We start from the raw sequence: 124,102 nt of genomic DNA on the forward strand, positions 1-124,102 counted from the left end.
CTCAGTGGGCAGATACGGGTGTACCCCCACATCCTTGGGGCCCTCCTTGGCCCCCCACTTCAGGTGTACCCTTGCCACGGGCACTTTGACTGGTGTTCCGCCCACCCCCGTCAGGGTCAGGTAGGAGTTGGGCACCACCTGATCTGGGGCCACCACCTCGGGCCGGGCCAGCGTCACCTCTGCGCCCGTATCCCAGTATCCATTGACCTTCCTCCCATCCACCTCCAGGGGAACAAGGTACTCTCTCCGGAGGGACAGCCCCGCGCCCACCGTATAAACCAAAAACCCTGAGTCTGGGGCATCCAGCCCCCTAGAGGAGCTGGCCTGGGGCCCTTCTCTCTCTTGAGCAGTTGATAAGCTGCCAGCCCCTCTTGCGTGAGAAGCCTGCCCCTCGTCCGTCTGGGCCTCTACCAAGTTAACCCTATGCGGGTTCGGTCTGCTCAGTCTGTCCTTGAGCTTGGGGCACTGGGCCCGAACGTGGCCTCTTCGGCCGCAGTAATAGCAGCTCATGTCCTGTGGGTCCCCTCGAGCCGGTCGGTTGTCCCTGACGCTGGGCATTCCCCGTGGGAGGGGATTCCCCATATTCCCTCTTTGGGAGGTCCCAGGGTGACTCTCTCTCTGCATCACGGCGGGCCTGTTCCTTTGGGGCTCCTCCCTGCCACCCCCTGACCGGCTCTTTACAAACTCATCAGCCAGCTGCCCGGCGTGTCGCGGGTTCTCTGGCTTTCTGTCCACCAACCACAGCCTCAGGTCGGATGGGCACCGCTCATACAGTTGCTCCAGTACCAGCAGTTTAATCAGGTCCTCCTTCGTCTGGGCCCCACCAGCCCACTTGCTGGCGTATCTTTCCATGCGGACGGCTAGTTGCAGATATGAGATCTCAGGGGTTTTATCTTGACTCCGGAACCTTCCCCGGTACATCTCAGGAGTCAGCCCAAACTCACGTAGCAGGGCCTTTTTGAATAGTTCGTAGTCCCCTTTCTCTGCCTCTCCCAGTTGGCGGTACAAGGCCACGGATTTGGGGTCCAGTAAGGGGGTAAGGACCCGGAGTCTGTCCGCGGGATCCACCCGGTGCAGCTCGCAGGCCGTCTCAAAGGCCTCCAGGAAGTCATCCATGTCCTCCCCCTCCTTGTATGGGGCCATGATGCACTTATCAAAGCTCCGTGCAGTCCTGGGTCCCCCCTCACTCACCGCAGCCGGGGGTTCGCTGCCCCTCAGTCTCGCCAGTTCCAGTTCATGCTGACGCTGTCTCTCATTCTCCTGTCTCTGTCTCTCTTCATGCTGTCTTTGTCTCTCATTCTCCTCCCGTTCACGCTGATGCTGTCTCTCTTCACGCTGATGCTGTCTCTCTTCATGCTGTCTCTGTTGTTCACGATCCTCCAGCTCCCTCAGTTTTAGCTCTTTCTCCCATTCCAGCCAATTCCGCTCCCCGGATGCCGAACGTTGCCGGGAGGATCCTCTGCTGGCCGGCGGGCTTCGCCGGGGGGACCCCCTGCTGGCCGGGGGGATCACGGCGCCTTCGGTATTTGCTGGGCTCCTCCCCACCCTTCCCCTAGGCATAGGAAGGAGGGGTCTCGGGAAGCCCTCAGCAGCCGGCTGACCACTCCCAGCTGGGACAGACACTGGTGCCTGCGCTGCATTTGCCAGGCTGCTTCCCTGAGACACAGGGATCAGTTCATTCGCGCGATCTTCCGCCTCCAGCTGGGCAATGAGCTGTTCTTTGGTGAGCCTCCCAATGCGCAGCCGCCTCTGCTTGCACAGCTCCACCAGGTCGCTCTTAAGCCGCTTGGCATACATCTTCCTGCTGGCCACTCACCGGCCTGTGTGCTCACAGCTCCCCACAGTTTGCAGGGGGCCCCCTAGTGTGCCAGCCCTTCTCGAGGTCACCACCTCTCTGCCAGGGTCGAGCTGCAGACTCCTCCGCCCCTGGGACCACTCGCTGTGATCCCACGGGGGACCCTGTTACTGCAAAAGTCCTTCTCGCTGGTCACACACTCCCAGGGGTAATAACCGTCTCTCTCCCACTCTTCAGCAGGCCTGGTCCCCGTCAATCCCCCTTCGTTTTACTGCTCCCCAGTCACTTACTGCAGGAAGCGCCGTCCACGGGGTGCAGTAGATCCCACCGCTGCCACCAGTTGTCACGGAGTATTGGGGAACTCAGGGCCCTGCACCCCCGGCTTCCTGCGATTCACCATGACTCTCAGCCAGCCAGTAAAGCAGAAGGTTTATTTGGATGACAGGAATACAGTCCAAGACAGGTCTTGCAGGCACAGACAACAGGGCCCCCCTCAGTTAGGTCCAGCTTGGGGTCCCAGGGCATCCCAGCCCCCCCCTTTGGGGGGTCAGAGCCATCTCTGCCTCCCAGCCATCTCTCCAGCCTCCTTCCAGCCTGCTTCCAGCCCTCTGCCTTCAGCGACCCCTCCCACAGCCTTTGTTCAGTTTCCCGGGCCCCGGAGTCATCTGACCTCCAACCCCCTCCTGGGTTCTCATGTTACAAGCTCAGGTATGTTCCCTTGGGCCGGCTCCCATCCCCCGATGCAGACCATCCTAGTCACACTCCCCTGTCAGCATTCACACACCCCAGCAAGAACAGTCCCAGTTCGTCACACTGGTGAGTGTTTGCTGCCACATGGCTGTGAAAAGCGGGAGCTCATGTGGCAGTTCATTCACTGATCCGCAGGCGTGGGGGAGGAGCCCTCTCCTCGGAACTGACCAGGGCTTCTCCTTCCCCTGCAAGCCTTTGCCCAGAAAGTCTGCCCTAAGGAGCCGGATGTTCCAAAATCTGCTGTCACAGTCACGAGGGGTGAGGCAGCAGCCTGCCCCGACAGCTTGGTGGTCACCCATGGCTCCGCTCGTGGGCATCTGGCAGTTACTAACTACCTCCGGCCTTTGTTTCTCGCTGGCTGAGCACGGCTCCTCGCAGAGGCCGGCCAGGCCCAAAAGGATGGACTCCGCAAACTCCACAGCTATACTGCATGCTAGGGCTGAGCAGTCCAGTACGGTTTTGTTTCCTGGGGCCTGGCAGGAGCATGAGTGCCAGCTTCAGGGCAGACTGTTGGGAGCCTGGGAGTTCTAGACTTAGACTTCACCAGCCAAGTATCAAGTGTGAACTCCTCAGGCACTAAAATAGCCTTAACATGGAGTCACAGATAGGCCCCTTGGGCACGCCAATCTATCTTGTCACCTAGGCAAGCTTGCCTTAGTGATAGATGGTCCCTTACACCAAAAATCATCATAGTCAGGTTACTCCCAGTCCCAAAGGACCAGTCACTTATCCCAGATCAATTGCACTTTAGATCTTACACCAAAGACAACACTTGTAGCCAATTCTATAATAAACTATCTACAGATTTATTAACTAGGAAAAGGAAATAGTTATTTACCAGGTTAAAGCAGGAACACGCACACATACGTTACAGTTTTAAGTTTCAAAAAGTCATAGAAGCTTCTATAATAAGTAAGTTCTGTATGTTCTTTAAGGCTAACCCAGCCAAGCCCTGGGGATCTTTTGCTTATGCTTAGTAACCCTTCCCCTCAAAGTCCAAGCAACATAAAGATCCAGCTTCTCCTTCTTAGAGTTTGGAGTTCCAAGTCCAGCGGTTGGGAGGAATTCAGTTGCACATCTCCTCTTCATTGGGTGTGGTGGGGGGAGCAATCAACAAATCTTTTGTCCTCTGATGTCCCACAATGGTTCATCTGGTGTTGATGGACCTTCTTTCCTTGGGGAGGAGAGAACACCTCCTGGGCAATTGGTATTTCATGTTTGTTAATGCTTCTCTCCTGCCTGGTGATTTACAGTTCCAGAGCAAACCCGTAAGTATTCACTTATAACATGGGATAAGTGAGATTAATGCAGACAGCAAGTTACATGCGTTTAATAAAGTCTGAACACTAAGCACATTTATAAGTCTAATACCTGCATTAACAATCCTAATACACAGGGCAGCCAGCCTGGTTCCAGCTCTGCATTTGTCAGTGTTCACTTGGGACCCAGGGGCCTTGGCATTAGCTGGCACCTGGTCTGCCAGTGTCACAAGGTCAATGCCCTAGCCAGTGGGAGAGGAACCATGTCACCCTCTCTGTAGGCTTCAAGTACCTATTAAAATGCATCATCTCTCTAGGGAAGACTCCAGGCCTCCACTGCCTCTGATTTCAAATGTGTTCAAAGCAGAGGAAGGACGAGGGTCACATTGTGCCTGAGGATTGGGAGGACGCATTCTGGGAACTCCTCACCTCGCTGGCCTTACACAACCACTTTCCATGGTAGCTTACCTGGCTGCATGATGTCCTCCTCCCCCAGCAAATACATTGCCTGGTGGGCCCTACGCACAGGCCACAGCCCACACCGACATCAAGCCTCACTCATGGGAAGAGTGCCAGGATGTTACACAAGAAGAAGGGGGTGAGTCAGGGCCATACGCAGGCAGCTGGGAGGAGTTTTACCCCACCCCTGGGAATTTCCTGGCTTTGTCTGTTGCTGTTTACTGTACTTGCCCCCTCCCCCATCCTTGTGAAATGGCAGAGAGGCCTGTGAGTAACCCCTGTGTGACTTGGCTCCTGCCCAGCCAGCTCTTTCCCCACAGACAGGTGGTGTCTTGTCTTCTCGGAAGTTGTGTCAGGTCCGTGTGCAAGCCATGGGGCCGTGTGCACAGGGTATGGGCTATGCCTGTCAACACAACTGCAAGCTTCCCTGTTTTGCAACTTCACACAAACAGCCGCCATTGCACTGACGCTGCGCATTGTCTTGGGGCGACAAGGGCGAGGGACCGTTCGAATCAGCTGAGTAAAATGCAGTGTCCTGTTAGTGCATTAACTCACTGGTGTGGAGAACATGAAGAGGGATGTGGAATTTACCCCTTCACAAAACACACGAACCGGGGTCACCCAATGAAATTCATAGAGAGCGGCGCAGCAGGTTTCAAACAAACAAAGGAAGCACTGCTTCACAAAACACAGTCAGCCTGGGGAACTCTGCCGAGGATGCTGTGAAGGCCAAAACTATAACTGGGTTAAAAAAAAAATTACACAAGTTCCTGGAGGATAGATCCATAAATTTCAATTAGCAAAGATGGTCAGGGACACAGCCCCATGCGGTGGGTATCTCATACCCTCCATCAGAAGCTGGAACTGGATGACGGGATGGCTCACTTGATAATTGCCCTGTTCTGTTTACTCCCTCTGGGGCACCTGGCCCTGGCCACGGGTGGAAGTCAGAGTATCCGTCTAGATGGACATTGGTCTGACCCAGCGTGGCCACTCTTCTGTGCTTAGCTTATGCCAAGACTTTCCTGACTCAGGGTATGGGAGAGACAGACCCTGGCAGGACTCAGCACCAGCTGCGAGAAGTTAAATGGATTCACCCAGAGTTCCCAGAACAGCTGTGGCCCAAATCGAGCGACCCAGTAAATGGCCAGGGCCGTGGAGCAGGTCAGGGTCCTAGCGAGATGCTGCCAGAAAGACATGAATGCTGAGGCTAGTGCCTGCTCCGGCCAGGGACATGTGCTTCTGGAAAGTCAGGGCTTGTCTACACTACCAAGTTTTGGTGAAAAAACTTATGTCGACACCCAAAAGTCGACAAAACAAAAATCGCCAAAGGGCATTCACGCTTGCTCCCTCTGTCGACAGATCACGTCCACTTTGGGGACACCCTCGTGGACAGGGTGAGCAATGCACCGGGGTCTGTATCCCACAGTGCAGTGTTGTGGGAAGGTAGAGCTGAGCACTGCCCATCTTGGGATTCTCTCCGAGTTCTCCCGCAGCCCCCTCCGCTGCCGGGAGCAGCGTCACGAGCAGCTCTGTGAGCTCTCCGAATGGCAAAGCAGCCCAGCAGTCTGCCGTGCCAGCCACTGTGTTCCTAGTGCCAGGCAGAACAGGAGCAGGCCAATGATTTGCTCTTTGTCGGTTCCCAAAGGGAGCAGCACACAGATACTTCCTGGAGGGCGCCTGCTTGCAGGGCAGCGGAGATCAAAACACTGAGCAGAGCGATCAGGGCAGTCATTGTGGGATACTGGCGGAAGCAGCAGCAGGGCTGCCCAGAGGGGAGAGCAAGTGAGGCAATTTGCCCTAGGCCCCGGGCCCACGGGGTCCCCGCAAGCCCTGGCCTGGCGGCAGTCCGGGTCTTCGGCGGCATTTCGGTGGCGGGGGGCCCTTCAGTCGCGCCGGGTCTTTGGCAGCATTTTGGCGGTGGGTCCTTCAGTGCTGCCGAAGACGCGGAGCGACTGCCCCGCCGCCGAAGACCCAGGTGAGTACAAGCGCCACAGCTACCCCGCTTTGCCCCAGGCCCCCAGAATCCTGTGGTGGCCCTGAGCAGCAGTGTCTACACTGGCTCCTTGGCGACACTAAAGGGAGGGGAAAAGACAAAAGTCTCTCGAGGGGGTGGAAGTTTTTTGTTGCCAAAACTGGGTGTTTTTCGCAACAAAAGTCCCAGTGCAGTGTGCACCCAGTGTGCACGCTCTTGCTGTTTTGCACGCAAGTGGGGGGGGGGGGTTGGCACAGTTCAGGTGACCCTTGCGGGGGGGGGGGGGGCTGGCAGTGGGAGAGGAGCAGGGGGGGAAGGGGGCAGATTCCCCTGGCGGGGGGGGGGGGGGTTGGCAGTGGGAGAGGAGCGGGGGGGGGGGAAGGGGGCAGACTCCCCTGGCGGGGTTGGCACAGGTCAGGTGACCCTGGCTGGGGGTGGCGTGGGTGGTGCTGCTGCTCTGGAAGCCCCCCCGGGGGGTCCCTGACCCGGGGGGGCGGGGCGCCCAGGGAAGGGGCGGGGCTCCACCCGGAAGGGGCCCGGGCCGGGTGCGGTCCCTCCTGTCTGGCCGCCCCGCCCGCCCCCGCACAGACCGTCACCTGCGCCAGAGTCGCGGGCCGCTGCCGAGCGCTCGGAATCGGTGAGTTCCCGGCTCCCCGCGGGGCTGGAGGGGGCCGCGGGGCGGGACGAGGGGGGCTGGATGCGGGGCGGGAGGAGTTGCGGGGGGGGGGGGGGGGCTGGATGCGGGGCGGGGACCCCGGCGGGGTGGATGCGGGGTGGAGGGGGCTGGACGGGGTCCAGGGGAGGTTGCGGGGGGGGGCTGGATGCGGGGCGGGGACCCGGGCGGGGTGGATGTGGGGTGGAGGGGGCTGGACGGGGTCCAGGGGAGGTTGTGGGGGGGGGGGCTGGAAGGAGAACCCCTAACAGCTCAGGGGCGCGTTCCGGAGCAGGTCGCCCCTGGCGTGGCGTGGCCGGGGCAGGCGGGGAGCCCGGGGAATGGGTTGTGGGGGGAGCCCGGTGCGGGCCCCCAAGGGGGTAGGGGAGATCGATGGGCCCCATGGGGCTCTGCCCCACCGCCGCTCCCCGGGGCTGGTCCGAACAGGCGCCATCACGCGTCTCCTTCCTCCCTCGCCAGGTGCACCGGACTCCGCTCCGCTCCAGCCCGACACCCCAGCCACGGACCGGGCCGCCTGCGCCCTTGAGGCTGTTCCGCCCTAACCAAATCTGCTGGTTTGAGCTTTGGCTAAATCGGTTCCGCGCCTGCCAGTGACAGACAAGCGGAGCCAGGGTTAAATTGGTGCAAACCCCTAATAAAGCTGCATTTAACCAGTTGAACTAGATCAACTGAAGGTGCAGCTCTTCCGGGCTAGCCCAGGCCGCAGTGTCACAGGTTTTGCTGCTTTAAAAACCCCAGGAAGTTGTATTTGAAGCGTTCTGAACCTTGCCATGAAAGCTGTGTGTGTGTGGAGACTTCCGGAGACTGGACTTAAAAGGTAAAGTACAGACAAGTGCCCGGACCTAATGATGCTGATTTATGTGAGACCCTTTAAAAGAGCTACAGGAAAGCTTTAGAATAAAACAGGTTCGTCCATCACAGTCTAAGGACGGACAGATGGGTGGAGAGGTTAGGCGAAGGGGAAAAACAAATAGGGATTTAAAAAGAACATACAAGTCAACTAGATTCCCTGTAGGCAGCACAGCAGAAGTTCCTGTATCGGAGGAAACAAAAGGTTGCCAGGGTAGGAGGCTAGATCTCTCCTTAGACAATTCTACACAGACAGGATAACATTTTTCAAAAACACTTCAGTGACTTAGGAGACTAAATCCCAGAGACGAGGCTCTGAAGTGCCCACATCATTTTTGAAAATGGGACTTAGGCTCCTAAGTCACTTCAGCATTTTTGGAAACTTTCTCCCTGCACTTTTTGTGCTAAATAAGGTTTCCCAAAGAGCCAATGGCAGCAAGCCATAAGAGCCTGACTTCCAGACCTCAGTCATTTCCTCTGCTAGGGAAGGGCATGCTGGGGCCACGACAGGCAGGAGGGAAAAGAAATGGGTCACCATGGTCATTTGATAGTACCACAGGGCAGCTTCTGTTGTGAAGTGGCAGCTCTGGGCTGCTGATTGTCCACGAACAGGCAATATGCACGGAGGGCACTGGTATGTGAGGGAGGTTTCTTTCTGCTGTCACCGTTGCTTCACACCGCACCTGTATGAGCTCGGTACCCAGATAAGTAATGTTCTGCCTGTTTTGCAAATCGAGAAACTTAGGCAGAAAGTTGACATGAATTGGACAGTTGGGAGTAGATTTAGGGCTTCCTCACTGAACTCTGTGTATTCGTCCCTCATAGTGAGGCAGAAAGCCCTGAGGACTTTGTGCCTTGCTCTGTTGTGTTCAGAACGCCTTGAGCCTCTGTTCTTCTGGCCTGAGCCAGTGCCCGTTGGACCTGACAGAGTCTTTGCTGGGGTGGGTGGATCAAAACAGGTTCTGGGTTCCAAAGACCAATTTGAACTCCCACCTTCAAATATATCCCTGAGCTCTCTCCCATTCATAGAGGTCTCTCAAAATGTCACTGGGGCAAGATGGGAAGGAACTATCTGGTGACCTGACTCCATCCTGGGTTCTTGCCCTGCTTTGAGTGAAATTCATGATTTGAGCTTTACTGTTTCTGGATTTAGACTATTTATACAGATCATTCTTTTGTTAAGGAAAGTGGAATCTGAGCACAACCTCGGGGAGTCTAGTGCTGAAAAGAAACTGTCCTATAACCTCCTCATGAAACGTGAGTATCTTTTCCAACCTCCTAGCTGACTGTGCAGGGTTGTAGGAGCTGGGGGTTGGGCTTGTCCCATGTCAGTGCTTTTGGAAAGTTTTACCCACTGCCAGCAGCGCACTCCGAAGTGACTTGAAAACACTTCTCCAAGTCACTCAGGTGATTTTGAAAATGTTACTGTGTGCTAGTGCCAGCATGTTCCACTCATCCCAGGCAACGTCCCTTTTTGTTCTGTTTTTTTTTTTTTTCCCCTCCTAAGCAAAATATTTTTTCACTCTCTTCCATCTGGAAGGCTCTCCTAGTCCAATGGACCTTTATTGTCCTCTCCAAACCAGTTACCGCTTTCAAATGTTGGCTGGTGTTATGCGATCACGCACACAGTTGTTTTCGTGTGTATATGCAGAGCAAATTTTGCAATTACTTTCAAACATTTCTAGATCTACATTTATTTTCATATGCTTGTAAATACAAATAACACTGATCCACGCATGGTTGTGGAGGTGACAGGGTGAATGTGCAGGGCCAGGAATCTGGGAGGGGGCCAGTGTCGACTCATTTAAATCACCAATTTTATTTGGCAGGCTGGAAACCTTGATTTAAATCACCAATTTTAACTGTGTTTTGCATTTGAGCTTAACTTTTCTTTAGAAAAATAACTAATTCTTATTGGTTGGTAACCATTAAAACATGTTACTTTACAACTAAACATAACCTTTCCACTCAGTTTTTCTTTTTGGTAGCCCAGAGGTTATGTCATATCCATACACATTTATTTAAGCAACTATATTGTTTAATTTACATTTTTTCAGATTCAAAAATTAAGAATTTTTTATTATGTTATAAAATGGTAACTGCATTTCATATTTACTAGTTGATGATTATTAAGTTTTTACTTATGATCTCTTTCAATCTCTATTTGGATGAAAATTCAATTTTGAACAAAAACAACATTTTAAAGTGTGTTTTATTAAACAAAATTATCATAAATGTGCTGGATACGCCAGAAGGAAGTTTATCAAAACATACTTTGCGTTTAAAACTAAGGAAATATCGTCTGTAACTAGTGAATTGAACGGATTGTTTCTGGTCCCCATGCCCTTCACGATTTTAGAACTAGTAGATCTCATCTCTCAGACTATAAATAAAAACTAGGTTTGAAAGAGGAGAACAAGCCTTCCTGCTTTTTCAACTCCCAGAAGGTTTCTTTACTGTGAAAAAGCTAGTCACCAAAGTGAATTAGATGAATAAACTGAAATGAAGAAAATATTCTCCCCACGCCTGCAGAAGAGGTTACTGCTGTTAAAAGCTGGTTTAACAGTTTAGCAAACTCAGGTTCCGGGTGCTTAGCCAGTGGCTTCCACCAGCTTAGTGGGTTGACTTTCATTAAAACTTGTCAGAAAACATGTTATATTTTGTATTTAATTTAAATTATTTTAATAATGATCATACGTTTAGGTCTTAATATAGGTTGTCAATTTCAATTTTAAATAGGTTTATTTAAAATAAAAGCTTGTGTGACGGGTTGGATCACAGAAACCCCCTTGGGAACTGCCAACTGATGTGCCAAGACTACTTCTGCTCCTGCTTTCCTGCCCTGGCAGCTTAGGACTCCAGCACCCTGTCTTGTTGAGCCAGACACACCAGTCTGTTCCAACACAGACCCAGGGTCTGAATTACTTGCCCCAAAGCTGCAGACTTAACTGAAAGCAGCTTACAGAAGTGTTCCTGTCTAACACTCAGATGCCCAACTCCCAATGGGGTCTAAACCCCAAATAAATCTGTATAAGCTTTATACAGGGTAAACTCATAAATTGTTCGCCCTCTAGAACACTGATAGAGAGATATGCACTGCTGTTCCCCCCCCCCCCGGTATTAATACATACTCTGAGTTAATTAACAAGTAAAAAGTGATTTTATTAAATACAGAAAGTAGGATTAAAGTGGTTCCAAGTAGTAGCAGACAGAACAAAGTGAATTACCAAGTGAATGAAAATAAAACACACAAATCTAAGCCTAATACAGTAATACAACTGAGTACAGATAAAATCTCACCCTGAGAGATGTTTCAATAAGTTTCTTTCACAGACTGGATGCCTTTCTAGTCTGGGCACAATCCTTTCCCCTGGTACAGCCTTTGTTCCAGCTCAGCTGGTAGCTAGGGGATTTCTCATGATGGCTCCCCACTTTGTTCTGTTCCACCCATTTATATATCTTTTTGCATAAAGCGGGAACCCTTTGTCCCTCTGTGGGTTCCCACCCCCTCCTTCGCAATGGAAAAGCACCAGGCTAAAGATGGATTCCAGTTCAGGTGACATGATCACATGTCACTGTAAGACTTCATTACCCACTTGCCGGCACACAGGGAGACTTACAAGTAAAACAGCCATCTGCAGACAATTGTCCTGATTAATGGGAGTCAAGATTCCAAACCACCATTCATGGCCCACACTTTGCATAATTACAATAGGCCCTCAGAATAATACTTCATATTTCTAGTTTCAGATACAAGAGTGATACATTTATACAAATATGATGATCACACTCAGTAGATTATAAGCTTCGTAATGATACTTTACAAGAGACCTTTTGCATGAAGGATATTCCAGTTACATTATATTTAAACTCATTAGCATATTTTCATAAAATCATATAGAGTACAACGTCACAGCCTGTATTTAATTTAAATTAAAAAAATCTGATTTAGCTGATGAATTTTTTAAAGAGAATCCCTGATTTTTATCGACTCCTGGAAGAGGCTGTGACCGGGGAGGGACATGCATGGGGGCAGGTGGCTGGGGGGCATGGAGCTGTGCTGCCCTGCATTGGAAGGGTGGGGGTAGTTAGGGGAGGCTGGAGGAGGAGGGGAGTGGGCAGGAGAATGATACGGGTGAGAAGCAGGGTACTGTAGGAAAGCTATAAGGGCATTGAGGGAGCCTGGGAAAGACTATTAATCTCCCTTTCCCCTCTACCATCCGCTACCCTATATCCGCCCAGGTATAAGAACACACCAACACATGCACACGTTTCCTGTGGACTTGCAAAAGTCTGCTGGACGAGAGCCCTGCATTTGGTGAACTCCATACGTCTCAGCAAAGCTCCCCTTCCCTGGACCTTATCTTCCAGCCCGATTGTCACTTTGGTGCTCATTCAAAACACTAGTAAACTGCAACAAAAAGACGTGTTTAAAAAGGAATGAAGGTGGCAGGTGTTCCACTGGAGTCAAGCTCCCCCAAAACAAGATTACATTTTCGTTAGGAAGCCCAAACGTAAGGATGTCTGTGGTAGTAGATCTATAATTATTCATTTCCAGAGTTCTCCCTCATCCTTATTCCCTTGCCACGCTTATACCACCCACTCGGACTTAGCGCTTTCTCCTCGCGTTGTCGGAAATACACCCAAGCCAGTATAACAAATTTGTAGCAGATTACAAATTCCATGTCGTATTCGAGGGATCCACATCATGAAGATGAGGCTGAGTGGGGAGTGGTGGGGGGGATGGGCACTTCTGGGTGCTAATTTCTTATTCTCTTATAGCTCAACGCCTGGACCTGGTCTCGAGGTTTGTGAAAGAAAACAAGGGCAGAATCATTCCATTTGAGAAGCAGCAAGACTTTCAGCTGCGCATTTGTGACCTGGACGAGACGTTCTATGCAGGGCAGTCGGACATGCTGGAAGACTGGGAAGTGCTTTACCTGCCGAAGCCTGTGAAGATGGAGGTTCTTGGGATCGTGGATGATGTGCCATGTCTGGCCACTGGACAACAGCTGGTTATCCTTGTTGCAGACAACGGCAGCGTTTATGCATACGAAGAGGAGTTGTTGCACAGAGTTGGCAAGACCTTACAGGAGTTTTTAAGAGACGGGCTATGGCTCTTCAGACAGGAAGTCTATGCATGTGCAAAGGACCTGGAGCCTAAGGTAAGTCATCAGCATAGCTGTCTCTGGGAGACGCTGGCAGCTCTAGGTGCCTTTGAGGGAGAGATGTGGTCGGAGCACAGGAGTGGGAGCCAGAAACGTTTCACCCTGGCTCCTGCTCTGGCCTTGCACGAGTCACCCAACCTTTCTGCTTCAGGTGCTTACCTGTTGACTGGGGACAGCAAGCCCTGCTCACCTGCTTCCTGAGGGCTTGTGACCCTCACTTAGTTACTGTTTGTAACCAAAAAGGGCTAAGAACACTTCTACAGGGGATTCTGGGGGACTGGGAGGGGATGCCCCCAGCGCAGGAATCCCTAAGAGAAGAGATGTTGAAATCCGTTCAGCTCTCTAACAGCTGTTCTTGTTGTTCTCGCAGAGTGAAGAGGAGTGGGTGAAGGACCCAGAGATTAAGCAAATCAGGCAGAGCACCAGAGACTTCATCAAGAGTAAAGAAGAGGCGTTTGGGAAGCACCTGGATTTCCTTAGCAATCTGTGAGATTTCTAGTCTTGTAGACCATTCTTGGGGCGAGGTGTGGAGCCCACCTGAGATACGGCCCAGCAGCAGCAGAGAGAGGAGAGAACCTGAGGGAACCGTTTTTGCAGGGAGAATATCTTGGGTCTCCTGCTCATGGCAAATTTATGTCTTATTACAGAAACAATGTTGCTGGTTTTCCTGGGCCTGCCATGGTTTGGCTGGCTGTGATTTGCAGGACTTAGCTTTTCCATCATCAGCCCTGAGCCTCCACTTCTTGTCTGTCTCCCTCCAGTCCCCTTGTTTCAGAGTCATCATTGGCTTAGAAAACTTCCTTTTCTGAGCACCATTGCCATTCGAGATTTACTAGCTTGCCACAGTGGAAAGTGGCCGAGCTCAGCTGGTGTGCGATGTTTGTGTACTGCAAACGAAGAAATGTGTGGAGTATTGTATACTCATGGACTCTAGAGCTGTGCACTTTATTGCGATGAGGATAGGCATACCACCCTGTGCCAACAGACCCCCTAACACGATCTGGACTTGTATTGACACCGTGGGGGACCTCTGTATTGCTATCAACCTTTTGTTCTGATTATTGTTGTGAACCCCGGGGCCTGATTGACTGCCAGATCTACCCCTTGGCCTAAGCTGGGAGAGCTCATCTCCCTACTCACTCTCTCTATGCGGGGATGGGGAAGAAGGGGTCTGTAAACTCCACAGTCAGTACAGGTCACTTGAGCTGAATTCTCTCGACTTGCATTCTGAGATGCTGCTCCCGCTTGACAAGTGGTAAATATTCTGAACCAGCAGAGGTTGAAGGTTCCAAAGATGGTCCTAGAAGGTAGAGATAAAAATCCCCACTGCTCCAGGTGTTCCCCATGTTCTCTGTGATGCCCATGTCGCAGACATGTAAATTATCATCATTCTTTGTATTTGTTTCCAATAGCACCCTTAAACTGTGAGGTGCCTTTCAGCAGTACGAGAAGGGACTTTTCCGTCCCAAGCCCACAGTCGAAGGACTAACAGGCAAGTTACGGGGGGGAATGGACCAAAAAAAGAATTCTCTGTACAAATCAACAAGATCTGCTATAGGCAGCACAGCAGAAGTGGACTCTGAAGAGAAACTTATAAATGGAGGGGGGAGGGGTCTCGGAGCTTGCTTCTGACACAGGCACTAAGAGTGTGACATGCCCCATTCTGCTGAGAAACGCAGTGCAGGCAAATGGAACGAAAGTAGCTTGTTTAGCTAGTGAGACTCTTCTGCTGAGATCTGCTCTGTCACTGTAACTCTCAATTTTGCTTTGAGAAGTGCGTCGATGGCTGGGAACCAGAGTCCTGAGAAGAATCAGTCGCTGAAGAACCTGCAGGAAGATGCCTGGGGATGGACTTGAGCAAATGGTATGGCGTGTCTGTTTCTCTTACCCCCGCATGGGATAGCTGAGTAGCTGTATTTCTCCAGCCCTAACGCCTGGCGGGACTTGCCACACAAACCACTAGAAGCATATTCTCGAGTCACGGAGAACTCTGAAATCTCTTCGGCTGTTTGGCTTCTGCTCTCATCACTCGGTCTGTGGTGGCCAGACTTTTTGCTAGGCCTTTATTGCCAGCGGTACAGGGCTGCCTCTTCCAGCAGCTGAGAGAGGACTTTGTAGTGTTGTTTCCCACTGAGCGTCTTTTCCTGCCTCAGGGCTGTCGGGTTCCATCCCTATCTGCCGGGGGGTGGGAGGTGGGGTGGGAATGGACAGGGTTTCATGATGCTTTGCCTTGCTTAATACTTGGAGCTGCTTATTTATATCACGTGCTTTTTTCACTGGATTTCCACATTTACTGAAACCTTGTTTTCCCAGCTGACATGGGGACACTAAGTCAATGCAAGTAACTGGAGTTGGATAAGCAGGCGACTGTCCTGTGTGTTTAGTACGAATCGGGACAAGTCCTTGTTTCAAAGGTGGAAGTTCTCAGGTAATAGAGGTTCCCCTGGTTTCCATCAGTACATGTGTTGTGCCCCTGATTCCACCCATTAGTAACATTCACTACATCTCTCCCCCCACTTGCGTGCACACTGTAGGTACAGGTCTGTCACTGAGGTGCCTGCCATTGTATGGTGCCGGCAAACCCATGTCCCTCCCCAGCTACCAGGTGATGCGTTCGCTGTATGTGGGATCTCTGGCTTCCTGCAGCAGGTGGGCCCAGCTCTGAAATGGGGGATGATGCAGCAGGTGCAGTGAATAAAGACGCTGTAAGAACTTGATAAACTAATGCCTAGTTTCTGTGTCGCTCTGCTTGGAGGGAGGGACGAGCAGTGCTAGTGTGAATAATGCCGCTGTAAATAAAATGTCTTCAAGTTTTTCTTATGTTTTATTTTTTAATGGTTTTAAACAGTTTTAAATCTGCCCCAATTTTCATACAAAACTGTAATTCAAGCCCTGGTCGTTCCTATGAGAACCGTGCCGGGTGAACGAGTGGGGAGGTCCCTTTAAACAGTTTTAAATCTGCCCCAGTTTTCATACAAAACTGTAATTCAAGCCCTGGTCGTTCCTATGAGGACCGTGCCGGGTGAACGAGTGGGGAGGTCCCTTAGTGGCAGCAGGACACAGCTGCTTTGGCTTTTGTTAGGTGGTTTCACACACAAGTGTACGTAACAAATTATCAAAGAAACAGTACAAAATAAACCAGCATCTTTTTGCGCTAGTGACAGCCACCTCCTTCTGCAACTTCAAATCTGTGAACTGTGTTAAAGACAACTCCTGTCTTTTACCCTCATTCCCCAGAAGGGCCCACAAAAGGTTAGTCCGGCCCTGACTAGGAAGTGAGTATGAGGCATGCTGCTGCAATCTCAGAAAGCCAAGGGACTAGATGGCTGTGGCACAGACCGTGGTGAAGCTGGTGGCTCACCCCTGCCCACATGCCTGGTAGCATTGGTACACAGGCTGCCTGTGAAAGCCACTGGAGGCTCGCTCCCTCCCCCCTTAGTTTTTCAAAAGCCTCCAAAGAGCAGCTGCTCCAGTCTCTCTGCAGCCCCCACTCGGGGTCTGGGAGCAAACAGGCATGCTGCCTGGCCCCCTCCAGGGTAAGATGGCTCATTCCTCTCATCACAAGGCCAAGCCTCCCTTTGGATTGAAATTAGTTCAAGTGAAGAAAAATATATTTCACCAGAGCAAGTTTTTATGAAATTAACCTGTCACGTTGTCCTCTGACCGAATCCATGCCAACGTCAATGGAGCGGTGTTCCCTGGAAACCTCCACCCCCTGCCTTGCCCGATACATGGGTGTCCTGAAAGGTGGGAAGCCTGGCTCTGCCGTGCAGGGTGTAGGGATCAGCTCCAACACCTGTGCTTGCACTGATGTAAACAGGAAGCTGATGCGCTCTCTGGAGCATTTGTTTACTGCATTCCTCGTGCTGGGAAAGTGGCTGCACCATCTGATTCATCCTGGATCCCTTGCAAGCTGGCCTCAGCCCTAGAGATGCAACTGGTGGCAGCGGTGGATGATCTTACAGTTACGCACGGAGGTCAGTGCTCCATGATGATGCTGTTAGAACTACTGTATCGGCAGCTTCAGTGCTGTTGATTGAGGCACCGATAATTCACTTGTGAGGCTTGGCAGGGGTGGGTCAGGTCCTTTTAAGATGCTGTTACCTGCACACACTAGGGCACCCCACCTTTTCCCAATTCGTAGGGCTCCAGGCGAAAAGCACCTACCCTTACCCAATTCATAGGGCTTCGGGTGTAACTAACCTGGTCAGTGTAAGTACCCACCCCCTTTCCCAGTAAGTAGGGCTTCGGATGTATACTACTTCTGTAGGTGTGCAGGACCTTTTACCAGTGAAAGAGCCTTACACAGTAATATACTACATAGCCTCTATTAACAATCACCAAAACCAGACTGCACACGCTACACATACATTGCTGACCACTCCCAATAAGACACATGAACTTTTCCCTGCTGGCCGGTCAGGATCAGGTCCATCTGGGGGCCTCTAGTTTCTGCACGGCGTCATTGGCCGAGAGTTGAGGTCTGGCAGCTCTGATCCTGGGCTGTGTCTTGGAGTTGGTTACCAAGAACTTCCTTTTGGACCCCAGTTTATATAGTGACATTTAAGTCCTGCTTAGCTGTACTGTAACCAATCATGATACTAAAATTTTACTAACCAATCCTAACATAGTGCAACAAAATTCTCTAATCAATCCTACCCCAGCACCTTAATTAATTTACACCTAGCAAAATTAATTATGTAACGGACAGAAACAATCAAAGAACCAGATAGAGACCAGACAGATAAACAAGAGAGAAGTGGGACCGTAATGACAAAACAATGAAGAAATGAGGATTTCATAACCACAACTATTGATAAGTGATTTCTTGCCAGACAGGATGCTGTCAAACTAAGTTTTCTTTAACCCTCTTAAGCTCTGTTTCTGTGTCTGGTGCTAGTGGGGCCATTCGACTGGGTCTCCCCCTTCACAGCCCGATCTGACATCGGTTTAATGTCACGTAGATGGAATGTGAGGATGTGACTTCCTGCTTCTCAGCTCATGGCCGCTGCTCGGCTGCTGTTTTAATCTGGCCGCAGACGAAGGCCTGATCCTTACAGTGCCTTTGGTCACCCCTCAAGAGAGGGTTGTAATGACAGAGCTCTGGCCTGGGAATCCCACAGGGTCTGGTCTCAGCTCAGGTGTGGGGCTCCTAGGGTGACCCTGTGGCAATACAGCCTGCGCTGCCAACTCTGCCTCCTCAGGCCCAGGGTCTGAGTATAGCCTGGACCTGGATGAAAAGCAGCTGGCCCCGGTTCACTCCAGGCAGGATGGAGATGTTCTAGCGCCGGAGCACTGGCTGCCATTTGTCAGGGTGTTGCACAGACTTGGGCTCCTACTAGATTTCTCTCTGCCCCTCAACTCACAGAGAGCCCCTAGGGCCAGACAGGCTCTTTCTGTCTTCAGCTGGACAATAGCCTGCACCCTCTGGATGCCTCCTTAGCTGCGGAGATCCTGCCTTGGTCGCCTCCAGCCTGGGCGTTGCAATAGGCTGTAATTAGGACTGACAAAAAAGCCACCCAGCAGGGACTGCAGCCGGCACCTAAACCAATGAAAGCGCAGTGCCGTGACAAGGGCGAGCGAGTGAGGCACTTGCCTCGGGTGCGCGAAGCTGAGGGGTGCAGAAAAAGACAAATTACGTTTTTTAATTCTTATTATTTTATGAAAAATTATCACATAATATGCCCATTGCATCATGACAAATGGAAAATAAATAGAATACACCCTACAGTAATTATAAAGCATTGGTTCTCAAACTGGGTGTCGCGACCCGGTTACGTGCGCGGTAGTGAGCCCCGAACCCGGCGCGCGGCTGCAAGTTGCGAGCCCCGACCCCTGCACCGGGCTGTGAGCCCCGACCCGGGCTGTGTTGAGCCCTGACCCCGACCCCAGGCTGCGAGCCCCGACCCCTGCACCGGGCTGTGAGCCCTGACCCTGGGCTGTGAGCCCCGACCCCTGTGCCGGGCTGTGAGCCCCGACCCCCACAGTTCATGATGCACTATGATAAGCACCTTATATGTATTAGTTGATTTTGTATGCGGATCTTATGATTAAAATAAATAAACGTTCTATTTATCATTATTCTTGTTATTTACATTTTTTTTTTTTTTACAAAGTAACTACTATGAAATTATATGGAGGGGAGGGCGCAATTTTATATTCTTGCCTCGGGCACAAAAATAGCTAGTTACGGCTCTGTGAAAGCACTTCATGCCCATGCTCTTCATGGGATATTAGCTGTCAGTTTACTGGTCTCCTTCCATAGTGGGCTCAAACTCCTTCACCTCAGCTCTGCCCGTGTGTGTGCTCAATTCTCGCTCTGCTCTGTGCATGGCCAACTCCACCCTTCTCACCAAGCCCTTTTGTAGCCCGCCACCTGCGCTGGAGCAGCCTCCCTGCTCCAAGGGGTTGAGTCACTTCACGCCCCTTCTAGAAATTGGCTTCTTCCAGTACCTTTGGCCATCAGTCACCCTCTCCTGGTCTCTCCCATACAACAAATATAAGCAGTTCTGGAGCGACCTCCCCCATTCATGCAACTACCCTGCTTATCTCCCGTCCTTTGTACTGTGTCGAACTCCGACTGTGAGCTCTTCAGGGTGGGGCTCTTGTATTTGTTTATAACCGCATAGCACCCAAGCCCTGTAGACATAGCAACCTGCTCAAGGGCACGGTGATGAATGACTGTTCTCTGGGGCTGGGACATGGCACTTGGCTTTCCGGCAATGGCTCAGTTTCGTTCTACAGAGAAACGAAAGGGAGGATACGGAGCTGCACTTTAGCCTTTTGGCCCCTTCTTCTTCTGCATTTACAGGCGATGAGCCCGCCCCTCAGATGTGCCTCCACCTTCTCCCCAGAACAGGGAGTGGTGAAAAGCGCCGTATTCAACCAAGTGCAATTACTGCCTCACAGTCAGTGGGAATTGGGGAAAGTGGCTCATTCCAGGGACAGATGCAGAGGCTGCCCCCCACGCACCCCCTGCATCTCAAAGGAACACACTATGAGCACTTTATTTTAGGGGGCTGAACTGACTAGTTCTGGGGTACCTGGGGACAGGCGTTATCTGTGGAGGACTGGCTGTGGGACTGGTATAGTACGCATGATGAGGAGTGCTTAGCCATTGCAGCCTAGATTGCCTCCCTCAACCCACCTGGGCTTACGCTGCCTGTGTATGGGGCCTCTCACAGCGGGACACTAATTCCACGAATTATGGTTGGACAAACAGAAGCAGAGGGCGGAGGAGCTGCTCTACCAGACAAGGATACCCTGCCCTCTTCTGGAGCTGTAGGGTCAGGTGGTCACCTCACCTCTAGAACAAACCGGCAGTGGTAGGAAAGCTCTGGAGAAGGGCAGCAAAGATGTTTGGAGGTCTGGGGCAGGGCTTACACATGACCACAGGTTGCAGTAAGAGCCCAGAAGGAGAAAACAGCCTCCAGGTGGTCTTTGTGCTGGCTTAATATTCTAAGGCATGCAGTGAAGACTGGCCACTCCCCCTGTTGTGCACCAGAACAAGGGCTGGTTCCATAACGTACGGGCCTTTAGAAAAGTGCAAGGGACTGCCTGGGAGATTCACCATCCCACAGGGTCACTGGGCTAAAAACTGAGACTGGACACACTGATGACCCAAACATCTCTAGTTCTGTATGCTCAGAGAGGGATTATCAAACCCCATGGAGTCTGCCTCACTGCAGGGCTCAGGAGGGGTCACTCCTTCCTGCAGATGTGCATAGCGAGCCCACTGCGTTCTGGTGCCAGGCCACTGGCAGGAGCAGGCTACCAAGCTGGACAGACCATTAGCCTGGCAGGCCCTTTCTTGGACACGGTTGTGGTTTATCACCCATCTGTTGTCCATGGATTACACGTTGCTGGACTGCCTTGTTCATCATTATTTTAATATTCTTTCTGATCTCCCACCTCCTCTCAGCTCTCTTGTTTCTCAGGCAGGTTGGTTCTAGCAATGGATAGCGTTACTAAATCAGGCCTGAGCCCTGGTATGTGCCAGTTCTCTGCATTGCTCACCCGGAAATGGGGCTCTTCAGTTAAATACGGTAAAGTCTGCGGCTCAGGCTCATTCTGTGATTCAGCAGCCGAAGGCAACTCAGCTGGTTCCTTGGTTTCTTCGCGGCAGCCAGGTACTTTTGATGCTTTTTGTATTTTTTAGCTGCACATTCGTTTCACCGATTATCGCAGAGTTAATGACGTTTGCTCTGGGAGCTGAGAGCGAGGGACTGGCTGCCAGGGGAAGGTGAAGGCAAGAGAGCGTCAGCAGCATGGGGACATCTCACCCAGAACCTGGCGGGGAGAGATTCTGGGCTGTACGCAGTCGGTAGTATTTCTAAGCCTGGTTGTTTCCCCTGCTTCTACCAGGGCCCTTGGGCAGAGAGTTCTCACAGGGATGAACCATGCCAAGGCTCCTAGCATGGAGCTGGTTCCCCGTAGGCACCGTGGGGTTAGCCATCATCTTCCCCTCTGATGGAAGCCGGGTATTTTTTCTGGGGAGAGGGATCTGCATTTGAGCCAGAATTCTGAGTTTCCGCTGCAGCTAAATGTCAAGTTTTCCCAGTGTCCCTGGGCAGCCCCTCCTGCGTCTATGGCTGGCAAGGCCCAGAGGGGCAGTGCGAAGGTGGGAAGTAGAGCTCTAGGTTATGTGAAGGACCTGACATATGTGGCTGGCAACTGAAAAGAGACCATGTTCTCCTGTGGGAGGAGAGCAGTCCTGGGCTGGGTTGTGCAGGTCAGGACAGTCACACCTGGAGAATCCCGGAAAGGGGTGTGCAACTGAAGCCAGCGTTTGTGAGCTCCAGCCCCCAGTGCCCTGGGAGAGGAGCTTGGGGTAAGATCAGGAGAGAAACTGTGCTGGGTACAGGAGCATCGAAAGAGCACCCTGCTCCACTGAGGGGTCGACTAGGGATGGTGGATGAGGAAAGTCTAAGGGATCTTTCCAGGTGGCGGAACAGGCTGGGGGTGCTAGCAAGCACTTCCCTAGTGAACAGACTTCCCCCAAATCCCACCCTGGAGCTGTGTGGCTGTCCCAGGAATACCCCGCTGAGGCTCCCAGGGCTGGGACGGGGTACACAGCACCAGGGCTCCAGGACCGGGCGGGATGGCCCGAGCCCCTCTTGGCAGTGAACTCTGGGGTTTTCACAGTGCAGGTGGATTCTGATTCTGCTCTGTTTCCATCCTGCCTGGCAGCAGCACCGAGATATGATGCTCTCCAACAGCGTTGTTATGAATGGCCACACAGGTCCCAGCACCACAGCAGCGGTGAGTGTCAGTCAACCCACCTGAGCCCCCAGGACTCCCACGGCAAGTCCCAGGCTGGCATCAGCTCCTCCGTCTCAGGGAGGGCAGCCGAGGGGGCACTGCTTGCTGCTGCCTGGCACAGGGCTCGGCAGCCAGTTCCCAAGAGAGTCTCAGAATTGCCAGCCTTTTACTCTTCTGTACGTGCTTTCTGTGCTGGATTGACAGCCGTGCTGCCTTCTGGGCCAGGCACGGTACCACACGGTTAGGGCACAGGCCCCCTCCCCACTGGGCCCAGCTGTGACCTGGGGCACCCCGCTCTAGGACTGAGAGAGCAGTTCACTCTCCATGTCCCATTCGTTCCCTTGGCTCTTTGCTGAAGCTGCCCGCTGTGGAGCCAGGGGGTCGTGCTTTTGTCCAGCAGAGACTGGACCAAGATTTGTCCATTTCTTCCAGCCAGGTCACCAGCCAGCAGATGCTTTGAGGCATTTAGCCGCAGGTTGATACAGCTGCGCTGTTACAGAGACCTAGTCTCTCTGCCATCGAGGGTGATGTTAGCTTTTCCACAGCAGCTGGTCTGGTCTGCAGGGCCCCTGCCACTCAGCACTCTTAAACGTGTAAAACTTAAGGAAAGCTGCTGGCATAAAGCGCCTCAGACCTGGAGGCTGAAAGAATCAGTCCCTGCCTTCAGCCTGGAGCACTGAGGAGAGCCCTGGTTTCTCGGGAGTGTGATTTGATTGACATGTAGGGGGTTGTGTTTCTGTGATCACTGAGATGTCCCCATGGGAGGGTGGACAGGTCACGTTGATTCTGGGACTGTCCCTGCGGTGTTGGGGCAGAAGCGTGGTTGTTGGGTACCCTGAGTGCTGCATTTGCAGGTGCTGTGATGTTCTGGGGGGTTCTCTGGAGGAATTGCCAATGTCCATGGGGTTTTGTGAACACACAATTCTGCAAAGGGCCCTTTGGCTGCAATGAGACAGACCCTGGTGACCAGCATTTTGCTTGGGATTTTCTGTATCCCCATCACTTGCAGCTGGTAGTTCCAGATACGCCAACTCTCATGAATGAATTGCGAGAGTTGCTATTTCTGTGTGAAATTAAGTCTCACTCATCATAGAACTCTCAACTTTCAGGATTTTCCCCCCCAGCCATGGCACATTCTTAAAATGTGTTTCCAGTCAAACAGGAGCCTCCCCCCCTCCCCAACAAAGGAATGTGTTTTCTCCACTGGACACTTGGGCAGTTACTTCCAAAGTATTTTGAAGGACAATGCAAATTTCTTTACATGTCTGATAAACAAAGCTATCAAGATAGAGAAACTTCATGTGAGATGTAAAGAAGGGGGAGGACCAGCCCTCAAATAAGCAATTGAATCAACTGGAAGAAAAAAAATCCCAACATTGGAGAGCTCTAAAAGTGAGGCTTAATTTTACTTAGAAATCCTGTCAGACATCCCCCACCCCACCCCAGGCACAGCCAGGGCTCCGGCTGTCAGTCCTGGGTGGCTGCTTCCCTGCCTGCCTGGGAAGTGAGAGGGGGACCCCATTGCAGCCCCCCCAGACCTGGGGAGGGTGAAGAACCCTAAGGAGCAGAGGTGAGACTGGAGGTTGCAGGGGGGGGCTGAAGGGAGGAGAGTGAGCGCTGATAAGGGGGTCTCTATTGATGGTGGGTTCTGAGCAGATACGCTGAGTGCTGGGAGGGTGAACTGAGGGCGGTGGGGGTCGATGGGGGCAATGGGGCTGAACTGATGGGGAGTTGAATTGGGGGGGTTGGGGAGGACAGAACTGAAGGGGGGTTGGGGGACAGGATTAATTGCTAGGCAGGAGAGGGGTGGATGTGGGGGTGAGAGCTCCTGCAGCAGGGCCCAAAATCACCTTACCCAGTACATGTGGGTGAGTGGGGAACACAATTGTCACATGCACACACCTGGGCATGGGAACGGGGAGTTCAAACATCAACTGACCTAAAAACACACAGTCACCTTTGTTTAAAATGTCATGATTTGGGGGCGGAGGGGTCCACCTCATGATTTTTGAAGTTGGCAACACTGTATTTCTGCCCATCCAGCACTGCCCACTGCTGCATGGAACCAGATTTTGCTCAGGTTTTTGGGTAACTGGCTGCTCGCGGCTGTAGACAATGGCTAGTGTTTGCGGGTATGTCTGTAGGGTGCTCGATGCACTGGCACGAAGCTGTTGAGCTCTGCTCCCTGCCTGTGGGTCAGGTGGGGTCGCTGTGCTTGTGGCTGTGGGTCCCTCAGGATGACTGGCCTGGACCAGACTGCTGTGATCTCTCTGCTTTATTCCTGCAGAATGAGCCCAACCTTCCTCCGGAGAAGTGGAAAAATAAAAGGTAAAGGCAGTTGTTGTTTCTTCCAGCATTTATGGAAACCACCTGAAATCCTCCCCTATGTTCTGGGAGCAGCCCCTGATCCCCTTCTCCCCATCTTCCCATGGGGCAGGGTGCCCCCAAAGCCCCTTTGGATTCCCACAGACACAGCCTTTAGCATAGGGAAATGCAGCAGCAGCTGTGAGGTGGCTCCCACCACAGGGCCAGCTGAGAAGCTCTTCCTTTAATCACTCCACAGCCCCCACTAGGCTCGCCATGCCCAGAGACGACTCGTACCTACTGATACTGGGGGGCATGGGTGGCGAGTGAACCCCGGGGTCGGGGAGGCTAGTCCCTGGCCAGCCCCACCCCTCCCACCCCCCTTCCCCTGCTGGAGCCCAGAGCTGCCCCCCTCCCCGTGGCTGCCAGCCCTCCTCTCCTCCCCCCAGCCCCGGCGTGCCAGGCGTGCAGCCCCCCGAGTGCCAGGCAGTGCAGCCCCCCAACCCCGGCGTGCCAGGTGTGCAGCCCCCCGAGTGCCAGGCATGCAGCCCCCCAGCCCCGGCGTGCCAGGCGTGCAGCCCCCCGAGTGCCAGGCGGTGCAGCCCCCCAGCCCCGGCGTGCCAGGCGTGCAGCCCCCCAACCCCGGCGTGCCAGGTGTGCAGCCCCCCGAGTGCCAGGCGGTGCAGCCCCCCAGCCCCGGCGTGCCAGGCGTGCAGCCCCCCAGCCCCGGCGTGCCAGGCATGCAGCCCCCCGGCGTGCCAGGCGTGCAGCCCCCCAGCCCCGGAGCGCTAGGCGTGCAGCCCCCCGAGTGCCAGGCGGTGCAGCCCCCCAGCCCCGGCGTGCCAGGCGTGCAGCCCCCCAGCCCTGGCGTGCCAGGTGTGCAGCCCCCCGAGTGCCAGGCGTGCAGCCCCCCAGCCCCGGCTTGCCAGGCGTGCAGCCCCCCGGCGTGCCAGGCGTGCAGCCCCCCAGCCCTGGCGTGCCAGGCGGTGCAGCCCCCCGAGTGCCAGGCGGTGCAGCCCCCCGAGTGCCAGGCGTGCAGCCCCCCGGCGTGCCAGGCGTGCAGCCCCCCGAGTGCCAGGCGGTGCAGCCCCCCGAGTGCCAGGCGTGCAGCCCCCCGGCATGCCAGGCGTGCAGCCCCCCGAGTGCCAGGCGGTGCAGCCCCAGCCACTGCAAGTCCTGGCCACAGTCTGTTGGCAGCCGCCCTAGCCCCAGCCCCAGCCGGCTTCCTGGGAAAAGAGCAGCCTGCCTGGGCTGGGGCCAAGGGGGAAGGGCCAGCAGCAGGGGCCTCGGGGCAGAGCGTGGGCGAGGCCACGCCGGGCTGTTGGAGGAGGCACAACCTCACCCAGCCTACGATATGGGCTGCCCATGCTGGGGGGGGCACAGGACCACCCCACGTGTCGCCTTGGGGAGGAACCTTTCCGCCCCACCTCCCTGGGCCAGAGCAGCCAGTCCCGCCGGCTCCTGGGGAGGCTGGCGCTACGGCGCAGGAAGCACGGCCCTGCTGGGGGAGATCACAGCACCACGGTCTTATGGGACATTCCTATTAATGCTTCCCCTCTCCCCAGCAAGCCCCACTCCTCTCCCAGCTGTCAGATCCTCAGGAAATGCCTCAACTCCTCCCCTCTCAGCTCCCACCCTCCACCTGCTCCTAGGTCCATGTGCTCTAACCTGTAGGACACTTGGCCATAAGAGAGAGTGGTGCTAGCACAGCCCAGGTCAGAGTCCCAGCTGGTGTCATTGGTCAGGCTCCACTGAAGTCAGTGCGATGAGGAGTGACACTAGCTGAGGGAGGAGCTGCCCCCCGAGTCACTTTGTTACCCTTCCCTCCCATGTGCTTGTTTGCGTCACCCCCTTGCCTTGTCCATTGTGGGCCGGGGCCATCACTTACCACTGCACCCAGAATCCGGCACACCTGAGTCTGTGGCTGCTACTGCAATAGAAATAATCGTAACAGTAAATATGACAAATTCAAGATGCTTTTGGTTGGGTTCCGATATCAAATGTATCTTTGCCCCGGGACTCGCCAGCCCCCCACCTCTGCGCCTGCCCCCCCCCCCACGTCCCCACATGTGGACTGGACCCTCTCATGTCCTCAGCAACCCTCTTCATATAGCTGGACAGCATAACTCCCACCCATCCACCCGCTACAGGAACAGGGCGGGCGCTCTGCTGTCCTGCAGTGAGCCGGGCATGTTGGTAAGAGGCAGAGTTAAGGCTGCTGACATTTGTTTGCTCCAGAACGTTGCCTGGCTGTAAGGGCGACGAGGACGGCTCTAGAGAGAGGGACCTGGGGCAGAGAAGGTCCTGGAGGGAAACACTAGGGACAGCCAAGGCTAGGGAGTCCAGGCTGAGGGGTTTTGTTGTTGAATTGCCAAGAAATCTGACCCCAGCCAGGGATGAGCTGGGCACTCACCCAGAGGGAGCATGGGGCAAGGACTCCACCGGCTCATGGGGGTTGGGAGGAGTTAAGCTCCACAGGGCGGGGTTGTTGCCTCTAGCCGTAGCCCCTCTTTGTTTAGCAAGGAATGCCTTGCCTGCCAGAGACCCCAGGACCCCGTGCTTTTCTGGTACCTTGCAGAATAGTCCGGCGAAACGAGACATTAAGAAGCAATTTAGTGAAGAGCGGGCTTCAGTTCATTGACAGATTTGTGGAGTTGCTGAAGGAAACGGAGGATGCACCCAAGGACACCCAAAAGAAATACCTGCAGAAGGTGAGCACTTGCCACCTAGCGCTGCTCCCTGCAGCCGGCAATCCCACCTCTGGCTTTTCACCGCCTCCTGCTTGGTTGGTGGGGAGTGGGGGACGTGGAAAGGAGAGGGATGGATTTGCCAGGCCCCTGAAGAGGAATGTGCAGGGGCGAGAAGAACAAGGAGACCCGTGGTGTGTTGGTGTTTGGCGGGGAGTCATAGAAATGTGCGGCTGGAAGGGAGGGACATTGAAAAGTCTTCAAATGCAGCCCCCTGCCTTGAGGCAGAACCAGAGAAGTTTGTCCAACCTGTTCTTAAAAACCTCCAATCACAGGGATTCCCCAGCCTCCCTTGGAACCTGTTCCAGGGTTTAACTCCCCTTAGCCGTAGAAAGTTTGTCCTAATATCTAACCCGAATCGCCCCTTGCATGGAGAACAATTGATCACGTCCTTTTTATAACAGCACTTACGGTATTTGAAGACTTATCTGTTCCCCCTCCCTCCCCTTCTTTTCTCAAGACTAAACAGGCCCAGTTTTGTAACCTTTCCTCACAGGTTTTCTAAACAATACTTCCTGTTTTGTAATTGTGCATTTCATTTTTCCTTCCTGAGTGTAGTACTTTGTCATTATTGAATTTCATCTTGATTTCAGACCAATTCTCTAATCTGACAAGGTCATTTTGAATTCTCATCCTGTCCCCCAAAGTGTTTGCAACCCTCCCAGCTTGGTGTCATCTGCACATTATATAAGGATACTCTGCACCAGGAGTCATGAATTCGTTTTTGTCAAGGTCCAAATTTCTTGGTCAAGGTATAGGCATGGTCCAGACTCCAGAGAAAATAATACAAAAATAATAAAAATAATGATAGTAAATACATAAAAAAGATGTCTCAGTCTGTTTAAAAGTGTCTTGTGGTCTGGATTTGGCCCGTGTTCTGCCTATTGCCTACCCCTGTTCCACACCATTATCCAAGCCATCAATTAAAATGTTCAGTAGTACCAGACCCAGGACAGATCCCAGTGGGCCCCCACTAGCTAGGCCCTCCCAGTTTGACAACGAAACATTGATAACGACTCTGAGTATAGTCTTTCAACCACTTAGGTACCCACCTTATAGCAATTTATTCTAGACTATATTTCTCTGGTTTGCTGATAAGAATGTCATGTGGGACCGTCTCAAAAGCCTTACTAAAATCAAGATATAGCATACCTACCACTTTCCCTCATCTACTAGGCCAGTAACCTGTCAAAGAAGAAAATTAAGTTGATTTGTCGTGATCCATGGATGGAGCCTGATCCCCCACATTTGGGGAGGCTGGGCATGCCTAGTCAGTGGCCATGCCCCCACTTGGCATCCTCCCCCCTGAGGCCCCGCCCATGCTCCATCCCTGTTCTACCCCAGACCCTGCTCCAGCTCGTCCCCCTCCATCAAGGCTCCCCCCTGCTACTCGCACCTCTCTGCCTCCTACCCTGAAGCCTTTTTGCCCTCTCCCAAGCCGCAGGGAATGAGGGGGCGCATGGCCCTGGGAAGCCGTGACGGGGGTGCATAGCCCTGACTGCAGTACCTGGCAGAAGCCACGGGGCAGGGGCACACGGCCCCGGATGCAGCCCCCCCACTGCAAGCTGTGGGGCAGGGATGCACGGCCCCGGCTCCAGCCCCCACTGCAAGCTGGGGCTGGAACCTGGACTTCTATCATATCCCCCTGTAGTTGTTTCTTTTCCAAACTGAACAGTCCCGGTCTCATTAATCTCTCCTCATACGGAAGCTGTTCCATACCCCTCATCATTTTTGTTGCCCTTTTCTGTATCTTTTTCAATTCCAATAGATCTTTTTTGAGATGGGGCGACCAGATCTACCTGCAGTATACAAGATGCGCGGATACCATGGATTTATAAAGAGGCAATATGCTATTTTCTGTCTTATTATCTAGCCCTTTCCTAATGATTCCCAACATTCTGTTCACTTTTTTGTTCCTTGGTCAGGAGCAAGTCTAAAGTGGCTGTCCCTGGTTACTGTCTCCTCTTTCTGAAACAAAAAGCTGTGCTCAGGGCAGTCTGACAACTTACTGGACATTTTGCGTTCTGAGAATGGGACCAGATGGCTGTGCTTGGAGTGGCGAGGGGCCTAGGCAGCACAGTAGTGCATGCAGGAGGGCAGCGAGAACCAGATGGACAGGCGAGATGGGATGGACATTGCATTAGTATCAGATACATCCATCCTTTCCTGCTGTTACTTTTACATGTGAGCCATGGCTGGAGAGACCATGGGGACATTATGGGATCATGACTGGGAGGGGAGGTGGGCTGGTGGGTCACCAAGGGGAGGGGCATGCGTCCACCAAAATCTTGTTCCAGAGTCCATCTCTGCTTTTTACCAGATGCTGCACGCGATATTCTTCTTCGGCCGAATACATAACACTCCCATAGAGCCCAGAGAGTTTTTACCTGAGCCTTATCAAGATGCATTCAGACGTCTCTACCCAGCCCCATTTGAGCAGTGTACAACGCACCTTCCCACCAAAACACCTTACTCCATCCTTCTTGATTACGTACGTATTCTCTGTGTGTCCTGAGTTTGTGCTAGTCGCCTGAGATACAGGGCAGAGCCTCAGCTGGTGTCCTTAGCACAGCTCCATTGAAATCAGTGAAGCAGATGGGAGCCAGGCCTTGACTTCAGCAGTGGCTGCGAGAGGAGAGTGACTGAATGAGGATGGGTATGGTGTGGCCGTAAGGACCTGAACAGCCTGGTTCCAAGGGCAAGTTCATGAGCATATTGGCACGAGGGGACTGGCCAGACTGGCTCAGATCCATTGTCTCCGATTGGGGCCAGCACGAGCCAGAACCCCCAGAATGGATAATTAAAGAATTGCCTGACCCCAAGCAGAAGTTCTCTCCTGACCTCTAGCAGCTCATGGCTGTTTGCATGCTGAAGCAGGAGTGTTACTATATAGGAATGTGATTCCTAGCTAATGTAACATGGGGGTTCATTATCGATATCTTTGACTCCTACTAACCTCCTGGCCTCAGTGAGATCCTGTGGCAGTAAGTTCCACAGGCTAATTATCCGATGTGTAAAGGTTTCCCTTTGTCAGTTTGCTTTTTACTGCCTTTCCTGCCATTGTCATGACCGTCTGCCATTGTGTTACCAGTCCCCTGTCTGGGTTAGGTCCCTCGGAAACTCTTCAGTCTTCAATAACTGAAAAGTTCTGGCTCCTCTGCAAATGCTGCCCCCTCATTGCTCACCCCCTTTTCTGGATCAATCAGTATAACGAACAGCACCAATACTACGCTTGAATCTGGGGCCCTGCTGATGGGGTGAAAGTTGGTTTATTCCTACTGCTTTACAGAACTACTAACTGTGGTATGTAACTTAGTATTTAAATCAGCTTCTGTACCAGATGACTGGAGGATAGTTAATGTAACACCAATTTTTTAAAAAGGCTCTAGAGGTGATCCTGGCAATTACAGGCCATAAGCCTAACTCCAGTACCAGGCAAATTGAGGGCTTGTCTTCACTAACGTGCTAAATCAGCACCGCTGTCATCAGTGCACGGCACCGATTTAGCAGGTCTGGCGAAGACGCGCTAAGTCAATAGGAGAGCACGCTCCCTGTGACTGCTGTACTCCATCTCCAGGGCCGGCTCCAGGCACCAGGCAACCAAGCATGTGCTTGGGGCAGCACCTGGTCAGGGGCGGCCAATCTTGGGGTGGCGGGGGGCAACGCGGCGTGGCGCTCGGTGGGGGGTGTTTGGTGGTGCTCCGCGCGGGGGGGGGGGGGGGGGCTTCAGCAGTGCAGCGCTGCGCGGGGGACGGAGGTATTCGGCGGCGCGGCACTCGGTGGGGGGGTGTTACAGCGGGGGTGGCGCTTTTTTTTGCTGCTTGGGGCAGCAAAAAAGTTAGAGACGGCCCTGTCCGTCTCAACGGGAGGCGGAAGTTACATCGACTTACGTTACTAAACTTATGTAACTTAACTAGTGTAATTTATATTGACTTTCAGTGGCAGTGTAGACCAGCCCTGAGACTACAGTAAAGAACAGAATTATCAGACACATAGATGAACACAATATGTTGGGGAAGAGTCAATGTGTTTTTTTGTAAAGGGAAATCATGCCTCACCCATCTACTAGAATTATTTGAGGGGGTCAACAAGCATATGGACAAGGGGGATCCAGTGGATATAGTGTACTTAGATTTTCAGAAAGCTTTTGACAAGGTCCCTCACCAAAGGCTCTTAAGCAAAGTAAGCAGTCGTGGGATAAGAGTGAAGGTCCTTTTATGGATCAGTAACTGGTTAAAAGATAGGAAACAAAGGGTAGGAATAAATGGTCAGTTTTCAGAATGGAGAGAGGTAAGTAGGAGTATTCCCTAGGGGGTCTGTACTGGGACTAGTGCTGTTCAACATATTCATAAATGATCCAGAAAAAGGGGTAAACAGCGAGGTTGCAAAATTGCAGATGATACAAAACTACTCAAGTTAAGTCCAAAGCTGACTGCAAAGAGTTACAAAGAGATCTCATAAAATTGGGTGACTGGGGAACAAAATGGCAGATGAAAATCAGTGTTGATAAATGCAAAGTAATGCACATTGGAAAACATAATTCCAACTATACATATAAAATAATGGGGTCTAAATTCGCTGTTACCACTCAAGAAAGATCTTGGAGTAATTTTAGATAGTTCTCTGAAAACATCCACTCAATGTGCAGTGGCAGTCAAAAAAGCTAACAGGATGTTAGGAATCATTAAAAAAGGGATAGAGAATAAGACGGAGACTATCTTATTGCCCTTATATAAATCCATGGTATGCCCACATCTTGAATACTGTGTACAGATGTGGTCTCCTTATCTCAAAAAAGATATACTGGCACTAGAAAAGGTTCAGAGAAGGGCAACTAAAATGATTAGGGGTTTGGAACAGGTCCCATAGGAGGAGAGATTAATGAGGCTAGGACTTTTCAACTTGGAAAAGAGGAGACTAAGGGGGGATATGATAGAGGTATATAAAATCATGAGTGGTGTGGAGAAAGTGAATAAGGAAAAGTTATTTACTTGTTCCCATCATATAAGAACTAGGGGCCACCAAATGAAATTAATGGGTAGCAGGTTTAAAACAAATAAAAGGAAGTTCTTCTTCACACAGCGCACAGTCAACCTGTGGAACTTCTTGCCTGAGGAGGTTGTGAAGGTTAGGACTGTAACAGGGTTTAAAAGAGAGCTGGATAAATTCATGGAGGTTAAGTCCATGAATGGCTATTAGCCAGGATGGGTAAGGAATGGTGTCCCTAGCCTCTGTTTGTCAGAGGGTGGAGATGGATGGCAGGAGAGAGATCACTTGATCATTACCTGTTAGGTTCACTCCCTCTGGGGCACCTGGCATTGGCCACTGTCGGCAGACAGGACACTGGGCTGGATGGACCTTTGATCTGACCCAGTATGGCTGTTCCTATGTTCTTATGTGTTCTTCTTATGGTGTCCCTGGCCTCTGTTTGCCAGAAGCTGGGAATGAGCGACGGGATGGATTACTTGGTGATTCCCTGTTCTGTTCATTCCCTCTGGGGCACCTGGCATTGGCCACTGTTAGGATACTGTCACGATAGAGACAGGACACTGAGCTAGATTGCCCATTGGTCTGATCCAGTCTGGCCACTCTTATGATCTTAGGTTTCTGTTTTGTAGCCAATCTGTGCCCCAAGTCAGCAGTTTCCCTCTTGCCCTTATGACTACATCGTGTCTTTAAATGGCTCCTATGAGGGACTTTGTCACAGACTTCTTGAGAGTTCCCATCGTTATAGTGACCAACTGCTGTTTAACTACTCTGTGCCTGACACAGGCGCAACATTCTGGTTTTCAAGAGGTGCTAATCTGTCCTGCTACTCTGGGCGTTTTCTTCTGCTGAAGAATGTTGTCGTCCCTTGGGGAGTGGAACATGGAGCAAATACCGGATGCAGAGTCTTAGTGACTAATGATGTATGTTCCCAGGTGACAGAAGTGAAACGTTTCACTACCCCCGAGGAGCTAATGAGCTTTCTGCAGAGCTTTAATGCGCAACTGTGGAATCAATCACCGGAGGAGGGACCTCATGCGCTGAATGCCACTGAGTTCACCTTTACAGCCTCAGTTATCGCTTGCTGCTTCTACGATGATCCCCAGGGTGGCACTGACCTCCACCGCTTCTATGGCGCTTCCCTCTCATGTAAGGGGCACCATGAAAGATGCATCATGATTAAGTTGTCCTCTGTAAAAACATGGCATAAGGCTGTTGCCTATGCAGTGGAACATAAGGGTGATGGTCCGGCCATCACTTTCCCTGAGGGGGTGTGGAGCCAGGCCTTTCAGTTTAGTGTTAAAGAACAAAAGTATCAGGAGAAGTCACCCTGTGAGAAGTGTCAGCAATTGTTTAGGAACGTGAACTTTCGGCCCCCTCCCATTGCCCCCCCAAACGGGGGCACGTGGCAGTATGGGAACTGCGCTGAGGTGGAGTCCTTGAGCAAACTCCTGCTGGGGACCAGCGTGGTGGAGGAGGGAGTTCGGTCAACAAGCACACCCCCTCTAAACTATGAAGCCATAGAGAGGGACTTCACAGGTAAAATGGAGGCAAAAGTTAAAGCAAAGCTTATTCAGAAGCTGGGGTCAAGACAGTTCAAGGCCAAGCCATTACAGTTTTTCAGTCTCCAGTGACTGAGAGTGGCAGCGATGGGGGAGTCAGGCTGGCATTCTGTGCAGCTCCGGCACCCTCCTGATCGGGGGCTGTTGCAGGGGTCACAGGTTCTCTGGTTCTACCTCCCCCTCCAACACAGCCCACAGCAGCAGAGACTGCCCAGAGTGCATATGCTATGGGGACCCCCCCAGCCCTGCCCCTCCCTTGTACAGGGTCTGTGTGCTGGAGGGAGCATGCCCCCAGAGTCTAACTGGATAAGGACTGTGGTAGAGGGGGGCACACAGCTCGTGTGTCTCTGAAGCTGTTTGATTGGTAATTCAGCCTACCCCACCTCCTGACCCTCAAGGAGAAAAGAGAAACAAAGGAGACTTGCTACGGCTTTGATGCAGCCCTTGGTCCAGGCTCTCCACTGAGACCCCAGTGACTAGCCTATCGCACCAACACTGGAGGCTGCGCTGTCTTTGGAGCCTGTCAGTGTTTGTGGGAGGCTCCATTTAGAACTAGTCCCTTCCTGCAATAGAGCTGCAGTCTTGGGCCCCATCTAATCCATCCCCCAGGGACCAATACACGATTGCTTCTTACTGCACATTCGCTAGTGCTACAGCCAGCCCTTCGCTTGGGGGCTATTCCACAGCCTGAGCCATCTCCCTGGCAAGAAGCTTTCTCCCAACTTTTCCTTTTCTTAATATCATCAGCTCCTTCCCCGCTGTTATTCTGCATGGGTCCCCTGGGAACAATTCCGCTCCCTCTCATCTGCTCACACCCTTCAGACATTTAGCTGGTGATGCTGCTTCCCACCTAGTCTAACACTCACAGCTCTGACTTGGCCAGCGGCACTCCGGGGATACCGTAGCGAACAGAGCCATGGGGGACACCTTCAGAGTTCAGAGACGGTCAGTGACAGACATCCAGCTGTGAATTCCCCATTACCAGAAACGGTCATGAGCTGGAGTGAGACCTCTTCTCTTTGCACCAACCGTCCCTCGGGATGGCTGCAGAGTGTCCAAGCCCCACCTCCCTGGACAAGGATCACCAAGTATAGTACACCCTCACTATAACGCCCTTCACAATAGCACACCTGGTCCCTGGATCCCACCTCCAGCCCCGCCCGGGGGGCAGAGCGCTCCACCTGCCGCGCGGTCACGGCCGGCCAGATTGCGCCTCTGGCCCCAGGGCCCCAGCTGCGGTTCCGGGACCACAGGAGCTCTCAGCTCTGCTGCAGGGCTTGAGGTGTCAGCCCCTCCCAGCAGGGCTCTTTTCCTATAACAAACCCCTAGCTACAACGACCAAATGGCTTGGATTCCCAGGGGTTCCTTAGAGCGAGGGCATACTGTATGCTCCCACTTAAGACCAGACTCTTCCTCCTCACTTGGTGGAAGATGCTTCCCCTCACACAGAAATAGACCTCATGTGTCTGGAACCTCGGGACTACAGCCTGCTGTACTGGAAATGCAGGTGGTGGGCATGAAGGTGGCTTTACATTAGACTGTAAACGCTTCTGCTGAGGGACCTGTTGTTCCTAGCTGTTCGTACAGCCCCCAGCACAGGGGGGCCCTTAGGTGCTAATGCAATGCAAACAGTACAAGTTTGGTCTATTGGATATGGGGTTGGAGTCCTGGGCAGATTGTCTGTTTTTGCTGTATTTAAATAAACTCACCTGATTTTACTTGAAGTTTTGGGGCAGGGACCTGTGCATCTGGGAAGCCCCTCACACGCCTTCTGGGGCATTATAATAACAGTTTTGTATATGGCTAAGAAGCCTAAAGTGGCCTGCCCTCAGAAGACATGGCATTAAATCAGAGGGAGAAGGGAACTACGCTCTGCTCTTTAATAAACTGATAGCAATGTTTAATCACTAACAAACCCCTCCACAGAGCTCCTGCCTGCAGATGGGCTCCAGTGGGCAGGCCCATTACCTCCTAGCCTAGGAGCAGCAGAGGGCCAGCTGTCAAAGCAGGAAAGGGTGGGGCGGGGCACTCCATCAGCAAGGCTGCCAAGGACAGGGGAGTCATGGGGCAAAGGTACCCTAGTAAACATGAGGCTGTGGTCTCTGCACATTCCAGCCCCCCAGCAGTAAGTTCCTCCTGCCCCGGGGGCAAGCAGGCTGACTGACAGTCTGGAACGAATGGGAGAAAGTCCTGAGTTCACAGTTTACTTTGCAATTCAAGGTACCAAAAGTCTGAGGCAGCTCCACTGCTCCCACCAACCTGCTGGGGGCACACTCAGTCCTGCTGCTCCCCCCCCCCCGCTCTCATTCCCAGGTGGAGGGCTGATGAGACTGCTGCTCAGCCACCTCTACCGCTCCTGGATCCTAGTCTTGGTGACAGAGTCGGTGTGAGCTGCCTGGAGTCAGAGTCAGAGTCAGCCCCCGTCAGCTGGCAGGAAACACCAAAGCTGGACACAGCAAATTCAGCTGGGCTCCTTGAGGGTGGAGCGAAGCCATTGCAGCACATCGGGCAGCCCCGTGCCATCACGGGCGCTGGTCTCCACCACAGTGATGGGCTGGTTAGCACAGGAAATGATATCTTGAATCCGGAACAGCGATTTCATCTCCACCAGGGACATGTAGCAGGGCAGGTCGCTGGAGCCACATTTGGGGATAGGAAGAAAGGGAGAGAGAGAGATTGTGCTAAACCATCAGTGACCCAACTTAGAGCAACTGGAATTTGCCATTTCTGTTAAGTGATCCCTGCGAGGGGCTGCACAGGGTGACTGGCCTTTTAGAGAGAATTAGGGCCAATTTACCCACAACTAAGGCTGGTCAGCCAGCCTTGGGGTTAACTGATTGCCCATGTGGTTGATTAGTCCTCAATTAGGGATGCACCTGACTGTAATAAAATAGCCAGAACTCAGTAAGGAAGGGAACCCAGCAAGGTGATCGGGGGGCCTCCTGGTCAGAGGAGACCCCCGGCAAGAAACAAGGGAAGTATTTCCGATACAATCATGGGAAAATGGATGAGAGCCGAATCCCAGCTCTGGGGAGTAGAACTGGCTGAAATCTTTATGCTATGTTAGCCAAGGGATTGGTGAGAGTACTGCCCAGCTCTGGGGAGCACTGGGAAGGCCGTGAGGTGGTATTTTATGTTAAGGGCAGAAGGACTGGTGAGAACAGTACTCCAGATCTGGGGAGGAGAGCTGCGGGGAGGGGTGTTGTGAACAAGGAAGATACAGAGACCATGTAAGAGGAATCTCCAACTCTGGAGCTAGGAGTGGGACCCAGGACCTGAGTGGAAGCTCTTTCCTTGTTTGGGATTTGTCCTGTTAATTAAAGGAATATTCTTCAATGCAAGCTTGAATGTTTGGACTTGGTTGTTACAAAGACAGGTTGGGGAAACAGAAGCAGCACCTCTAGTGCTGCAGCTGGTTGCTATGGGATGGCAGAGGGCCCTCAGTGGGACCAGATGAAATGGATAATCTGAAATGGGTAGAGTATCCCCCCAGCCTACCTGCCTCTCAGGGACTTATCTGGCTGCAGATGACGATATAGGCAAAAAGTGACTGCACCAGGAGTCCCAGATTTCCTCCCTTTGCCCTCCCCTATGGAGACAGATCACTTTCAGCCTGGAGGAATCCTTGGCTTACATCTTATTGAACAGGATCAGGACGGATGCCGAGGCAAGCTGCTCTGCGGAGAGGAGTGACAGGAGCTGGACGCAGGATGAAGAGATCTGGGTGGGGTTAGCTGCATCAATCATGAACTGGGAAGAAGCAGAGTGAAAGATCCAGGTGGGGCATTAATTAAAATGTAAGGCAGTTGCTTGGGAGATGCAGGTTACCCCACAGACCAGCTCCAGAACGGGGAGTGGGAGGAGATTAAAACATGAGGGAAACGAAGTGAGAGGCCCTGGTGTAGAGTTCTGGGGGCCCTTCCCTGGATTTGTAGCCCCACTCCACAGGCCACTTGATGGTGATGTGCCCCCCCAGCCATGCCTATAAACACACAGGGCCCCAGTTGCTCAGGAGTAGCACAGATCGAGATGATGGCGTCACCCTGCTGTAAAATGGGTGAGTGAGATTAGAATCAAGCCCACAAGGTGATCCAGAGGGATCTCACGAGCCCTGAGTGGTAAGTTGCAGGGAGAAGTTGAGGCATGAAAAATGGAAGGCCAGTGAAGAGTCTGGCCCTGAGGTGAGGTGTTCCCTCACTCCATGGCCAGTTCCACTCGTTCGAGGGCTTTGGGCAGGGACAGTAGAACCTGTGCTACTGTGGAAGGGTTAGAGTTTTCAATAAGTGTCAGTAAATGTTGATTTCACTGTACACACAAACGGGTGACAAATTATTTCCATTGACAAGTCAAATTTACAGATAGGCAAAGTAAGAAAAATGTTGCTTGAGAATGTGAGAGACTCAGAGAATTGTCGAACACCCCTCCCCCCCATTTTCTGCAACTGTGAAAATTTAAATCAATAAAAATTTGAAAAAATACTTAAAAATAAACAGTGATATTATTTGCTGAAATGATTTTAAAAAATCTATTTCTGCCAGGCCTAATTATGTCTAAACACCAGTGATTTCCCCTTGAGTGAGCATTACAATGCAAACAACTTTACACGGTGACAAGAGGCAGCGTGGTCTGAGCATGGCCAGGACTCCTGGGTTCTATTTCATTCTGCCATGGACTTGCTGTGTGGTCTTGGGAAAGTCACTTCCTCTCTCTCTGTGCCTCTGCCTACCCAGCTGTACAATGGGATGTATCTCCCTCTCCCAGAGGGAGCTGTTACCATTACTCAGACATGGTGGGTCAGTCGGCCCTCCACATGTAGTGCAAGGCAGTTCCAATGTAGCCTGAGCCAATGGACTGTTGGGTTAGATGTTGATGGGCCAGGAAAAGGTCACATTCAGAATCTAGACCCAAGGGATGTGCACTCACCAGGACAGCGCTGCAGTCTCCATAGTAACTAGGCCAGATAGGGCCCATGCAGCCCCCTAGCTCCCGAATCGTGATCTTCTTCTGGATCAGAAGGTCAGTTAGATTTGTGCCCACCTGCAAGGTTAGAAGACAACACCAGCCAGAGTCAGTCTCTGTAGAGACGTTTGTGTTCCTCACAACCGAGTCCATCTCTTGTTAGTACATCACGGAGCTGCTGGTTAAAAAAGTGACCCTTTGGGGCCTGTCTACGCTGCGAAAGAGCACCACTGCGTGGGGGTAGCTGTGCTGCAAATGACACTGTTCTATTCATAAGTGAGAACCCGCAAAAGCAAGAGGATTGGATTGGATTACTAAGGCTGCAGTAAATCAAAGAAGAGGGGCAGCTATGGGAAGAAACTTCCCAGCAGCAGTTCAGTCAGCAGTCACCTGCAGGGCCCCCCCACACACCATTCAGGGTTTAAGCAGGTGTCACATAGGGATGGGATTCCCTGGGACTGACCAAGTGGAGCAACGTTGGCTGAACTGGTATCAGAAGGTTTCTGCTGATGTCTTCTGACACGTGCAGGTTCCTCAGGGGCGGCCTTTTGTTCTGTGTAGCCTAGCCAGGCTGAGTCTCCCTGGCTCTGTTAACACCTTACTAACACAAATGCAACAGAATCCTGGCCCCACTGCCTCACACTGACCCACCCACCCAGAGCGCAGCAGCCTGGCCCCTCGCAAGGTTGATCTACAACTAGCTGAGTGATGCTGGACAGAAGTCCTGGTCTCGACTGAGCACTCAGACATGGCCACATCGGGCCAGCAAACGGCACCGAACACGCTGATGCTGTGAAATGCAGACAGGCCCAGTGAGCCAGAGCGCTGCCCTGGCCATACCGTGGGCAGTGTGGGGGGAGGCTCCCCAAGCTCTCGGGACCCATCCTTGGAGCACAGCTGTGCAGGAAGCTGTCAAGGAGCATGGGGGGAAGGAAGATCATCACCCAGACACGGCTTCACCCAGGCACCCAGGGGCTGGAGCTTGGAGCGCTGGCTCCCCCCCGGCTTGTGGGGGTTTCCATGTATACGGGGTTACAGTCTGGTTCAATGGCTCTCAGCCCCCCCATTGCTCCAGCACCTACCCGGGGGACCCCACAGCGCCGGCCGGAGACTAGAGCCGGGCATTGCCGCCCCGTCCCGGGAACGGGCATCCCCCCGGAACAGGCTGCCTCTGCCCCCTCCGGGCACCCCATTCCCCCTCCCCGGGCACCCCCCACCCAGCCCCCTCCCCCGCTCCGGGCACCCCCCCCGGGAACCCCGCCCAGCCCCCTCCCCCGCTCCGGGCACCCCCCCCGGGAACCCCGCCCAGCCCCCTCCCCCGCTCCGGGGACCCCCCCGGGCACCCCGCCTCAGCCCGCCCGGGACCCCCCTCCCCGGGCACCGCCCAGCCCCCTCCGTGCCCCCCGCCCCGGGAACACGCCACCTCGGCCCCCCCGGGGATCCCCCTCCCCAGGCACTCCCCCGCCCAGCCCCCTCCGTGCCCCCCGCCCCGGGAACCCCCCCCGGGAACCCCGCCCAGCCCCCTCCCCCGCTCCGGGCACCCCCCCCGGGAACCCCGCCCAGCCCCCTCCCCCGCTCCGGGGACCCCCCCGGGCACCCCGCCTCAGCCCGCCCGGGACCCCCCTCCCCGGGCACCGCCCAGCCCCCTCCGTGCCCCCCGCCCCGGGAACACGCCACCTCGGCCCCCCCGGGGATCCCCCTCCCCAGGCACTCCCCCGCCCAGCCCCCTCCGTGCCCCCCGCCCCGGGAACCCCCCCCGGGAACCCCGCCCAGCCCCCTCCCCCGCTCCGGGGACCCCCCCGGGAACACACCGCCCCCCGGACACCCCCCAGCGCGCCCCGGACTCCTGCGGCCGGGCGGGGCCCGGATATTCTGCAGCCGCTTCACCAGCAGGGTCTTGCCCACGCCCGAGGCCCCGAGCAGCAGGTACATGGGGCAGCGGGGCCCAGGCCCTCAGCGCCAGCCCATTGCCATGGAGACGCGCTGCCCCGCTTCCATTGGCGGATGCCGCAGAGGAGCTGAGCGCTCACTGGTTGGTTGTCCTGTCTCTCTGATCTCCCGGTATCCAACCACGACCCGTTCAGAGGAAGCCCCGCCCTAGCGGAAGGCGGAAGCGGAAGTGCGGCCTGTGGCGAGCTGAGGCCGAGCGGAGCCGGGTCGGCGGGTTTCAGGGGCACCATGGGCAGAGGCGGCGGCACCTTCGAGCGGCTCCTAGGTACCGGGGGTCCCGGGGCGCGCGCGAGTCGGGCGCTGGGCACTTGACCTTTGACCCTCGCCCCCGCCCCGGCAGGGTCGGTGCGGCCCGGGGGCTGGTCCGGAGTCTGGGGCCCAGGGCCAGCGAGTCCGCCTGGGGCCGCGAGCCTCCGGCAGCCGGGCTGCAGCCTGCGGGGCTGAGCTGGGCGTGACCGACAGTAGCCCGGCCTGAGGATCCCCTGCTCCATCTCGGGGGCCGGGGCCTGGGCCTGGGCTCTCCCTGGGAGCGGGGCCCAGCACCTACCCCGGGGGCCCTGCTCTCTAGCCTGAGCCCGACCAAGGTGAGGGTAACTCTGTACCGGCTTCTTCTCCTCACCCATCGTCCTCCAGCACTCGGGAGAGCCCTCTGCACAGGGACCGCTAGACCAAAGCAAACTGGGAAGAACTTCAAAAAGATCTCACCGAACTAATGGCAAATGAAATGTCATGTGGATACATGTAAAGTAAAGCACATTGGAAAAAATAACCCCAACTATACATACAATATGATGGGGGCTAAGTTAGCTACAACGAATCAAGGGCATGGATCGTTCTCTGAAGATGTCCACGCAGTGTGCAGCGGCAGTCAAAAAAGCAAACAGGATGTTAGGAATTATTAAAAAGGGGATAGAGAATAAGACAGAGAATATCTTATTGCCCTTATATACATCCATGGTATGCTCACATCTTGAATACTGCGTACAGATGTGGTCGTCTCATCTCAAAAAAGATATACTCGCATTAGAAAAGGTTCAGAGAAGGGCAACTAAAAATGATTAAGGGTTTGGAACAGGTCCCATATGAGGAGAGATTAAAGAGTTTAGGACTTTTCAGCTTGGAAAAGAAGAGACTAAGGGGGGAGATGATAGAGGTATATAAAATCATGAGTGATGTGGAGAAAGTGAATAAGGAAAAGTTATTTACTTGTTCTCATCATTTAAGAACTAGGGGCCACCAAATGAAATTAATAGCAGGTTTAAAACAAATAAAAGGAAATTCTTCTTCACACAGCGCACAGTCAACCTGTGGAACTCCTTGCCTGAGGAGGTTGTGAAGGCTAGGACTATAACAGGGTTTAAAAGAGAACTGGATAAATTCATGGAGGTTAAGTCCATTAAGGCTATTAGCCAGGATGGGTAAGGAAGGGTCTCCCTAGCCTCTGTTTATCAGAGGGTGGAGATGAATGGCAGGAGAGAGATCACTTGATCATTGCCTGTTAGGTTCACTCCCTCTGGGGCACCTGGCATTGGCCACTGTCGGTAGACAGGACACTGGGCTGGATGGACCTTTGGTCTGACCCAATACGGCTGTTCTTATGGAATCACTTTTTCACTTGAAGCCCTGTAACAGTGATTTAAAGATCAACATCAATTATTTCACTGCTCTTCATAACAGATGTCTCCAGCCAATGCATCAGTGTGGGCTGCCTTTGTGAATCTCACCATTCTGCCCCACAACCAAGCCTGACACCTGACTCCCACACTGCCTGTGAGCAGGTATATGGTTATTCCAATACAGTGCTGGGAGGTGGCTCCTGGTGCTCATGGCAGAATGGGACCTCTGGTTTCTGCCCCCTTTGTTCTCCCTTTTAGCCCGGGTGCTTTTCCCTTACCATGGAAAACCCACCTTGCTAAAGATCAGGTTCTGCTACGTGACTAACAGCCTGGTAGCAGAGTGGGCCGGAAGGTTCAGAACTGTGTCAGGGAGTGTGACGCACCCAGGAAGCATAAAATATTGTTAACTAGAAAAATGGGTGTAGCTTTTGTGGGATGAGCAGAGTCTTGGTGTGGTGTCTAAATCATTCCTTTGACAAACCTGAAAATAATAACTATGACTGAAAGATTGAGAGTGTGGGGAGGCCCAAGTTTGTTAGTGGGTTATGGACATCAGCTTGGACAGCTGCAGTGACAGGATGGTAAGACTGCCGCATAGAAACCTAGATAGGTACAGAAAATATAAATCCTGAGTTATGCTAGCAGTGCCTAGGAACCTCTTTCTGCAGCTTCATAGGCCGAGCTGGGGGGTCATAACTTGTTCCTAAAAACTTACTGCAGACTGAAGTGTAACAAGTTTGGGAATTGAGTCCTTACATTTTCAGAGGAACAGGTTAATTTTGGTGAGGGAGCACCATAAAAACCCTGTACTCACCCACAGTGCCTTCACACTGAGTGGATGTTTAAGAACAACCTTTGTTTTGCTATATGGGTTTTGAAACCTGAGGCACCTTGAAACCTCAAGGGACTTGGGAGGAGCCAGTCCTGATTAGCAGCACAAAAATACCAGGGATTGCGAAGAATCTGTGCAGTTACTGAGCGTCTTGGGGTCTGAATGAATGACGGGGAGTCACTTCTCATCCGAGTGAGATCTCCTTTGTGAATATAACTGAGAGGGTGAAACAGAGGCAGGCCAGTTCCAAACTAGCTAATGGATATTTCAATTCCTTGCAGATAAAGCTACCAGTCAGCTTCTGCTGGAGACAGACTGGGAATCCATCCTGCAGATCTGTGATATGATTCGTCAGGGAGACACTCAGTAAGTGCCATATCACTTCCTGACATGCTCTAAGCATTGATATCCTTTTCTGCCCTGCTCACTGCGTGAAGGCTAAGAACACAGGACTAGGCACCCTGGGTGAGCCCACGGGTCCACCCAGGCTGTTAATTTATGTGGTACAGGTGACAATGCAATTCAGCATCTTGAGATAACGTTTCTGACTGGGGAAGCTGCAGCTCATGTTATACCTGGGATCCTGAGAGAAAATGGGCCTTGAACATCACTGGTCTTCCTCTTTTTCTGCTTGGCCTCTGGAGTTGCCCATGCCATAAATTGTGTTCTTTCCCATTGCAAGGATGGGGTTAGTGGACTATTAAGTGGCAGCTGGACTCTTCCTGCAGGTTCTCATCTGCCTGAAAAGTGTGTGTGCTCTCTCTCTTTTTCCAGAGCTAAATATGCAGTCGGTGCTATCAAGAAGAAAGTCAATGACAAGAACCCCCATGTGGCTCTCTACGCACTAGAGGTAACCTGAAGCCAACCCAGCAAAGTGAAGTCTCTCCAGGCCTCTAGTAACACGTAGCCCAGGTGGACACTTGCTCTTCCACAGACTTTTCTCTGAGGAATGAAGTCTATGCAAACTGTCCCCCCAGGAGTGCAGCTGACAGTTGTGCAGAGTTCACCCTCCTCTGATGCTGTAGCTTGGAGGGCCTCAACCCATGGCCTGTGATCTGCTGACCTTGTTTCTTTATTTCCAGCTGCCATACTGAGTTAAACCTCTAAAAAAAGACATGAAATCCTGGTATGCTGTTGCTCTACCAAGCAGGTGGTTGCTTTAATTGCAGTTGGGACATTATGGGATCCTAAATGGCAGGGAGGCAAAGGCCACCAGTAAGTTTAGGGGTGTGTTTCTTGTTATATCTCTATATTAAAGTGTGACCCTACTATTACCAAAAAGTCAAGACCCCCAGTTCAAGATGCTGCCGGGCTTTTGGAAGTAGCAGATGTTTCTCTGACTGAAGTTGGCACGAAGTGCTCTGGGTTAGGTGGTGCCTCCTGGCTTGTGTGCAGGTTACAGTGCCCTGCAGCCAGGCGCAGTCCACGTTGCGACTCTGCTCTCATGCTGCTGGTCCTGGGCTCTGTAGGGGACTGTGGGTATTAATCTAATCTAGTTCTTTTTCCTTGCAGGTCATGGAGTCTGTGGTCAAGAATTGTGGCCAGACAGTCCATGATGAGGTGGCCAATAAACAGACTATGGAGGAGCTGAAGGAACTATTCAAGGTAGAAGCACCTTGCTCACTTGTTTCCCTTTGGATGGGGTTGGGGGAGAAAGGTGGAGGTGCTGAAACTGTAAATGCAGCATCTTTCTAGGTCACTGTTAACACAGAGGCCCTTGGGGATTTGGAAATGGGGCAGCAGGAGGACATGGGAGAAGCAGAGTGGGGAGCCCCTGTGTAGAAATTCCTGTCAGAAGGAGTGAGCTGGACTGCTCAGGTGAACCACAGGGTCTGTGTTACTTGGAATTTCTCATGAAGCATCATGGGCAGCTCCAGGAACCAGCTGCTGGGGAGGGAGTATCATGAGAGCAAAGCTGCTGTCAGGCTGTGGAAGGAATGATGGCTAACACTGCAGCACATTGGGGGCTCTTTGGGGGTCATTTGATGGCAAGTCCTCACCTTGGTATTGGGCTTGGTTTAGTCAGAGCCAGCGAAGGCGAGTGAAAATACCCATCTGTGGGGGTGGACACACAAGGTGGGGGGGCTGGTAGGAAGAGGTGCTGGAGGGGGATGTGGGCTTTCTTCCCATAACCCAAGATGAGATGGAAAGTTTAAAATGTATAAAGAAATCCCTTTACTCTGAGTGCGTAACTAATCTATGGGACAAGCTGCTGTAGGATGTCGATGTCAAGCCAATAGCCGAGCAAGATTTAGAACTAAGCTTAGATGCTGGTATGAATGAGAACAACAAGTTCAGTGACACCGGTGGGATGATGCTTACATGGGCTCTTGATTCTCATGTTCCGGGGCACAAGCGCCTCTCCAGCTGGGGTGGAGACAGGAAGATGTTCTCCTCCCCATCTCCAAGGCACACAGTGGGACAGGAGTACACAGCTGAGTTCAGTAAAGGGATTTTACTCCTTCCTCTGTAGCATCTACCACTGGCTGCTATCCAAGGCAGGTGCCTGGCCATGTCGAGCAGCTCCTGTCTGAGTGTTGCTAATTCTGTCAAGGGGTCTCTTCTCCTACTGTCCTCTTCCGGGGAAGACTCTGGCCTAGTTCAGCTTGCTCTGGCCTGACCTAGTACCTGCTGCCTTGAGTCTGGCTTCTCTTGATTTACAATGGCAGCCACTAAGTCAGGTGGCAGGGGCTGGCTTTCGGGCAGCCCTGGTATCCTAGAGTTCAGTGCGGCTTGAGCATACTGTCTATGCTGGGGCGGGAGGGCGTGTGCTTATACGCTTGGGGTTCCCCAGACCTGTGCAAACGAGGGGCTCTGAGTCGGTCCATTTGAGCCCTGGGGCAGCCTCTCCTCAAGGGTGCTTTCTGTCTGGCCAGGCACTCATTGTGTACCCTGGGCTCCGTGGGTTGCTAATGTAAAACATCTGTTATGTCACAGTCACTGCCGCTCTAGTGGCTGACACCATACTGAATGTAGGCTCATGGACCGCTCAGAGGGGCTTTGGGGTAGGTATTGAGCTTCCCAAATATAGGATCAGATCAACAGTCTCTGATTCTGCTCAGGTTCTTATGTGAGCTGTGCTCAGAGCTCCCTAAATGACCGAGGTGCATTCTTGCTCATTTCTTTAGAGACTTTCACTCTTCTGAATCCCTGACTGCTGCTGAAGTAATTTGGGTGGCCCCTTGGCTGTGGGGGTTCTGTCGTCACTCTCTTTGTGGTGCAGGCTCCTCTCAGGTCTGTCTGAGTTTGGAGCTGCAGATGTCTCTACAAACCTGTACTGAGCTCGCCCTCAATTGAATGTGAAGCTTGAGAGTGCTTGGAATCTGTGTCTCTGCTTGCTGAGGGAATTTCCAGAGCAGCCAGTCATGTGATTTGGTGATGACATGATCAGCTGATGGCAGGGCCCTCTTGGAAGCTGGTTCAGACTGAAACAGGCTGTGCGGAGCTGCTTGCAGCTTCCGGAGCTGCTCAAGCCCTCCTGCCTGTTGAAGGTCAGGAATTCCTCCTGTTGCCTGGGGTATGTTTAGTGTGTTCCTGACGGGGTGGGGTTGTGAACTGGAGTTAGTGTCTGTGAGCTGAGGTATGCCGGGACCCAGAGCTGAGGCAGGTTGTGACTAATGAGACGTGATTAGTCATTCTCATGAATTGCTGTGACTGCATGGTGACGGTTCCTGCTGGTGGGAGTGAATCGAGGACGCTTGGATACCCCGAGAAATTAGCCTGGCCTGCATAAAAGGGGAGCAACTAGGAAAGGCCCTTGGGGGCAAGTGGGGTGCAATCAAGATGCTTTGGAGAAGGAGCCCTGGGGAACACCTTGGTCCAAAGGATTTTAGTCCCATGTTCTTTTCTTGGGTGGCGTTCAGCCCTCCTGTTAGGGGAGGGGGCTAAGTGGGCCACTGCATTTGCCTTTATTAAAGTGCTCTTCCATTGGTCGGTGCCTTATGTGAATGGGGCGAGTCCTCCCCAGTCTCCTGCTCTCACTGCAAGCAGCGCCTTGCTGGCCTGTTTCGTGTTGGCCCCTCACTCCACGGTATGCATGTCTCACCAGGACACAGCGGAGGGTGAGTATCACAAAGAGCCCCCACCACAGCCCATGCTTTCCCCTCTGTGCAGAGACAAGTGGAAGTGAACGTTCGCAATAAGATCTTGTACCTGATCCAGGCCTGGGCTCACGCCTTCCGCAACGAGCCCAAGTACAAGGTGGTGCAGGACACCTACCAGATCATGAAGGTGGAAGGTAAGGACTCAGTGGGGGAAAAGGGGCAGGTGAGTCTCCCATTGCGCTGACAGCCAAGCACAGAGGATGAGCCATGGGAGGGCAGGGAGCAGGCAGCAGTGCCAGCCAGGTGTGGGAGAAGGGCTGGTACAGACGGGTTTACACACAGTGGCCTCCCTGCTACCTGATGGACCTGTTGGGGTGACTTGAATCCAGTTCCTGTTGCAGAGCGGCCTCCACCAGATGGCTGCTTCACCCTGGCCCTGCAGCCCACTAGGAATGATGTGGTTTGGCAGAAGTCCCTGGAAGCCAGAGCTGGAATGTTCTCCTAGGAAACTTGCACATCCTCCTGGGAATGGCTCCGTTCCTGGGGTGGGCAGCTGAGAACTTGGATGTGTGTCTGGATTTCCCCAAAGTGCTGGGTGCATTGGAAGGCAGTGCCTGTGATTTTGGGCATTAACGCCACTGATTCTGCCTGGGATGAGTGGCTGTGAATCTGCGGGAGTCCCATCGTGGCAGGAAATGCCGCATTTCTCACCCTGATCTCAGGCTTCCAACATATGTTTTACCATAGGGCCCCAGTTGCCTAGTCTGAGTGTGTGTAGCCGGGGTTGTGCTCTGCATTCGGAGTAGACTTGAGCCAGACCTGGGAGCAGAGGGATGCCCTAGGATCTGATCACCGATGTACGGACACTTGCTCTCCCAGCTCCCCTGTGAGGCAGGTGATGTGGCTGAAGTTAAGTGATTGCTTAGAACTCCTGCACAGATGGCAAAGCAGGGACTAGAACCCAGGAGCCCTGCCTCTGTCCCCAGCTCTGAGCACTAGGCACCACTGCCTCCAGTCTGGTGGGATCCCACTTTACAATGAGATGTTGTTCCACTCTTCCTGCAGGTCATGTGTTCCCAGAATTCAAGGAGAGCGATGCCATGTTTGCTGCAGAAAGGGTGAGCTCCCCAGTCAGAGCGGTGGAGAGGAGCTCTGGCATTACAGAGAGGGCTGCTGCTGTCATTTCTATCCGACCCTTCAACTGGTGGTCAAACAACATTAAATCCCAGAATCCCAAAGCGCCTTCCGTGTGTTGTACAACTGCCTGGATTCTATACACCTCACTGGAGCGCAGCCAGCCCTGGGGCGGGGGAGAGAGTTCAGGAAAGGAAGTGCAGAATCCCCTCTCCTCTGGACCTGCCCCTGCAGGGAGCCAATACCGAGCACGTAGGGATCAGTAATCCCACATGAGGGCAGCCTCCCAGTCCTGTGGCTTGCCAAGGGATCCTCCAGCAGCACAGTCTGCCCAGCACGCTAGGGCGTCACTGGCTCAGCACAGGGGCATCCGACCGTGACTCACTTCTGTGGCCAGTGGCTGCCGGAGCAGACTTGCACGGGAGAGGGCCTCCTGCTGCAGGGGTCTCCCCACTCCAGGGAATGGCCTGGCTTGGGCTAGCCAGTGGGAGCTCCAGGGTGGCAGCCCGAGAGGCCCTCTGGAGCCAGCGTCAGGGCTCTGGGTGCTGGGCCCTGGTCCTTTCCTTACGCAGGTTTCTGTGCTCTGTGGCAGGCTCCTGACTGGGTGGATGCTGAAGAGTGTCACCGATGTCGAGTGCAGTTTGGGGTCGTGACCCGCAAGGTGGGTGCTGCTGCTTATTCCTCTTTAGTTCCCTTCCCTGCATGACACTGCTGGGGCCTTGGTCTCCTCCTCCCTTGTCCCGCAGTGTGGGCTTGGCTGGGAAGCTGAGCTTTAGGGGAAGGGGGCCAGCAAGCACCCTGTGCAATGGGCATGGAGGGGCATGACCTCGTCCCTCTCTTTGCAGCATCACTGCCGGGCCTGTGGGCAGATCTTCTGTGGAAAGTGCTCCTCCAAGTACTCCACCATCCCCAAGTTTGGCATTGAGAAGGAGGTGCGGGTGTGTGAGCCCTGCTATGAGCACCTCAACAAGTCAGTATCTCCAGGGGGTTCTGCACACCGCACTTGGGTTGGAGTGGCGGGGGCCGGCGGTGGGCATGGGGCTGGCCTTCTGGAGCAAGGAAGGGTCACCTCAGCCCTGTGTACTGGAGCCTTTCTGAGTCGGGTCCCCAGGGGCTGGGCAGCCTGGCAGGAGAGCTGCCCCTTTGGAGACCGGAGGGATTCAGGAGATGCCACTCAACGATGGGAGTGTACAGGTGACGCCAAGGCCTGGCTCTGCTGCCTCCATTGCCCCCATCCACTGACTGCTAGCTGGGAGCTGTGCTCCTGGTTGGGGCTGGGGTGGAGTAGGGCCATGGCCCTCGCTGGGGCTGGGGCAGCATGGGGCCAGGCAGGGCTCAGGAATGCTGCCTGTAGGCCCTGGTCTCTACTGTCACCTCTATCTGATTGTAGGAAAGCTGAGGGCAAAACTGCTGCCACCACTGAGCTGCCACCCGAGTACCTGACCAGCCCCCTTTCTCAGCAGTCCCAGGTAAGTGGCTGTCCTGCCTGCCAGGGGCGAGCTGGGCTGCAGGCAGGGGTAGCCCCAGCGGTTCCCTTCTCCTCCTGCTCACTGTCCCACTGAGCAGCCCCCTCTCCATCTGCAGCTGCCCCCGAAGCGTGATGAGACGGCCCTCCAGGAGGAGGAGGAGCTCCAGCTGGCCATCGCCCTCTCGCAGTCGGAGGCCGAGGAGAAGGAGAGGATGGTTTGTACCCAGCTCTAGGGCTGCGTGAGGGAGCACTGACTGGATGCTCCCCAAGCCTCTGGCAGGTTACTGCTGTGGGCTTTGCACCAGCAGGTCCCCAGCCCTGGGCTGGACGGAGCCCTTCCCTGGTGCATAGTGGGTTGAGGGGGGTGCTGTGCTGCGCTGCAGGTCTAACCCCTCCCATGGATCTGGACTGAGGGTCTCTTTCACCAGGATAGTGAGGGCTGGTGCTGATCCTGCCTATGGGGCAGGGCCTGGCAGTTGTTAGCGGGGCAGGCCCCATGTAGACACTAGCAGCTTGTGCCTCCCAATGGCTAGTGAATGTGCAGTGGCCGGGCCTGGCCTGTGCAAGGTGCCTCACCCTCCAAGACAGGCTCGTCTCGTGTTGTTGAGCTGGACAGTTCTCAGGGCTGATCTTGTACTTCCCTCTGCAGAGACAGAAAACGACCTACTCCGTGTACCCGAAGGCTGAGCCCACGCCTGTCACCTCGTCCGCACCTCCAGTCAGCACCCTCTACTCCTCCCCTGTGGTAAGTGCTCAGCCGCCCTGTTGGATCAGCGCCCCCAGCCCCAGATCTCTTTGCCAGGTCACCGGGGTAAAGCCTTGTTCGGCGGGAACTAAAGCCGTGAGAACATGGCGCTGTTCAGCCCCTTCCTGAAAACACTGCTGTGCTGGGGGCGCCCAGGAGACCCTGCTCTAAACACTGGGCGCGCTGTTCCTCTGTCGCATGGACAGGAAGCGAACCACCACCTGGCCGAAGGAAGAAAAGTGCCCGCTGTCCCTCCCAGTTCTGCACTCCTGCTGTTGCCTGGCACTGGCTGGCAGGATATGCACAAGTCTGGGCAGGGTACCTGTCATAGCAGTGAGTTGTGTAGTGGGCTGCGGAGTCCCCATGTGTCTCTAAGATCTGACGTCCCCCCTCCTCTCTCTCTTTCTCCCCAGAACTCCTCTGCTCCGCTGGCTGAGGACATCGACCCCGAGGTAAGGACACAGGCCCTTCTGGCGCACAGCGTAGGCTGGTTCCCAGTCAGGCTTTGGCGCTGATCTTCTACCTCTGCTTTTCCCGGCAGCTGGCTCGGTACCTGAACCGTAACTACTGGGAGAAGAAGCAGGAGGAGGTTCGCAAGAGCCCCACTCCGTCTGCTCCACTGTCGCTCTCCGAGCCAGCTGCCCAGCCTGGGGAAGCTCATCCCATCCCTCTCGGTGTCGTGGAGGTAAGATAGGGGCCCGGTCTCACACCCATCTCTCTGAGGTCTGGCGGGGTCGGTTTGAATCAGTGCTCCCTGGGAATTGCCTGACACCAGCCTCGCCCCGGTGGTAAAGCACAAGTCCGGCTCCGGTCTCGGTGTGGGTTGTGGATCCCCACTCCCGAGAGCCTGGGGCTCAGGGGCTCACTGTGCTGCCCTGTGTCTCCAGCAGCAGTACCAGAATGGGGAGTCCGAGGAGAACCACGAGCAGTTCCTGAAGGCTCTGCAGAATGCCGTCACCACCTTCGTCAACCGTATGAAGAGCAACCACATGCGGGGCCGCAGCATCACCAACGACTCAGCCGTGCTCTCCCTCTTCCAGTCCATCAACAACATGCATCCCCAGCTGCTGGAGTTGCTCAACCAGCTGGATGAGCGCAGGCGTAGGTGGCTTCGGCTCCATTCCCCGGGGCAGGACACGACTGCTCCCTGCCAATGGCTTGGGAGCAGCTCTCTGGGACTGTGCGGAGACGGCCTGGGGGGTCTCTGTGGAGGGGCGTACCCCATCTCAGGGCTGGCTGGGGGCCACCTGCTCTATCTGGAGGCAGCTAGTGCTCAGGGCTGGGTGAGCTCAGCAGATAGCAGGCCTGGATGCTGCCTTGCCCTGCAGGAGCCTGATGCTGCGTTTCTCTCCCCAGTGTACTATGAGGGCCTGCAGGACAAGCTGGCGCAGATCCGGGATGCTCGCGGAGCCCTGAATGCTCTGCGGGACGAGCACCGCGAGAAGCTGCGCCGGGCGGCCGAGGAGGCAGAGCGCCAGCGCCAAATCCAGTTGGCACAGAAGTTGGAGATCATGAGACAGAAGAAGCAGGTGAGACAGGGAAGCCTTTTCCAGGTGCCTCATAGAGGGCAGGTGTCGTGCCAGGGCCATTCCCAGGGCTTGCTGGTGGCCCTGGCAGCTGTTCCAGCTTGTGCCCTGGGCTGGGCTGGGCTGCTGTTGGGGGGCTGGAGGCAGCACTAGTCTGTGGAGCGGGTGGAGTCTCTGGGGCTGGCCTTGGTGTCTGAGCTGCATGGCCAGGCTCCTGATGTGTGTGGTGGTGCCGCTCCCTGCAGGAGTACCTGGAGATGCAGCGGCAGTTGGCCATCCAGCGGCTGCAGGAGCAGGAAAAGGAGAGGCAGATGCGCCTGGAGCAGCAAAAGCAGACCATCCAGATGAGAGCCCAGATGCCAGCTTTCTCTCTGCCCTATGCCCAGGTACAGCGGCCATGCCAGGGAGCCCTCCCATGAGCACTCACCCCAGAACTCTCCCCTTCCTTCACGCCCTCTCCTTTTTGCAGCTCCAGGCCATGCCAGCAGCAGGAGGGGTGATCTACCAGCCATCCGGTCCCACCAGCTTCCCAGGCACCTTCAGCCCCGCAGGCTCGGTGGAGGGCTCTCCCATGCACAGTGTGTACATGAACCAGCCAGCTCCCGGCAGCGCTGGTCCCTATGCACCGATGCCTGTGGCAGGGGCAGGTGAGAGCCTGGGCCAAGCAGAGGTAGGCAGGGCTGGAATGCAGCAGCATCCCCTCACTGTGCCCTCTCTGCTCCAGATCCCAACATGGTGAATGCCTACGTGTACCAGGCAGGAGCAGGAGGCGGGCAGGCAGCGCCGCAAGGGCAGGTGGTTCCCACCACCAACCCAGCCTACTCCTCGTATCAGCCGACTCCGACGCAGGGCTACCAGGCAAGTGAGCAGAGCGCTGGGTCCCCCTTGCCCGCAGTGTGTCGGACTCGTGGTAAATCTGCAGCGGGTGGCACAGGATGTCCCCTCCCAGGCCCTTGGGATCCCCTGCTGCACAGTGGGGGTGGGGATCGGTCCCAGATTGCTGGGTCTCCCCTGGTGTCCCCTGTGGGATGGGTGGAGCCAGCTGCTCCCTGGACCCTGAGGGTGTTGGGGGAGAGCTGTGTGGCTGCTTGGAGTGCCCCAGGCTCACCCTGTGCTCTTCCCCATAGAACGCCGGCTCCCAGTCACAGAGCATCCCTGCCATCTCGCAGGCCCCCCAGTCTGGCACCATGGGCTACATGGGGAGCCAGTCTGTCTCCATGGGGTACCAGCCCTACAACATGCAGGTGAGCACCCCCCAAGGGTGAACGGCTCGGTGCCCTCTTGCAACCTGGCTTGGGGATGGGTGTTGGTTGCTGTGGAGACTGCTCACCAGCCAGGGAGTGAGGGTAAAGGGGGCCCCTGCTGGGGGAAGGGTGATAGGGCTGCATTTTCTGTATCCCCTTTACCCGTGTAGGAGACCTACCCTGGCCCTTCACTGTTGCTGTTCTGGACCCCAGGTCCCTGGCAGCGTGAGCCCACTGGGCCTGGCTGGGAGCTCGGCGGCCTTTGCCCCCTCGGTAAGGGGCAGAGGTCTGGCGGCTGGTCTGATTGCTCTCCCCTGCCCCCGCTCTAGGGCCTCATGTCGACCCTTCCTGGGCAGGAGCCGGCTCTGAGCAGCCTGCCACCCCAGCAGACTTACCTCTCGGGACAGCAGCCCATGTATCAGCAGGTGAGTCTGCCAGCCCTGCACGAACCCAGTGTCTCCTCGTCACCCTCACTTCAGCTCCCTCCCCAGGCGGTTGGTCACCAACTGCCCTGATACCCCCCCCCCCCAGCACCCTTATCGCCAGGAGCCTTGGCTGTGGCCCTGCCTCCCCCACGTAGGGCGCTGAGACCTCCAGATCCAGGTGTATTCACCTGGGGGTTGGGCATGGGTGGGAGTGACCAGCTGCAGCCCTGTGCCACCTCCAGCAGCCCTCTGGGTAAGGTTTGGGGGAGTGGGGTGCCAAGCAAGAACTGCCTCTTAACAAAGAGTTTGTCTGTTCCAGATGCCCCCCCCTGCAGGGCCCCCCCAGCAGCAGCAGCCTCAGCAGGCCCCGTCGCAGGTACAGCAGGCCCAGGGCAGTGGCGAGGCCCAGCTCATCTCATTCGACTGATCTCGGCGAGGGGGGCTGCCCAGTGTAACACTATTGTCTGCAGGAGTCACTTATGTACTTAACTAGCCATTTCTGTCTCTTCCCCACCCCCTTCCCTGTGGAACGGCCCTGCTCAAGGTGGGGTGGGACCCTGGGGCCCCACCAGCTGGCATGCACCCTCCTGGCCTGGCAGGGACCTCCCTGCTGCTCTGGCTCCCTGAGGCTTTTTCCCTGCCCTGTCCTCACCTGGCTGAAATGTGTCATGGTTGCTGGAAGTTGTGAACCTCCCCACCCCCACCAACAGGTGAAGAACGAGTGGGCGCTTGGCCCTTCAGGAAGAGACTTCCGCAAGGCAGAGGCTGCAGCCTGGCTGCTGGGCTTCCCCCCAGGGCTGTGTGGGCAGGATGGTGACTGAGAGTCAGCCCTGAGAAGAGCTCCAGGAACGTGAGCACTAATGGCACAGGCCAGGGACTCCCTTCCCTGCTCTGCAGCAGGCGAGAGACTTAAACATGCCCTAAGCTTGCTGCTGTCCTGACCCTAGAACAAATGGGGCAAGGAGCTCTGAGCAGAGCTGCCCCTGTGCACAGAGCACAGCCTCTGTCACTATCCCTCTCTGCAGCGTGCACCATGGCTGGCTCTTCTGCCCCAGGAGGAGCTGAGCCCCTCACCACAACCCTGATCCCGTGTCCCTCCATGGGAGCCTGGCCCTGCCGCATGCCCTATGCCCATATCCTCCACCCCTCCTTGGGAGCCTGGGCCCTCCCTGCTTTCTGAACACTCATCTCTCATACGTAGTGGTGGAGTAGCCGGAATGGAAACAGTGACAATAAAATGTATTTAAAGAGCTGTTGCTCTGGGCCTGGTGCTGGCTCTGCCCTAGGGCCTAAGCGGGCCCTGGTGCTGCTGTTCCTGCGAGAGCAGGGCCATTGCAGAGGGGTTTGGTGGAAGGCTTGCTGGCCGGCAGTGAAGCAGGGCTGTAACGTGCTCCACTGTTGATGCCCTCGGTGCCAAGCAAAGAGCAGACAGGGTCAGCCTGAAGGGAAGGAGGATCCTAGCCTGGGACTCTCGCTCTGCAGGGGCTTGGATGCACTGCTCACCACTCCTAGGCCGCTGGCCTCAGTGCAGGCCCCAGGGAGCAGCTACTCTCAGCCCACGGCAGAGACGGATTAATTTAAAAGCATTTATTCTTGGGTGTCCGTATCCCATGGGCTTCAGGCAGCCATGCTCAAACATCCTGCAGCCCAGCTGGGCCTACGCCATCTCCAGCTCCCTCCTCCGAAAAATCAGGCATTTGGTGTATTCTGGCATTTCCAGCTGGCAATGAGGAAAACAGGCATTAAGGTGCAGAACAACCAGCTTCTAAAGGGCTTTAGAGCAGTGACCAAGGCCTCCAGGCGTGAGCTGCGGGGCTGGAGTAGAGCTGTGTGTGTGGAGGGGGGCTAAAGTGCAGTGGGCTGGGTGTGGGGCCTGGGGGCCGCTGCAGCGCTGTGGCTGGAGAAAGTTTGCCATTGCCTGCTCATGCTGCCAGCCCCTCATTTTCATAGCAACTAACATTCAGTAGCTTCTAGGCTCCCTGCAGCTTAGCCCAAAGCCTTGAAACCTGCCTGTTTCCCACACCACACTGAACCTTACCATGCGCTCGAGGCGCAGTGCGTTGGGGGTGGCCAGCTGCCGCAGCTCCTCCACATCCCGCAGCCCCCAGGCTGGATTCCTGCCAGTCAAAAAAACAACAGAAGGCTGGAGAGGCACAGAGCAGCGTGCCGGGCTCTGGGGTGGATATAGCTGCCCTGGACTTTCCAAGGGGTGGGGCTGGGCTCATCCCCAGCTGCTGCCCGGTGATGAGCTCCAGCCCGCCCCAGATGCTGCCTGGGGAAGAGCCTCCCGCAGAGCACAGCCTGTGCCTGTAAGTGGGAGCCTGTCCTGGGGAAGCTGCCACAGGTGACTTGTGCTCTCCCAGGTGGGGGAGACAGTTGCACCCGGGAACAGGCTGTGATGTGTCCAGTCTAGAGCCCATCGCCTGTGGGCTGGATGCAGATTTGGCCCCTTCAGGGCTTCCACAGGGCAAGCCAGCCCCTAACTACCAGAATTGCTGGAGCCCCTGGGAAGAATTCAGCCCCTGGGGCACACCTCACCTCTCCTGGAGCTTCTCCTCCAGCTCCACGTTGCACTCAGGGCTGATGATCCCATTGATGGCAAAGGGCTGTGGGCACAAAGTGCAGTCAGAGTCACTCCTTGCCCTTCCCAGTCCCACTTCTGTGCCCTGAGGAGGTGGTGGCAGAAGCTGATGGGTGTTTAACCCCTAGGCTTTATTTGATTTCAAGCCTCTCCCATGGGGTCTGGACATGGCATTGCTAGGTCCAGCAGGCAGGGCCACAGGAGGGGTAAGATGTAATACGCTGTGAGCTAAGACAGTAGCAGCCGGTGCCTGCCCCCTCGCTGGAGGAGCTGGGCAGAGCTCTGGGGACCCGCATCCCCGTATTTTGCTCAGCAGATTGCACAGCCTGTCCTGTGGGGGGGGGGGGGGGAAACACAGGCTCCTGGAGACCGTGCAGGGGGCCCAAGACCGCTCTGGTGGTTCACAAAGGGGCCTTGGGCTTCAGATTCCTGGGAAGACCTAATATCCTCCTGCTGCTTCGGCGGGGAGGTGGGAGGGGGCAGAGGTTGTTGGTTGAGATTCTATTCTTCATACTTACCCCGTAGATCAGGCAAACTCCCCCGGGCTTCAGCAGCTGGCCCACACCCTGGAAGAGTACCTGCAACGCAAAGGCAGGATGTCATCCAGGTGGGCACTGGGAGGGGGGGAGGGTGAGCCCAGGCCAGGGCCTGCCCCATATCCCAGTAGGAGCAGGACAAGGTGCCAGCCCTGCTCCTCCCGAGCAATAATCCCTTGGGGCGGTGCGGGGTGCAGGCCTGAAAGGGCCACAGGCTCCTTCCGCCAGTGGGAGGAAGGATGTCTTTCTCACAAGGGTTGCTTGTTGTGGCGCCCCCATGTTCCCTGCAGGGCTCAGTTTGTCCACACATGCACACCTCCAGGCCTTGGGCAAGGAAGTGCAGCAGGTTGATGATGACGATGACATTGCAGCAGCCCTGGCTCAAGCCTGCCCACTGGTCCCAGGGCTGAGAAACGTCAATGGCCAGTGGCTTCTTCACGTTCTGCACCTTGGTGGCTCTGATGTAGGCAGAGATGCTGGAGGAAGAGAGACAGGTAAACCGGGAGAGGCTGCTGGTGTCTGCCTGGTGGTGCTGCACTGCACCCAGACAGAGGCTGCTGCCTGCTCTCATAATGGGGGATGCTGCAGGAGCTGCCCTGAGGTGCCAGGCTGGGATCCATTTAGCTACTGCCAGGGCCACAGTACTGCCAGCATCACCCTGCAGCGCAGGCAGTGGCTGTCTTGCCGACTCCAGGGGGGGAAGAGGTGCATTCAGCTAGACCAGGGGTAGGCAACCTATGGCACGTGTGCCAAAGGCGGCACGCAAGCTGATTTTCAGTGGCACTCACGCTGCCTGGTCCTGGCCACCGGGCCGGGGGGTTCTGCATTTTAATTTAATTTTAAATGAAGCTTCTTAAACATTTTAAAAACCTTATTTACTTCACATACAACAATAGTTTGGTTCTATATTATAGACTTATAGAAAAAGACCTTCTAAAAACATTAAAATGTATGACTGGCACGCGAAACCTTAAATTAGAGTGAATAAATGAAGACTCAGCACAGCACTTCTGAAAGGTTGCCGACCCCTGAGCTAGACCCTTCCCCCTCCATTAAAAGCCAGAACAGGCAGGAAGTGAGGCCTTGTAGGGGATGCATCTGGCTGCTCTCACCCAGATCATGGGCAAACACCATCTCTCTCCCTGTTGTGCTGTAAGCACTGATGCCTGGACCAAGACGTACCCAGCATGGCAGCTGCCTCTAAGGGAGTGCAAGAGGAGGGATAGGGCTGCAGGAGAATTGCAAGTGAGGTGGGCCATGCAGCCTAAGCCCCCCAGCTCTACAGCTGTGTCTCCTTGCCCTTGGAATTTGTCCTGTGCTGGGGCCACTATAAGTGTCATCCCAATGAAAGCTGTTACAAGCCCATGGGGGTGGGAGTCACTGCAAGATGGCATGTTCCCCTCCCCCTCCCCGATGCAGGTGTTATATGTTCTGATTAGCCTAAGCCTGAACAGCCTAGAAGGACTTGGCAGGGTTTGCGCAATTTCCAAAGGCAAAGTGAGCACAATCCCCTGCTGAACACTGACAGACTCCTGTTGTCACTGCCTGAAGTGGCAGTGTTTGAGAGCTGGGGCCTACCCCTCCTGTGGGCTGGGGAAGGGAGCTGGCAATGCTGTGGGAACAGCAGGTCAGGGCACTTTCTGCTCCTCATTACAGACTCCCCACTGTGTCCGTGATTGGAGCTGTAAGCAGCCCCACCACCATGGGAGTGAAATCCTCAACTCCCCAAATCCTTCCCCGTGGGAAGCTGTCAGCAGCCAGGATGGGGACACGAGCAGCTTTCATGCTGTGGGTGCTGTCCCTGCCTCTGCCCAGGGCTCCTGGAAGGACCAGACACAAGACGTACCTCTCATGGGCAGACGGGCTGATTTCTGAAGGCTGCCAGGTGACATTAGGCAGGGCTTGGGCAAAATGCACCACATGTTGCCCAGTCCCAGAGGCCAGCTCCAGCCCAAAGGCTTGGCTTGTATTATCCACGTAGTCAGCCAGTACCTCCAGGATCAGCTCCTTATTCCTCTCTGCCATGGGAGACACCAGCATCTTCTGCCACTGACCACAGGGCTTGAGGCTGCCACTAGAATGGTGCTGCCTGGATTTCTGCTCCTGCCTGACAGGGCTGGCTCTCCTCACAGATGGCCCAGCCTAGATTTATTAAGGCAAAGAAGATTACTGAGTGACGCTTGTCCCCGGGAGAGACGCTTAGGTGGGGCGGACAAACGGGGGAAAGGCCCGTGTGGTTCCTCCAGCCACGGGAGGCCGGCAGGGTGTCGAGGCCCTAGAATACAGCCACGGTTCAGGGCCTCAGCGTGTCTCTTCGGCCCCGGCCAGGCGGCTGGGAATGCTGCCCAAGGCAGCGTGACCCCAGGCACAGCCCCGAGCCCGAGGGCAGGGCCCGCACCCCACGCCTGCCTGGGCCTCATTCCCCACAGAGCCCCAGGTCACACAGCAGGGCATGGAACCCAGGCGTCCTGGCCCCGCCCCTCGCACAGGCCCCGCCCCTCTCTGCGCCTCCCAAAGGCCAAGTTGCCCTTGTTGCGGAAGCGGTGCATGCTGGGCTCGGAGGATTTAGCGCCCGCTGGCGGGTGACCTGCCTGAGCCATAGAGACGTGGGAGGCGGAGGCTAGACTGTCACCCTTTGCCAGTGACATGGCCTGGGCAGGGCTAGAGCGCCCCGGCGACCATAGAGACTGGGGAGCAGAGCGCCGCCACCGCGTCCTTCGCCTGCTGCAGCCCGCCTCCGAGGCCGGGCGTCTCCTTCCTGCTGCCGGGACCCAGCGTGCTCCGTGCCGGCGCCGCCATGCTGCCCGCCGCCCGCCCCGTGGGGGGGCCCTGCCTGAGGGGGCTCCGGGCCGCCGCCCGCCTGCTGCTCCGGTACCGGGGCCGCCCCGTCCCCGCGGGAGCCCCGAGCGGCCGGTCCCCGCGCGCGGCCCTGGGGCAATCCCGGGCCCGTCCCCTGCGGGTCCCGCCGCCCCGCTCGCGCGGCTCGGGCTGCGAGCCCGGCACGGCCCGTTCCCGGGGGGGGCGGGGGGCTGCGCGGGGCTGTGCGCGGGGCACCTCCGGGCCTGGCTAGAGCCTGACCGGGCCTCTCTTTCCATCGACAGGCAGCCGCTGCCGGGAGTCTGCGCTGGGAGGATGCTGAGGACCGGCTGCCCCCGAAGGGCCGAAGCCCTGGCCAGCGCCCCCTTGGATAACGCCCCGAAGGACTATCCGCCCAAGATCCGGCAGCTGGTGCAGGACATCGCTGGCTTGACACTGCTGGAGATCTCGGACCTCAATGAGTTGCTGAAGGTGGGCAGGACTTGGGCAGGCTCTGCCTCTCCCTGTCAGGGGCTCGTGACGGGTACCGGCGGGGGGGGTCACCTCTCTCTCCCCTGCCCCCCGCAAGTCTCTCCTCTTCCCCCACCAGCTCCTCCACGGAGCTCCCAGCTGTTTGCTGCTGCCTCTCCCTGTGGCTGCAGCTGGCCAGCTCCAGGAGCTGCTGCACAGGAAGGAGGCCCAGCTAGCAAACCCTGGCAGAAATTGGGGGGAGGGCATGTGATCCCACCTCCCCACATGTAACCTCTGGAAAGTGCCCCACTTCGTATAGTTGGGTAGGGTAGATGGCCTGGGCTGTACTAAGTTGGGGCTCCCAAGGCGTGGGGGGAAGGCAGGATACTGGGGTGGTTGATTGTCAGGGCACAGAATGGAGCTGTTCCTCTGCCCTTTGTCTATGGCTGGGGTGTTCTATGGTGGTCCCTCTTCTTGCTGGGAACACAGGACAGGCTTGAAGTGCTGTTGATTACACTTTGTTGCCTTCTGCAGAAGACATTGAAGATCCAGGACATGGGGCTGATGCCGATGGGTGGAATGATGCCACCACCTGCAATGCAGTCAGCCACTCAGGTAACTCCCAGGTGCTCTGCTAGGGTCCTCCTCCTTGCCCCTGGACAAATGCCAGGGGAAGGGAAGCACTGTCTAGGAAGATGGGCATTGGTTTAACCTTGTACTTTGGCAAATTTAGTTCTAGTGAGTCCAAAAATGCCCCACCTGTGATTCTGAAGGTTGGTTCTGAGCTAAACAGACCTACTCCAGGTTCTCCTAGGGGTCTTTATACCTGTGGTGATTCTAGACAAGGAACTGGAGTGTTGGTAGAAGTTTATATAGCTGCCTATCAATCTTGGAGCATCTTTCTCTGTGCGAGTGCTGTGCCCCTCTGCAGGTTTGCAGTGAGGTGAGTTCCCCAGTTGGCCAGAAGGGGCTGTTTGTCACATCCTGTGTGTGGCAGGGCGGAAGGGTCCTGAATGCTGCTATACTCGGCCTCACTAGCTTGTGTTGGTTCCAGGTAGCAGAAGAAGAAGAGGCACCCAAGAAGCAGGAAAAAAAACATTTCACTGTCAAGCTGACTGAGGTGAATGCTGTGGAAAAAGTAAAACTGATCAAGGAAGTGAAGAACTGCATGCAGGGGCTGAACCTTGTCCAGGTGAGCACTTACCTCTGCCTGTATGATCTTGGTCACTGCTTGAGCAGCATCTCCCTGGGGCTGTGCTGAAAGCTCTGAGCCTCTGCCCAAACTATTTTCAAAAGTGCTTTTTAAAACAGAGACATTGGCTGTACTTCAGAATAGCAGCTTGGATTCTTCCATGTCCTTGGGCTCCCTTTCCAGTGCACAGCGGTGTCCCAAGTGCATGGGGACTGAGCAGAGGCCACCCAACAGGAAGGCTATGTCCACACTACCATGATAAGTCGACCTACGCTACGCAACCCCAGCTACGTACCTTAGGTCGAATTACTGTAGGAGATCAATGGGAGAAACTTTCCAGTCAACTTCCCTTACTCTTCTCGTTGAGGGTAGAGTATAGGGATCGACTGGAGAGTGATCTGCTGTTGATTTGATGGGTCTTCATTAGATCCGCCAGTGGCTCGAGCTCGGCATAGATCTGGGCTGTAGTGTAGATGTGGCCAAAGTGTCTGCACCCACTTGTCTCTATTGATACCTTCAAAACAAGTGTCCCTCCTTCCCAGGACTTCTGGGTGGTTGGTTTCTAGAGGCAATAATGCACATTCTCACCAGATGGGGGCAGCAAAAACCTAACCCTAACCATGTGAGAGCGGCTGAGTCCCACATGGAATCTGCAAGAGAGGAGGGGCCATGGGAGGAAGACCTTTTTTTTTTTTTCCCCTTTAACAGCAGAGGAGTTTATTTATCCTATTAAGTACAGGAAATCCCAATCAAACAGCTTAACTTGCCGGCACAGGTTAAACAAGCCATGTAAAGCATTTTTTACTGAACATGTGAAAAGTCAGGGCCTAAGAGTCCAAAGACAGAGTTGTCAGAACAGTTCATATTCGAGTCGGAGCTTATTTATCTTAAACTCTTCTGATGTTGCTTGTGTGTCCTGGAGGTGGAAATAGTTCCGCAGATCTGTTTAAATTGGCCCAACCAGCGGCATTTAACAAGCACTGAAGCAATGAAAGATTTAGAGACTGCATTTACTGATGTGCGATTAGATTGTCTTCCTTCAACACCCTCTTCGGCATCTCAGGCAGGCTTGCAGAGAGCCACAGCAGAAAAGCGAACTTCTCCTCTCTCACGTTCTGTGAACTGTCTGCAGATCTTGGCAGAACCCTTCAATAGCAAATCATCTGAACTTTCTCCATGATTTACAGGGAATTGCATGCGTCCATCCACTTCATACAGGTGTTCATCCACGTTGACAAACCGAATAAAATAGAAGTTCACTTCCTCTTCCTCTACTTGACACTGGCCTTCTGGTGCAACAGCAGTGTGGACTTCCTGAATAACCTTGTTATTTTCAAGATGTTTTCAGTCACCAATGCCTGTGGATGCAGTAAATTGGCATCACCACACATTGTACCCAGGTGCACTCTCCCCAGCAGGCAATGCCACAATTTATCCTAAGATCCCCTGCAGGGCTCTCTGGACTAGCTAGGGCTTCTCATTGCAGCTGGATTCAGTCCAGCAATGGCTTCTCTCCAAGGAGTTTTCTTAATTCAGAGTTACTCAGGGATGTATCCCTCTCATTCACCAGCCTCTTTGTAAGCTGAAATTCCAGTCCTGGCCTGCTTCCCTGCATACACGTGTCTGTGGCAGGGCACTCTGTCCTCTCAGAGGAGACTGTTGTCTCATTCTGGGTTTCTCACACAGTTAGGAGCAGAGATGCTTTCTGTTCTGCAGGCCATCTTTAGTATCTGTGGTCTAGGCTCAATATGAGGCAAGGGTGGTAATAACTATCAGGACATAGAAAAGGTAGAAATATATAACAAATATTTCTGTTCTGATTGGGAAAGAAGCAGTAGGAGCAAAACATTAGAAAAAAGTGTTTTAAGAACAGCAGCTAGCCTACACATACGTGTATCTTACCTAAAATCCTGCCATCCCATAGTGGTGACGTATCTGGCTATGTCTACACTAGCACTTCTGTCGGTCAGGGTGTGGGAAAAAACTATCCCTGACTGACATACTTTTCATCAACGAAAGTGCCAGTGTGGACAGCGCTAGGTTGGCAGGAGACGCTCTCTCCCCAACACAGCTACCGCCACTTGTTGGGGGTGGTTTGATTGTGCCGGCGGGAGAGCTTCTCCCACTAGCATAGAGCAGCTACATGGGAGACCTTCCAGCAGCGCAGCTGTAGTGGTACAGCTGTGCCACTGTAAGGTCTGAATGTAGCCATGGCTTCTTCTGACCTCTCTCCTTTTCTCTTCCCCCTCCTACTAGTTCTTGTATCCAGCTTCCCCTGCTCCCCTAAGGGCGTGCTCTTAGTAAACCTGTGGGAGTCCTTTGTCTTGTTGATGGACTTTGGCCCTTCTGGCAACACCTATTCTGTAGGCTCAGCAGGAGATCAAGCAAGATTCATTTGAACCAATTGTTTTGGTGACTGTCCTGGGCCATGTCCTCTTTCCTGCCTGTAGAAATACTTAAACCAAGCCACTCTGCCTCCTTCCACAGACCTAAAGAAGAGCTCTGTGTAGCTCAGAACTTGTACTTTCCACCAACAGAAGTTGGTCCAATAAAAGATAGTGCCTTACCTACCTTGTCTCTAACCCAATATAGTCATACAGGAAAATACCACCCCAATAACCAGCTCATCATACACTATTAATACATTATTAAAATTCAGCTTCATAGTCATCACATGCGTTGTTACACCGCCTAATCCAGGGTCATACATCTAGGATCAAAGTGCACATTATGATTATAAGATGGGGGACCATGTCATGGAAACTGGTAACTTTGAAAAGAGCTTAAGAATCATGGTAGAAAATCAGTTGGACTTGAGCTCCCAATTCATTACTAGTAGAGGATGAACTCTTGGATGTATTAAGTGGAGAATATCAATCAGGAGCAAGGAGGTGGCATTACCTCTGTAAACAGCTTTAGTGATTCCATTACTGGGATACTGTGTCCATTTTTGGGTGTCCACACTTCAAAAAGATTGTTTGCAAATTGGAAAGGGTTTGGAAAAGAGATACAAGTCTGATCTGAGGTCTGAAAAACTTGCCTTAGAGTGAAAGACTAAAGAGGCCCAGTGTATTTGGTTTCACCAAGAGAAGGTGTAGCAATGACTCGATCGCAGTCAGGTACCTATAAGTGGCAGAGATGTCTGGTTGCAGTCAGCTCTCCTGTCTAGCAGAAAAAGGCAGAACAACATCCAATGGCTGGAAAACGAAGGTAGGCAAATTCAGACTAAAAACAAGGTGGGGATAACATCCCTAGGTAAGCTGTTCCAATGGTTAATGGATTCGCTATTGCTTGAAATGCTTAAACCAAGACTGAAAGACTTTCTGAAAGAGATGCTGTGCTTCAAACAGAAGTGATGGGCTTGATCCAGAGATTATTCGGGGTGGTTCTCTGGCCTGGGTTATATAGGACATAGGTGATGCTAATGGTCCCCTATGGCTTTAAAATCTATTAATCTAGTTAGTGAAAACAGCTAGTTTCTGACTCTCTCTCTCTCTGGCAGGCAAAGAAACTGGTAGAGTCACTTCCACAGGAAATCAAGGCCCATGTCTCCAAAGAGGAAGCAGAGAAGATCAAAGCAGCACTGGAGGCAGCAGGAGGGACCGTGGTTCTGGAGTAGATGGCCCACTCTCATGGCTGAGGGACTAATGTACCTCCTGCCCGTGTGGGGCACCTGTCCACTGACTGTCGCAGGGTTCCTGTGCATTTCCAAGGGGCTGAGATCTGCCCTGCTTTTCTGCAGTGGGGTTTGCTCGGTTAGGATGGCCCTGCGCCAGCGGGGTGTGTTCGGGGGAGGGGCTGACATTTGTACCAACACCGTAATGAACTCTGAATCTATTAAAAAGGTGTGTGTGGGGGAAAGTCTGTCAACCAGTGATGTGTAAAGACCAGTCCTCCCCGAAACCACTCACCAGACTGTGCACGCCAGCCAGCAGAGCTGCCTAGGCGTGGAGTGCACCCGTGCGCCAGCCCATGTGGCTCTGTGCCACCGAACAGGCCTGTTGCTGGCCTGTGGTCATTGATATTTTCACTCCATGTATTTACTCTTTTTCCTGTCCCCCTCCTTCCAATGGTATCTTCCCAGGTGCCTTCGGTATGGAGGGGGAGGGGTGTCCTGTGCTAATGCAGTGGTTTGACCTTTCACTGCAACTCAGACAATCTCAAACTAAGCCATGGTTAATTATTTACAGGTGAATGGATGTGGCCCACAGGAGCTGAGGGAAGGGGTATTTTTCTTGCAGGGTGATATTCAGGTTGGGGTGGATTCTCCTCCCTAGTGGGAGTCTGAACAGCATGGAAGCTTGGACTCCCATCTACTCAGCTGACTGCTGCTAAGAGGGGTGGGCACCTGTCTATCGCAGGTGACTGCTGTGCACTTGGAGGGAGGATTTGCCAGCCCAAACTAAGGCCATGACTATACTTACACGCTTCCCGAGGCACAGCTCTGCTGCTGTAAGAGCGCTTGTGTAGCTATGTTCTGCCGATGGGAGAGAACTCTGCTGTCAATGCACTAAAACCAGCTCAGTGAGCGGTGGGGGGGTGTCTCCTGCTGACATAGTGCTGGGCACACCCATGCTTATGCCAGCAAAATTTATGTTGCTTGCGGGGGGTGTTTTTTTCCCCACCGGCCTGAGCAACAAAAGTTTTGCTGACATAAGCGCTAGTGTAGCTGTGGCCTAAGCCAATGGCTGTGATATCAGTGGCACATGCCCATCTACCTCTGGGTGCTTGTGCAATAGTGCAGCGAGTAACAAAATCTGCATGAGCTGTGGGGGTGGTTGGCTTGGTACATATAAATGTGGGGGTTGGCTCGAGAAGCAGGGAGCCAGAGCCTGTGGGAAAGTCCCCCTGAGCTCAGGCCAGCACCTTGTTTCTATGACCCTCCCTCTCCAGTGTCATTGGCTAATCCCAGCCACTTCTGGCCACCTTCATTCACAGCCCCTCCCTTTGCCTTACCTTTCTGAGCTGTTAATAATACACAGGGGGGGCTGCAAGCCCTGCCCATCACTGCCCCTGTTTCCTGAGCTGCCAGGCAGAGGGGCAGCCTGGCCAGAGGGCAGCTCTGCATTCAGGTTACGGGTAGGACAAGATCTGAAAGGGGTGCTGGGGAGTGGGGTTTGGAGCTGTGTTTACTCTCCAGCAGTTGGCCAGCCCGTAGGAGACTGCACATGTTACAGAGAGGGAATGAGCAGTGGTTTTCAAACTGTGCTGGTGACTCCTTTCACAGAGCAAGTCTCTGAGTGTGACCCCCCCCCCTTATTGAAAACAGGGTGGGGTAATTTAAGGGGGCCTTTGGGCTGTCAGCCCCACAGAGCTGACAGGTGGTGACCTCCATGTAACCACCTTGCATCCCCTTGAGGGGTCATGAGAACCCTCCATTTGAGAACCCCTGGATTGAGCCTCTGACCCTGCCTGAGCCCACACCCTGGCCTGGCATATTCTTTCTCCTTGCTGGTGCCTGTCGTGTGTGTGGGGAGGTGACTAGTCTCCTGACCCACTGTGCACTAAAATCTCAGTGACCGGGGCTCAGGCCATGTCTGCTTTGAAAAGTTACCAGCTGGTGCAAGCTTGGGCTCTTTGTCCAGCATCCGTATCCCTGAATCCTGCACCGGCCCTCTCGGGGTCCTGGCCAGATTAGTCACAAAGCCCCGAACCAGGCCCAGGGCACCCCGCTCAGGCCATGTGCACACACCTCTACCAGCTCACCCACACGTGGCTTTGTCTATGAAAGTGCCTGCGGCACAGGTGGGGTGACCAGACAGCAAATGTGAAAAATCAGGATGGGGGGGGGGGTAATAGGTGCCTGTATAAGAAAAATTCCCAAATATCGTGACTGTCCCTATAAAATTGGGACATCTGGTCACCATAGGTGCGGGCGCCCTGCCTTGCCCTGGGGTGCAAAGGGGGCGACCAGCCTGCACTGCGCTATTGCCCTGTGGCTGGCCTGGCAAGGTGGGGGCCGAACCCCCCGACCTGGGTCCCCTTGGGGCTGGGGCCTGCTCTGGGCTCCGCTGCCGTCGCCCCTTTAAGTCTCCCTGCGCTGGCGTTGCCCGTTTAAGGCCGGGGCGGGCGGGGCTGTGCTGTGCTGGTGCTGGGTCGCGCCGCCCGGGGAAGCGGATCCCGCCGCGCGGACCGGCCCGATGGCGGAGAAGCGCGTGTCCCGCTGGTACTTCGGGGGCCTGGCCTCGTGCGGCGCCGCCTGCTGCACCCACCCGCTGGACCTGCTCAAGGTGCGGCCCCCGGACCCCCCAGAGCCCCAACCCTCCGCCCCCCCCGGATCCCCCTGCCGGGCCCCCCAGTGCCCCAACCCTCCGCCCCTGCCGGGCCCCCTCCCGGGCCCCCTAGAGCCCCAACCCTCCGCCCCTCCCGGACCCCACAGAGCCCCAACCCTCCGCCCCTCCCGGGCCCCCTGCCGGGCCCCCCAGTGCCCCAACCCTCCGCCCCTCCCGGGCCCCTTGCCGGGCCCCCCAGTGCCCCAACCCTCCGCCCCTGCCGGGCCCCCTCCCGGGCCCCCTAGAGCCCCAACCCTCCGCCCCTCCCGGGCCCCCTCCCGGGCCCCCCAGAGCCCCAACCCTCCCGGGCACCCCAGAGCCCCCTCCCGGATCCCCCCAGTGCCCCAACCCTCTGCCCCCCCCATCCCTCTCACCCCAACCCTCTGCCCCCTGCCGACCCCCCTCAGACCCTCCCAGTGCCCCAACTCTCCGCCCCTCCCGGATCCCCCAGTGCCCCAACTCTCCGCCCCTCCCGGATCCCCCAGTGCCCCAACTCTCCGCCCCTGCCGGGCCCCCCAGTGCCCCAACTCTCCGCCCCTCCCGGATCCCCCAGTGCCCCAACCCTCCGCCCCTGCCGGGCCCCCTCCCGGGCCCCCCAGAGCCCCAACCCTCCGCCCCTCCCGGGCCCCCCAGTGCCCCAACCCTCCGCCCCTGCCGGGCCCCCTCCCGGGCCCCCCAGTGCCCCAACCCTCCGCCCCCCCCATCCCTCTCGCCCCAACCCTCTGCCCCCTGCCGACCCCCCTCAGACCCTCCCAGTGCCCCAACCCTCCGCCCCTCCTGGATCCCCCCCTCGCCCCAACCCTCCGCCCCCCCCCCCGACCTCCCTCGGGCCCCTCACTGCCCCAACCCTCTGCCCCAGGGCCCCTCCAGGACCTCCTCCGCCCCCTGGTTCTCGCACTGCTCCCAACCCTTTGGGCCCCCTCCCAGACCTACTGGGCCCCCCACTGCCCCAACCCTCTGCGCCCCGGGCCCTCTCCTGGACCCCCTCTGTCCTTGGGCTCCCTCACAGCCCCCCTTGGCCCGCACTGCCCCAACCTTTGACCCTCATGCCCCTCCGGATCCCCTCCGCCCCCGGGCTCCCACTGCCCTGGCACGCTAGCACCCAGCAGGCAGCAGCGTGGGCTCTGACCACCCCAACCAGCTGTTTGGAGGCTCCATTGCTCTCTCTGCCCCCCCCCCCCCCCCACCCCCTGGAGCTGTTCCCTCAGCACTGTGGGGTCTGCACTGGGCTCTGGCTGGAATCCCGAGGGCACAGGCCTGCATCAGGAAGAGGGAGAACATGTTTCCTTTGCCCCCGTGCCACCTTCCCCACCACAGGCCCCATATTCCTGGGCCACTCCTGCTGCCTTCCAAGGCCCGTGAAGCCTGGTCCCCAGCCAGGGGCCCGATGCTCTTGTTAATCTTCTCTCCTGAGGACTTCGGACCCACGCTTGGCCCAGCACGGCCTGCTCAGCAGCACAGGCTGTAGGCGCTGGTGTAGGCTGGGGCTCTACGGAGGGCGTGGGCGGCTCGGCTAGGTTGGGGGAGCCGAGGTGTAGGGGAGTCCCTGGCTCACAGAGCCCCCATCTTGCCGGGCGCTCTCTGCTACGAACGTGGAAGATGTACAGTTACCCCGGGCTGGGTTGGGGCTGGGGCCTGGTCAGGACTCCTGGGTCCATCTCCTGGCTCCGCTTTTCCCCCAGGCTGGGCATGCAGAGAGAGAGAGAAGGTATTTCTCGCTGGGAACGCCAGGGAGGTCCCTGCTGCCCGGTGCTGCGGCCACTGGAAGATAGAGGCTCCGTGGACTGTGCGGCAGCAGCTGGGAGTGCGATGAAAGGCCCCTGCTCCCCTTCCCCTTTATCGCATCGGAGCCAGACGCTCGCCCTTCCCCATCTCTGGGGCTCCCCCCTTGCATGGCCCTCCCCCCTCATTGGCCATGGCCTGGTGGGTTCTCTTACATACGCCACTGAGAGGCCATGCTGGGAGGGGGGTGCACTACTTATAGGTGCCCCCTAACTTGGTTTGTTCCCCCCCCCACCTGCCATGGTCCCTGCTCCCGGTGACAGGGTGTGGGGCTGATTCCCAAGCTCCGGTCGCGTGGGGGGGGCCCACGGGTCTGTGGTCACTTGCTGTGATCACTTGCTGGAGCTCCAGCGCATGTGCTAAGGATTAACCCCAAGAAGGGTCAGGACCATTGTCCCCGATGTGCGGGGAAAGGGTCACAAGCAGCTGTCCCAGTCTTGGCTCTGCAGTACATGGAGGGATCAGCCCTCCCGTGCGCTCCAGGCTGGGGGTGCTGGGCCTGACCCCCTGCATGCTCTCGCCCTGGCCCAGGTGCACCTGCAGACGCAGCAGGAGGTGAAGATGCGCATGACAGGCATGGCGCTGCGTGTGATCCGCACTGATGGCTTTCTGGCGCTCTACAACGGGCTCAGCGCCTCGCTCTGCCGCCAGGTGAGTGCCCGGGGCCGCATCCGCCCCACTTCCGCCATGAGGGGGCGCCCCCCATACTGGGCCCTGCACCTCCTGCTGCAGCGCGCACACCCCAGCCTCCTGCCATGGGGGTCACCCCCGCTTCCCCCCTCTACCCAGTCCCTCAGCTTCCTGCCGTGGGGGTCGCTCCCCTCCCATTACGCAGGCCCTGGGCCCCTCCCCATTACCCAGGCCCCACACATTCCCCCCCACATCCAGGTGCTGGCCTTGGTAGTACTCCTTTCCGGGGAGCAGCTCCCTCTGGCTGAGCTGGGGAGCAGCAGCCCAGCCCCGGAGCCAGGGGCTCGGTGCCACGTGCTGGGCAGCGCCTTTGGTGGCTGTCTGGGGAGGGCAGGGAGTCCCCTGGGGTGCAGCACTTGGGCCCTGCTCTGACTCTCTGTCTCCTCAGATGACGTACTCCCTGACCCGCTTCGCCATCTATGAGACCGTGCGGGACCGCGTGAGCCAAGGCACTCAGGGACCTCTGCCCTTCTACCAGAAGGTGCTGCTGGGTGCTGTGGGAGGTGAGCAGGGGCAGGGGAGCCCAGGCCATGGGCGGTGGCCAGGCTTGGGGAGTCCCGTGACCCTGAATCTTCTCTGGTTGCAGGTTTCACTGGTGGGTTTGTGGGGACCCCGGCAGACATGGTGAACGTCAGGTCAGTTCCATGGGTCTCGGACGCTCTGCTCGCTGGGGATGTGGCTGGAGTGCAGGGCGGGGGAGTTGTGGGCGATCCCATCTCAGCTTGTCATGGACTCCATGGGTTGTGACCTGATCCAATGTGGCAGATCCTACGTCCTGCACCTGGAGGGACCGGAATTGCCCCATCCGTGCCTGGAGCTGCCCCAGGCTGGGGGTTTCAGATCTTTGGGGTTGGCCCCTTCTGATGTCACAGGAGCTGGCCGTGGAGAAGCCCTGCTAGGTCCCCGTCCCCACGGGTGCAGGGCTACGCCCTCTGCGTGGCCCCATCTCCCCAGGGAGCACCGGTCATAGTCGCATGCTGGGTGAGCTCGGGCCTGCTCAGAACAAGGGGGCCAGAGCCCCACCCCAAGGGCTGATCACAGGGGCAGGTCGCTCAGTCTGCCCTGGTCTGTCTCCCCTCACCTCCCCCACTGCTCTGTCTCTGTAGGATGCAGAATGACATGAAGCAGCCGGTGCATTTGAGGCGGAAGTGAGTGACGGTACAGTAAGTGGGGGGACCCCAGGGACATAAGACCAGCTGGCTTGGGTCCCTCCCCCCCCCTGGCATGTGGTGGGGGGAGGGAGGGTGGCAAGGATCCCTAATGGGATGCTAAGGGGCTGCTCACATGGTGGCACTGGGGGGGATCCACTCCCCCTGTGCCCTTCCTGTGGATGGGAGCTGCAGTGAGGCGGTGTGGCCACAGGGGGGCAGCATTGCTCCAAGCGCCACAGTTGCTGGCTGGAGAGAGCCAGGCTGGGGGGCGGAGTGGGGTGGGGGGCAGTGCATTGGGTGACCCCAGCTCTGCTCCTCAAGCAGGAATGTCCAGCAATCCTGGACATATTGAGTGGGGTGTCGGAGACAATGAGGGCTGGTTGGAAGGGCTCACGGCTTTACCTCTTTCCCTTCTCGTCCCTCCAGTTACTCCCACGCCCTGGATGGCATGTACCGAGTGCTCCGTGAGGGTAGGACTCTGCCAAAGGCCTGGGAGCACAGGGGCTTGGCATCGCCTCTCCCCTGAGCAGGGGCACCCCCGCTGGTGTGGTGAAGCCCCAGGGCAGGAATTGCTTCTGGGGGACACCAGGGCAGCTAAATGGCTCGGTTTGGTCAGGGGCCAAGTGGCAGCTGGGTTGGGGGGGTGGATCCAGCTGATTGAAGTCTGCAGGGACCAGGGGCAGCCCTGTGGTGGGTGTGGCTGGAGGCTGGGGTTGAAATGGCCAGGTAGAGCAGGCTGGGTCGGGGGGGCGTTAGGGGGTGGTTGGGATTGTTCATCCAGATGCTGCCTCTGAAGTGGAGCAGCCTTAGGGGCCCTCTGAGCGGTTTGGGTTTGTCCCGGGGGATGACACAGCAAGGGCCAGACCAGATGCTGCAGTGAGAGGCACCAGCCCCGAGCCCTCCAGTGGTGGGAATGAAACACTCCCCTCACCCCCCAGCTGGGAAAGGAGAGCCTGAAAGGGGAGTTGTGTTTTCAAAGAAAGGAAGAAGAGACAGACAGACAGACAAGCAGTGGAGAGGGAGAGTGCCAGAACAGGCTGAAAGGAGCCAGTGCTAGGGTGAGTGACTTCTCTTCCCTCGGAGCCGGAGCCAGAGACAGGGGCGGGGGCTTTCAGAGGAGCCCCTGGGGAGTTCCCCCGCTGGGTGGTGGAGGGTCCAGGGGCTGGAGTCACAGCCAGGGCCTGCCACGCTGCACAAGCCCCAGGCTCTGGGTGGGCAGCTGGGCACAGGGCTAATGAGAATGGTGGCTCTCAGCTGGCCTGGGGCTGAATTCACCCCCCCCCCCCCTGCACTGTGCACTGATTCCCCTCCCCCTCCCCAGAGGGCCTGAAGAAGCTGTTCTCAGGTGCTACAATGGCGTCGAGCCGAGGGGCCCTGGTCACCGTTGGACAGGTAGGAACCCTCCCTCAGGCACTGGGGGGCGGCTGGGACTGGCTCTGCCCCGGGCCTCGAGGGCCACCGATGGGGGAGCCAGTCCCCTGGGGTCTGGGGAGACACGGAGGTAGGGCGGGATGAGCCGCTAACTCGGCCCTCTTCCTGCAGCTCTCCTGCTATGACCAGGCCAAGCAGCTGGTTCTCACGACCGGGCTTCTCTCCGACAACATCTTCACTCACTTCCTGGCCAGCTTCATTGCTGTGAGTAGGGGCAGGGCAGGGGGAGGGCTGCCCGATGGTGCTAGGCATGGGAATTGCAGACAGGCCCTAGGTGCGCACCCCACAGAGCTGCTGGCTTCCCACAGCCTCAGGCTGCTGCTGTGGACCTCCTGGCCCAGAGAAATGAGACAGTGGGATGAGGAGACCTCCCCAGGCTTGCAGGTCTCTTCTCTTCACAGCATGTAGGTTCTTGCCCTGTTCCCCTCTGCTAGCAGGGTGGGTTATGTAGGCAGCTCCTGTGTCCGTTCACCTGCCCTCTGCCCAGGGACTGGAAGGGCCAGTGGCACCACTAGTCCCAGGGACTCCCTCTCTGACCCATCTCTGTCCCTTCCCCCCAGGGTGGATGTGCCACATTCCTCTGCCAGCCCATGGACGTACTCAAGACCCGCCTGATGAATTCGCAGGGAGAGTACCGGGTGAGTAACCCTGTGACCCTGCCCTGCCTCGCTGCAATCTGTCCTGCCCCTCCCCACCCCCCTTCCCTGCCACAATCTCACCAGCTGCCCATGTACCCTCCCCACTGCCCCATGGCCGGATCCCTGGCTCCTCACGCCCCACAGCTGCCCCTGCCCCAGATCTCAGCCCAGACACTCCTGTCTCCAGGGCAGCTGCGAGCCAGATCAGTCCGAGGCAGTTTCCGGAGCAGGTCTCCTGGCTTATTTCCCTCTTTCGTTTCAGGGTGTTGTTCACTGCGCAGTGGAGACCGCCAGGCTCGGACCTCTGGCCTTCTACAAGGTAGCAGGCCGCAGCTGGGGGGTTGGAGCGCATTGGGGGCCGGTAGGGGGTGGAAAGTGTGGGAGCAGGAGGATGCTCATGTGGGGGCTGGGGGGCAGAGTGTGGGGTGAAAGGAGCACAGGGGGTGGGCGATGTGGGCAGGGGCGGCTCCAGGCACCAGCGCAGCAAGCGCGTGCCTGGGACAGCAAGCCGCGGGGGGGCGGCGTACTGGCCGCCGTGAGGGCGGCAGTCAGACGGTGTTCGGCGGCGTGCCCGCAGGAGGTCTGACGGTTTCGGCGGTGCGTAGCCGAAGCCACGGGACCGACAGATCACCCACAGAAACGCCACCAAATCCGTCTGACCGAGGACCGCCCACAGGCATGCCGCTGGCGGCCACCTGACGGCCATGCTTGGGGCGGCAAAAAACGTAGAGCCGCCCCTGGATGCGGGGGCCTGCTCGACGGCTCCTGGGGCAGAGCTGCCTGGAGGCAGCCCCAGGACCTGCCTGCGGGGTGGGTGGGTGAGGGGCTGTGGGGGTGGAGCCCATGAAAAGGCCCGTAGGGGCTGGGGCCCTGGCTCTGGCTCTGGCTCTGGCTCTGGCTCCCGCTGGGCCTGGGCGGTACTGACAGTGGCGCTGACTTGCCTGGGGACAGATTAATCAACCGTGTAAACCCCACGCACCCTGGCTGTCTGCGGCACCTCTCCCACCCCCACCTGCTGCCCCTCCCCAGGGCCGCTTGGCCGCAGCTGCTGCTCCCCTGCCTGGCCACTTCTGCTCCCTGCAGCCTCCTCCTGTCCTTCTCTTCCACCACCACCCCCAACTGCCCCACCCATACCCCTCAGAGGGCCGGAGCATCCTGGCTGGGAAGGCCCGAGCAGGACAGAGACTGACCCTCCCCTTTCTCCTTTCTTGCCCGTCCCCTTCCAGGGCTTCGTTCCTGCTGCCATCCGCCTGGTGCCTCACACCGTCCTCACCTTCGTCTTCCTGGAGCAGCTGCGCAAGTACTTTGGGATCAAAGTGCTGGCCTGAGGGGGGGAAGGGCCCTGCGCCTTCCAGACCTGGCTCCTCCCGGGGGATGAAACCCAGCGAGACACCACTGAGGTCCCAGAAGGCCCCTCCCCATCCTCCCTGCCCCCCACTAACCCAGCTGGCCCAAAGGGCCCCCCTTCCCACCCCTGGACTGGGCCCACAGTTGCCATAGCAATAGGGATGGGTCCTCCCGTCCCTGCACCTTACAGGCCCCCAGGGGGGCATGCCCTGGGAGGCCAAGGCTCTGCGGAGCCGGTCCATCCCCTGCTCTGTGACAGGCCTCAAGTCCCAGGGCACCCATGTTTACAGCAGAACCTGGCAGGTTCTTCAGCGACGGGGGCTCAGCCAGGGCCGACTCCCCCGGCCCTCAGGGCAGCGGGTCTAGTGGCAGTATTACCGGTGGCGGCTGGGGAGGGGACAGCAGGCTTCCCCAGAGGATCCCGGGACGGAGAAAGGAGACCCAGGCTCAGGGTGCGGAACCAGTTCTGTTTGGCCCCCGCCTCCATCCCCGTATGATCTCTGCCCGTGTCAGACTGATGGCATCCCCCTCCCCTCCTTCCTGCAGGTCCTTGGCTTGCTGTCCATGGGTGCCCCCTCTTCTGGGATGGGTCTAGCGCCGCCCCCGGTAATACTCTCCCCAGTAGCCCGGCTCCCTCAGCCCCTCCTGCTTCTCCCCACCTGCTGCCTCATGCTTTAAAGATCAGTTTGCTCAGCCAAAATCTCCCAGACACCCAAAGGTTGTTGGGCTCTTCAGGGATCTGTGCTTTGTACCAATGATGGAGCAAGGACCCTCCCCTGCTCAGCCGCCCCAGGCAGAGGGTGGAGCACGGCTAGGGGCAGGGATTCTCTTGCGCACACACAGCCCAGCTCCCGTCCTGGGCTGGGCAGTGCCTGACCCGCTGTGTCTGCGGCTCTGCCTCAAACCCGCCCGGGGCACGCGATGCCTCAGGCCACGATGGGGACCTGGCAGGAGTCACCTTGGAAAGTGTCTTACGTAGATGAAAAGTAGCGGTGGGAACCCGTCCAAACAGCACGTGCTGTCTAGTCTGCACCCGGTGGTCCGGACCGACAGACTGATGGGTGTGAGCTCTGCATAGCACACAGGTACCCCGGCCTTGTACCCCGGGGGTTGGAGCTGTCGTCTACACCCAGCGCTAACCCCGTGGTGGTGCAAAGTGGGACCCCGACACCCAGCACATTCCAGCGGAGCTGCCTTCTCCGGCAGACCCGGCCTCCTGCTGGCAGCTTTGCTGGGGCTGCTCTGTGCTGGCCCTGCTGTAGCGTCTGTCTAAGGATCAGAGTGAGTTGCGGGGGCTGGATCCTGCTTGGAAAGGGAGCGTTTGTATCTCATGCCTGCTCCTTGCTGCTGCTGCCCCTACGAGCCACCACTTCTGAAATGCTGCTGCTGCTGCCCGCAAGTGGTCGGGCCAGGCAATGAGCCAGGTGCCAGGTGCCCCGTGGGATCAAAGAACTGGAGCATTTGTAACCGTGATAATAAACCAATGGAACCGCTGCAGGTCTGTGACTGTTGCTGCTTTCATGGGGGATGGGGAGGGACGGAGCTGACACCCCCAACTCCCCAGAGCCTTGCACAGGGGCAAAATCTTAGCTGTCAAACAGGCCCCAGAGCCACCTCATCCCCGGGTCCCAGCCACAGGGTGTGCGGGGAGAGGAGAGCCACACTGGGGGGTCTCAGCCAGGCACTCCCCTCTCCCCCCCAATTCCTCTGCCTCGGCGCAGCTCCCTCCCAGCGGCAGTGTCTAGAAAGTAGAGCGCTGCCCGGACTGTACAGAGTGGGAGCGCTGCGCCCCTCCTCCCCCCCGGGACAGGAGGCCTCTGCATGTCCAACCCATACCCACTAGCTCGCAGTTCCACCCCCTGGTTTGCACTCAGGGTTCTTGCAGGTGCCCCAGCTCGTCCCAGCTCAGCTGGGGGTGCTGCAGGGGGGCGGGTGAAGCTGCTAGCAGTGGGGTGCTCCCACATCACTGCCCCAAGGGGCCCCTGCCAGAGCTGTGAGAGAAACTACTGGGCAGAGACTGTGCCATGGACACCTGCCGGCTTCACACATTTCATGTCCCGCCGGAGCTGCAGCCTGGATGTGACACTTATTGGGCTCCAGCAGCTGGAACGCAGCCAACCTGGGATGGGGAGGCAAGGAAAACTCGTCACCTTAACGAAGCCTAACGATGCCGTCTGGCCTCCCACTTTGTTCCTGTCCCTGCTCCCCAGGAGAGGGCTCGGGCATGAGGGGGAGGAGGGAGCCACAGCAGCGACCCCTCACGATTGCTGCATCTGTGGGGTCTAGGGGAGGCTGGGGCATGTGGGGTGCCCGCTGCTGCCCTGGGGAGCAGGCTATGCACTGGGACTGGCCTCTGCTCCCTCCTGCAGGCTCCGTGGCAGAAGCCTGATCCAGAGCCTCTCCCCTCCCCAGTGCCACCTGGAGCTCGGCAGGACTTCCCTGGGCTTCACCCCCGGACCGATGGAGCCCTAGCTGTGTCTCTGTCTGTGCCGTCTGGGTCTCCAAGGGCCTGATTAATGCGCGAGCAGCAGGGCTCCTGGTTCTGCCACTTCTGAGCCTGGGACGCCGGCTGCCGGGGCAGCCAGAGGAAGGCCAGGGCTTCTGCTGAGATGCCGGCTGTGATGCCGTATGCAAGGTGAGAGAGCAGGGCACTGCTGTGAGGCTGTTTGCCGCACAGGGGCCCTGCACGGGGCAGGCAGGAGGCCAGGCCATTGGGCACTGGTTCCATGCCAAGGGGGCGGACGTTCAGAGTCCCTGGGAGTCTGCTGAACCTGCGGTGGAGCCATGAGGGTCAAGCACAAGGTAAACATGTTTGTGCCCAGCTGCCTGGGGGGATGGGAGGTGGAGCTGTCAGTTATGTGCCAGCCCCAGCCGTGGGCTGGCCCTTCTCCCCACGCCGTCCTAGCACCCCAGCTCAGGCAGTGCCCACTGCAGCACCACTCAGCAGGGCTGTGATGAGGTTTGTGGGCTGCTGCAGGCAGTGTTTACCTGAACGCGCTCTCCGTCGGCCCAGCACAGGATAAACGTGGGCCTGCTACCAGCCGGCAGAGACTGGAACCAGAGGGTCAGTGCCGCTCCTTGCTGTACGTGGACGTACATTGCACACCTGCATTGCACACACGGACGTGAGAGACCTGAGCACTTAGCAGATGGGCTAGAGAGGGGTTTGGTGCATAAAACAGCAAATGCAGGTCTAGCCTCGCAGCAGGGAGTGCTGTTGGGAGCAGGGCAGATGCTCGGCTGTGGCGGGAGCTCCCGGCTAGTCCAGACCCAGCCTCTCCCAGCAGAGTAGCCAGGCTGTGCGAGATGCCGGAGGCAGGAAAGTGAAATCAGAGCCAGCAGTCAGCATGGACAGTAACCCGGGCCAAAGCCGGCAAAGGGACGTGGGCCAGTGCAGGCCCCAGGCTCCTGCACCCGTGGGCAGCACAACATGCCAATGCCAACCCTGTCCTGCCTCAGCACCGGCCAAGCAGGGAGCCGACCTCCCTCTCCGCAGACAAGGGGAGTGTGCAGTAGGGCTTGTCTGGGGTAGACGAATCGCACGCGCTGTGTATCAGCAGCTGCGCTGTGTATCAGCAGCTATGCTGTGCGTACACACGTGTATTCCCAAGGGCCGGCCAGGTCCCCCTGTACCTTTCCCAGAAGGCCCCAGCACGCTCTCCCTCTAATGCCAATTTTACACCAACTCCCTCACTGCTAGAGCAGCTGCTCTCTGGCCACAGGTGCCCTGGCTGGCTGGTTCTCTGGCGCCTGGACCTTGGTGCAGCGCTAGGAGAAGGCAGCCTGGGCAGTGACTGAGACAGTCTAGGTCATGCTCCGATGAGACAATACCCTGTACCCTGCCTTCCTCAGCCCCACAGCCAGTGCCCCCCCCCCCCAGCACTGGGCAGGGGAGAGGAGAGGCATGCTCTGTGCCCCATGGGTGGGTGTTTGTGCCCCCAAGTCTTGTGCCCTTCTCCTGTCTCCTCTGGGCTGAGCCGTCCCTATGGCCACTGGGGAGGTGACATCCCTCCCAGCCAAGGCTGAGGCCTCTGCCCTCCCCCAGCAGGACACTAGTGCTGCAGGCAGCTCTCCGCAGCCATGGGGCGCAGGCGGGAGGATGCCCTCACTCTCTTGCAGCTGCATGTGTGGCGAAGATGACTGGCAGGACCCTGCTCTCAGCCACGCCAGCAGCATGCGTGGGCTCCAGTGCAGGACTCTGCACTGACAGGGGGTTGGTGAGAGCTGTGTCTGGCCCCAGCTGTGTCGCTCCCAGCCCTGATTGTCCCACAATGGCTCAGGAATCCTGAGCTGAGGCTGGGGCTTGGGCAAAACATTCAGCTGCAAGCCAGCAACCAGAATGGCTCTGTGCTTTGCAATCACCCTGGAGGAAACCGAGTCGTTCCCAATGCCCTCCCAGACCCAGTCCCTCTCCCCTCTCTCCTTGCTGCCAGCAGGTCCCTTATCGAGGAAGTGATCAGCTGAGCTGACACCACAACAAACGCATGTTCTGTCCTGTGCGGCAGGTTCCCGCAGCTCAGCCAGAGATGCTTTGTAAAGAGGAATTAGCATCTGCCGCTTGGCCAGGGGCACAGGCCTGGGCCCCGCGTTTCCTCGCTGCCTGAGCCGAGGGATTCAGGGTTGGATTTCTGCTGCCAGTACGAGCAGCGCTTCGTATTGACAGAATCCGTGGCAATCAGCAGTTTAAAGGGTGACAGATTCCGAGTGCGCCAGCCATTAGCAGGGGGCCAGGCACGAGGCGAGCTTGTGGCAAGGGAATTGTTGTTCTCTTTTTAAAAGCAAACTCTGTTGAAAAGTGACATCCCGTCCCCCTCAGGAGCCTGGGCACCTGCGTTCCCTGCCCAGCGGTTCCTGGCAAGGCGCTCATGGAACTGCCAGCCAGGCCATTTGCTTTCATTAGCTAGGCTTGTTCTGGAGACCCCCCTGGGCCGGGAACGGGCCGGAGGGTTTATTTAGCTACACTTAAAAGTTAGGTCAACACAGCTACATCGCTCAAGGGTGTGAAACGAGCCCAGCCCTGAGTAACAGGACAGGCTAACCCCAGTGCAGACACAGGGTGTGAAACGAGCCCAGCCCTGAGTAACAGGCCAGGCCAGGCTAACCCCAGTGCAGACACAGGGTGTGAAACAAGCCCAGCCCTGAGTAACAGGCCAGGCCAGGCTAACCCCAGTGCAGACACAGGGTGTGAAACAAGCCCAGCCCTGAGTAACAGGACAGGCTAACCCCAGGGCAGACACAGGGTGTGAAATGAGCCCAGCCCTGAGTAACAGGCCAGGCCAGGCTAACCCCAGTGCAGACACAGGGTGTGAAACAAGCCCAGCCCTGAGTAACAGGCCAGGCCAGGCTAACCCCAGTGCAGACACAGGGTGTGAAACAAGCCCAGCCCTGAGTAACAGGACAGGCTAACCCCAGGGCAGACACAGGGTGTGAAATGAGCCCAGCCCTGAGTAACAGGCCAGGCCAGGCTAACCCCAGTGCAGACACAGGGTGTGAAACAAGCCCAGCCCTGAGTAACAGGCCAGGCTAACCCCAGGGCAGACACAGGGTGTGAAACGAGCCCAGCCCTGAGTAACAGGCCAGGCTAACCCCAGGGCAGACACAGGGTGTGAAACGAGCCCAGCCCTGAGTAACAGGCCAGGCCAGGCTAACCCCAGGGCAGACACAGCTGTCTGGACAAGGTAACTACCTTGATGCAGGGAGCTGGGGTTCCTAGCCCAACCCTGCCATTGGTGCACAGCTCTGCAGTGAGCCTCTGTGGGGTCGGCATGTTCAGTGAATGGAGGGTCCATCAGGGCCACTGGACACCAGTGGAGATCCCAGGTCCTGGAACTAATCCCAGCCCTTCGCCTCCACAGACCTGCTCTTCGTTCCCTTCCGCCTCCTCCCACCCCAGCCTTGGCTCCTGCTTGGCTTAGACTCGACCTCTTGGCCCAGACGTTCACTGTCTGGATGGGCTGGGCTTCGAGGCCAGGCCTCTTGCTTGTACAAGCAGGTTCCCTGGCTGAAATCCCCCAACTCGTTCCCCTGCCACAGCCCCACTTCTAGGAGATCCCTGCTTTCTGCAGAGCTCTTCGGATCCCCCAGTCCCTCTCCACCCTCAGCCCCCCCGCAGGAGGCTCCTCCTGCCCAGGGGGATGGTTTGGTCGGCCAAGGAAGATGGCCCCGGAACAGACAGGGTTAGGACATGGCCACCCAGTGCGGTGTAGCTGCTCAGGCGTATGTTCTCCTGTCCCAGAGGGAAGGCCAAGATGCTGCAGAGCTGTGGGAGGGGCAGGAGAGAAAGCCAGGCTCCCAAGTACTTGGCTGAGCACTGGGGGCTGGAGACAGACAGGGTCAGAGGCCAGGCCAGGCTGGACGCTGGCAGACTGGAGAGGTCACAGTGGAGACACTTGTGCTGAGTCTCCGAGTGGCTGTTGCTGGTGGCTGTCTGCGGGTTCATATCTGACAGTTCTGCCGGCTCCCCAGTGTCTCCAGGAACTGTTGCATGCTCGGCAGGAGGCCAGTTGCAGCCCCCTGCCAGTTCTGTGTGGCCAGGGGGCCGGCAAATGGGGGCGAGCACTGGTCAGTTATTGGCAGCGTTTTCTCTCTCGCTTGCCGGCCGAGGCTGCTCTGGAGCTGTCTCCTGCAGAGTTCACAGGAAAGTTTTCCGACTTGCTGCGCCAGGCTGTCCCGCCTTGTCCCCTGCTGACCCTGGAGCTAGTGCTGCATGGATTTCCTCCACGTGAGCCTTCACGGCTCAGCACCTCCGTCCTCGAGAGGGCCAGCACCCGGCGCTCATTCCAGGCAAGCCCCAGCCATGTCCCGCTCTCTCACACTGGTGCATCCTGGAGGGACTTCCCTTTGCAGGTGTCATTGGCAGGGCCCTACCAAATTCACGGCCATGAAAAACGCATCACGGACCGTGAAATCTGGTCTTTTATGTGCTTTTACCTTACGCTATACCGATTTCACAGGGGAGACCAGTGTTTCTTAAATTGGGAGTCCTGACCCAAAAGAGAGTTGCGGGGGGGGGCACAAGGTTACTTTAGGGGGCTCACTGTATTTCCACCCTCACGTCTGTGCTGCTTTCAGAGCTGGGCAGCTGGAGAGCGGCGGCTGCTGGCCGGGAGCCCAGCTCTGAGGCAGTACCATGACCTCCCTACAATAATCTTGCGACCGCCCCCCCCCCCCCCCCCAACTCCTTTCCGGGTCAGGACCCCTACAACTACCACACTGGGACATTTCAGATCGAAATAGCCAAAATCATGAAATTGACGATTTTTAAAATCCTATGACCGTGGAATGGACATGAATTTGGCAGGGCCCCAGTCATTGGTCACTGTCTGTGCTGCCCCAGGCCTCCGGCAGCCCTGGCACATCCGGCCCTGGCCTGTTTGCCCGACCCGTTACTGGCACTCACCTCACGGCTGATCCCCGCCCTCGGCACTGTGGCTGGGCTGACGCTAGGGCAGGGCCCGGGCTATTAATGGGGGTAGCACTGAATTCTCCCATTCCCCAGAGATGGGGCTGGCACCGGCTCCTCCACATCTGGGGCTGGGAGTGAAGGGGACAAAGAGCGGGGCCAGAGGTAGAGTTAAAACCCCACAGCCTTGGGGCCTTTGGGTGGGGATTGGGGTTGGCACTACCCCCCCCCCCCGCTCTGCACGTGGGGGGGAGGAGACATGGGCTCCCCTGGTGCTCTGCCTGGCCTGGGGGCTTTGCTGCTCTGCCGGGATCTCTCCCTGCACCTGCGGGCCGGGGACCGCTCCTGCCTGGGAGGGGAGCAGAGGCTGCGGAGAGCGAGAGCGGCTCCCTGGCCCGCCGGTCCCTCCCCCGCCCGTCGGTCCCTCCCCCAGAGCCGCAGCTCCTGCGAAAGTTTTCCGCGGAGCTGCAGAGCCAGCGAGGCGGATCGCGGCTGGGCTCCAGCCCGGGCACCCGGAGCCGCTCCTGGAAGATGCGCCCTGGAGCCGCGCCCCACGAGGTACCGCCCCGGTCCTGCGGGCTGGGTCTGCTCCGGGGAGAGAGGGCTGGACACGAGGGGACGGGTTGGGGGCAGAGCAGGCGGGAGACCCTGGGCTGCGTTTTTCCCAGGGGCGCACGGGGGGGATCGCTGCGTTTTTCCCAGGGGCGCACGGGGGGATCGCTGCGTTTTTCCCAGGGGCGCACGGGGGGATCGCTGCGTTTTTCCCAGGGGCGCACGGGCGGGGCGGTCACTGGGTTTTTCCCAGGGGTGTTTTGCTCCGTGCCTGTTCCCCGTATTAGTCCCGGGCTGGGTTCCGGGCGCGTCGCTCTGGGTGATTTGTTTCTCTCACCCGGTCCCAGGGTTAGGGGCAGGGAAAGAGGATGGGGCAGCCCAGGGTTCCGCCACTAGGACCGGGGCATCTTTTGGCTGTGGCCGGGGAGATGCCGGGACTCTCCACCCTGGCTCTAGCGCCCGTCACCGCGGTATCCAGGCCGCGCTGTCCCAGATTTCCTTTCAAAACGTGTCGCCGTCCCGGCGGGGAGGGGGGTGAGGGCGAGCCAGACAAGAGGCGTCACCCCGAATTGCTCAGGGGCGACCCAGACCAGTAGCAGTCCAGGGGAGCACAGAGAGAAGTTAATGGCCAAGGAGTGGCAGGAAAGCCCCCAGCTCTGGCTGTATGGGTCGGAGAGGCAGGATTCCTTTCCCCCCTTGTTCCAGGGGCCATGTATGTCCTAGGCTGGCAACAGCACTAGCCCCTGAGACAGGTGCCATTCATCTCAGAGACGTTAACTCTGAACCCTAATGATGGGGATTAAAAGATAACTTTGTTAACTGTTTCCCTGCTGATCATTGTGACAAACGCCCACATGCCCTGGGCTAGCACACCAATAGGTATGTAGTACCCCATCCTGCCAGTCCTGGCTCATGGCTGCACCATCCCCTTGGCCGCAGGACCTTGCTGTGCTCCAGCGGCTGTATCTCGCTGCCTTCCCATCCCTTAATGCTGAGTGGCTGCATTGCCATCACCTGCAGACAGCCCCAACCCGTGACCCCACATACTTGTACCACGTCCCCACCCGACACCCCCTGCCTCACTCTGGAATCACTTCCAAGCAGCAAGTCACCCAAGAGCAGCAACACTTGAGTCTAATTAATGCTAATGGCAGCCGCTGGCTGTGCTCAGGAAACAGCTCAGCAGGGCCAGGGAGCCACTGGGAGAGGAGAGGCAGCGTCCAAAATGTTTGTGTGCAGAGCTTTGGCTCCCCTCCCCTAGGCGCCTCCAGGGCACCAAGGGCAGCTACTCCCCCAACCTCTCGCTCTCCCTGTAATTCTTGGGCTAAGTGGATCAGAGCAGTGGCCAGAACGTCCCTCCTTGGCGAGACGCAGGGGATCAGTGGTGCTGCGCCACTTAGCTGGTGTTAATAATCAGGACAAAGGTGCTGGAGATCTAGCGCCTCCAGAAGAGGTGGGGCAAGGCCTGGAACAGAAAATGGCTCTTGCCTCTGCTGCCCGCCCTCCCCCCTCCCCGCAAGATCTGGCGGGTCCCAGATCCAGGGGGGCGGCCAGAATGGAACAAAAGATGGTTTCTCTGGCCCGTGGCCTGTCCCCATTAGTGGGGAGGGAGGGAGGGAGGAAGTGGCCCTTGTGAAACCAGACTGTGCAGCATGCCAGAGAAATGCTGCAGGTCACATGCAGCGTTGACCCCTGTGATGGCTGGGAGGGACTCCAGCACCTTCCTGATGTCTGTGAGTTGAGAGGGAAAGTGTTTAACAATGCACCTCATGGGGCAAACTGGACGGGGGGTGGGGGAGAGGTTTCCTCCTGATCCCAACTGGTTGGCAGCTTAGACTCTGGGCCATGTCGATCCAGAGCTGTTTATCCTGGCTGGTGTTACTGCAAATATTTAGTCATCCTACTGTCTAATCTGATTTGAAACTCACTGAGCTCTTTCACTTACCGGTACCCTGCAGCAGTGAGTGACATGGGTTAATGATACATTGTGTAACAAAACAAAACCCATCCTGGGGTTTGATGCTGTGTCTTTAAAGGTTAAGAAGCACGATCCAGTGCCTCTGCTGGTGCGGGCGGCTTTGTGGTGGGCAGGAGCTGGCCGCATCCTTGCCCTGTGTCACGGGTCATGCAGGAGACAGCTGAAACGGCAGGGACTGACAAGCGCTCCCTGGCCTTTGGCTCGGTGCTGCTTGTTTTCTTTCTGCATTTCTCCCAGATGGAGAAAGGGAACCAGTGCTCTGCTTGGCAACCACTCCCAGAGCCAGTTCTCTGCTCTCGGGCCCTACTGAATGGTGCAACGCGTCAGGGCAAAGAAGGAGTTTTTCCTTGTTGAATGGAGCTATTTTGATTGGTCTGGGGCGCCATAAAAGGTTGGTGGTGACGGGACGGCTCTCTGTGAAGCGCCACCTTGCTTTAGTATTACGGGATGGTGCAAATAGCAGCATCTCCCTCCAGAACCCTCTTCTCTTCCTCTCCTTTCCATGTGAACTAGCCCCTGTCTCCAGTACTCCCCTCCCCCCATGTTGTGTGGCCCTTCTCTGCACTCCCTAGTTCTCTGTCCTTTTGGAGATGCACCCACCAGAGCGGATCATGGTGTCGCTGGTATCACAAGCTCCCCCTGGGCCGGGAGAAAGGCCACGGCACTGACCATCCATCTTATTCTCTAGCCCCTTCTCTTGGTCCCCATTTCAACTGCACGTTGATCAGCCGGCTTCCTGCAGTGACGTCAGACCTTTGGTTTTACATCTGTGACCTGAGCAGCCGAACTGTCCCTCACCATGGGTGTGACCATGGCTTTCCCCTGCTGGGCGCCCTCTGCCATCTTATTGCCTAGGGACCTCCTTTTCTTGACTGGCCACAATGATTGTGTGTCATTGGCGTGTCCCCGGGCAGAGGCTGGTGCCCACGCGTCTCTCTGCAATCCTGTGACTGCTGCCCGGGCCCCAGGCGCCTCCAGGAAGGGGCTTTTCCAATGACTTTGCTTTTGATGCGCGATGTAATGGGAACAGTTTGTGCAGGGTCCCACCCACATGAGGGGAATGGCCAGTCAGGGCCTGCCCTGAGCTTGCATAGAACTCTGGGGAAACGCTAGTGGAGATGGGCCAAACCCGGGAGAACTTGGTGTCAATCCGACATTCTCAAACAGGGCTGGAAACAGCCAGTGGTTACCCCGCTTTTCACACCAGCATGGGGGGAACCGGGATGACTTTAGAACCTGGGTGAAAGCTCTTGGATTATTCCTTCAGGTGAATCTGACCTGGTGGGGTCACCCCTGACCCTGGAGTGGAGGCCCAAGCCCCGTTCTTGTGGGCCGCATAGCAGCACCCCTGCGAGTGCCCTTTGTGACTCTGTTCTGAACTAGGCTGTGTCAACAGAGTGTTTTTAAAGCTTTTGTTTAACCAGGTCCTTTGAGTCCATGACCTTGTTGGCCAGGCAGCTGCATGTGCATCTGTGAAGCCCGTGCAGAGAGTTCACCTTTGCTCTCTCTGGTCCTGACATGTCACTTCCTGAGCGAGGGGCTTCTTCAGAGCTGAGCCCAAGCTCTGGGGGAGGAGGGGGACACAGGCAGGGCTTCGGCTTACAGATCATTGCCCCCACGTAGTTTCCTTTCTGCCCTGCTGTTCTGTAGCCAGTGCTAGGGGTTGGGTGTTTGCTTGTGCCCAGCCTGGGGCCTATCCTGCCCCGTGCATGTGCCCTACTGCTCTCACCCAGGTTCAGCACAGCCCCTGCAACTCCTTCTGCTTCATCTGTGTGTATGCAGGAAAATGTGAGCGCCTGCAGTCTCCCCGTGGCCGTGTTGGTGCTGCCCCAGCTGGGAGCTCTCCCCACAATCTCCTCCCCGAAACTGGCACTGCCCTGCTAAATTCAGTATTCTGGGTTCCGTTGCCGAGAGAGAGAAAAATAGACTGAGCAGGGAAGAGACAAAACGTGGATTAAAAATACATAACAAGAAACCTGTAACCTGCAAACTTCAGCCAGCAGCACGAGGGTGAGAGCACACAGCCCTCGAGTCCTGTCCCCCAGACGGGTTGTGACCTGAGCCTTGGGGGAGATCAGGCCCAGTCCAGCATGGGTGTTGCTACATATCGGGTCCCACAAGCCACGTACCAGCTTCTCCCCTCCTCCCCTCCCGGCTGATCCTGGCCCCATTCTGCCCTGATGCTCTGTGCACTGAGCCTCTCAGCTCCCCTGTCATGGCTGCGAAGGCCTGCACGCTCTGGGCTCCATCTCAGTACAAGGCCCAGCGTTCGGAGAGCCAGGCTGTAACTGACGGCTGTGTGCAATAGCCAGCATGCACCCAGCTGTGTCTGCTTCTGAGATCCACATGGGTGAGGCAGGAAGGAGCCATCCTATCTGGGGAAGCGTCTCCCCTCGCGATTCCTGTGCCGCCAGGGCTGCCGTGGGCCCTGTGAGCAGCATCTGGCTCTGGTGGTCTCATTCCCTCGCTCCCTGCTGGGACATGGGCATTTGTGCTTCAGGGAAGGGGGATGATCCCCTACACTGTGACTGACTGTGACGAACTGGGACTGTTCTTGCTGGGGTGTGTGAATGCTGACAGGGGAGTGTGACTAGGATGGTCTGCATCGGGGGATGGGAGCCGGCCCAAGGGAACATACCTGAGCTTGTAACATGAGAACCCAGGAGGGGGTTGGAGGTCAGATGACTCCGGGGCCCGGGAAACTGAACAAAGGCTGTGGGAGGGGTCGCTGAAGGCAGAGTGCTGGAAGCAGGCTGGAAGGAGGCTGGAGAGATGGCTGGGAGGCAGAGATGGCTCTGACCCCCCAAAGGGGGGGGCTGGGATGCCCTGGGACCCCAAGCTGGACCTAACTGAGGGGGGCCCTGTTGTCTGTGCCTGCAAGACCTGTCTTGGACTGTGTTCCTGTCATCCAAATAAACCTTCTGCTTTACTGGCTGGCTGAGAGTCATGGTGAATCGCAGGAAGCCGGGGGTGCAGGGCCCTGAGTTCCCCAATACTCCGTGACAACTGGTGGCAGCGGTGGGATCTACTGCACCCCGTGGACGGCGCTTCCTGCAGTAAGTGACTGGGGAGCAGTAAAACGAAGGGGGATTGACGGGGACCAGGCCTGCTGAAGAGTGGGAGAGAGACGGTTATTACCCCTGGGAGTGTGTGACCAGCGAGAAGGACTTTTGCAGTAACAGGGTCCCCCGTGGGATCACAGCGAGTGGTCCCAGGGGCGGAGGAGTCTGCAGCTCGACCCTGGCAGAGAGGTGGTGACCTCGAGAAGGGCTGGCACACTAGGGGGCCCCCTGCAAACTGTGGGGAGCTGTGAGCACACAGGCCGGTGAGTGGCCAGCAGGAAGATGTATGCCAAGCGGCTTAAGAGCGACCTGGTGGAGCTGTGCAAGCAGAGGCGGCTGCGCATTGGGAGGCTCACCAAAGAACAGCTCATCGCCCAGCTGGAGGCGGAAGATCGCGCGAATGAACTGATCCCTGTGTCTCAGGGAAGCAGCCTGGCAAATGCAGCGCAGGCACCAGTGTCTGTCCCAGCTGGGAGTGGTCAGCCGGCTGCTGAGGGCTTCCCGAGACCCCTCCTTCCTATGCCTAGGGGAAGGGTGGGGAGGAGCCCAGCAAATACCGAAGGCGCCGTGATCCCCCCGGCCAGCAGGGGGTCCCCCCGGCGAAGCCCGCCGGCCAGCAGAGGAGCCTCCCGGCGACGTTCGGCATCCGGGGAGCGGAATTGGCTGGAATGGGAGAAAGAGCTAAAACTGAGGGAGCTGGAGGATCGTGAACAACAGAGACAGCATGAAGAGAGACAGCATCAGCGTGAAGAGAGACAGCGTCAGCATGAACGGGAGGAGAAAGAGAGACAAAGACAGCATGAAGAGAGACAGAGACAGGAGAATGAGAGACAGCGTCAGCATGAACTGGAACTGGCGAGACTGAGGGGCAGCGAACCCCCGGCTGCGGTGAGTGAGGGGGGGCCCAGGACTGCACGGAGCTTTGATAAGTGCATCATGGCCCCATACAAGGAGGGGGAGGACATGGATGACTTCCTGGAGGCCTTTGAGACGGCCTGCGAGCTGCACCGGGTTGATCCCGCGGACAGACTCCGGGTCCTTACCCCCTTACTGGACCCCAAATCCGTGGCATTGTACCGCCAACTGGGAGAGGCAGAGAAAGGGGACTACGAACTATTCAAAAAGGCCCTGCTACGTGAGTTTGGGCTGACTCCTGAGATGTACCGGGGAAGGTTCCGGAGTCAAGATAAAACCCCTGAGATCTCATATCTGCAACTAGCCGTCCGCATGGAAAGATACGCCAGCAAGTGGGCTGGTGGGGCCCAGACGAAGGAGGACCTGATTAAACTGCTGGTACTGGAGCAACTGTATGAGCGGTGCCCATCCGACCTGAGGCTGTGGTTGGTGGACAGAAAGCCAGAGAACCCGCGACACGCCGGGCAGCTGGCTGATGAGTTTGTAAAGAGCCGGTCAGGGGGTGGCAGGGAGGAGCCCCAAAGGAACAGGCCCGCCGTGATGCAGAGAGAGAGTCACCCTGGGACCTCCCAAAGAGGGAATATGGGGAATCCCCTCCCACGGGGAATGCCCAGCGTCAGGGACAACCGACCGGCTCGAGGGGACCCACAGGACATGAGCTGCTATTACTGCGGCCGAAGAGGCCACGTTCGGGCCCAGTGCCCCAAGCTCAAGGACAGACTGAGCAGACCGAACCCGCATAGGGTTAACTTGGTAGAGGCCCAGACGGACGAGGGGCAGGCTTCTCACGCAAGAGGGGCTGGCAGATTATCAACTGCTCAAGAGAGAGAAGGGCCCCAGGCCAGCTCCTCTAGGGGGCTGGATGCCCCAGACTCAGGGTTTTTGGTTTATACGGTGGGCGCGGGGCTGTCCCTCCGGAGAGAGTACCTTGTTCCCCTGGAGGTGGATGGGAGGAAGGTCAATGGATACTGGGATACGGGCGCAGAGGTGACGCTGGCCCGGCCCGAGGTGGTGGCCCCAGATCAGGTGGTGCCCAACTCCTACCTGACCCTGACGGGGGTGGGCGGAACACCAGTCAAAGTGCCCGTGGCAAGGGTACACCTGAAGTGGGGGGCCAAGGAGGGCCCCAAGGATGTGGGGGTACACCCGTATCTGCCCACTGTGGTATTGATGGGGGGGGACCTGGAGAACTGGCCAAGCAACCCCCAAAAGGCACTGGTTGTGACCCGCAGTCAGAGCCGGCGAGGGGCCCTGCGCCCTGGCCTTGGGGGGGGTGCCTTGCCTGAGGCGCAGGACCCTAACCTGGTGGGGAGGGAACGCCCAGGGACGCGGCTCAGGGAGGCTGCAGCTTCGGACCCAGCGGGCGAGAAAGAGCAGGTGGCCATCCCTGTCCCAGCTGCTGAGTTCCAGGCTGAGTTACAGAGAGACCCCTCCTTGCGGAAGATAAGGGACCTGGCCGACCTCAATGCGGTACAGACCATGGAACGAGGTGGCCGGAAAAGGTTCCTGTGGGAGAAGGGGTTCCTGTACCGAGAATGGGCTCCCCCAGGGAAAATGGAGTCAGGGGGGATCAGGAGGCAGCTGGTGGTACCCCAGAAGTATCGCCGCCAGCTGCTGTGCCGGGCCCATGACATTCCCCTCTCAGGGCACCAGGGAACCTGGCGTACCCAGCAGAGGCTGCTACGGAGCTTTTACTGGCCTGGGGTCTTTGTTACTGTCCGACAGTACTGCGGATCCTGTGACCCCTGTCAGAGGGGGAGGAAGGCCTGGGACAAGGGGAAAAGAGCTTTAGGACCCTTGCCCAGCATAAAGGATCCTTTCCAGAGGGTGGCCAAGGTTAAAAGGGCGGCTCTAAACCAAGAGAGCCCAAAGCACAGACCTCCAGACTGGAGCGCTGGGAGAAGACCACAGCCCAGTTGGAACCCCAGAGGTATGGGGGTGGGAAAAGGGCACAGGCCGCATAAACCTTCCCACATGCGAACTGCGAGTGCCATCAAGCACCCCCGACCTAAGGGGGGGCGTGGAACGGAAGGGGCCTGGTGTAATTCTCACCAAGGAACTGGAGGGATGCGGGGGCATCCATGGGAACGGGGGTAGGTTCGAACTTCCCCGGGTCACTGGCTAAAGTGACCCTGCTCAGTTCGGTCTCGAAGGGGGGAGAGATGTGACGAACTGGGACTGTTCTTGCTGGGGTGTGTGAATGCTGACAGGGGAGTGTGACTAGGATGGTCTGCATCGGGGGATGGGAGCCGGCCCAAGGGAACATACCTGAGCTTGTAACATGAGAACCCAGGAGGGGGTTGGAGGTCAGATGACTCCGGGGCCCGGGAAACTGAACAAAGGCTGTGGGAGGGGTCGCTGAAGGCAGAGTGCTGGAAGCAGGCTGGAAGGAGGCTGGAGAGATGGCTGGGAGGCAGAGATGGCTCTGACCCCCCAAAGGGGGGGGCTGGGATGCCCTGGGACCCCAAGCTGGACCTAACTGAGGGGGGCCCTGTTGTCTGTGCCTGCAAGACCTGTCTTGGACTGTGTTCCTGTCATCCAAATAAACCTTCTGCTTTACTGGCTGGCTGAGAGTCATGGTGAATCGCAGGAAGCCGGGGGTGCAGGGCCCTGAGTTCCCCAATACTCCGTGACACTGACCAGCCGAGTCCTCAGCACAATGGGGTTCTCAGCTCGTTCTCCTGGTGACACCCCAGGAAGTGTCGTCCAGCTCTGTGAGACCCAAAGCGTTCGTTAGTGAAATGGGCAAGATGGGATTGAGGGTCTGCTAGCCCATCCTCACAGCAGGGAGCTGTTCCTAGGCCCTCCCAGGTACTGAGCTCGGGGACAGGCGGGACATGCCAACCACAACTGTGCCACTTGCCTGCTCTGAGCTCTGGCGTATCTCCCCTAGTTCCCTGCGCTGCATGGTTCTTCATTTCCTGACTCAGAAACTTGGTGAGCAAGAGAGTCTGTCTCCAATGCATCCAGTGAATCGTTACCAGGCCCTAGGGCTGCCAATCCCTCCCGGATTGGCCTGGAGTCTCCAGGAATTAAAGATTAATCTTTAATTAAAGATTATGTCATGTGATTAAATCTCCGGGAATACGTCCAAGCAAAATTGGCAACCTTACAGAGCTTGGAGTGTGATGGGGAGCCCAGGGCTGTGGGTCAGGGCAGCGCAGAGCTGGGGGGGGGAAGCTCCAGGCTGTGGGTCAGGGCAGTGCAGAGCTGGGGGGGGAAGCTCCGGGCTGTGGGTCAGGGCAGCGGAGAGCTGGGGGGGGAAGCCCTGGGCTGTGGGTCAGGGCAGCGCAGAGCTGGGGGGGGAGAGGAAGCCCCCAGGCTGATCCCTTTGCATTGGAGGGGACAGCACAGTGTCCCCGGTGGCTCAGGGTGACACTTGGGGCAATGGGGTGGTGCCTCTTTGGAGCAGCGAGGGGCCATGCTGGGGCTGAGTTTTCTTGCCCTAGTGTGGCGGGGTGTTGCCACACTGGGATGCCGGAAGGAGGTTTCCCCATGGAGATCCACGCAGTGCTGCGCTGCCATGATCCCTTACACGCTGCTCGTGCCATTTGTGTGTGAGATCTGGGCTGAGTCACAGCCCTGAGACAGCGCGGGAGGGTGGCCCTCGGCATTGACTGGGTAGGAAAATCCCAAGGGGCGGCCTGGGGAAGTGGATGGGCAAAGCCCGTCTCCCTCTGCAGCCAGGGCGCTGAGTGGAGCTGGTGCTGTTGCGATTGGCTGCCAGCTCTTAGCTCTGAGAAGTGGAATGAATGTCCCACCCCGTGTCTCCATTGCTCCCCCAGGCTGTAGGACTGGCCCAGAGCCCCCCAAAGCCACGGCGGGCTCCCTAGCCAGTGTCCTCAGCGAGCGGGAGATGGGCGGCAGATCTGAGCACTCCAATTCCCTCCCAAATGCCACCAGCCTGATGGTATTGGCGAGACAGAGTGCTAATCCCCACCTCCACCCCAGTCCCTCCCAGGCCACTCATGGGGCGCTGCTCAGGTCCCCCCACCCCACGCTCGCTGCTGCCTGGATTGCTGATGTCTGTGCGTACGGGGTATTGTAACTGGTCGCCTGCCCTTTGATGGTAGTTTGTCCTTTCCGATTGTGGGCTCCTGGGGCCTCTGAGCGCTACCAGAGCGAGAGGAAATCCAGCAAAGTGCTCCTTTTCCCCCCGGCTCTCCGCAGAGCTCTCCCCAAGCTGGCTCTTTCTCCTCCCACACCGCCACTGCCTCTTGGCCGGCTGTCGCTGTCCGTCAAGGTATGGAGCCTGCTCTGGGTCCCTGGGCCTGTATCCCCCACGACGGCGGGTGTGTGGAACTGTTGTTGCTCAGAGACGCTGCCGGCTCTGGTGCCCCTTCAGTGCTTCATGTCGGAGGCTCTGGAGTTTGGGGGAGCCGTAGACAGAGGGAGGAATTGTAGCTGGAGCGTGGGGACAAGCAGAGGGGTCAGATTGCTTCATCCCTCGTCCCTGGGGCTTGTCTTTCTTTTAGCAGCCTCAGCCCTGATGATCTCGGACTGGCCATTAGGGCCCGAGCCCCTCCCCAGCCCTGCTGCTGCCTCTGACTGGCTCGCCCATGCTAGGAGCCCGACTTGCTGCCGGCCCAGTATCACCCCTGCCTGCTGCACTTCCAGGAGTCGTGGCACCAGCTTCTCTTACTCTGGTTCAACCCAACTCAGCAGTGGAGGCCAAGGCGGCAGGAGATCTCTGGCCACTGGGCAGCTCTCCCTGGCAGAGCACACTGCCTGGGCAGTGCCGGAGGTGCCCCTGGGCCAAGATGTCTCAGCAGGATGGACACCCAGCCGCTGTCCCGGCCCCTGCAGAGGCAAGGGGGTGTGAGGGATTGCACCACACCAGAGCAGGGCGCTGCATGGCACAGGGCAGACGCCATGCCCAGCCCAGCCCCTGAGCTAGTAGGGAGCCTGTGGGAGGCTCCTGACCCATCCAGCAGGGGCAGTGGAGGCCCCGTACCCTGCCAGGCTGGAGCGGAAAAGGCTTTACATGAGTCTGTTCCCCAAGAACTGACAGAGGGATCCCCCACAGCCTTGGAGCAGGAGGCTGGGGACACCTGGGCCTGCCCATCCTGTGACTGCCCGGTGCTGGGTTTGCTGGGCTGGTGGCCCCAGTATCCCTCATGTTGGAAGAGCGGGGCGAGGAGAGCTGGCTGGGGGACTCCTCCTTGCTGGAGTCCCATGTGCTGCTGGGGGGGCAGAGTGAGGTGTCCGCTGGCGGGGTGGAGAGGCAGAGGCAGCCAGGGTCTCGGCGGAGGCCGGTGCATCTGTGTACACAGCTTTCTACTTCTCCTCCCCAAGAGAGCGGCAGCCGCTCCGTGTCCTGCCACACAGTCGGCACATGGCCAGGCTCACCAGGGAGCAGCAGGGAGAGGCCGGAGGCTGCCATGAACAGGGCACAGGAGTGGGCAGCCCAACCCCTCTCCATGCTGCAGTCCCAGCAACCTGGAGAGAGCGTGGCCCCTGGGCCACGGGAGCTGGGGGCCGTGCACGCCCCACCCCCACCGTGCTGCACCCAGGCTCTGAGCTTGAGCCCCCTCCCCAAAGCCTCCCCCCCACTGGCCAACCCACCGGGGGTCTCCCGAGCATCAGAGGCACCTCTCTCCCAGTCTGAGGACTGTGAGTGCCACATGCCTGGCGGCCTGACAGAGCCGGCACTGCTGGGGCAGGGAGCTCCTCTGGGCCTTACTGGCAAGTGAACCCGCTGGTGGGACTCAGCAGGGACCCTGGCAGAGTCCCGGTGGAAATCTCCTTCTCATACACTCAAAAGTCAGAAGGGACCATTATGATCGTCTAGTCTGACGTCCTGCACAACGCAGGCTACAAAATCTCACCCACCCACTCCTGCATCAAACCCCTAACCCATGTCTGAGCTATTGAAGTCCTCAAATAATGGTTTAAAGACTTCAAGGTGCAGAGAATCCTCCAGCAAGTGACCCATGCCCCACGCTGCAGAGGAAGCGAAAAAAACCCAGGGCCTCTGCCAATCTGCCCTGGAGGAAAATTCCTTCCCGACCCCAAATATGGCGATCAGCTAAACCCTGAGTATGTGGGCAAGACTCACCAGCCAGCACCCAGGAAAGAATTCTCTGTAGTAACTCAGATCCCCCCCATCTAACATCCCATCACAGGCCATTGGGAATGTTTACCGCTAATAGTCAAAGATCTATTAACTGCCAAAATTAAGCTATCCCATCATACCATCCCCTCCATAAACTTATCAAGCTTAGTCTTGAAGCCAGATATGTCCTTTGCCCCCACTGCTCCCCTTGGGAGGCTGTTCCAGAACTTCACTCCTCTGATGGTTAGAAACCTTCGTCTAATTTCAAGTCTAAACTTCCTGATGGTCAGTTTATATCCATTTGTTCTTGTGTCCACATTGGTACCGAGCTTAAATAATTCCTCACCCTCCCTGGTATTTATCCCTCTGATATATTTATAGAGAGCGATCATATCGCCCCTCAGCCTTCTTTGGTTAAGCTAAACAAGCCAAGCTCTTTGAGTCTCCTTTCATAAGACAGGTTTTCCATTCCTTGGATCATCCTAGTAGCCCTTCTCTGTACCGGTGCCACCTTCTCACAGACTCACGCAGCGCCAGAGCCCTCCTCAGCAAGGGGATAGACAACGCGACTTGCCAAAGCAGGGGGTGTGCTCTGAGCCCTGGCGGGGGTGGGCGGCAGGGCCAGGACTGGCTGAGCACGGGGCTGGCTCCAGGAGATAGAGCAGTTTTCACTCTCCCTTCTGGGGGCTGGTTGGGAGTGAGCTGGATCCCTGGGCCCAGCCCTGCTCATGGCCAATGGAGAAACTTGTTATCTGCAGGCTCGTGCAGCCGTGCTCTCCCGTTGGGCTTCCTGCTCCAATGGAAAGGAGGCCACGTGCTAAACTCGGTGAACCATGGAGGCTCCCCCATGACCCTGGTCTCAGTTCCTCCGGGGCTCTGGGGGGTGAGGGCACCAGGGTTAGGGCACAGGCCGCAGGGCTGAGCCATGCCATGTACAGGGCTAGTTTCAGGAGGGTTTGCGCTCGGCACAGCTCTGGCGTTTCCCTTGGCACTGAGGGCGTGTGCGGAGAGGGAATCGCAGCCCCAGCTCGTAGTGTGGCCGTCGCCAGAGAGATGGGCCCAACGGAGGGTGTGGGAGCCTTGGGGTACGGGGGGCTGGGTGCCTGCTCTGCCTTTCTGCAGCCAGGAGGCTGAAAACCCTTTGCATGAGTCCAAGGAGCCAGAATGAGGAGGGTCTCTGGGGATGGGGCCGGGCAGCAACTGGTGGCTTGCGGAGGTGCCACAATGCAAGAGAACAGGGGACCAAACAAAGCGGCTGGGAGCCGGTGGAAGGGACGGGCAGCGCAGCGCAGCGCAGGCAGGGGCGAGCATGGGGCCTGCGAGGCAGCTAGGCAGTGAAATCTGGCCAGCTTGGTTAGGAGAGGGCTCGGGGGCTGTGGCACAGCCTGCCAGTGTGTGAGGGGGGCTCATGTCGGGCAGAGGTGCCTGCGCTGCTCCTGTGCCGCCCTTGTGGGCGACGGCAGCTCCTCAGGCAGGTGCCTCAGGGCAGGACCAGCCTCACAGGCCAGGGACATGCCGGCCCAGTGGGAGACGCCGCACAATGGCGGCTGGGCGACGGAGAATGGGGAACAGGGGGGAAGTGGGGCCAGGTGACCTTCTCCCTGTGGAGCTGCAATCCACACAAGGAGCTTGAGCCTCACTGGTGGAGGGCCCATGGGGCAACAGCCAGGATCCACGGGGAAAACGTCCTAAGGGTTGGCAGTGAGTGGGCCCATGTGTGGGGCAGCCTCCCCAGGGATGGGATGGGGGCCCACTACTTGGGACTTTAACCGGGGCAAGGCAAAGGCCTGGGGATCTCCCTGCAGGGCCTGGCTGGCCAGGGTAGGGAGGGCAGCAGACTGGACGCCCAGGGGTGGCTGCCATCTCGAGTCCCTTGCAGCAGGTGAACCAGGGGCCTGTGCTGTGGGAAACACGGACGGTTCCCCTGTCCTGGAGCTCTCTAAATATGGAGCGAGCCTGTGTGTCCAGCCCAGCCCCAGCCCCAGCCCCAGCCAGCGTCTGGTGCTCCCAGCCCTGATTCATGTACTTCTCAGGCTCCCAAACAGCCGCTGCTTCCGCCCCAGCTCCCAGGGTCTGGGGAGAAGACAGGCGATTTTCCCAGGGATAAAAATAGGTAGTGGCAGAGGGGAGAGTCCTGGGAGAGTCCCTGTGCCTGGGTGGCACGGAGCTCCCTCCCCATGCGGGCGGGGAATGTCTGCATGAGAAGGGAGGCTGGCAGGCAGAAGGCTCTGAGAACGGGGCTCTGTCCCTGGCTGGAGTAGCCAGGCCAGCCGTCGTCACTGCAGGGAGGCGCCCCAGTTCGCAGACACCGGCAGGCAGCGTGGCCCCAGGCGCTGGGGGCAGGCAGGACTGCAGGGCGCCGGGTGTTTCTGTGATGGGCAGGAGGCAGGGCATGGCTCCTTCTGCCCCGGGGCTGCTCCAAAGCGTGTGGCCAGCGCTCTGAAGCCAAAGGAGGCAGAACCCACCCCCAGCCCGGAAGGAGCAGCCCAGCATCACCTACTGGGCACACAGCAGCCTCTGACGGGCAGAGAGCCCTTGTCTGCTCCGGCCCAGGGCAGCCCCCAGGCCCTCACGCTTGGGGTTGTGTGAGGGGCTCTCCAGAGCATGAGCGGGCGGGCGAGCTGTGGAGAGCTCCTGCCCCATTGCTGGGGCCAGCCGGAATGCCCAGAGCCCTAGCGATGCCAGGCTGTGCCCTGCTGTGTAAGGGATGTGCGGGGCCTGGCCCATGCTACGGGAGTGCGGCGAGAATGGCCCATTTGTCAGCAGAGCAGAAATCCCGCTCAGGAGAACTTTAACCAGCTTAGGGCAGGATAGAGGGAATTAACGCCTCCTGAATTGGGCTTTGTGTCTGAGTCCCTCTGAGCCAGAGGCAGGGATAGGGTGGGCTTGGCTGGGCGGCAGCCTGTGCCCTGCAGCACGGGGGAGCATGGCAAAGCGCTGGGTGTAGGCGCTGGGCACAGGAGGGTGCAGGGAGGAGTCACTGTCTGCCTGGTTCACCCTGAGCTGGGATCGCGGCTGTTAATCATTAACGGCCCCGGGGAGGTAGCAGCTCCCTGTTCCGCTGGGATCTGTAAACAAGGGGGAGCAATGCTGCGGGTGCTCCTTGCTCACTTCTTGCCCTGGTAAACCTCTGCCCAGAAGGGGACAGGGTGAGAGGGGCGACTCCCCGCCAGAGAAAGCGGAGAGCTGCAGGCCGAGCTCCCGGAACCTGGACAGGCCCTGCCGGTGCAATGGAACCCGTGGCTCAGACCTGGTGCCTGGGCACCCGGATGAGGCTTCGAGCACGGAAGTCACTGGCTGTGCAGACACCTGCTGGGCCCCGCGCCTGCACAGCATGACCCCGCTGCCCAGTGTCTGGGCCATGCTCACCCCCCTGCCGGCCCGGGGCTGGCGCTGGTGGGGTTCTGCAGGGCTCAGCGCTAGGCACAACGCTGTCCAGTGTTGGCACCGGTGAGCCGGAGGTAAATGCCAACTGGCTGCTGCCATGCAGGTTGGTGGGCTGGTAAATAGCCATGAGGCCAGGGCAGTTACACACACAGCTATCTGGATCACTTCGTAGGCTGGGCCTAGTCAGACAAAATACACCCACAGGCAAGGGCAGACATCTGGGAACGAGGCTTCACGTCCCTGCCTACGGACTGTGGGGCTGGACTCTGGAAAGCGTTCTGGGGTCGCCGTGAACTGCAATTGAGTCTGAGCTCCCTGTGCGACCCTGGGGTGCATAAGCGGGAGTAGGAGCAGGGAAGGAGTGCAGTCTCGGTAAAACCCATCTAAGATACTGCATCCAGATCTGGGGTCTGCTTTTTAAAAAGGACATTGAAAGCTTGGAGGGGGTGCAGATAAGAACCCCAGAAATGCCCTGTCAGGGTTGGTCTAGGTTTGCTTGATCCTGCCTCAGCGCAGGGGTCTGGCCTTGATGGTCTCTCGAGGTCCCTTCCAGCCTGACAGGTCTATGACTTAAGATGCTTTAGCCAAACACAAGTTATCGGGCTCAGTACAGGGGGAGCTGGGTGAGATGTAATGCAGGGCCGGCTCTAGGATTTTTGCCGCCCCAAGCAGAAACAATTTTGGCCGCCCCCTCCCCCCGTTTTTTTATTACCCTACCCCCGCCCCGCCTCAGCTCCGCCCCTTCCCCAAATCCCCAGCCCTGCCTCCTCCCCCCAGGCTCTCAAACCTGGGAGGGAGGGGGAGCAGCAGCACGCGAATCAGCTGTTTCACACGCCGTGGCCGCTCAGGATCTCCCCCTCCCTCCCAGGTTTGAGAGCCTGGGAGGGGGATCAGGGCTGGGGCAGAGGGAGGGGGTGCAGGTTTGAGAGCCTGGGAGGGAGGGGGAGCAGCGGCGCGCGAATTAGAGCGGCAGCAGCGGAGGTGAGCTAGGGCGGCCGGGGCACATTTTTAGGGTGCCTAGAGCCGGCCCTGATGTAATGGCCTGTGAAATACGGGGGGTCAGACTAGATGATCCAGTTGTCCCTTCTGGCCTGAAACTCTGGATCTGAACAAGCCCCCGGCAGCAGTTGGGAGCTAAGCAGGCACAGATGGTGCTGTGGGGTCACCTAGCCCCATGCAGAGCATGGTGCAGGGCCCAGCCTGCAGGCGAGGGAGGCCCGGATCCTGGGTGAGGAGGGTTGTGATCTGGGGCCCCAGGAGTAGCCATGTTCCCTTGCCGAGAGGAGCAGTCACGTCACCCATCAACATGGACATGCCAGGAGGGGGAAGCAGGCTCTGCATTAACAAGGAGATGTAGTGCAGAGCCTCACCGGGACGTCCCGCTCCCCCAGCCATCGTGAACAGGACAAGTGTTGGAGCTGATCCCTGAGGGAGGGAAGCCACCCAGGCCAGCCCTACATGCCCCGAGAAGTGACCAGGTGCACAGTGGGCCTGGCCACTGGGTGGCTGGCTTTCCCAGCATCTCTAGCAGAGGGAGCAGCCAAGCCCAAGCCAGCCAGGGCTGTTGGGAGTGCGTGCTCTGGGGTGGGGCGGGGGATGAGGGTTTGGGGTGTAGGAGGGCACTCCCCGCTGGGACTGAGAGGTTCGGAGGGTGGGAGGGGGATCAGGGCTGGGGCAGAGGGAGGGGGTGCAGGCTCTGGGGTGGGGCTGGGGATGAGTGGTGTGGGCTTCAGGAGTAGGCTCTGGGCTGGGGCAGGGGGTTGGGGTGCGAGGGGTGAGGGCTCCGGCTGGGGGTGTGGGACGGAAGGGGGACCAGGGCTGGGGTAGGGAGTTGGGGCACGGGAGGAGGTCAGGGGTGCAGGCTATGGGCGGCGCTTACCTCAGACAGCTCCCGGAAACAGCGGCATGTTCCCCCTCCGGTTCTTATGCGGAAGTGCGGCCAGGCTGTCCTGTCCACAGGCACCGCCCCCACAGCTCCCATTGGCCATGGTTCCCAGCCAATGGGAGCTGTGGAGCCGGTGCTTGCAGCGGGGGCAGCATGCAGAGCTCCCTGGCTGTTCCTATGCCTAGGAGCCAGAGGAGGGACATACCGATGCTTCCAGGATTTCAGAGAGCTCAGCGAGGGTCTCAGCAGCAGCTGTGCCTCCTGCGTCGGTCCTGCCAGCACGTGGCGGGGCTCAGTGTGCGCCCCCGGGGCCCTAGACTCAGCCAGTGGCCACCCACCAAGACAGCACTGCAGGTCGCCTTGCCTGCCCCATAGCGTGCAGCTGGGCCCCTGGCAGCGCAGCCCCCTCCCCATCTGCCGCGCGCCCCCAGCACTCGCTGCCTTTGTCTCGTGCAGGGTTTCCTGTGAGCCGGGCCAGGAGCAGAGGGAGCAGCCGGGCCTAGGCCGTTCTGTAGGCAGCAGGTTGCTTCAGGCCATTCCCGATGCGGTTTTGCAGCCCTACAGAGGGATGTCCCAGCCGCGCCTGCTCAGCCTGCTGTTGGCGCTGGTCTTCTACTGCCAGGTAAGGGCTAGGCCAGCCCGGCCTCTCCCACAGGGGCAGAGCCCCACCCGCTGCTGGCCCTGCCGTGCCCGGGGTGGCTCTGTCGTGCTCAGCTCCTTGCTGGGAGGGGGTGGAGCGGCAGGGGAATCCCAGGTCTCTGGGGCCCTGCCCACTCTTCTCTGGCCCTGTGGGGGTGCTGCTGGCTGGTCGCTGACGGGCCCTCCGCTGTAACCCCTCCAGGGACATTCAGCCCAGATCATGGATTTCCTCTTTGAGAGCTGGAAGGCCTACAGTGAGGAGTGTCACCAGAACATGAGCCTGCAGCCCCCACCCACAGGTGAGAGCCGCGTGCCCAGCCCCAGGTGAGCGTGAGCCCCACATGCCTCCCCTCCCCCACACAAGGGGCAGCTGATACAGCCAGGCCCCTGCCGGTGAGCCTGGGAGCGCAGGGACAGGGGACAGATCCTCCACCCCTGGGGTGTGCTGGGGTCGGGAACAGCTGCCTGGGCAGGGGAGAGGGTGGCAGAAGAGAATGGGACCCCGGGCTTCCTGCCCCTTCAGAGGGGTTGCTGTGGTGTCAGGCCCTGGCGCTCCACAGACCTCAGGAGCTCACATGGCCTGGAGACAAGCTGCATGCGCAAGGAGGGGCCGTGGGGGCAATGCCAGGGGCACACGGGGGAGCGAGGGGGAAGTTCCGGGGGCACACGGGGGGGGGGGGGTGAGGGGGCAGTTCTGGGGGCACATGGGGGAGCCAGGGGGCAGTTCCTGGGGCACACGGGGAAGCGAGGGGGCAGTTCCGGGGGCACACATGGGTCGAGGGGGCAATTCCAGGGGCGCATGGGGTGGCATTCAGGGTTAGTTTTATAACTATAGAAAAATATTGATTCTACCTGCTCTCCCCCAATGGCCCCTCAGCTGCCCCCTCCATTGCCCCCCAGTGGTCTTTCAGCCAGGGGGGCACTCATTATGGGGGGGCTGGATGGCAGGGGGCTGGCAGAGATGCTGTGACCCCCCATCCCTGCTCGGGGCCTCTCTTCTCCCTGCAGAGCTGGTCTGTAACCGAACCTTCGACAAGTTCTCCTGCTGGCCCGACACGCTGCCCAACACCACAGTCAATGTCTCCTGCCCCTGGTTCCTGCCCTGGCACCGGAAAGGTAACTGCCTGGGCTGTCCTGTCCTGCTGGGCGCACATGGGCAGCGGCTGCCGTCTGCTCTGCCTGGGCTCCTGGGAGCTCTGACCAGCTATAGGTCAGCAGGGATGGGGAATGGAGGCCTTCTAGTGCCCCTGCGGCTTGCAGGGCCAGGAGCTGTGGGGGGGGGGGGGGGTGCTGAGGAGAGCCCTGTGCTGGCCGGGGAGGCAGGGGATGGAGTGTGGGGTGGGGAGCCGGGATACTCACTGCCTGACCCTCGGCTGCCCCGACTGGCTAATGGGGCAGGGCAGGGTTCATTGGCTCTGGGCGCTGTTGGCCATTCCGGACCCTGTCACCGGCAGCAAGGATGGACCTGGCAAGTGTGGGGCATGGGGGACTAGCCAGCAGGGCACAGTGAGGAGCGCAGGGGCTCCGGCAGGTCTGGGGAGGGAGGGGTGTGCCTGGGGGGCCGGCATGGGCAGATTGGGGGGATTGGCAGGGAGAGCGCGGGGGGCCCGGTGGGGGGAGCACGGAGGTCTCTAACCAGCCGGTTCTCCATGTCCCGTCTCCTCCCCGCAGTGAAGCACAGATACGTCTTCAAGAAGTGTGGGCCGGACGGGGAGTGGGTGAAGCGCCCCAGTGGGCAGCCCTGGCGGGACAGCACGGAGTGTGAGATGGACGCCGAAGACCTCGAAGCCCAGGTCAGTGGGGGCAGGACTGGGGCTGGGCTGAGCCTTGCAGCCCCCATGGAGCACCGTGAGCGAGTCTCAGCTGCGCCCCACAGCAGCTGAGGGTTTGGGATGGCCCAGCAGTTTTGCCTCCCACAGGCATACGGGCCGTTCCCGTGCCTGGGCTCTGTCGCTCCAGCCCACGGACAGACGGACCTGCCCAGCCCTGCTCAGCAGCTCTCTCCCTCTTGTTCTAGGATCAATTTGCCAAAACCTACGGCAGCTTTAAGATCATGTACACGGTGGGCTACTCCGTGTCCCTGGGCACCCTGCTCCTCGCCCTGGCCATCCTGCTGGGCTTCAGGTAGGGGCTGAACTGCAGTCGAGAGACAGGGAGGGAGGGGATGAGAGGCAGCCAGAAGTGGGAGCCGGAGGGGTTGGGGGGACTTGGGAGATGGGGCCACAGCTGGGGTAGCTGGGGCTGTAGGAGCCAGGGTGGGCAGTGGCGGGCACAGGCTGGGCACGGTCCTTGCTGGACACTGACTGGGGGCTCCTGCTTTCGGCAGCAAACTGCACTGCATGAGGAATTACATCCACATGAACCTCTTCGCCTCCTTCGTCCTGAAGGGGGTCTCGGTGCTGGTGATCGACGCCCTGCTCAAGACCCGCTACAACGAGAAGATTGACGACTACAACGTGGGCATCTGGCTCAGCGATGAGGTGAGCCCCCCAGCCCCTTTGCCATGCTAGGAGCTCTGTGGGGCCAGTGCCCTACTGAGCACCCCCACTGACTCCCACCCCTCCCCCCAGGCCGCTGCCGGCTGTCGAGCAGCCACCGTCTTTATGCAGTATGGCATCGTGGCCAACTACTGCTGGCTGCTGGTGGAAGGAATCTACCTCCACAACCTGCTGGTGCTCGCTGTCTTCTCCGAGCGGAGCTACTTCACCCTCTACCTGTGCATCGGCTGGGGTGAGCGCCTGGGCACAGGGGACGGGCACCAGCCACGGCACCCAGGATGGGCACGGGGGGACAGGCACCAGCCACGGCACAGCGCCTGGGCACGGGGGGGCGGACACCAGCCACGGCACAGCGCCTGGGCACGGGGGGACGGACACCAGCCACGGCACAGCGCCTGGGCACGGGAGGACGGACACCAGCCACGGCACAGCGCCTGGGCACGGGGGACGGGCACCAGCCACGGCACCCAGGATGGGCACGGGGGGACAGGCACCAGCCACGGCACAGCGCCTGGGCACGGGGGGGCGGACACCAGCCACGGCACAGCGCCTGGGCACGGGGGGGCGGACACCAGCCACGGCACAGCGCCTGGGCACGGGGGGACAGACACCAGCCACGGCACAGCGCCTGGGCACGGGGTGACGGACACCAGCCACGGCACAGCACCTGGGCACGGGGGGGCGGACACCAGCCACGGCACAGCGCCTGGGCACGGGGGGACGGACACCAGCCACGGCACAGCGCCTGGGCACGGGGGGACGGACACCAGCCACGGCACAGCGCCTGGGCACGAGGGGACGGACACTAGCCACGGCACAGCACCTGCCCAGAGGTGCAAAGACCATGCTAGGGTGAGGGTGGCACGTTGGGCGCAGTGGCTGCTTTCCACCCCAGGACATGCATCTGGTGCCCCTGTCTCAGCCTATGGCCCCTGGAGGAGCTGCCCCTCTATGTGTCTCACCTGCTTCTGTCTCTTCTTTGTCCCCAGGGGCCCCCATCTTGTTCCTCATCCCCTGGGTGGTTGTGAAATTTTTATATGAAAACATTCAGTAAGTAGAGGCACGCAAACTGAGTGTGCAAAGTATGGGAGTGTGAGCTATGTGAGTGAGATGTGGGCATGCAAAGTGTATGGGTGTGCTAGGTGTGGGCACATGCAGTGTGTATGTGAGGTCTGTGGGTGAGGTGTGGGTGTGCTAGGTACATGTGCAAGGTGTGGGCACACAATGTGAGAGTACAAAACGTGGGCATGCACAGGCTGCATGTGTGAGGTGTGGACATGCAAAGTGTATATGCAAGATGTGGGCACATGAAATGTGAGTGCAAGGTGTGGATGTGTAAGGTGTATGTCTGAGGTGTGGGCATGAGCCAGCTGTGTGTGGGAGACATGGGCGGGCTGCGCGTGCAAGGTGCGGGCCTGGGCGGGCCATGCGTGCAAGGTGTAGGTTTGCGCCAGCTGTGCGTGTGAGGTATGGGTGGGCCATGCTTACGAGGTGTGAGGGTGTGCAGGCTGCAAGTGCGAGGTGTGGGTGTGTGCAGGCTGCGCGTGCAAGGTGTGGGTGTGCACAGGCTGCGCGTGCGAGGTGTGAGGGTGCGGAGGCTGCACGTGTGAGGTGTCGGTGTGCTCAGGCTGCCCGTGCAAGGTGTGGGTGTGCGCAGGCTGCATGTGCAAGGTGTCGATGTGCGCAGGCTGCGTGTGCAAGATGTGGGTGTGCACCGGCTGCCCGTGCAAGGTGTGGGTGTGCGCAGGCTGCGTGTGCGAGGTGTGGGTGTGCGCAGGCTGCGTGTGCGAGGCATGGGAGTGTGTTTGTGAGGTGGGGGGGAGCAGTAGCAGGTGGCTGAGGTGCTGCTGAGACCAGGAGCTGCGTAAGCGTCACTCCGTGGGTCACACGACTATCCCGAGAGGCCGAGCGGATGACAGCATGGGCTGTGGCAGGGCTCCTGCCGGTCTCTGGCTAGAGACTGCGCTGAGCCTGAAGGTGGGGGCAGATTAGCCCCCAGCCTCTCCTGCGGGGTTCGAACACCTCCCTCTGAATCAGCTGCTGCCAGCCTCTGCTGGAGACGGGCACAGGGTGGATGGGCCTAGGTCTGACCCGTCTGTCTAGTGCTGTGCACGGGGGTTCATTGGGGCACGTGCATCTGTCTGTGTGCCCAGCAGAGGCTGCGTACGGTCTGTGCGCTCACGGGGGTGGTGTCTGTGCCCATGTGGGCAAGGGGCACGCGTCCGGGCAGGAGCAGGTCTGTGCCTGTGGGGGAGCCCTGGCCTGGTTCACATGTCCTTGGCCCTTGTGTTACCCGGAAATCCCTCCCAGGAGCCTTGTACCACCTTGTGCTAGGGCTGGGCTGATCTTCCTGCCGGGGCATGTGGCACATAGATACAAAAGTGCCACTTCCTTCGTCACCCCCCTCGCTCTCACCTCCCAGGTGCTGGAGCACCAACAACAACATGGGCTTCTGGTGGATCCCCCGCTTCCCTGTGTTCCTGGCCATCCTGGTAAGTCCCAGCCCGCCCTGCCCCCCCTCCTCACCCTGGGCCCCCTCCCCTCTCTGCACCACGGGCCCCCCTTGCCCCTTCTCTGCACCACGGGCCCCTTCCCCTCTCTGCACCACAGGCCCCCTTTGCCCCTTCTCTGCACCACGGGCCCCTTCCCCTCTCTGCACCACAGGCCCCCTTTGCCCCTTCTCTGCACCATGATCCCCTTCCCCTCTCTGCACCACGGGCGCCCCTTGCCCCTTCTCTGCACCACGGGCCCCTTCCCCTCTCTGCACCAGAGGCCCCCTTTGCCCCTTCTCTGCACCATGGTCCCCTTCCCCTCTCTGCACCACGGGCCCCCCTTGCCCCTTCTCTGCACCACGGGCCCCTTCCCCTCTCTGCACCACGGGCCCCTTCCCCTCTCTGCACCACAGGCCCCCTCCTGCAAGGTGCTCCCCCCCTCCAGCCCAGGCACCCCATCCTCCTGCCCGGCACACACCCATGCCCTCTCTCGCACGCCCCAGCTGCTCACAGATCACAACTTCATATTCAGCTTCTTTTGCCTCCTGCTCATGGAGCTGTTGGGCTGCAGTCAAGGTGCGTTTTCCCACTTGGCACCAAAGCCACGGTGTCTGGATGCGTCCTGTCTTTTCAATGAGAGCAAGTCTCCCAGAATCACATGACCCCAGGAGCTGGGGCTTTCAGAAAAACACCAAATATTGTGAGAGTTGGTGCCACTGGGTTCCCCTGCATGGGTGCCCTACCCTTCCCAGGCAGAGCCCCGACCGCGGACAGGGTCCCTTTCGTCCTGCACTGGCTGCCTGGGACTGACTAGACTCCCCAGGGTGCATCTGGGACAGGGCTGGGCACAGTCATCTCCTCCCAGTGATACTTCATGGGGCTAGGGACCGGCCCCAGAGGGACTCCCTTGCTGGGGTGGGGACCCTCCAGTCCCTGGCCCCCAAACCCATCTGCCTCTCACCCTATTTCTCCCTTTCAGATCAACTTCTTCATTTTCATCCGCATCATCCAGATCCTGGTCTCCAAGCTCCGTGCCCACCAGATGCGCTACACAGATTACAAATTCCGGTGTGTACCAGGGGCTGGCCAGCTCCCCTGGGCCTCATCCTGCCCTAGGCCCAGCTCTCCCGCTCACACCGTGGGGAGGACCCTGCACTGCAGGCCCGATGCTCTGTATGTGTGTGCCCACTGCCCTATTGTGCCAGCGGGGGCTCTGTGTGCCCATGGGACCCGGCTCTGTGCCTGTGGTGCCCGTCTAACCATGGGGCCCCATGTGTGTAGTGTCTGAAGGGGGAGGCGAAATGGGTGGGGAGTGGCTGGCTCTGATTGATCAGTCTCCCTGGCAGGCTGGCGAAGTCCACGCTGACGCTGATCCCGCTGCTGGGCATCCACGAGGTGGTGTTTGCCTTCGTCACAGACGAGCATGCCCAGGGTACCCTGCGCTACGTCAAGCTCTTCTTCGACCTCTTCCTGAGCTCCTTCCAGGTGAGCTGGGCCTGGCACCTGAGCGGGGCGCCCTCGAGCACCCTCTCGCCCAGCCTCTGTGCTCTGTGGCCTCCCCTCCCATGACCCTGGGGGGGAGGATCAAGGGGCCTGGGCCGTGCTCCTCTCATGCCCTCTCTTCTTGCTGCCTAGGGGATGCTGGTGGCCATTCTCTACTGCTTTGTCAACAAGGAGGTGAGTGCGAGCACCCTGGGCCCGGCACGGGGAGCCCATTCTATGACTGCGTCCGCCCAGGACCCCGGACCTGCATTCTGCAGCGCAGGCCCGGTGGGGAGCACTCTGCTGCCCGGTGCCATCTGCGCCAGTAGGGGCTCTGGGCTTGGCCTGGCCAGTCTTGCTCTGTGGGAGGCGGAAGGCTGGCTGACGCAGGCCCTGGGCCATGCTCACCCCGTCTGGGGCTGTTTGCAGGTGCAGTCGGAGCTGCTGAAGAAGTGGCAGCGCTGGAAGCTGGGCAAGGACCTGGAGGAGGAGTACAAGCACACGTACAGCCAGACCCCCAATGCCCGCAACGGGGGCAGCAGTACTTGTGAGAAGCACAGGCTGGTGGGCAGCTGCATGACTGGGCTGGGGCGGAGTCAGCCCACGGCGCACACCAGCACCCACTACCTCGAGAAGACGGGCTGCAGCACCAACGAGAGGCACCAGTGCTACGAGTTCCCCGAAACGGCCGCCAGCAACTTCTGAGCCCCCCCGCACCCTCCGGAACGCAGCCAGGGCGCCGGGCCCACGCCCGTCCGCGGGCAGGCTCTGCTGGGCAGGGAGAGGGAGCCAAGGGTTCAGGCAGCGGGCTTGCAGGGACATAAAGCGAGAGCCTGTGTCTTTCAGCCCTTCCTGGGCTGTCCGGGGATCGGGGTGTATACCAGGCTGCCAGGGCCTGACGACAGGCATGCTGAGAATGGAGCATGCCCTGCTGCCCCGTCCATCCTTTGGAGGCACGTGCCAGGTGGGCACATGATGGTGTCTGTGCACAAGGCCTGCACCCCAGCACAAGTCCACATGGAGGGCAGAGCACCCTGTGCCAGCCTGGCGGGGTGTAGGGAGCCTGGGGACAGTGCCCGCTGGAGCGTGGGGGCAGGGTGTCTGTCTGCTGGGCCATGTGCACAGCTGCTTCCGGCGCTTGCTCCTGCTGCCCGCCAGCTCCTGGGCCCGAGGTTAATTTATCTCTGCAGTAGCTATGTAAATAGGCATGGGGTCCACGGGGCAGGCTCTGTCTGCGTCTGTCTGTGTGTGGCACAGCGCATCACTCCGGAGGATGTGGGCACCAATAAACCCTGGGGTGTGTCTCATGGCAACGAGGGTCTGAAGCTTCCTGACTGGGAGCTGAAGGGGCCGGCACAGCCGGGCAGCATGAATGCTGGCCCAGGGAGGTGACTGTCCAGGAGGAGGGGGCACTTGCTCAAAGGAGGGGAGCAAGGCGGGGAGCTTGCACAAAGACAGGGAAGAGGAGGTGCATGCACAAAGGTGGGCCGAAGGGTCTCCACTGGGCAGGTGGGTTGCCCTGAGCAGTGACTCCTGCCACAGCCAGCGAGCTGGGCCAGGCTGCAGCGCCCGCCCCATCCTAGGCCTGGCATGTCAGGCTGCCAAGCTGGGGTCAGCGCCGCTCCCTTCTGTGGTGCCCAGGCCCAGCTGCAGGCTCAGTCTCACTCCCACACATCTGTCTCCTCCCTGCGCTTGCCTGGCAGCCCCATCCAGCCTCCCCTCCTTCCCCTGGCACAGGGCAGAGAAAGCAAATGCCACCCCTGCCCCGGGAGCCCTGGGAGGGCTGCGTCTCCCCAAACTGGCACATTTGGCACATGATGGCTGGCTTGCCTGGCCACGAGCAGTTACTCTGGGCGCTGTGTGGCTGTGCGCACCGCTGGGGCTTTCCCTGGGCACTGGGCCAGGGAGCTGAGCACAGGGGTCAGCAGTGTGGCTGGGCAGCCATCAGGCTGTGAGCGCATGAAGCACAGGAGAGGGGCTAGTGCAGCAGCTGCAGGGCTACTGTCTTCAGAGGAAAGCATAAGCTAGAGAGCATCTGCCCAAGGCTGCAGCGGGCCCTGGCTGGCACTGGCCGGATGGCGGCCCAAGAGGTGACCCTCCTGCTGGCTTGCCCCCCCCCCCCCAGTCAGCTTTGGCCAGGGGCAAAACCACCAGCCACTGGCACTTGGCTTGGAGTCATGCAGGGCCAGCAGCAGCGTAGCGGGCATGCTGCCCCACAGGCGTAGGCCCCTGCATACAGCCACAGGTGTTCACACACATGCTGGGTGCCTCCCAGCACCCCACAGCCCCCCCAGTCACACATAAGGTGCTTTCACACCCCATGTGAGCACTAAGCCATCGAAAGTGGCGGCTTTGGGAAAGGAACAAGCTCCTTGTGTGGGGGATTAGCCCAGCACGCCTGCCTGGCTGCGTACAAGCTCTGCCCCACGTGCACAGCCTGGCCGCACTCCCATGCACACACCTGCCTGGGCAGGTGACAGGGTCAGGACTCCTGGGTTCTGGTCCCAGCTCGCTCTGCTGCAAGGACCGTACCAGTGCATCTGGCAGCAAGGTGGTGTCCACAGGGCTACAGGCCAGGCTTGGAGGCAGTGGGGCTCGGGGGGCAGATTGGGGCCCACAGTGAGCGGGTCTGCACAGGGTTACTGCTTACAGACCAGACCTGGAGGGGCGCTGGGTGCTCGGGCTGTGCTCACCCTCACAGCTGTGGCTTGGGGAAATCTTGATGTGTTTAAGGAGCATTTCCTGCCGCAAAGTGGCCCTAATTTCCTCTGCAGGGAAGGAGCCAAAACTGCATCTGGGCTTATTGATTTAAAGTACCATAATGATTATAGATCTCCAATCAGCACCGCCTGCCCCATTAGCCTGGCACCAGCAAGCTAGGGACGGTGCTCTTGGCACGCCAGCTGTCCCAGCCCAGCACCGCTGTGTGCCCTCCCTGTCCCGTGCACAGCTGACCCTGCCCCTGCGGCTGGCAAGCCCCACAGCTCTGGCTGAGCACTTGGGAACCAGCCGCCCCGAGCGACCATAAACAGCCCCACACTATCAACATTGCTCAGCGCAGAGTGCGCCAGGCCAGACTCGCTGTTTACATCTCCACCAAAACACGCTGCTCAGGGTTCGCACTCCATGTCCCAGCCCCGCTGTCCCCAGGAACTGCTGCCCCAACGTCAGCAGCAGCTGCCTTGGCGCCAGCCTCAGCCACGCCTTTCAGTGAGACCCATCACGTCCCCAGCCTTGAGCCTCGCCCCAGGCCCCCCCCCACCCCAGCATCCCTCAGCCCCCGCTTACCTCCATGTCCTGCATGACACCATGCCCTGCCTCTCATGGGGCTGGGGTTGACCCTGCTTCAGCCCAAAACCTGCACATTCCCCAGCACCCAGGGTCCCTGCTCTAGTCCCCCTGCCCCCCCCCCCCCCCAGGGAGCACCGTGCTTGCCAGTCAGGCAGCCTGGGCTGTGACTGCACTGATGCTGTTTGCCAAGGCCAGGTCCAGCGCCAGGCCCATCCTGTGCTGATCGTTTGTGACTCCAGCAGCAGCCCTAGGCCCAGGCGATGGGGGGGGGGGGGGGGGAGCATTGGAAGAAGCTGGGCTGGGGGGGGGGGTAATGTATTTGCGCCCAGGGGCAGTCGCTGTGCAAGTGGGGAACAAAAGGGGATGCATTCGCACTGTGGGGCAGGGTGAAGGGGTATTTGTTCACACACACACACACACACACACACCCGTAGCACACGTGTCCCATTGCTCCTCCGTGAGCTCAAAGCATTTCATAAACGTGAATGAATCGTGTCTGTCACCCAGGGAGGTTAGGGCAGAAGCTCCAGGGTGCAGGCACCATCTCCCAGCACTGAAACGCAGGCAGAGCCCAGCCAGGGTGTGGCCAGCATTTAACAGGACACAGCCGCACTACATGCCAAGGCAGTCAGCGATGCAGCCTGGGCACGCTACAGGGGCAGGGGAGGGGGGTAATCACCAGCATTGAGTTTGGGGTTAGCAGCCCACCTCGCACTTAGGCGGCATGCCCAGCTCTCAGGCCTGCCTGGGGCAGCACTGAGTCACCTGCAGCCCCCTGCCTTTCACCTGGGGGGGGGGTCTCCCCCCTGCACTGAGCCAGCCCGGACCCGATTAGCGTGTCAGCTCTGCAAAGCCCCGGGCCCAAGCTTTCCCCAGCCCAGATGTGCTGCTCTCGGCTCATTTGGATAATGGCTGTGCTGAGCACACAGTAATTTTCCGCTGTTTACTTGCCCGCTCCCAGGCTGCCCCAGCCAAGCCCAGCTACCGCAGCCACAGAGCAGCGCTGGGGCCGACCTGCAGCGGCCTGGTTCCAGGCTGGGCTGTTCCAGGGCTGAGCGGATACTGACCTGGGCTCGGACTCCCTTGTAAGCCAGGAGCCCTCAGGAGGAGAAAGGAGCCCAGCCGCCCGCCTACTGTCTGTGGGTCAGGGGTGGGGGGCATCATGGGGCAGTTAGATGCTGTGTGGCATGGGGTAGTCAACTATTTTTTGTCACGGTCCCAGTTTCTCAGTCAAGGTCCAGACGCCAGAGGAAATATTTTAAAAACCCAACAATAATGCTATTAAATAAATCAAAAGATTTCAGGGTCCGTTCAAAAGTGTCTGGCGGTCCAGCTTTGGCCCCGCGGTCCGTTATTGACTACCTGTACTCGGCGGCATTGCCCACACCAGCACCAGGGGCAGGCCACTGCCACCCTGCACGGCTTAACACGCCAGGCAGTGGGTGTCATATCACGGCAGCTCCCAAAGAACGTCTCTCAACCCCGCCTGCAAGCCTGGGGGTCCTAATGGGAGCAGACGAGAGCACGAGCCGGCCCATGGCCAGCCGGCAGGAGCAGGCAGCCGGACAGCGATGCTGCCGCGCCATTTCCCTGCCTGTTGCCTGGGCGGCAGGGTGCCAGCTCCTGCTGCCACGTTCCACTCAGAACCCGGGCAGGCAGCGAGGGATGGAGCCAGAGCCTCTCAGGGCACAGCCCTGACTCTACACCGCTCCCTGGCCCTGCGCTAGTGCTGTGTGTGGGGACAGGAGGGGGCTGGAGCTGCCCGTCATGGCCATCTGCTGACATCACTGAGGGCCTCTTGACCTGCTAACGAGGCTAATTGAAGCAAATTGCTGGCGCAGGAGGCGCTTTCTGAGAAGGTAAATACAGTCCCTGTGAGGCACCAGGCCCAGCGAGCGTGTGGCTCCCTGTGTTGCTAAGGAGAACACACACACCCCCGCCCTCACCCTGGCACGCGTTGTGCCTGGAGCCCCAGCCCCGCTCACTGGGCCAGGGCAAGTCTGGGTGGCAAGGAGGGGACTGATGAGGTGGCCTCTGGTCTCACAGGCTCAGGTGCAGTGATCAAAAGGAGGAAGCGGGGGGGGGGGGGCGGCACGGAGGAACTGTCCCACCCCCTTTCCCTGGGACTCCACCAGGGGAGGAAGGGGCAGAGACTGCAGCCATTGCCTGGGGTCCAGGCGAGAGGGACCAGAGGGCTGCCCTGCCCTGGCAGAGCACAGGAAGACAAAGGTGGTGGCAGGGCCCTGGCCCAGCTGAGTGGCAGCAGGCAGGCAGTGCCGGACTGGGGACTGGGCGTCGCTGTAATACCTCAACATGTGCCACCTCCTGGCGTTACAGAGAGCGGCACTGGCCCCTGCCTCCTCCTCCCCAGGCCTGGGCAAGCCAGGACCAAACAGTGGGCCCTGCACTCGCGGGAAGGGAGAGGGGATTCACACCCTATAGGGGGAAGTTGTCCCCAGCAAGGAGGTGGCCTGACTGGAACAGAGCCAGCCCTCCCCACAGCCAACTTGTCTGCATAGCTGCTCAATCCGCCGGAGGCGCAGGGACGCAGTGAAGCTCACAGCCCCCACCGCAAGCCGGAGCCCTCGCAGGCGGGTGCCAGGGCCTCAGGGCCGGCTCCATGGACGTGAGCAGCCGCTGCGTTGGGAGCAGTGTCTCAGCTGCTCTGGAGCACTGAGCGGAGCTGGCAGCATCAGTCACAGCCCAGCAAGCACGGCACCCTGGGCGCCCCGGCTCATCGGGGGGCTCTGCTATTTACACAGCAGCTTAGGGACAGTTCAAAGAGCAGCCGTGAGCCTTACGTAACAGCCCCAGCGCAGCCTGTCTTGGTGCAGCTCGCCAGCGTAGGCCAAGCAGGCACATTCCTCAGGCCCCAGGGCTGGGCTGCAGCCGCCCACCTTGCCAGCCGGGGCAGTTTTAGACTGGGGCTCCGACAGCAAAGTGTCGGGCCCTTGCCACATTCCCAACTGCCCTGATGACGCTGGTGCGAGGGTGGGGCACAGCATTCCCATGCTACCCTCAGCTAGCGCCTCTCTCAGGAAAGGGGGGTGCCCCAGCACCTAGGGTCCCATTCCTCTGTGTAAGCGTGGGTGAGTCCCTTCCCCAGGCTGTGCCTCAGGGTCTCCCAGCCGTCCCCATGTGCAACTGGGGAGCTCCCCTGCTGGGAGGCGCTGCCTGCACCGGGGCCGGGGGGCTGTGAGGTCAGCCAGGCTGCAGATGAGCATTTGGGGGCTGTTTCCGAAGCACAGGGTGCCCAGCCTGGAGCCTGCGGGTCGGAGCCCTGAGCACGGAGGGGCAGCACCACGCTCAACAGCATCCACGTCCCCTGGTTTACGCGGACCAGGGTGTCCCATGCTGTGGGGGAGGGGCGTCAGCGAGCTGTCATGTTGTGGGGGGCAGGCCGTGCTGGGGGCACTGCACAGCTGCTTCTGGTAGCTGCCGGGCTCCGCCTGGCCCATGCCCGTAGAGCTGCACAGGCCACTCAGAACAAAGGTGCAGTGATTAACCTCCTCTGCCCATGGGTTCCCATGGCAACAGCCATCACACGGGGTCACTTAGCACCAGGCTGCAAAGCCCCACAGACCAGCCTGAGGCTTTGCCAGCTCCACGACAGGGCCCTGTGCTGGCTGGAGCCAGGGTGGGGCTGAGGACCCTGTTGGCACCCCCAGGGGTGGGTGGGGGAGTGGGCAGCTCCAGCACCTGAACCCAGCACAATGGGTCCCAGCTCAGCCAGTTCTCAGCAACTGCCAGGGCCCCGTGGGGTCCCCAGCCTCCGACACAGACTGTGGGCAGGGGTGGGATGCCAGGCCCAAAGTGCCAGGGCTGGGTCGGCCCTTGGCCACATCAGGATACCACGGCGAGTGCTGAGTCCATCCTTACAGACGTGATACGGATCAGAGGACCGGGTGGGGGCAGCTCAGGCTGCTCTAGCGATGGCGTGTGCACAGCAGGTCAAGCTGCCACCCCAGGACCAGCCTGACACCTGAAAGGCCTGTTAGCAACTGGTTCACCACTGGCTGAGAAATGGCAACGGTGCAATGGCGGAGCGAGCGTGGCCTGGCCCCCGGGGTTCTCGGCCTGGCTCAGCACTGGCTGCCTGAGTGTGAGTCCTGAACCTTTGGGCCGCTGCTGCCCCATCTAAAATGGAGCTTGTGCCCCTGCCCCACTGCGAGGCATGGGGTGCGGAGGGAGATGGGCTCTGCCTCACTGGCACCTCAGTGCTCAGAAACAGAACGAACAATCCCTCTCCTTCGCCAGAGGCTGATGGGCGACGGCCCACTAGGTCACAGGGGCTGTGGGGGTGAGGGGACTCCGTGCTGGGGGCCACGTCACAGAGCCAGGCTTCCCTCTGGTGCGTGTGCCAGGAGGCCGTGCTCCCATCTGTTCTGAAGAGCTTCGCCCCATAGGCCCTGCTTGAGACCACAGGGTTAGTCTAGGTCCTAGGCTGGGCTGCCGGCTGCAGTGTCCCCTGCTGAAACAGAGACGCTGAACCCTGTGGGGCAGATTCTCATACCGGGGGTCGGGAGGTGGGGTTGGGGGGAGGGAACTGCTTTCCTTGTCCCATGGACAGGCCTGGCTGCAGAGCGGATTAGCTGGTGTTCCCAGGGAGGCTGGTCCACTGGAGGGCAATGCCAGCCAGGGGCTGGAGCAGTGAATGGCTGAGCATGGCGCTGTCTGGCCAGCCGTGGAGATGGTAAAGGGACGCCCCCAGGAGCCCATACCCAGCCAGAGCAGAGCACGAGGGGCCGTGCTGCCAGCCCCGCACCGAGCACCAGCAGGCACGATGGACCAGGGCCAACTCTTGCTCAGCACAGGCAGGGCTCTGGCTCCCCGCACGTAGCTGAATGACGCTAACCAGGCCCAGCACCTCTGGGGGTGCGAGAAAGGGAAAGGACATCCCCTACCTGCCTGCCCTGGGCCCGCCCCCCAGCTGCGTGCTGTCTGTGGGGGCGCACACCTGTCAGCAGGGTATGCACCCCCCCATGCCAACCCAGACTGGGCTGGGCAGAAGACAGGCTGTAGCAAGCTCCTCTAACTCCCGTGTTCTTCCGCTCCTGACACAGCCCCACTGTGCACATGGCCACCCGCGCTTACGAGCTCTGCCCAGGCGAGCTCCTGTGGGCAAGGGCCATGTCTCTGTGGGTGTCCGTGCTGCGCCGGCATAGCAGGCCCTGGGCACCACCGCGCCAGCCATGCTGACTAACAGCTCCTCAGGGCCAGCTCACGTGCAGCACACACAGGGGCACCCGCCAGGCAGGGCCTGACACTTATCTCTGTATCAACAGTGCCACCTTCTGGCCAGGATTGGGAATGGCCCCTCCCAGCATTTGGGGTACAAGAAGGGCTCTGGCCGGTGGGCAAGAGGCATGCCAGACCGGTACCTGAGGACCTCTCTGGAGCCCAAGCCCTGACCACCAGGCCACGCTGCTGCTCAGAAATCCAAGGCGAGACAAGTGCCAACCCCCAACAGGTGGTGGCAATGCAGCCACAGGCTCACCCCAGACATCACAATGAGCCATGTACCCACCCCAGGGCAATGAGGGTGCCACCCAGGTTACCAGGGACCTCCCCATAGGACTCTCAGTGCCGGATGCCCTAAGGAGCCAGGTCACCCCCACCTGCTGGGTGAGAGAGGCAGCCCTTCCCTCTGGGATCCATCAACTGCTCCTGGGAGCTCAGAAGCTACACACCTCCTCCCCCTCGATTCCCTGTTGCCACATGGATCTAGTCCAACACAGCCCAACCACTCTCTGGGCCAGGAATGACCTGCCAGACGGTCTCACCCTCCCGGCGCACACTCACCGGTGCAGCCTTTCCTAAAGATGCTTGGGAGACGGCTGTGGAGAGCCCCAGGGTTTCTATGGCAGGGCCCCAGGAACGAGGTGTGGCCAGCCAGCACAGTGCCATTAGGGAATGTGCTTGTGACACTGCTAAGGGGACATTCAGCAAAGCCCCAGCTCTCGGGTGTGAAAGAGAAAATGTTGTCATAACTGTTGCCTCTTCTTTTCCTGTTGGACTAGGTGAGGTGACTCACTGGCCTCCATGGGGTTTGCAGAGGTGTGAGGGAGAAGGAGGCAGAGGAGGAAGTTGCAGCATGTAGCCCTGTGGCACGGGCACAGGACAGTGTATGGCTGGTGTGACGTTATTGATATAATCTGGGACCATATAGATCATTGTTGCAACCAAGGTCCTGTAGTGGCACCCAAATCTTGTATAAAGGGGATCAAATGGGGTGTCTAAGACAAGGTTCTGGTTTACTGGTTATGATTATGCTGTCTATATGTGTGTATCACTTTTGTAGTTGAAGTTATGAATATTGGCTCTATACTGTCTGTATTTCAAACTTATGCTATGCTTCTGGGTGACATCCCAGACAAGCTGAGATTAGCTCTGCCTAGCCTGCTTGATGGCCCATTAAGGACCATCAGCTATACAATGGACCCATTGAGAGAAGGCAGATACGCCTTGTAACTCAGCAAAGTATGCAGGGACTGGCCCATGTGACTCCAGACTCCATTTTGTTGTAATTTTCCACAGTAAGAACAAAGAGGTGTTCTTACACCTGGAAAAGACTATATAAGGCTGATGCCTCATCTCCATCTTGTCTTCAATCCTGCTTCGTACCTCTGGAGGAACTTTGCTACAAGCTGAAGCTTTGAACAAAGGACTGAGGACCCATCCCAGTGGGGGATGTATTCCAGAGACTTGATTTGAACCTGCAGTTTATTCCATCGCTGCTGCAAGCCTGAACCAAGAACTTTGCCATTACTGTATGTAATTGATTCCATTTAACCAATTCTAACTCTCATCTCTATCTTTTTCCTTTTATGAATAAACCTTTAGATTTTAGATTCTAAAGGATTGGCAACAGCGTGATTTGTGGGTAAGATCCGATCTGTATATTGACCTGGGTCTGGGGCTTGGTCCTTTGGGATCAGGAGAACCTTTTTCTTTTACTGGGGTACTGGTTTTCATAACCATTTGTCCCCATAACGAGTGGCACTGGTGGTAATACTGGGAAACTGGAGTGTCTAAGGAGATTGCTTGTGAGACTTGCGGTTAGCCAGGGGGTGAGACCGAAGTCCTCCTAGTCTGGCTGGTTTGGTTTGCCTTAGAGGTGGAAAAAACCCCAGCCTTGGGCTGTAACTGCCCTATTTGAGCAATTTGTCCTGAGTTGGCACTCTCAGTTGGGTTCCGCCAGAACCGCATTGTCACAGCTGGATTTAGGCAAAGCCATGAAGCACGATGGTCACAAACCAGTGGGAGTGGGGCAGGCTCCAAGGCCGCCACTGTTTGCAAGAGGCTGTGGGTGATGGCAGCTCAATGGGTTCAGGGTCTAAGTATGAAGAGACGCACTTGGGGAGCAATTCTGCCCTGCTGAGTATAGTTAAATGGCATTAAAGCAGGGAGGGAAAGGGATCTGAGTGTATTAACAGAGTCACATTGAAAGCTTTGCTCCAGCAGCAGCATCACAGACGCTGGTTCACAGAAGAGGGCTACAGAAGCCCAAGGGCACTGTGCTCCTAGCCCCCTCAGCCTGGGGAGCACAGGGCTGGCGTGCAGGGTCCCCTCTTAGTGCCCACAGTTAAAGTGGAGGGAGTGTTGGCCAGCTGGGGGCTCAGGCTGGGGCAGAGTGAGGGCAGGGGCAGGAGGAGGGTCTCTTTGGAAAGAGGCTGGAGAGGGGACTTGCTGATGCACCAAGGGGCACTCATGTTGAGGGGGAGGCTCTGTTTGGGGATGAGATTTAACTGGGAGGCCAGTGGTGTGGAGTGAACAGCAAGGCCACGGCTTTACCTCCATTGCTCAGCCAGAGCCTTGCACCCCCAGCCCATGCTGTATGTCGGACCCCTCCATTGGGGCCAAAGCCACTGTGCTGAGCCTTGTTGAATGCAAACAGCGCGGGCAGCGACAAGTGCCACATGCGGCTGAGCCCCACACAGCCCTGGAGCGGCCAACGCCCACGGAGACAGAGCTAGAATCTCCAGGGGCCAAATGGCAACATTAGGAGAGCCAAACATGTCCCCTGCCACTGACTGAGTGGTGTCGGATCCAGCCTGGTGCCACAGGCACTGCCAGTCACATGCCCTCTCCACTCTGAGCTCCTCTGCACAACCCAGGAAGGACACCAGGAGTGTGTTCACACCGTGCATGCAGACAAGCAGCAATTCCAGTGCCCAAACCAGGCAGCTCGCATCCATAGAGAAAGGGACCAGGACAGAGGACGTTAACATGCAATGAGCAAACTGCTGTGATAATGCTGCTGGGCTCAGCAAACCCCTGAAAAGGCTTCAGCCAAGCGAGAGCCCAGCAGCCAGGGAGCCCGAGAGGGCACCGACGGAGGGGACAGCTCTAAATTTTCACATCAAGGTGCTGAGAGTGGCAATGCACCTAACAGCACGTCCTAGCAAGTCCTGTGCCCGGTTAGCGTGGGGAACTGTAGGGAAGAGCCCATCCATCCTCACCAGGAAGGAGGGTGTCTGCAACTCAGCTGGTCAGCAGCCCTATGGGGGTTGGCTGCACCCCAAGAATGGAGCAGGCCAGCATTCCACAAAGCCAGCCCAGCTCCGAACACAGGAAAGTGGAATTGCTCCCAGGGCCGCTCTGGGATGTGCAGCAGCTTGGTTCCTTGGGATGCTCTGGGGTGGCAGCCACTGGCACTGGGGCAGAGGAGACCTTTGCCCTGAGAGCGCTGCCGTGAGAGCACAGTCACGGCACCAAAGTACCTCCAATCACTGCTACACTGCATAAGAACACTGCTTTCCCCCATCCTCCTGCAGGCTGCTTCTGGGGGTGGCTCTGCAGGGGCAGCTCCATGAGCCGAGCCTGGGCAGCGACAGGTAAAGGCTGGGTGCCAGGCAGAGCAGTTCCAGCAGGACCCAGTCTCAGTGTGAAGCACCCGCCCCCCTCCCCGCACTTAGCACACCTAGAGACACACCCCTTGTGCTGCCTACCGGCAGGGCAGGGAAAGAAGGAAATGGCCTTGCCTTTCCTGGAGTCAAGAGCTCCAACACTGACTGAACACCGAGACAGAGCAGTTACTCTGACAGCCTGGCCAGCCCCTGGGTTGGTAGTGTCTCGCTGTGACCAGCACTAACCACAGGGGGCTATTTAGCACTATGACACCCGCTGACCCAAGCCATGGGGACCCCGGGAACATTCTCCCATCTGGGGCAGCTGTGTCAGGCCAGCACACGGGGAGACACACTATTCCAGGGGCCTGTGTCCTGCCCAGTCCTTGTGGGGATTTCAGTCTGAAGAGCCCGTGAGAGCTCAGAGATGAAAATTCCCAGGGGAACCAGCCAGCCTGTGCACAGCCACCAGGATGACGTTAAAACACAACAGCTGTTTGAGGAGAAGGGCCCCAGGGGCCTCTGATGTAATAATTGGGCCTATTGAGATCAACTCTAAAAAGTGTTTGAAAGTTCCTAAGACAGGGGTGGGCAAACTACGGCCCGGGGGCCACATCCAGCCCACCAGATGTTTTAATTGGGCCCCCAAGCTCCCGCCAGGAAGCAGGGTCTGCGGCTTGTCCCACTCCGGCGCTCCAGTTGGGGAGCAGGATCGGGGTCTTGCCCCACTCTGCACGGCTCCAAGAAGCAGCAGCATGTCCCCCCCTCCGGCTCCTACACATAGGGGCAGCCAGGGGGCTCCGCACGCTGCCCCTGCCCCAAGCACTGCCCTTGCAGCTCCCATTGGCTGGGAACTGCAGCCAATGGGAGCTGCAGGGGTGGTGCCTGTGGTCAAGGCAGCACGCAGAACCTCCTGGCCGCACCTCTGCAAAGGAGCTGGAGGGGGGACAGGCTGCTGTTTCTGGGAACTGCTTGAGGTAAGCGCTGCCCAGAGCCTGCCCTGCTGACCCTCTCCTGTGCCCCAGCCCTCATCCTCCTCCCACCCTCTGAACCCCTCGGTTCCAGCCCAGAGCACTCTCCTGCACTCCCAACCCCTCATCCCCAGCCCCACCCCGGAACCCACATCCCCAGCCAGAGCCCTCCCACACCCCAACCCCCAATTTCGTGAACATTCATGGCCTGTCATACAATTTCCATACCCAGATGTGGCTCTCGGGCCAAAATGTTTGCCCACCCCTGTCCTAAGACGTCACAATAACCTAGAACACCCAATGCTGACGGGAAAAGATGACAAAGCAAGACAGACAGATGGATCTAGTCCAAACCAAAGGCCTCCTCCTGCTATAACTCAAGGCCTGTGTTAAGATCAGACCTGGTGAACAAGAGAAGGGTGAGAGCGGAAATTGGTGTGTCGGCCTAATTGTGGACAAAATAATGAGGGGCTGAGCTGTTCCAGCCAGCCCTCCCCTCTGGGGCCCTCAGGAGGAGCCTATGGGGAAGAGGAGCGAGCTTCACCATCGTGGCTGCCATGCCACCCCCCCAGTCTCCTGGGACCTTCTTCACCCTAACCCTGAGAGATGCCTGATCAGCTTGGGCCAAGAATGGGACCTGCTGAGATCACTACCTGCATGAGCTCTGGCTAAATCCCAATCACCACCTGGGATTGGAGACTTTGTGCCCCCGCCCCCCGCTGCATCCTTTTCCTTCTTGCCCACTTATTTCTCCTCTCCTTTTGCCCTCTGTTTAATAAGAAGCTGGCTTAGCCGGCCAAGATGGCACATTTACAACACTGCTGTGAGCCTGTGATCAGAAAGGCAGCTAAATGCAAAGCCCTGAACAGCCCAATGCCAGTACAAGTTTGCCAGGCCTCAGAGTGGCTGATAAGAGCATGTGCCATGCCTGTGTTTTTCCAGCAGCGAGGTTACAAGTGAGAGTCACACCAGAGACAGATGCTGCATTTTCCATCTTTGCTGCTCTTTGCTTTCCTCTTGTGGGTGTTTGTCTGGCTTTGGGTTTCTAGGAAATGGGATCAAACGTTAACAGACGTTAACAGGAGCAACACCAGCTCCAGCCCATCTCAACTGCTCTTTTCCCTCAAACAGACAGTTCTGATCTTTAATACCATCTGAAAGACTGTCAGATGGGGTGGGGGAGCGCTCCCCTCCGTATGTAAATGCTCTCCAGCTAAAGGCAAAGGGCACAAAAGATGTTGTTAAAGTGAAAGCCTGACTTAATACTTTACATTTCAAATACTTTAACTGTTTTTCCTCCCCCACCCCCGTATCTTTCATAAGAGGCTTTTGAAAGGTGTTTGCACCATGGTACTAGGCAGGCTGAGGTCTCTGTACACTAAACCCCAAACAGCATCATAGAAACATTGGTCTGGAAGTCACTTTGAGAGGTCGTCAAGTCCAGCCCCCTGCACTGAGGCAGGACCAAGCAAACCTAGACCATCCCTGACAGGGACTTGTCTAACCTGCTCTTAAAAACCTCCAATGACGGGGATTCCACAACCCACCTTCGGAGCCTGTTCCAGGCCTTAACTATCCTGAGAGTTAGAAAGTGTTTCCTGATAGCTAACCTGAATCTCTCTTGCTGCATCTTGTCTACCTTCAGTGCCTATGGAGAACAACTCTTTATATCAGTTCTTCATGTATTTGAAGGCTGTCATCAGGTTCCCCCTCGGTCGCCTTTTCTCAAGACTAAACAGGCCCAGTTTTGTAACCTTCCCTCAAAGTCAGGTTTTCTAAACCTTTGATAATTGTGGTTGCTCCCCTCTGGGTTCTCTCCAATTTGTCCACATCTTTCCCAAAGTATGGCGCTCAGAATTGGTCATAGCACTCCAGCTGAGGCCTCCCCAGTGCCCGGTTCAGTGGGACAGTGACCTCCCAGGGCTTACCTGGGACAATCCTGTTCAGAATAGTAGTCTTGTATGCAACTGCATCACATTCTTAGCTCCTATGAAATTTGTGATCCACTACAAGCCCCAGATCCTTTTCAGCAGTCTTACCACCTAGCCAGTTATTCCCCATTGTGTAGTTGCGCATTTGATTTTCCTTCTTGAATGTAATACTTTGTACTTGTCTCTATTTAATTTAGTCTTGTTGAGTTCAGACCAATTCACTAATTTGTCAAGGTCATTTTGAATTCTAATCCTGTCCTCCAACATGCTTGCATCCATCTGCTACCAGCTTGGTGACATCTGCAGCTTTTATAAGCACACTCTCCATTATCCAAGTCATAAATGAAAATATTGACTAATGCCAGACCGAGGACTGACCCCTGCGGACCCCACTAGATACACCCTCCCTGACTGCAAACCACTGATAAAGAGTACAGTCTTTCAACCAGTAGTGCACTCACGTTGTAATAATTTCATTTAGACCACATTTCCCTAGTTTGCTTATGAGAATGTCATGTGGGACTGTGTCTAAAGCCTTGCTAAAATCAAGATCTATCACATCTGGTGCTTCCCCACTATGCCCTAGGCATGTAACCTGGTCAAAGAACACAATTAGGTTGATTTTTGCATGATTTGTTCTTGATAGAACCATGCTGGCTATTCCTTATGACTCTGTTATCCTGTAGGTGCTTACAAATTGATTTTTCAGCTTGGAAAAGAGACAACTGAAGGGGAAGGGGGATATGATAGAGGTCTATAAAATCATGATTGGTGTGGAGAAAGTAAATAAGGAAGTGTTATTTACTCCTTCTCATAACACAAGAAGTAGGGGACACCAAAAGAAATTAATAGTCAGCAGGTTTAAAACAAACAAAAGGAAGTATTTCTTCACACAACGCACAGGAAACCTGTGGAATTCCTTGCCAGAGGATGTTGTGAAGGCCAAGAATATAAAAGGGTTAAAAAAATAACTAGATAAGTTCACGGAGGATAGGTCTATCCATGGCTATTAGGATGGGCAGGAATGGTGTCTCTAGCCTCTGTTTGCCAGAAGCTGGGAATGGGCGACAGGGGATGGATCACTTGATGATTCCCTGTTCTGTTCATTCCCTCTAGGTCACCTGGCATTGGCCACTGTTGGGAGACTGGATACTGGGCTAGATGGATCTTTGATCTGATTCAGTGTGGTCGTTCTTATGTAAGAGGGAGGAATTGGTGGTCAAGCTGAAGGTAGAAGGCAATTTGGGTGAAAGAAATAATAAAAAATCTTGTCACCTATCACCTTTGAACCTAGTTTAAATCCCTCCTCACTAGGCTAGCGAGCTGGTGGATGAAGATGCTCTTCCCCTTCTTGGTCAGGTGGCCCCCAACTCTTCCCAGCAGGCCTTCTTCCTGGAACAGCATCCTAGAGTGGAGGAAGCCGAAACCCTCCCACAGACACTATCTCTGTGACCATGCATTCATCTTCAGGACATGCGTCCCCCTGCCTGGGCCCTTGTCTTCAACCAGGAGGATGGAAGAGAACACAACCTTGTTTAACACTGTTTAATTTTGAACATCTTCGGGGTCATGTTAACAGTTTTGACTCTGGGCCCATTGATTCCATCTAAACTCATACACCACCTCCCAACTCAGAGATGCTCTACGCAGTTGGTGCATAGCCGCAGCCTGGAGTGTGGGAGTGCGGGAAAGAGGGGCTGCATTTGCTACACATTGCATGATTGGGGGAGCTGCAGCTGCGGTTTCAGGCTGATAGCAACATTAAAGCTGTCCACGGCCTCCCTTTGCATCAGCTTTCACCCCGCCTCTGGGCTGGCTAAGCTGCCAAAAGACCCTGCCGTGGCTGGGGCTGCACCACTTCCACCCCAGAGACCTGGGCCCTGACTCTCCTTTCAAACGGCTGCCTCAAACAGGTCATGGAGAGACTTTAAACATCAAAACTGGGACAACGAGGAAGTAATTGGAAAAGCGTCTGAGTGCACAAGAGCTGTGGGTGTGCATGGCTACGCCTCTGCCTGAACTGTGCACAGCTACGACTGACTGGGGCCCGGACACAGCTTGAGGGTTGAGAACAAAGGGATGAGGAATCTGCAGAG

The 124,102-nt window shown here is 57.6% G+C and overlaps 9 protein-coding genes across 34 annotated transcripts; 7 read left to right on the plus strand and 2 right to left on the minus strand.

Moving 5' to 3' along the window:
* The first annotated feature begins 6,719 nt into the window (after positions 1–6,719).
* LOC101932092 (uncharacterized) lies at positions 6,720–15,743 on the plus strand. 2 transcript variants are annotated; one of them, XM_065562934.1, is made up of 5 exons: positions 6,720–6,875; positions 7,371–7,728; positions 8,914–9,017; positions 12,543–12,925; positions 13,299–15,743. In XM_065562934.1, the coding sequence occupies exons 2-5, from the start codon at positions 7,682–7,684 to the stop codon at positions 13,416–13,418; spliced, it is 654 nt and encodes a 217-aa protein (XP_065419006.1). In that variant the 5' UTR covers positions 6,720–6,875; positions 7,371–7,681; the 3' UTR covers positions 13,419–15,743. The 2 variants fall into 2 exon arrangements, with proteins under 2 accessions (XP_065419006.1, XP_065419007.1); XM_065562935.1 differs by having other exon boundaries at positions 8,944–9,017.
* On the plus strand, positions 15,735–36,082 carry LOC122172242 (uncharacterized). 4 transcript variants are annotated; one of them, XM_065562921.1, is made up of 7 exons: positions 15,735–15,864; positions 15,967–21,057; positions 22,121–22,189; positions 24,477–24,517; positions 27,072–27,204; positions 29,561–29,731; positions 33,162–36,082. In XM_065562921.1, exons 3-7 carry the CDS (start codon positions 22,130–22,132, stop codon positions 33,858–33,860), a joined length of 1,104 nt encoding a protein of 367 aa, XP_065418993.1. In that variant the 5' UTR covers positions 15,735–15,864; positions 15,967–21,057; positions 22,121–22,129; the 3' UTR covers positions 33,861–36,082. The 4 variants fall into 4 exon arrangements, with proteins under 4 accessions (XP_065418993.1, XP_065418994.1, XP_065418992.1 ...); XM_065562922.1 differs by lacking the exon at positions 15,735–15,864 and having other exon boundaries at positions 15,885–21,057; positions 22,118–22,189; XM_065562920.1 differs by lacking the exon at positions 15,735–15,864 and having other exon boundaries at positions 15,885–21,057.
* Positions 35,655–40,762, minus strand: ARL16 (ADP ribosylation factor like GTPase 16). 3 transcript variants are annotated; one of them, XM_065562937.1, is made up of 5 exons: positions 40,618–40,762; positions 39,588–39,645; positions 38,712–38,825; positions 37,423–37,538; positions 35,655–36,421 (listed from the first exon to the last, which is right to left on the minus strand). In XM_065562937.1, the coding sequence occupies exons 1-5, from the start codon at positions 40,677–40,679 to the stop codon at positions 36,250–36,252; spliced, it is 522 nt and encodes a 173-aa protein (XP_065419009.1). In that variant the 5' UTR covers positions 40,680–40,762; the 3' UTR covers positions 35,655–36,249. The 3 variants fall into 3 exon arrangements, with proteins under 3 accessions (XP_065419009.1, XP_023960479.1, XP_005283108.1); XM_024104711.3 differs by having other exon boundaries at positions 39,588–39,656; positions 40,635–40,712; XM_005283051.5 differs by lacking the exon at positions 39,588–39,645 and having other exon boundaries at positions 40,635–40,755.
* A 41-nt stretch (positions 40,763–40,803) lies between these two features.
* HGS (hepatocyte growth factor-regulated tyrosine kinase substrate) lies at positions 40,804–54,980 on the plus strand. Of its 12 annotated transcripts, none has more exons than XM_005283054.4 (21): positions 40,805–40,962; positions 43,427–43,511; positions 43,920–43,995; positions 44,658–44,750; positions 47,259–47,382; positions 48,254–48,306; positions 48,915–48,983; positions 49,168–49,292; positions 49,713–49,791; positions 49,907–50,005; positions 50,440–50,535; positions 50,949–50,987; positions 51,077–51,220; positions 51,423–51,636; positions 51,892–52,064; positions 52,307–52,447; positions 52,531–52,708; positions 52,786–52,919; positions 53,189–53,305; positions 53,635–53,730; positions 54,050–54,980. In XM_005283054.4, the coding sequence occupies exons 1-21, from the start codon at positions 40,926–40,928 to the stop codon at positions 54,155–54,157; spliced, it is 2,280 nt and encodes a 759-aa protein (XP_005283111.2). In that variant the 5' UTR covers positions 40,805–40,925; the 3' UTR covers positions 54,158–54,980. The 12 variants fall into 12 exon arrangements, with proteins under 12 accessions (XP_065418977.1, XP_005283111.2, XP_005283112.2 ...); XM_005283055.4 differs by having other exon boundaries at positions 51,426–51,636; XM_065562902.1 differs by lacking the exon at positions 52,786–52,919 and having other exon boundaries at positions 52,531–52,731.
* A 322-nt stretch (positions 54,981–55,302) lies between these two features.
* On the minus strand, positions 55,303–60,059 carry LOC101933926 (methyltransferase-like 26 B). 6 transcript variants are annotated; one of them, XM_024104715.3, is made up of 7 exons: positions 59,926–60,059; positions 58,694–58,989; positions 57,164–57,323; positions 56,830–56,889; positions 56,269–56,336; positions 55,769–55,847; positions 55,303–55,450 (listed from the first exon to the last, which is right to left on the minus strand). In XM_024104715.3, exons 2-7 carry the CDS (start codon positions 58,885–58,887, stop codon positions 55,388–55,390), a joined length of 624 nt encoding a protein of 207 aa, XP_023960483.1. In that variant the 5' UTR covers positions 58,888–58,989; positions 59,926–60,059; the 3' UTR covers positions 55,303–55,387. The 6 variants fall into 6 exon arrangements, with proteins under 6 accessions (XP_023960483.1, XP_065419001.1, XP_065419002.1 ...); XM_065562929.1 differs by lacking the exon at positions 59,926–60,059 and adding an exon at positions 59,257–59,439; XM_065562930.1 differs by lacking the exons at positions 55,769–55,847; positions 59,926–60,059 and adding an exon at positions 59,257–59,439.
* On the plus strand, positions 59,517–65,167 carry MRPL12 (mitochondrial ribosomal protein L12). The gene is made up of 5 exons (XM_005283052.4): positions 59,517–59,718; positions 59,949–60,135; positions 60,649–60,729; positions 61,169–61,306; positions 64,809–65,167. Exons 1-5 carry the CDS (start codon positions 59,645–59,647, stop codon positions 64,923–64,925), a joined length of 597 nt encoding a protein of 198 aa, XP_005283109.1. The 5' UTR covers positions 59,517–59,644; the 3' UTR covers positions 64,926–65,167.
* Positions 65,168–66,362: 1,195 nt separating this feature from the next.
* Positions 66,363–76,111, plus strand: SLC25A10 (solute carrier family 25 member 10). Of its 2 annotated transcripts, none has more exons than XM_065562924.1 (11): positions 66,363–66,385; positions 69,892–70,011; positions 70,439–70,553; positions 70,637–70,685; positions 71,157–71,198; positions 71,628–71,671; positions 72,523–72,593; positions 72,744–72,836; positions 73,193–73,270; positions 73,533–73,589; positions 74,497–76,111. In XM_065562924.1, exons 2-11 carry the CDS (start codon positions 69,922–69,924, stop codon positions 74,596–74,598), a joined length of 741 nt encoding a protein of 246 aa, XP_065418996.1. In that variant the 5' UTR covers positions 66,363–66,385; positions 69,892–69,921; the 3' UTR covers positions 74,599–76,111. The 2 variants fall into 2 exon arrangements, with proteins under 2 accessions (XP_065418996.1, XP_008165929.1); XM_008167707.4 differs by lacking the exon at positions 66,363–66,385 and adding an exon at positions 67,379–67,536.
* Positions 67,684–69,885, plus strand: LOC135974828 (uncharacterized; the record flags this gene model as incomplete). The annotated part of the gene is made up of 1 exon (XM_065563848.1): positions 67,684–69,885. A coding segment is annotated over one exon (936 nt), but the record flags the coding sequence as incomplete, so codon positions are not given.
* A 1,412-nt stretch (positions 76,112–77,523) lies between the features above and the next one.
* Positions 77,524–108,277, plus strand: GCGR (glucagon receptor). Of its 3 annotated transcripts, XM_065562908.1 has the most exons (15): positions 82,451–82,577; positions 84,787–84,940; positions 100,310–100,475; positions 100,695–100,791; positions 101,501–101,608; positions 102,164–102,285; positions 102,510–102,616; positions 102,819–102,972; positions 103,063–103,222; positions 103,980–104,040; positions 105,413–105,482; positions 106,462–106,550; positions 106,829–106,967; positions 107,118–107,159; positions 107,394–108,277. In XM_065562908.1, the coding sequence occupies exons 3-15, from the start codon at positions 100,422–100,424 to the stop codon at positions 107,667–107,669; spliced, it is 1,479 nt and encodes a 492-aa protein (XP_065418980.1). In that variant the 5' UTR covers positions 82,451–82,577; positions 84,787–84,940; positions 100,310–100,421; the 3' UTR covers positions 107,670–108,277. The 3 variants fall into 3 exon arrangements, with proteins under 3 accessions (XP_065418979.1, XP_005283204.2, XP_065418980.1); XM_065562907.1 differs by lacking the exons at positions 82,451–82,577; positions 84,787–84,940 and adding an exon at positions 77,524–77,681; XM_005283147.4 differs by lacking the exon at positions 84,787–84,940 and having other exon boundaries at positions 82,264–82,577.
* The last annotated feature ends 15,825 nt before the right edge of the window (positions 108,278–124,102 follow it).

Source organism: Chrysemys picta, chromosome 12 (assembly GCF_011386835.1).
Source record: "Chrysemys picta bellii isolate R12L10 chromosome 12, ASM1138683v2, whole genome shotgun sequence".
Lineage (NCBI taxonomy): Eukaryota > Metazoa > Chordata > Testudines > Emydidae > Chrysemys > Chrysemys picta.

Excerpts from the sequence above, each read along its gene's own strand:
- LOC101932092 (XM_065562934.1), top strand. The coding sequence starts at position 7,682 with ATGAAAGCTGTGTGTGTGTGGAGACTTCCGGAGACTGGACTTAAAAG. Across the intron at positions 7,729-8,913 it reads CCGGAGACTGGACTTAAAAG|ACTATTTATACAGATCATTC; the intron begins GTAAAGTACAGA and ends TTCTGGATTTAG. Across the intron at positions 9,018-12,542 it reads CTATAACCTCCTCATGAAAC|CTCAACGCCTGGACCTGGTC; the intron begins GTGAGTATCTTT and ends ATTCTCTTATAG.
- LOC122172242 (XM_065562921.1), top strand. The coding sequence starts at position 22,130 with ATGATGCTCTCCAACAGCGTTGTTATGAATGGCCACACAGGTCCCAGC. Across the intron at positions 24,518-27,071 it reads GAGAAGTGGAAAAATAAAAG|AATAGTCCGGCGAAACGAGA; the intron begins GTAAAGGCAGTT and ends GGTACCTTGCAG. Across the intron at positions 27,205-29,560 it reads AAAAGAAATACCTGCAGAAG|ATGCTGCACGCGATATTCTT; the intron begins GTGAGCACTTGC and ends GCTTTTTACCAG.
- ARL16 (XM_065562937.1), bottom strand. The coding sequence starts at position 40,679 with ATGTACCTGCTGCTCGGGGCCTCGGGCGTGGGCAAGACCCTGCTGGTG. Across the intron at positions 37,539-38,711 it reads GAGACTGCAGCGCTGTCCTG|TTCATGATTGATGCAGCTAA; the intron begins GTGAGTGCACAT and ends GCTTCTTCCCAG. Across the intron at positions 36,422-37,422 it reads CTGATCCTGTTCAATAAGAT|CGACCTGCCCTGCTACATGT; the intron begins GTAAGCCAAGGA and ends ATGTGGCTCCAG.
- HGS (XM_005283054.4), top strand. The coding sequence starts at position 40,926 with ATGGGCAGAGGCGGCGGCACCTTCGAGCGGCTCCTAG. Across the intron at positions 47,383-48,253 it reads CCAGATCATGAAGGTGGAAG|GTCATGTGTTCCCAGAATTC; the intron begins GTAAGGACTCAG and ends CTCTTCCTGCAG. Across the intron at positions 51,637-51,891 it reads CCAGCTGGATGAGCGCAGGC|TGTACTATGAGGGCCTGCAG; the intron begins GTAGGTGGCTTC and ends TTCTCTCCCCAG.
- LOC101933926 (XM_065562928.1), bottom strand. The coding sequence starts at position 59,301 with ATGCCCTGCTGTGTGACCTGGGGCTCTGTGGGGAATGAGGCCCAG. Across the intron at positions 56,337-56,829 it reads GAGTTTGCCTGATCTACGGG|CCCTTTGCCATCAATGGGAT; the intron begins GTAAGTATGAAG and ends TTGTGCCCACAG. Across the intron at positions 55,848-56,268 it reads GAGGAGAAGCTCCAGGAGAG|GAATCCAGCCTGGGGGCTGC; the intron begins GTGAGGTGTGCC and ends TTTGACTGGCAG.
- MRPL12 (XM_005283052.4), top strand. The coding sequence starts at position 59,645 with ATGCTGCCCGCCGCCCGCCCCGTGGGGGGGCCCTGCCTGAGGGGGCTC. Across the intron at positions 59,719-59,948 it reads GCCGCCCGCCTGCTGCTCCG|GCAGCCGCTGCCGGGAGTCT; the intron begins GTACCGGGGCCG and ends TTCCATCGACAG. Across the intron at positions 61,307-64,808 it reads AGGGGCTGAACCTTGTCCAG|GCAAAGAAACTGGTAGAGTC; the intron begins GTGAGCACTTAC and ends TCTCTCTGGCAG.
- SLC25A10 (XM_008167707.4), top strand. The coding sequence starts at position 67,447 with ATGGCGGAGAAGCGCGTGTCCCGCTGGTACTTCGGGGGCCTGGCCTCG. Across the intron at positions 72,594-72,743 it reads CCCTGGTCACCGTTGGACAG|CTCTCCTGCTATGACCAGGC; the intron begins GTAGGAACCCTC and ends CTCTTCCTGCAG. Across the intron at positions 72,837-73,192 it reads TCCTGGCCAGCTTCATTGCT|GGTGGATGTGCCACATTCCT; the intron begins GTGAGTAGGGGC and ends CCTTCCCCCCAG.
- GCGR (XM_005283147.4), top strand. The coding sequence starts at position 82,279 with ATGGGCTCCCCTGGTGCTCTGCCTGGCCTGGGGGCTTTGCTGCTCTGC. Across the intron at positions 105,483-106,461 it reads CTGTGTTCCTGGCCATCCTG|ATCAACTTCTTCATTTTCAT; the intron begins GTAAGTCCCAGC and ends TCTCCCTTTCAG. Across the intron at positions 107,160-107,393 it reads ACTGCTTTGTCAACAAGGAG|GTGCAGTCGGAGCTGCTGAA; the intron begins GTGAGTGCGAGC and ends GGCTGTTTGCAG.